Genomic DNA, 121896 nt, shown 5'->3' on the forward strand with positions numbered 1-121896 from the left:
ACCTAGAGTTGTAGTTAAATTGTTTCTATTTTTGTTACTCTGGGGAAAATACTGTTTAATTGTATCATATGTGATCATTAGCCTGCTGCTTCTTTTTTTAATGAACTGCTACTGCCACCTTGTGGCACTTACATTTCAATGCGACCGACTGCTACTTACATTGATTTGAAGAAATCCTAACACATGTATTTTTTCCCATCTGAGTTCAACAACATCCAACACTTTATATGCACTCAAAATGCATACGTTATCGGAGATATAATGTGATTGGGAATTAACGTTGTATTATTTTTAATCAGGCGGTCAATGCGGACACCCAAGCTGTCAAATTAGTCAGTGGTCCTACTGGTCCTTTTTGCTGGGAACTTGCGCCTGTGTGAGGTCATGTACCTTCTCTGATATAAGCCAAAATTGAAATATTATCTTTGTTAACACAGAAATATCAACCATTTCGGAGGTGATGATGGGCGGTAAATCGAGCACGATAGCCGCCGGTGTTTGCGGGGCTCTGTTCGTCGGCTACTGCATCTACTTCGACAGGAAAAGACGGAGTGACCCCAACTTCAAGAACAGGCTGCGAGAACGTGAGTGTTGTCTGCGTCCTGTACACCCAACTCAGGTCTATGTTTGGGAGACCTGAGGTGCAACAAAATGCCCGAGCCAGGCCGAACTCGTTTAACTATTCCCAATTAGCGAAGTATAGAAGCTTGAATGGTAACGTTAATGGTTTGTGCAATAGATCTGATTCATTCATTCATTGTCACCGCACTGCTAACCCCAAAAACCCTGCACTTAACTAGCCAGTGCTGACGTTAGCTCCTAGCAGAGGAACGCCCAACTCTGTTCTCTTAGAGGAGTTGTGCGTTTCTCAGATAACTAGCTCCTATATCATGTATTAATGTACTTCCTAATCACAAGCGTTCTGTTAGTTGAATTCAGACATGGAAAGCTGCACCTACCCTGATTCATTCATTGGTAGTGTTTTGAACTGTTATGTAACCTAAACCAACCATTCTAGGCTACTAGCCATATCAGACAGAGTTTGCCAAGCAGGATTAAAAGCAACCTGGATATCCCTAATGTTAATCTATCCAGGCCTACCGCTCATTTAAGGCCGTGGGTTGTTGGTATGAAGAAGCTGACAATGCGCCTTAAGTGCATTAGACTGCGAACTTTAATGATGAGACTGCATAACTCATAAGGGGGATCTAAAATAAATTAGTGGGAATGGCCACACCTCCACACACTACATCATGGCAGCTCTGCCTTGTCTTCTACCCAGAATCCCTTACTCCAATAGAGCTATGAATTAGAATACAAATATGGATGCATGTCACAAATCCTTTTGGTTGTCAGCTGGCCACAATGCTTTATACACCTGCTTTATTGCAATTGAATGAGCCATGTTCCTCTGTTAGCCTTTTTGTCATTCACCTTCCACTGTGGTAGTTCATCACCCTGTCAGGAAAAAAAACTAGGATTGTTAGGATAGTTGTCATTTGCTACTTAGCGGCTACACTTATTTCCTGATTCTGACCCGGGTAAACCACTTTATCAAGGGATATCAGAAGGGGTGGGGATTATTTTGGAGCTTTGTTCAAGACTGAAGCTGTACTTCAGGGTGTCAATTTAGGATGTTCATGTGACTTCCTTATTGTTCCTAATCATAGTCTTGCATTGTAGGATTGCTAAGATGTCTTAAATACAAACAGGAACAATCCCCAAAGCTATTTATATTAACAGTGATTGTGTTACCTCTGCCCCAGGGAGGAGAAATCAGGCGGCTGCAAAACAAGGGACAGGACTGTCGAAGGTGAGTAAAATCCCTTCAAGGTAATATTTAAATTCTTCCTCAATGAACACATGTCTAAAGAAGTAATGTCTAGTACACGTCAGATGATACCATGTGGGAAATATTCTCCAGTGAAATAAATAAGACGATCTTCACTGGCATGTATTGGGACACCGCAAGGTGATGGCTGGGTAGGACTGTTTTGAGACTGGAATTAGTGCATGGACGTAACCTTTTTGTCTGTACAGTGGTACCAAATTTTAGTCAACACAACTGTATAGCTCCCCAATAGAAACTGACCGACTTGACTACTCTTCCCTTAAGGCCCATATACTGGACTCGCACGAGAATGGCTTGTTCGCCACAAAACCATTGTTTTTCCAATGGAGGAAGTGCAAACCCAGCAAGAACTGCTGTGCGCTAAGAGTTCACTTAAATTGAACTCTAACCTTGCACCTGATGAAGTGGCACGCCTCTGTGGATTGCTCGACTCATTTGAATAGACCTTTTATTTCTCCTGGAGCATAGGCCACCGACAACAGATTTTCCACCAGTACATTACGTTTTAGTTATTCCTTGACCTATGGAAAGTAGTGTGTGTTGTGGGACTCTTGCAGCTCCCAGACCTGAAGGATGCAGAAGCGGTCCAGAAATTCTTTCTGGAGGAGATTCAGCTGGGAGAGGAGCTGTTGGCTCAGGGTAAACCAGTCTTACATTGACATCACTTGGTCTGTGTGTGTGATGCACTATTCCCCATATAGTGCACTGTTCTCCATGTGATGTACTACTCGTTTTGTCGATCTAAACCTCTCTGCACTTGGTGTTCCGGTATAGGTGACTACGAGAACGGCGTGGAGCATCTAACCAACGCCATCGCCGTGTGCGGCCAGCCCCAGCAGCTTCTCCAGGTGCTGCAGCAGACCCTCCCGCCACCTGTCTTCCAGATGCTACTCACCAAACTGCCCACCATCAGCCAGGTACAGTCCTTTTCTCCACTTCAAGGTCATTTAACAGACACTCCTACCCTGGGCTGTGTACAGTAAGTGCATACAATCAAGGAAGCTAATGTATTATGTATCTAATGATATTAGATATGTATAATATATAGTCAGAACTGCAAGCCTATTCAACATTGAGCTTATGTAACAACACTAACCATCAGCCAGGTACAATGCCTCTTATACGTTTCAGGATAGTTGCTGCACTATTAGCAGAAACATTGCCGCAATGTGTGTGCAACACAGTGCTCTGTCGTCTCCTACTGTTTGTGACAAACTAACTTTTTAATGCCTGCAGCTGCAACAGGTCCAATTCTATTCAGAGCAACTTGCAGTAAGTGTATTCAAGCAAGAAAGCGGAAACCAATTATGGCTGGCTGTTATGGTGTAAAAATCACATCTTTATTTTTAAACATGGGCGATTCCCAATATACCTAGATTTTATTTTTAAACGTTCTCTCATAAGCCTTGTAGCAGTTAAACGTCAACACACTGCATTTCAAACAATCAGGAATAATGAATTCAGGGCTTTTATAACTAGGCTAAATATAAGCCTTCCACAACCATAAGACTGACTAATTTAATTAAAATAGTTTTAACCTGCTTTAAAAAATAATTGATTTGGCTTTCAAGTCCATGAAAATGCCATTTGTTACAAATTTAACCAGAAACATGTACAATGACCAATTTCTTGTAGCAGGCATTATAGAAAATGTAACAGGTCTCATAAACAATTTCTCAAGCACAACAGCTAACGTTTTATATTTCAAGTGTAACCAACTTGGATCTATTCGCTTGCCAACAAGGTAGAACAGGTATGAACAGACCCTCCAAATCTGTCTCAAACTGTTTGAACAACACAGCCTGTCCACTTGATTTAGATATCGAAATCAAGAGGCCTACCTGGATAAACCGAATGAGAACGAGTTACCAATTCCTAATATAAATGCGTATTTTTATGCAACATTGCATAAGGCTGTGGCTAAAATGCTGCTAGCGGTGCCGCAATGCAGCGCCCGACAAACTGAGCATGACTTTTCCACAATCATGTTCATTGATACTCTCGTTTTAGTGGGGTCTGTTCTACATGTTGATAGTTGAGACATAAAAAGGGTATCATCAGAAAGGTTAAGTCCTCGTCTCTTACAGTAAAATAGTGTCTAAGCGTTTCGGTGTCCATGTGAACGATTTTATACGGTTTTTTTAACTGCTTGTTGTCAGAGGAAGTTATCGTTCGTTGTGAGTGGCGGGGGGAGGGGCTTGTTGTCTGTGTGCTAGTGGGAAGGTGCACAGTGCCTCCAAGTACAGTTCCAGCATTATTTTTTTACAAAGTTTGAGGTGAAAGCAGTATAGTTGTCTTTCTAACCTAATGAAAGGCACCCACCACACTGTTTAACCATCTTCAGTCCTACCATAGAGTAGGAGTACTGATTTTAGGATCCGTTTTTACCTTGAGTAAGAACATGGACAGAAGGGACCTGAGCCCGTATTCATATAGCACCTGAGTAGATGCTTTTTGAATACGGGGCCTGACCCTAGATCAGTACTCCTGAGACTGATTATTTTCCCATATCAACAATGCTTAAGAAATGTGTTCCATTTCCTCTTCATGTTTATGGATTTAGAATTTCCCTCTTTCCTGCAGCGTATTGTGAGCGCACAAGGTAGCTTGAATGAAGACGACTTAGAATGAGGATCGTCGATGGAAGTTTCCCCTCGGAACACTCTTCTTCTGGACCCTCATAACAGGAGTAGGGTGAAGTTGCCCCTAGATGCTGATCTTGGGTCAGTTATGTATTTTCCCCACTAATGGTTAAGCTTGGGGAGGGGAAGGTGATCGGTACTTAGGGGAAAGTTCATCCCGGAGCTCTTATAACCCCTTATCCTGACTTGTATAGAAAATTGGTAAAACTTTTTTTTTTTTTTACTCACTTGAAGGTATTCTTTTGCTTCTGTCCAAATGAAAAACATGAACCCGTCCAATTACCACACGTTGTGTGTTACTATTGGTCGCATCAGATTGCCATCTTTTGATTTGCAGCAATGGTAACCAATCAAATGCCTATTGGATTCATATGCAGTTAGTGTTTTGCTTCTTAGTTTGTCTCTGAAAGGTATAGCAAAACATTTCTCAGCATTTACAATACCATCCCTGCAACCACCCCCATGTTTACACAGCTCTGGGACCATATGTATTAAGCTTCTTGAATAGGTGTGCTGATCTAGGATCAGGTCCTCCCCCTTGCCCACGCAGTCTTGTTCATTGTGATCTGAAGGGAAACTGATCTTTAAAAATAATTCCTACTGAGGCTTGATACATATAGCCCCTGTACTAAAACCTCTTTCTACAAACTTCTTAGTCTTTCAATTTCCTTGTTCCTACATGTGATCTGTCTCAACGCTGTTGTATAAGTTATTGTTTTGTTTTCAGTCTGACATGGATACTTTAGTGATTGAATGTTCTGTTAGGTCATTAAGGTTGTTCCTCTTTGTAAGAAATCTAAATAAAAAGGTAAATGACAACACCTTTGCTTCTAAAATTTTATTTAGTCTTTATAATGTCTAGAATAGTTCATGAATGTTTAACCTTACCATTAGGTGGGATTGACATACATATTCGGTGGGACAGCCCCAACCTAAAAAACAACCATGTTAAAAACTGGAAATGTGGGAGGGCCTGGATGTTATGTCAGGAACGTTTTACAACCAATTTTCTGCTTTAACGATGCAGCACAGGGCACAGACCATCAAATGTGTACAACCTGATTCCTTTTCCTCGGTTTGAGTTTCTTCTTCAGTGCTTTCGCCTTTGCTTTTTTGCTGTTTGGGTCGGCCATCTCACCTTTGAAGGAAGAGGGGCCTGTGGTGGCTTTCTGTGCCTCGCCTGGACTTTTCTTGAATGGCTTCCCCATCGATTTCATTTGAGGCCCCTTCCCCTGCGGCCTCCCGGAAGATTTGTTTTGGGGAACGCCCTGGCCCGGTCTCCCCTTAAATCCTCCTTTGGTAGGCTCCTTCCCTGCACCCTTAGTTTCTCTTTCTTTCCCTCTAGGCCCTCTGTGCACCACTTTCTTCTTCTCTTTCTCCTTCTTCACTGACCTCTTCACCCGGACTGACCTCCCGAGGAGTTTGGAGCTGTCTAGTTTCAAGGCCAGCTGGACAGCATCGATGCTCTACAACAAAAACATTAGCCGTTAGAGATGATGCAGGGGTGTAGTTAGAAAAGAGGTTTCATAAGACAAATTAGTAGTAGTCTAAACCCAAACTGTGCATGCAAAGGATTGGCTGCAGTATGAGACTTGGCCAGCTCAGTAGTGAGAAGAAGCATCTTGAAATGCATACATAACATCTCCGAGCGGGTCTGGTGCATATGAAATGTTATATTTCCTCACCTGGAATAAGATGTAGCCGAAGCCCTTGCCCATTCCAGAGTTCTTGTCCCGCACCAACCGCACCCCCTCCACCTTGCCACACTCCTCAAAGTGCTGTCGCACTGGCAATTCGTTTATATCTGCAAGTTAATACCGTATGAAATATGAACCCAATAACCTGCATGTTATTGGTTTCCTTTTGACTGACAAGTTCACAGGAAAGTAAACCCTCTTACTCACCAAATGGTAGATTGCCAATGAATATTGACCTCTTGTGATCGTGCTGAAAGACGAAACAATTCTATTCAATAGATGTCGCAGCATCCTTGCTCAAACAAGTTTATACAAAATCAAAAGATTAAGCAAATGTATGACCTTAACTGTCAGCAAGTGCATTCAAGTATACCGGTCTTAACGCTTGGTGTGTTCTTTTTAAAATATTCAATGACATGGGACACACTTACCGATGAACTTTTGGAGACCCTGTCCACCCGGATGTGAAAGTTTTTCTCAATCTCCATGCCGTTCCTGCAACATTTAAAGACGACTATAATGAGGAACTTTGTTCTAGTATGCAGATTTTTTTTTTGACATCACGATTTCGCAGGTGCGCTCACATCTTTCAAATTTCTGCAGGGAAATGTAATAGAGCATCTGACGCAATTAAGCAAGACTTCAGCTCTGGGTTTACCAGATTATGATAACTTAAAACAGTCACGCTAAAATTAAAGTTGAATGCTTGTCAGGGACTACCTTTCCAATGCCTTCTCGGCTCCTTCCTCAGCTTCGAACACCACGTAGGCATTGATGCTCTGCTTCTTTGGGTGAACCTTACGTCTGGAAAGGGAAAGCAACAGCAAAAAGTACTCTAATACATGCGTCATGTTACCACGGATAAACTCCCATTCAATCAGTGTTAGCATTTCTCATGGTTAAAAATTCAGGGGAACTTACTGAATAGCTGCTACTTTGCGTGACATAGATGGATCCTCTCTTACCTGCAAGAAAAATGCCATGTTTTAGCTTCACCGATCAGGCTTGAGTCTTCAGAAAGCGTTGTATCATCTTTCATCCATTACTATGAAGCTTTCAGGAAGCTCAACCCTAGTGGAAATGAGCACTCATATTGTCTGATGGGTATTAGATTAATCTAATACAGCGAATGGAGTACTTACCACGGATCGAAATCGAATGCTTTCAATGGCTCCCTGATCCTTGAAGACAAGCTGTAGTGTCTGAAAAACCAAACAGAGAAACAACAAGGCATATTTGTATTTTCACATGAGACTTAAACCCAGGTCTGCTTTCGACATACCTAATCAATGAGATTATGGTCACTGTTTATAACGACTGGGGCTGCTGTTACCTTCTTTGTGCAGCTGGCAGGAAGGTTGCCGACAAACACTGTTCGTTTCTGCTTTACCCTCTCCGCCGCAATTTGGGCTCCAGTCCTCTGTTTTTTTGTCTGCCTTTCCTCCTCCTCTGTCGCACCCCCTTCTTCCATCTCAACAGCTTTCCTTTTTGTCTTCTTGGGCATCTTTGGGATCTGTTCATCTTCGTCAGCATTTTGTAACGCACTTTCTCTGAAAGCGAGAGAGCTTTAACTATCAATCTACATCTCGTGCATATTCTTTTGCATGTCATTTACTTTTTATCGCTCACCTGTTTTCTAGATTTAGGTCTGCAGCCGATTTGTCCTTTGCAGCTTTCTTCGTTGGTTTCTGGTTGTTCGGGACTTTTGTGACTGCGCCTTCCTTCACCTCCACGCTCCTCGGTTCAGGCTATGAAGGGAAGAAAAAGTTACATTATAATTTCACTCAGTTGGCAAACACAGAAGACTCTAGCAAGGGTACATGACTCAGGCCCTCAAGCTCTGTAGTCCTGTTGGTTTCCCAGATAATACCTCCCCATTACGTCCCTACTGGACACTGATCATCATTTTGAAACGGAAAGCGAAAGTGTGTGTTTCTTAGTGGACAGGTAGAAACGCTGTTTCACATTTATTTCAAAAACCTTTTCTCTACTGAACATGGCCTTGGTATCCTGGAAAACAAAAATTAGCTGGGCTGCAGCATTAAAAGACCTGAGCTGTGCATCCTTTCCTTGGGACTTATGGCCTTACCTTAGGAGCAGGAACAAAGAACAGTGTGTCAACTACTGGCGCAGCTTGGAACAAGGCAGATAAAGATCCCGAACTGGATGCAGACTCCTTTGGAAACAAGCTGCCTGATACTGATCCCACTACATAGTCCATGGACTGTTTGTCCACAGATGGCCCCTCACTAAGGAAAAACAAGTAACATTGTTAGACTCATGAGATACTGCAGCAGTTCACTACCCACAGTGCTGCATTAGGTAGCTAGATGTGCATGGATGCCAAGGTACGTGTAATATTTATTGCTACAAAAATACATCTTCATAAGCATTTCCTGAACATCCATAGAGGTAACACACAATCAAAAGGTAGGCTATCCAGTGCCATTGAGATACTAAAACAAATTGGTTGCTGACTAGAAGCAACTTATGGAAGAAAAATATAAAACGCAACATGAAACAATTTGAATGATTTTACTGAGTTACACTTCATATGATAGTCAATTGAAATAAATTAATTAGACCCTACTCTATGGATTTCATGACTGGGACTACAGATATGCATCTGTTGGTGACAGGTAGGGACGTAGATCAGAATACCAGTCAATATCTGGTGTGACCACCATTTACCTCATGCAACGTGACATCTCCTTTGCATAGAGTTGATCAGGCTGTTGAAAGTGGCCTGTGGAATGTTGTCCCACTCTTAAATGGCTGTGCGAAGTTGCTGAATATAGCGGGACCTGGAAACAAGCTGTCGTACACGTAGATCCAGAGCATCCCAAACATGCTCAACATGAACACCCTTCCCTGCCGAGGGGCATTATTCTTAGCAAACCACATGACCTTTGTTTTGGAGGTGTTCAGAACAAGGTTAAGGGCAGAGAAAGATTGTTGGACACTAAGAAGCTTTGTTGTAGAGCGTTTAACACAAAATCCGAGGAGGAGCTTCCTACTGCCTGAGCTATGTTGTTGATGTCAATTGAGAAAAGTGTGGGTCCTAGGATCGAGACTTGGGGTACACCCTTGGTAACAGGCAGGCAGTGGCTGAGACAACAGGTTCTGACTTTATACACTGCACTCTTTGAGAGAGGTAGTTAGCAAACCAGGCCAAACACCCCTCAAAGACACCAATACTCCTTAGCGGCCCACAAGAATGGACTACCAAATGGCCTTCCTATGACATTGGGTGCTGTAGGTGTCCTGGAGGGCAGGTAGTTTGCCCCTGGTGATGCGTTGGGCAGTTGCCGTACCAGGCGGTGAGCCCGACAGGATGCTTTCAATTAGGCGCCTGTAAAAGTTTGAGGGTTTTAGGGGCCAAGCCAAATCTCTTCAGCCTCCTGAGGTTGAAGAGTCGCTGTTGCACCACACTGTCTGTGTGGGTGGACCATTTCAGATCATCAGTGACGAGTACGCCGAGGGACATGAAGCTTTCCACCTTCTCCACTGCGGTCCCATCGATGTGGATAGGGGCGTGCTCCCTCTGCTGTTTCCTGAAGTCCACAATCAGCTCCTTTGTTTTGTTGACATTGAGTGAGAGGTTATTTTCCTGGCACCACTCTCCCAGGGCCCTCACTTCCTCCCTGTAGGCGGTCTCATCATTGTTAGTAATCAGGCCTACTGCTCTTGTGTTGTCTGCAAACTTGATGATTGAGTTGGAGGTGTGCGTGGCCATGCAGTCATGGGTGAACAGGGAGTACAGGAGGGGGCTGAGCACGCACCCTTGTTGGGCCCATGTGTTGAGGATCAGCCTTGCGAGGGTTAACACGCTTAAATGTCTTACTCATGTCGGGAGAGCCCGCACTCCTTCGTGCACAAATTTGTGCACAATATTTGAGAGAAATATGTTTGTGCATATGGACCATTTCTGGGATCATATTTCAGCTCATGAAACATGGGACCAACACATTACATGTTGCGATAAAATGTTAGTTTAGTGTAATACACAGTGTGAGTTTCCCCAACTACCTTGTATTTCCAACAATGTACAAATTTAACATAATTAGTATTAACGTTAGTTACATGCGGACACTCGTGGAATGGAGACTAACCTCGTTCCAGAAAGTTTATTTTTCATGGTCAGTTCTCGATGGCCGATCCCAGCTGGTTTGAATGATGAGACAATCTTATAAAAACGTGCTTTTTATCATGGAAATAATTAATCAAATAAGTTGAGGGGAAGTTATAATGAACACATCTCATTAGAACTATTTGTTGATTCCAAAAAGAACTGTAGCTATTTACTCACGCTTTACTCAACGAAGGCCTGTCCTTCACCTAATTATATCCTACCATGCACAACGCAATTGTAAATGGTTCCTAGCTGTATCATACGAGTGGGCTTTCATCCAGTGATCTAAATATAGATGCATTGATTGTTACCTGATTATAACGATGACAGCTATTTAAATAATGATACTAAAATAACGTTTATTGCCGATAACTTCATCATTAATAATCTATCAAACTTGTACAAAAAACGTGTGCATCATCATATTCAGTTACTTCCTGTCGGGATGTTGTGAGCTGTGATTATTTATGCTGCTGCGTAATATGACCAACACTCTCTGATAAAGGTAACTTTCAAACAAATATTTGGAAGTAACAGCATATTGATTCTGTGGATAAGTGGTACTCGTGTTTCTTTGGCAGTGAAGATATTTGTTGTAGCTAATCTAGCTAGCCAAGCAAATAAAGCTAAACAACATCACAGTTTCCTGGGAGTTGACATGACAGCAAGTATTTCAGCTAGCTACTATAACGGTATTACCTAACTCTTTCTTAAACAGCGCTGTCAAAGTACAGAAGGCTTTACCTGCTCATTCTTTTTCATTGTACATATATAGGTAGAATTATATCCAACGTTATAGATACAGTGAGTACAATGAGAGTCCCTGACCAGACACAACCCACCACCATGCACGAATGCCTTCCATCAGACGCAGTGGGCAAACGGGTGGCTTGTGACGGGGAGCGTGGCACGGTGCGGTTTGTTGGCACTGTACCACCAACTGCAGGTAAGCTAACTGGCTACAGACTGCTTGGGATATGGATATAATAGGCAAAGTAACATAAGCGTTATCCACAGTGGGTGTGGCAGCACTGTTTGAGAGAAATTCTCCATTATTCTTGGTCATGTACTATAACCAAGTACTTATTCAGTGCCTGTGCTTACCAATGCCTCTGTGCTTAGGGTTGTGGCTTGGTGTGGAGTGGGACAACCCTGATCGAGGCAAACACGATGGCAGCCATGAAGGTGTCCACTACTTCACTTGCAGGTAAAGTAAACCCTACCTAGTATCTCAATGATGGTAGCATGAAATTACACTGACCTGTTGAGATAGGTGTCATCCTAATCTCTGTTAACCCATAAGTCAAATATAGCGTAATTTGGTCAGCTGCGTGATTCATTTCTGTGTTCATACGTGTTAGAAATTGAGATTTCTGGCAAAAATGAAGTCTCCACCCTCAAAAAAAAGGAAACGGGAAACACAATTTTGGGGGGTTTGGAATGTGGCCATTATGTGTTTTGCTGCTCTCAAAGGTTCTCACCCCCTCCACCCCACCTAAGGCACCCGAAGGGAGGCTCTTTCGTCCGGCCCAAGAAGGCCAGCTTCGGGGTGGACTACCTGACGGCCATCAGGCGGCGTTACGAGATGGAGGTCCAGCAGGTCTTGGGAGAGGAGATCCAGATCTCCACGAGGACGGTGGAGATGGTGGGATTCGAGGCCATCACAGAGAAACAAAAGTAAGGGGACAACAAGGCTTTGGAGCCTGAGAGTGCATTTTAGTCCAGGACTAGGCTTAATCTGACTCCGGGAATCTGTCCCAAAGTGTGCTTATTTGTACGGTCAACTCTGTATGTACTGTTTGGAATATTGTTAAAGCATGCCACCTATACCAGAGGATGCCAGTATCAGGCCCCCCTCGCAAAATAGGTTTCTAACCTAAAGGGTATTCCCTGGTTAAATAAAGGCTCAATAAATATTAAGTAAAGAATGGTTACAAAACGTAGGCACTTGAGTTGGGACTGTTGAACTCCACCACACTCCAACAGAGTTTCACTTGTCTGATCTGCAGTCATCTGTACTTATTCAGTGAAATGCATTGTTGTCATCTGTGCTCCTCTGCAGGGTGGAAAACCTGACCGATGTTGCACTGAGGTTGTGCGAGGTTTCCAGCCCGGGCCCTCCAAATGAAATCCGAAACACCACTCCCCGTATCCTTTCATTTAGTAGCTTTTAATTAGCTAAATAAGTGCTCATGTCCAAAAAGTTACAACTGTCAATCATATGAAATTGTTCATGTTAATAATACTTGAGTGTGGGCCTCCCGGGTGGCGCAGTGGTCTAATGCACTGCATCGCAGTGCTAGCTGTGCCACCAGAGACTCTGGGTTCGAACCCAGGCTCTGTCGCTGCCGGCCGCAACCGGGAGGTCCATGGGGCGACACACAATTGGCCTAGCGTCGTCCGGGTTAGGGAGGGTTTGGCCGGCAGGGATATCCTTGTCTCATCGCGCACTAGCGACTTCTGTAGTGGGCCGTGCGCAGTGCACAATGACCAGCTCGCTAGGTGTACGGTGTTTCCTCCGACACATTGATGCGGCTGGCTTCCGGGTTTGGCTTGGTTGGGTTGGGTTGTGTTTCGGAGGACGCATGGCTCTTGACCTTCGCTTCTCCCGAGTCCGTACGGGAGTTGTAGTGATGAGACAAGACATTAACTACTAACAATTGGATACCACGAAATTGGGGAGAGAAAAGGGGGTAAAAATAATGTTTTTAAAAAATACAATTTTAAAAACAATAATACTTGAGTGCACTTCTCTGACCTGAACTTACTGTGATAAGTGTGATATGTAGCTACTTTACACCATGTTTGCGTCCCAAATGGCACCCCTTTTCCCGATATAGTGCACTACTTTTGACTAGGGTTCGGGTCAAAAGTAGTGCACTTTAGCGAATGTGTGTGTTATTTGGGTCGCAACCCCATTAGTAAATGTACGGTCCACCCACCCAATTGAATTAGCTTGGGGGAAGCGTTGATTGGACATTTAGCTGATGATGCGCTACTACTGCATCCTTAATGGTCCCTGTCAGACGTGCTGATGTTGGACCTGTGTGGGAACCTCCTGTGCTGCTGGGACGACGTGATGGCCGTCACGGAGCAGATGGAGGAACTCAAAGAGCTTCAGCTCAGGTAGATCACACTCAATAATGATGTGTGTGTTTTTGGCCTCACTTTTCTCAAACTCTGATCCCCTCACTGACTGTCTCTCTTGTCCTCTTTCCCCTCAGCCACAACAGACTGCGTGTGCCCTCCAACCCTACGGTGCGACCCCGGGCCTTCTCCTGCCTCAGGGTCCTCTCCCTCACCAACTGTGCCCTCACGTGGCCTCAGGTGACAGCCACCACCCTGTACCTTTCCCTTAGGCATTATGGGTCTCTTTCTCAATTCATCTTTCCTCAATTCCTCGCATCCTCTATACTTACATCCTTCTCATAACTCGTTGGAGAAGAAGGCTGGCGGGGAAGAACCTTGGATTTTATCCACCAATATGGTTGAGGAGGCGAAGAGATAGGATGTGAGGAATTGATGAAAGATTCATTCGGATCGATCCCATGTCAAGTAAATACAATATTGTAGGCTGATTTTATTTTTAAAGGTGTTTTTGTACCAGTTAATACAGTAATAGATCATTAAGTTGCAGCGCACAGTATGTTAATTAATGAGCTGGTGCAATCATGTGAAGGCCTAATGAAATGAGAAGTGATCGAAATGCTGAGTCTCTTTACATTTATCCATCTCCCTTTGGTGTTGGTCTGTTAGCTGCTTGAGTGCGCCCCCATGTGGCCACTGCTGGAAGAGCTCTACGCCTCTGAAAATGACATCACTGAACTACAGAAGTAAGGTTTTAGCCGTCCGTTTTGGGTCTCCGTTCTGATGTATTTTTATTTTTTTCTAAAGCAACACTTGTAACATTTGACTTGTATTTCCGCCTCTTTTGCACAGGCCTAACGATGTCTTACAGTCTTTGACAGTTTTGGATCTCTCAACAAACCCTTTGGTTGATGGAGCCGTACTGAGTATTGGCGAACTGCCTAGGTAAGAGCGGGCATAACGGTACCAACACAGACACTTCTCATAACTGTTCACTACACCGTATGACAAATGACATAGCCCTGTTGTTAACTTTACTTTACTTTCATGAGCATTAACAACAACAAAATGTATACTATTATCCTAATAAATGCTAATGTTTACAAACAAGGACATTTCAATGAATAAGCATTTGTATCATTTATAATAACTTATGTAGCATTTATAATGTAATTTGCCATAAAGTGTACTTTTACATCTGTGCTTTTCATGAATTTCAGACTGGAGAATCTAAATATGTCTAAGACTGGTTTGTCAACCTTGCGGTTTGATGACGCAATGCCTGGTAAAGTTTACGTCGGACATTGTTTGGGAAAAAAACGTGACCTTTTTTTTGACGTGTTTGTTATTAATGGAAGTCAAGTTGAATTAGCGTAGCAGTAGAGGTAGTTGAACAAGATCCCAGAAGATGCATGTGTATATGTGTTTCGATGACACATGCATTTGACAATGTGTAGAACTGTAAGGGCGAAAGATGGGCATTGAGTATACTGGTAAGACTCTGTAAATTATTATTTTATCACGTCTTCTGAAGGTTGCAAAACGGCTATGTTTCCTGCCCTGAAAAGTCTCGCAGTTAACAGCAACAACATTTCAGAGGTGAGCGTTGTCTAAGAAATATTTGATCGTAGTGAAATATATCCGGATATATAAATGATTAATTACTAAACAAATTTGATGAATGTCACTAGTCTGCAAAATGTTAATACTTGTTCTGTGAAGATGGATATGAATGTGAAATCCTTCTAACTCAACCCTTTATCTCCTCTCTTTCTCAACCCTACACGTACACTTGCTTGTGCTTACACACTGACATGGCAATACGTACAACAATTCTAAAAAATCGCACACACACACTCACCAACACACTCTTACAATCTCATTCACTCACTGACACATTCATTGACACACACAGTGGTCGGTAATAAACGAGCTAGAGAAGCTGCAGAGCCTGGTCCGGTTGTCGTGTCGGCAGAACCCCCTGCTGAGCCAGGAAAGGAACCCCGGCACGGCCATGCAGCTGCTTATTGCCAGGGTGGGCCGGCTGGAGGCCCTCAATAGGTGGACGGTGAGGCCCCGTCATCTGTTTTAACGCTACCGCCAAACCTGGGTGTGTTCATTAAGCTCCATTTTAATTTACCCGGTTCTGAACGACAGATCCAGCTTCTTACAGTTGATCCCCACATGCAATTTATACTGGTGCGATTATTGGTCAGCCACTGCGCACACATACCTAAAATAATCACAGTGATAGATTCAGCTCTATGCCTCCATCCCAAATGAATGGAAAAGATATGCACCGAAGAAAACCAGGAAATTAGTGCTTACTATATCTTCATTCGAGATTGAGGCATATAGTAGCTGGAGCTACACAACTTTTATCTAGACATTGTGAAATGTTCCTTTAAAGCTATATATGTTTCCTTCTCCCATCTCCCACTATGAATACATCAGTGTTTGCAGATGTTCTTGCTGAAATCCTCCATTCTCTTTCCTTGTTACCGTGGTTACCTGTAGGTCCTGCCTGAGGACAGGAGGGGGGCGGAGCTGGACTACTGCAAGATGTTTGGGCTAGAGTGGCTGGCATCCGGGGGACACCGAGACCCCCAGCAGAACCGCCCCAGTGCTGAATTCACCACACAGCACCCCCGCTATCAGAGTCTCATACAGAGTGAGTCAAGAGTGATACATTCCTCCCAAGGTTTCCCCGGCAACACCCTATTTCAGACTGAGAAGTGGTACAGCCCACCCTATATCTACTCGACTATAGGCATTTCTGAAGGAAAAAACATATGCCGTACTGCTAACCATATCCCGAGAAAGAAGTGATACAACGCAGCCCATGTCACTCTTACAAAGAGACAGTGGTGATCCTAATTCCCGCCCTATAGTCATTATAAGTTCAATGAATTGACAGAGAGGCTCGATTTTCTTTTGTTTTTCAGAATACGGAGCTCCAGAAGACAGCGAACTGAAGAAGCAGGAACCATTTGCACTGAAAAACCAGCTCTTAAGTGAGTCCTTCTCACTTCTCTTAAGTCTAATTGATACAGTACACAACGCAAGAACACAATTCGCTATGCAAAATGCCGATCCTGTGTAGATGCGTCAAGTTAGAAATTCCGTGGCTGCACACATTCGTGTAAAGCAGTGTTACTTAATCCTGGTCCTGGATTCTGGATTTTTGCCCTAGCACTACACACCGGATTCCACTAAGCAACTCATTATCAAACATTTAATAAGTGTAATCGGCTGTCTAGGGCAAAAACAAAAGTGTGGCCCCCAAGAGCAGGATTATGAAACAATTCTGGAATTAATTTGATTTTTTAAATTATTTGCTAATAAACTGTAATACTCTCATTCCCAGAACTGCATGTGCTGTGACCCAATAAACACATTTAAATATTTACTCAGGAGATGAGTCAGCGTATCTAAATTGCATTATGGTGGTTCAAACCCTGAATGCTGATTTGGCTGAAAGCCGTGGTACTGTATATCAGACCGTATACCACGGGTATGACAAAACATATATATTTTTTACTGCTCTAATTATGTTGGTAACCAGTTTATAATAGCAATAAGGCACCTCGGGGGTTTGTGATATATGGCCAATATACCACGACTAATGGCTGTGTCCAGGCCCTCCACGTTGCGTCGTGCGTAAGAACAGCCCTTAGCCGTGGTATATTGGCCATATACCACACCCCCTCGGGCCTTATTGCTTAATTAGTTCTTAAGAGTAATATAGCATTTCAAACCTCCCCCACCAGGCATAACATTTGTTTGTCCAGATGAGACGGACCGAAAATCTGTGGTGAAGAAACTCCCAGGTAAAGGCTCCCACCTGTCTTCATCAGCTAGTTAGATGGCATTTAATATTATTATTATCATGTTATGTTCAGTATCTAAGCTAATGAATTGAGATGTGCATGGATGTTAGTGGACTTTTCACATGTGCCAGACTCAGACTCACATATAGCCCCTGGTAAATGTCTGTTCCTCTTAATGTTTCTCCCTCAGTCATTTCTGACTGTGCTTTCCAATAACAATGCAAAATATGCAAGGAGGTCGGGACCCTGATTTGAAGTGACTGTAACCTATTGCATTTTAATAAAGATATTCAGGGGTCACTCCACTCTTTTGATGTGTTTTAGATTCCATGATCGTTCAGAAAGTGAAGGGCCTGCTCTACAGACTGCTAAAGATACCAGGTGCTGAGTTGAAACTCTCCTACACAAGCTCAAAGGTAAAGAGGTTTACTGACAACGGCAACTGCCCTATACTACCTCAAAGGTAAAGGGGTCTAAATAGACTAGGTGAAATGGTCTTACTCACCTAGACTAACCCACAGTTTAGTTTTATTTCTGTGTTGGTGTAACCATCCTCGCCACTCATAGGTGAATCTGTTTAATAGACCAATGGTACAGTCCCACTTTCTTAGCAGTGGAATGGGCTCCCTAAAACAACATTTGTCTTTCCTCAGATGGAGGGCAAAGAGATTGAGATCGACAACGACCTGAAACCGCTGCAGTTCTACTCCATCGAAGACGGAGACAAGGTCCTTGTCCGCTGGTTGTGATCCGCAAAGGTCCGGATTGGCTGCCTGATGACTCAAACTGAGTTCTTCCATGGCATAACGTTTGGCCGGAGCAAGGAGTTTGGGTAGCCAGGCAACCGAATTTGAAGTTTAAGCGATATTCCGAAATCCACGAGAAAAATGTACAGCACTAAACCTGGGACGAAAACACAGCGCAGCTCCTATTCAGCCTGAGGAGACCAATCGATGTAGGAGAAAGAAACACAGGGTCGTGTTCATTTGGCATGAAACGGAAGATAACTGTCCAAAACGGAGTGAAACAGGAAGGGAACATCTGAACTTGTCCAATAAGAGTTGTGCCCTTATGAACACAACCCAAGCGTGAACAATGTGTATTTATTAGGATCATATCAACAGCTTACATCATAAATAAAACAATTCATCATCCAATAAATAATACAAAAATTACTGTTATTACTTTCACTCAATGAGGCACCGGGCAAAAGAGAATTAGGAGACATTTAGGCCCTTGAATGGAGGATTTTACCATCCCTGAGCTATGGCAGCTTTCATAGCTTGGCCTTTAGTGAGTTAGCAGCAGTTAAGGTATTTTTTATTTAACCTTTATTTAACTAGGCAAGTCAGTTTTAAGAACAAATTCTTATTTACAATGCCGACCTACCAAAAGGCAAAAGGCTTCCTGCGGGGACGGGGGCCTGTGATTAAAAATACAAAATAAATCCAATATAAATATAGGACAAAACACACATCACAACAAGAGAGACAACATAGCACTACATAAAGAGAGACCTAAGACGACAACATACCAACGCAGCAACACATGACAACACAGCATGGTAGCAACACAACATGGTAGCAGCACAAAACATGGTAGAAACATTATTGGGCACAGACAACAGCACAAAGGGCAAGAAGGTAGAGACAGCAATACATCACGCAAAGCAGCCACAACTGTCAGTCAGAGTGTCCATGATTGAGTCTTTGAATGAAGAGATTGAGATGAAACTGTCCAGTATCATCAGGTGGTGTCAAATTAACCCAAAACTTTCCAGCATATATAGCTCTGAATATGTGGTAGATAGGCTGTTGGTCGACCAATACGTTTTGTTGTTGTAGCAAATAGATTTTTTTTCATGCCACATGAGACACCTGTATGATTCGCGCCTGTCTCAGTGGACTAATCCATTGAGGAGGCCACAGGGATGCCACGGCCCAAGAAGAAAGGGAGCGTGACTAAAATGCACAAGGCACATCCCTCTCTAGAATGCGCTCTCCAACCATTTTGTGCACATTCATTGTTTCATAACTTCATTGTGTTAATTGGTTGCCCTTTGATGTTAGTGCCTATCAATTCCCCATTACATGTCATCAGTAGTAGCCTACATTTACGGGTAATTCCCAATCTACAGTGTTTCTTTGGTTACGGTAATTTCCGCTAATGCATTCAATATTATTTTTTAGTCGTTTGCCGTTCTCTTTGTCGGAGTGGCTACTTTGTTTGCAGAGCTCACAACCTTTACTACACTTGTAAGAAACACGTTTTGGTTTATTTCATTCCGTTTATGAGTTTTGTCAATTTTATTGGTTGTCTTTTGTTTGGAGCGCTCCTGTCAATGTTGAGTAAAGATGCGCACCTGATTTACACATTTAGAAGTACACCCACTCTAAAATAAAAAGGTTCATGGAGACACCTTTATGAGTTCCTCAGATTGCCACACCGGTGGAACCACCAAAGGTACTTCCAGGAACCTTTCCCTGAGGAACCTTTTAAACAGGTTCCTCAAATAACCTTTTTAGGGTGTTAGAAGCTTTTTATGTCCCATGTATTCTATAATTAATAATAACAATACAAATGACATTGAGTGGGAAACTTGTAAGTCACAAATCACACATTGTATTGACTTTAAAAGTCACAGAAATCTCACTTGCAGACATCACAGGAATATCTGGTCTCCCCTATCTCGCTCTACAGCAAAAAGTTTGCTATTCATACAATATTTGTTGGTAATTTATCCCCTTATCAATTCCCAGAAGACATTTCTGAATGAACAGCATTGTGCTTTTCACTGATGCTGTTTTTTAAAGTAACTTTTAATACGGCTGGAAATTCTGGAAGTCTAAACACAGACGGCGAAACTCTGGTTGATTGATGTGTCCTGTTGCTGGCCAGTTGATATGTCACACTAAAGGCCAATTGGTGGCTCATTTTGCTGGACAGATGTTGGCTCATTTTGCTGGTCTGTTTTCTGCAGCTGTGAGCTAACAATAATAATATAAATGCTTTCACTTTTGTGCTCAAAAAGCAAAAAAAAAGAGCAGAGATTTGGAATAGGATCAGTGTGATAAAGTCAATGACGCAGATGACAGTCATAGATTGACTTCAAACTTTGATTATTGGAACGAGTTGCTCCACCATTCTTTGGTCCAATGACATCAATTTGGTGTTCTGGTCAGGGCATATCACAATAGGAAAAGCATATGAAAATGTGAAAACAAAAGTGTGTTGTGCTTAAGTGAATCAATACATTTGAACTAACTGCAATCTAGTGGCCGAGTTGAATGGATACTCTTCCCTCTGGGTCCCTGTATCCATCTAACCCATGGAAATCTATCTCCTCATCAGGCCTTGTAGCAATCCATTGTTGACTATGTTGAACCATGTATGCGTGGTGATGGCTGTTGAAACTGCCTGGTAGTAGTACTTTACCACACAAGCACCAAGGAAACTGTATATTCCACACACTTCCATGAACACAGGGATCTCATCTGAATGGACAGTGTTGATGACCAGATAGTCTTTTACATTGTATCGCACGTTGTTCACTGCAATGGACTTTGTCTTGGTGACACTTTTTTCTCTGATGGCTTCTCGGAATCTGGCACTTGATACTCCACGGTAGAGTTTAGAAGTGCATGCAGTGGGACATCTCTTGTGTCCGCACAGTGTGTTGTGGTGTTGCCAAGGCAGTTGTTGTTGGTTTGCTCCCAACATTGTCTGTGCTGATGTATTTTTGCAAGGGTCTTCTTCGTTCTATTTTGAAAGTTTCCCACAACTGCTGAGAGCCTGTTGAAATATCGGTGTTCCGCTTCAAATCGCATGGCGAACTGGTGGATCAAAGTTCCATAGGCAAGTAGCAGGCTAGGGTAGTGGACGAAGTAGTGCGTCTTCGAAACAAAGCACATTGAAATAGAAAGTTCAGATTCCTCCAATGATGAAAACTTCTGCATTGTGTGCAAGGAGCACTTTAACAATTCCAAGTCCAAGGAGGTCTGGGTGAATTGCTGGGAATGCAAATTATGGACCCACACGCCTGTACCCAGGACAACCATACCAGTGTCACAACTGTGACTCTGATTAAGTGAACATGTCCAACATTCAGTCACACACACACACACACACACACACACCACAAACGTTCAGGTGTTTAGTTTAGCCTCGTTGTTTGGTTGAGAAATACTATTTAGTGGAGAGTAAAATAAACATTTTATTAGTTATATTTATTATTATTTCTGCCCAACAAAATGTTAAATATGGCAATGTTACTCTCATGGTCTCAATAAAGGAGTTCAATAATTAGTTGCATGACATGAGTTATGCACTTTTTCATTCTGTTACAATTCACTGTTATAACTAACCCAGATCATGGGGTAAATCGTAACACTTCACTCCTTGTATTTAGGACAACACCATGATTTGCACTTTGATTTACATATACTGTATAATAAACCACACCAATTTGTAAAGGACAGATGCAGGTTGTTTGTATCACGTTTGGAATACACTACCATAAACGATCATTGAGAAACTGACCAAAAGGTGAAAAGTGTAACAACCATCCCGGTCTCCTCTATACCGTTCACAGGAAACTCACTCTACATTTTTTAGATGAAGTTCCGTGGGAAAAGGAATGGGGGCGGTGGAATCATTTTCTGTCCTTGGCAAAGGAACTCAAACGGTGTAATGATAATAATAATTAACAAAAATGTAGCTCTGAAAGTGCAAACAGTCAAATGATCCGCAGGGTTTGAGTATGAAAGTGGATGAAAAACAGATTTGGCTCATTAATCTATATGGTCCAAACTATATGGTCGAGGATAATCCACACTTGATCGAAAATATTTACACCAACCTATTGAACTTACATGCAACAAACGATCAAATCATTATGGTGGGAGACTATAACACAGTGTTATAAGTAACTCAATGGACCGCAAAGGAAATCACTCTACAAACTATCATCACCGTGCCCTTAAGGAAATTACAAATATTATGGACACATTAGAAATAGCGGATATTTGGATATTTAAAAAACCCTGACCTGGTGAGATATACATGGAGGAGACTTAATCAAGCTAGTCGTCTTGACTACTTTCTTGTTTCTTTCTCTCTTGCGTCAAAGGTAATATATATATATATATATATATATATATATATATATATATATATATATATATTGATAGGAGACCGAATGAGATTGGACCATCATCTAATTGGCCTTCACATAACTCTTAATGAATATTGGAAATGTAATCAAAGTCTACTGGGGGACAATTTGTTCATTTATAAAAAATGTCCAGTAGTCCAGAGTTGTGTACAGATCCTTGCAACATGGGGCCGTGCATTATCATGCTGAAACATGAGGTGATGGCAGAACATGAGGTGATAGCACGACAATGGGCCTCAGAATCTCGTCAAGATATCTCTGTGCATTCACATTGCCTTCGATATAATGCAATTGTGTTTGTCGTCCGTAGCTTATGCCTGCCCATACCATAACCTCACAACCACCATGGGGCACTCTGTTCACAATGTTGACATCAGCAAACCGCTTGCACACCCGACACCATGCATGCTGTCGGCCATCTGCCCGGTACAGTTGAAACCGGGATTCATCCGTGAAGAGCACACTTCTTCAGCGTGCCAGTGGCAATCTAAGGTGAGCATTTGCCCCCTGAAGAAATTATTATTATCATTATTATTATTATTATTATATGTATACAGTTGAAGTCGGAAGATTACATAAACTTAGGTTAGAGTAATTAAAACTTCTTTTCAACCACTCCACAAACTTCTTCTTAACAAACTATAGTTTTGGCAAGTCGGTTAGGACATCTACTTTGTGCATGACACAAGTTATTTTTCCAACAATTGTTTACAGACATATTATTTCACTTATAATTCACTGTATCACAATTCCAGTGGGTCAGAAATGTACATACACTAAGTTGACTCTGGTTTTAAACAACTTGGAAAATTCGTGGCTTTAGAAGCTTCTGATAGGCCAATTGACATAATTTGAGTCAATTGGAGGTGTACCTGTGGATGTATTTCAAGACCTACCTTCAAAGTCAATGCCTCTTTGTTTGACATTATGGGAAAATCAAAAGAAATCAGCTAAGACTTCAGAAAAAAATGTCATCCTTGGGAGCAATTTCCAAACGCCTGATGGTACTACGTTCATCTGTACAAACAATAGTACGCAAGTATAAACACCATGGGACCACGCAGCCATCATACTGTTCAGGAATGAGACATGTTCTGTCTCCTAGAGATGCGAAAAGTGCAAATCAATCCCAGAACAACACCAAAGACCTTGTGAAGTTGCTGGAGGAAAAAGGTACAAAAGTATCTATATCCACAGTAAAACGAGTCCTATATCGACATAATCTGAAAGGCCGCTCAACAAGGAAGAAGCCACTGCTACAAAACCGTAATAAAAAAGCCAGACTATGGTTTTCAACTGCACATGTGGACAAAGATCGTACTTTTAGGAGAAATGTCCTCTGGTCTGATGAAACAAAAATAGAACTGTTTGGCCATATAACCATCGTTATGTTTGGAGGAAAAAGGGGGAGGCTTACAAGCCGAAGAATACCATCCCAACCATGAAGCACAGGGGTGGCAGCATCATATTGTGAGGGTGCTTTGCTGCAGGAGGGACTGGTGCACTTCACAAAATAGACGGCATCATGAGACAGGAAAATTGTGGCTATATTGAAGCAACATCTCAAGACATCAGTCAGGAAGTCTTCCAAATGGACAATGACCCCAAGCATACTTCCAAAGTTGTGGCAAAATGGCTTAAGGACAACAAAGTCAAGGCATTAGAGTGACCATCACAATGCCCTGACCTCAATCCAATATTCAATTTGTGGACAGAACTGAAAAAGTGTGTGCGAGCAAGGAGGCCTACAAACCTGACTCAGTTACAGCAGCTCTGTCAGGAGGAATTGTCACGTTCTGACCATAGTTCTTTTGTGTTTTCCTTGTTTTAGTGTTGGTCAGGACGTGAGCTGGGTGGGCATTCTATATTGTGTGTCTGGTTTGTCTATTTCTATGTTTGGCCTGATATGGTTCTCAATCAGAGGCAGGTGTTAGTCATTGTCTCTGATTGGGAACCATATTTAGGTAGCCTGTTTTGTGTTGGGTTTTGTGGGTGGTTGTTTCCTGTGTCAGTGTTTGTGCCACACGGGACTGTTTTCCGGTTTTCACTTTGTTACTTTGGTTATGTGTTCATGTTCAGTTTTTCTCATTAAAAACCATGGACAATTACCGCGCTGCATTTTGGTCCTCCTCTCCTTCGACGGAAGAATCCCGTTACAGGAATGGGCCAAAATTCACCCAACTTATTGTGGGAAGCTTGTGGAAGGCTACCCAAAACCTTTGTCCCAAGTTAAACAATTTAAAGGCTATGCTACCAAATACTAATTGAGTGCATGTAAACATCTGACCCACTGGGAATGTGAAATAAATCATTAAATAAATAATTCTCTCTACTATTATTCTGACATTTCACATTCTTAAAATAAAGTGGTGATCCAAACTGACCTAAGACATGGAATTTTTACTAGGATTAAATGTCAGGCATTGTGAAATACTGAGTTAAAATGTATTTAGCTAAGGTGTATGTAAACTTCCGATTTGGCTAAGGTGTATGTAAACTGTATATATTTTTTACCCTCTTTTTCTCCACAATTTTGTGGTATCCAATTGGTAATTACAGTCTTGTCTCATCACTGCGACTCCCGTACGGACTCGGGAGAGGCGAAGGTCGAGAGCCATGCGTCCTGAAACACAACCTAAACAAGCCGCACTGCTTCTTGACACAATGCCCACTTAACCCGGAAGCCAGCCTCACCAATGTGTTGGAGGAAACACTGTACACCTGGCGACCATGTCAGTGTACACAGAGCCCAGCCCACCACAGGAATCGCTAGGGCGTGATGGGACAAGTACGTACCTCCCGGCCAAACCTTCCCCTAACCCAGACGACACTGGGATAAATGTGCACCATCCCATAGGTCTCCCGGTCGCGGCCGGCTGTGACAGAGTCTGGACTCAAACCAAGAATCTCTAGTGGCACAGCTAGCACTGCGATGCAGTGCCTTAGACCAATGCGTCACTCGGGAGGCTGCCCTGAAGTTAGTTACGGCACCAAACTGCAGTCAGGTCAAGACCCTGGTGAGGACGACGAGCACGCAGATGAGCTTCCCTGAGACGGTTTCTGACAGTTTGTGCAGAAATTCTTCAGTTGTGCAAACCCACAGTTTCATCTGCTGTACAGGTGGCTGGTCTTAGACAATCCCGCAGCTTATGGTAGAGAAATGAACATTCATTTCTCTGGCAAAAGCTCTGGTGGAGATTCCTGCAGTCAGCATGCCCAATTGCACCATCCAAATAAACTTGAGAAATCTGTGGCATTGTGATGTGACAAAACTGCACATTTTAGAGTGCCTTTATTGTCCCCAGCACAAGTTGCACCTGTGTAATGATCATGCTGTTTAATCAGCTTCTTGATATGCCACACCTGTCAGGTGGATATTCCATAATGATATTCAATAGGCTAGATCTGTTGGTACATTGAGAAATGATGATGTAGTTTACATTAGTATTGATTTCCGGCACCTAAAAAAATTGCACTACACCATGAATGGGAGGGGGATTGTTGTGGATGTGGGTCCCGCAAAATCATCCTGTTGTCCCGCATTTGAGTATTTTAAATATGGTCACTCAACTGCCATCAACCAATAATATTAGTATTTTCTGTGCAGAGCCATGTTGTATCTGGCACGTGTCATGTTCCACCTGAGAACAGGGATCAATCTCTGCTTCCAACCTTGTCACTGTTTCTCCCATTTGCCCTTCTCCCTGACTTTTCATTACTGTTTGAATAAAGTATCAAACCACCTAAAAAAAATATGTTTAAAAAAAAGATCAGCATACTTCAAATTTCATCCCCCAAAAACTCAAAGTAACAAAGTTGTAAAATGTGTTAATTTAATGTTCAAGTCATCCTGAATACACCTGACCTGTATTTTTTTATTTTATTGTCATAGGCCTAATACGCAGAATTACAGAAAATTTGCTTTAAAAACAGTAAAATGTTCCTGGGAGAGGACCCCCAGTCTAGGGGTTGTGCAAGGGGGCAATGAAATTCACATAGCAAATCTCACTCAAACTTTCTACATAAGTTGACAGCCCTGATTTTTGTAGCCTTGTGAAACCAGACTGACCGCTGCTCTCATGTTTTGTAACAGTTCATGTGAGATCAGGCTGGTTTAATGATGCGACCATTTTGCCGATGTTCATTGGCATTCACACAACTCTGTTAAAAATGTATATTGAAGAAACAAGTTAATTGGTTTGGTCCCCTGGTTAAACACTCCAAAATGTAAGCTTCTCCAACACTGTCCCTTCCTTCCTGGCAATACATCCCAATTCTGCTTAACCTGTTTACTGCAGACCTGTGTCAAATACGTATTTATTTTCTGTTGATTACGCAAGGTGTGTTTGATTTCGTTGACTCCAGTGTGCTGGGTAAGCAAAATTACCTAAACAAACACTGATGTTTGCAGAGAGATAAGAGCTGCTGGGAATTCTGGTTTAAATGATCGATCCGTATTTATAACATAACACACACACATGCTTACAAACCAGCTAAATCGCCAAACATTCACCAGGTATTGGTGGGTAGAAAGAACTCAATCTTCTGTTTGGTCTAAGTTGATCAAAGAGGTTATATTACAAACAGACATTTTGTAGCTATCAAAAACTTACAGTGCATTAGGAAAGTATTCAGAACCCTTCCCCGTTTCCACATTTTATTATGTTACAACCTTATTCTAAAATTGATTCGATTTTTTCCTCATCAATCTACACACAATATCTCATAATGACAAAGCAAATACAGGTTTTTAGAAACATTTGAAAATGTAATAAATATAAAAAACAGAACTACCTTATTTACATAAGTATTCAGACCCTTTGCTATGAGACTCGAAATTTAGCTGTTTACATTGATCATCCTTGAGATGTCTTTACAACTTGATAGGAGTCCACCTGTGGTCAATTCAATTGATTGGACAAGATTTGGAACGGCACACATACGTCTATATAAGGTTAAACAGTTGACAGTGCATGTCAGAGAAAAAAACAAAGCCCTGAGGTCGACGGATTTGTCCATAGAGCTCAGAGACAGGATTGTGTCAAAGCAAAGATCCGGGAAGGGTACCAAAACATTTCTGCAGCATTGAAGGTCCCCAAGAACACAGTGGAGCTGGCCTCCCAGCCAAACTGAACAATCGGGGAGAAGGGCCTTGGTCAGGGAGGTGACAAAGATCCCGATGGTCACTCTGACAGAGCTCCAGAGTTCCTCTGTGGAGATGGGAGAACCTTCCAGAAGGACAACCATCTCTGCAGCACTCCACCAATCAGGCCTTTATGGTACAGTGGCCAGGTGGAAGCCATTCCTCAGTAAAATGCACATGACAGCCCGCTTGGAGTTTTCCAAAAACACCTAAAGGACTCTCAGACCATGAGAAACAAGATTATCTGGTCTGATGAAACCAAGACTGAAATCTTTGGCCTGAATGCCAATTGTCACGTCTGGAGGTAATCTGGCACCATCCCTACAGTGAAGCATGGTGGTGGCAGCATCATGCTGTGGGGATGTTTTTCAATGGCAGGGACTGGGAGACTAGTCAGGATTGAGGGAAAGATGAACAGAGAAAAGTAGTGAGATCCTTGATGAAAACCTGCTCCAGAGCTCTCAGAAGCTCAGACTGGGGCAAAGGTTCACCTTCCAACAGGACAACAACCCTAAGCACACAGCCAAGACAACGCAGGAACGGCTTCGGGACAAGTCTCTGAATGTCCTTGAGTGGCCCAGCCAGAGCCCGGACTTGAACCCGATCGAACATCTCTGAAGAATGGGAGAAACTCCCCAAATACAGGTGTGCCAAGTTTGGAGCGTCATACCCAAGAAGCCTCAAGGCTGTAGTCGCTGCCAAAGATGCTTCAACAAAGTACTGAGTAAAGAGTCTCAATACTTCTGTAAATGTGATATTTGATTTTTGTTTTTGCAAAAAATTCTATAAACCTGTTTTTGTTTTGTCATTATGGGATATTGTGTGTAGATTGATGAGGGGAAATTTATTTAGAATAAGGCTGTAATGTAACATATACAAAAGTTTGTGGACACCCCTTGAAATGAGTGGATTCGGGCATTTCGCCACACCTATTTTTCTCAGGTGTATAAAATCAAGAACACAGCCATGCAATCTCCTTAGACAAACATTGGCAAGGGAATGGCCTTACTGAAGAGCTCAGTGACTTTCAACATGACACCGTCATAGAATGGCACCTTTCCAACAAGTCAATTCGTCAAATTTCTGCCCTGCTACAGCTGCCCCGGTCAACTGTAAGTGCTGTTATTGTGAAGTGGAAATGTCTAGGACAACAACGGCTCAGCCACAAAGTGGTAGGCCACACAAGCTCACAGAAAGGGACCGTCGAGTGCTGAAGTGCGCAGCAAGTACAAATAGGCTGTCCTTGGTTGCAACACTTACTAAGAGTTCAAACTGCCTCTTGAAGTAATGCCAGCACAATAACTGTTAGTTGGGAGCTTCATGAAATGGGTTTCCATGGCCAAGCAGCAGCAAGCAAGCCTATGATTACCATGCGCAATGCCAAAAACGTCAGCTGGAGAGGTGTAAAGCTCACTGCCACTGGACTCTGGAGCAGTGGAAACGCGTTCTCTGGGGTGATGAATCACGCTTCACCATCTGGCAGTCCGGCGAATGAATCTGGGTTTGGCAGATTCCAGGAAAACGCTACCTGCCCCAATGCCTAGTGCCAACTGTAAAGTTTGGTGGAGGAAGAATAATGGTCTGGGGCTGTTTTCATGGTTTGAGCTAGGCCCCTTAGTTGCATTGAAGGGAAATCTTAACGCTAAAGCATACAATGATGTTCTAGATGATTATGTGCTTCCAACACAGGAGTTTGGTGGTGCCTTAATTGGGGGAACGGGCTTGTGGTAATGACTGGAGTGCAATAGGTGGAATGGTATGAAATACATCAAACACATAGTTTCCATGTGTTTAATGCCATTCCATTTGTGCTGTTCAATATATTAATATATTATTAATATATTCAACATGACAATTCCCCGTGCACAAAGTAAGGTCCATACAAACATGGTTTGTCGAGATCGGTAAGGAAGAACTTTACTGGCCTGCACAGAGCCCTGTCCTCAACCTCATCGAACACCCTTGGAATGAATTGGAACACGGACTGCGAGATTTTGGAATGGAATGTTCGATGAGCAGGTGTCCACATACTTGGTATATACCATGTAGTGTACATTTAAAGATGATCCCTGGGCTTTGATGGACAGCAAAGGGCTTGCAGAGGAAAGGCCACGATCTCACAGTCAATCTCCAGCTACCATACACAAAGACATACAGCATCTTTGTTTAAATTTGACCATCCTAAGGAGTGTCTTGTTTGCCACAGATGGCATATGAATATAAAGGGATGTTGGGATTACTGCAGTTTCCCAGAAAAATGCATGAGTCACCCCAACATGAGAGCTCATTCTTTGCATGCTAGTTCAGTTCAGGTATCACATGTGGTGGCCAGCCATTGGTGGTAGCAAAATACAGTTGAGTCAAAGTTTACATTAGAGGTCAACCTATTAATCGGAATGGCATATTAATTAGGGCCGATTTCAAGCTTTCATAACAATCTGAAATCGGTATTTTTGGGCGACGATTTCCGATTATAAAAATAAAAAAACTTTTATTTAACTAGGCAAGTCAGTTAAGAACACATTCTTATTTTCAATGACTGCCTAGGAACTGTGGGTTAACTGCCTTGTTCAGGGGCAGAACGACAGATTTTCACCTTGTCAACTCAGGGGATTCAATCTTGCAACCGCACAGTTAACTAGTCCAACGCTCTAACCATTGCACTCCACGAGTAGCCTGCCTGTTACGCAAATGCAGTAGAAGCCAAGGTAAATTGCTAGCTAGCATTAAACTTATCTTTAAAAAAACAAGCAATCATAATCACTAGTTATAACTACTGATCCAGTTTAGCAGGCAATATTAACCAGGTGAAATTGTGTCATTTCTCTTGCGTTCATTGCACGCAGAGTCAGGGCATATGCAACAGTTTGGGATGCCTGGCTCATTGTGAACTAATTTGCCAGAATTTTACGTAATTTCGACAAACTTTGAAGGTTGTGCAATGTAACAAGAATATTTAGACTTATTTAGGGATGCCACCCGTTAGATAAAATACCGAACGGTTCCGTATTTCACTGAAATAATAAACGTTTTGTTTTCGAAATGATAGTTTCCGGATTCGACCATATTAATGACCAAAGGCTCGTATTTCTGTGTGTTATTATGTTATAATTAAATCTGATTTGGTAGTGAAGTCTGACTGAGCAGCAGCAGGCCCGTAATCATGCATTCAAACAGCACTTTTGTGCGTTTTGCCAGCAGCTCTTCCCAAGCACAGCGCTATTTATGCCTTGAAGCCTATCAGCCTAATGGCTAGTGAACCAATGTGAAATGGCTAGCTAGTTAGCTGGGTGTGCACTAATACTCTTGTTTCAAACGTCACTCACTCGTCACTCGAGTGGGGGGCCTATACTGTTACACTGGCAATACTATAGTGCCTATAAGAACATCCAATAGTCAAAGTTATATGAAATACAAATGGTATAGAGAGAAATAGTCCTATAAATACTATATTAACTACAACCTAAAACTTCTTACCTTGGAATATTGAAAATTTAAAAAAAAATCCCTGTTTTAGGTCAGTTAGGATCACCACTTTATTTTAAGAATGTGAAATGTCAGAATAATAGTAGAGATAATGATTTATTTCAGCTTTAATTTCTTTCATCACATTCCCAGTGGGTCAGAAGTTTGCATGCACTCAATTAGTATTTGGTAGCATTGCCTTTAAATTGTATAACTTGGGTCAAAGGTTTTGGGTAGCCTTCCACAAGCTTCCCACAATAAGTTGGGTGAATTTTGGCCCATTCCTCCTGACAGAGCTGCTGTAACTGAGTCAGGTTACTAGGCCTCCTTCCACGCACACACTTTTTCAGTTTTGCCCACAAACGTTCTATAGGATTGAGGTCAGGGATTTGTGATGACCATTCCAATACCTTGACTTTGTTGTCCTTAAGCCATTTTGCCACAACTTTGGAAGTATGCTTGGGGTCATTGTCCATTTGGAAGACCCATTTGCGACCAAGCTTTAACTACCTGACTGATGTCTTGAGATTTTGCTTCAAAATATCCAAAATGTTCCTCCCTCATGATGCCATCTATTTTGTGAAGTGCACTAGTCCCTCCTGCAGCAAAGCAACCCCACAACATGATGCTGCCACCCCCGTGCTTCACGGTTGGGATGGAGTTCTTCGGCTTGCACGCCTTCCCCTTTTTCCTCCAAACGGTCATTATGGCCAAACAGTTCTATTTTTCTTTCATCAGACAAGAGGACATTTCTCCAAAAAGTGCAATCTTTGTCCCCATTTGCAGTTGCAAACCGTAGTCTGGCTTTTTTATGGCGGTTTTGGAGCAGTGGCTTATGTGTATAGGACTCATTTTACTGTGGATATAGATACTTTTGTACCTGTTTCCTCCAGCATCTTCACAAGGTCCTTTGCTGTTGTTCTGGGATTGATTTGCACTTTTCGCACCAAAATACACTCGTTCATCTCTAGGAGACAGAACACGTCTCCTTACTGAGTGGTATGACGGCTGCGTGGTCCCATGGTGTTTATACTTGCGTACTATTGTTTGTACAGATGAACATGGTACCTTCCGGGATTTGGAAATTGCTCCCAAGGAAGAACCAGACTTGTTGAGGTCTACAATTTTGTTTCTGAGGTTTTGGCTGATTTCTTTTGATTTTCCCATGAAGGTCAAGCAAAGAGACACTGAGTCTGAAGGTAGGCCTTGAAACATATCCACAGGTACACTTCCAATTGACTGAAATCATGTCAATTAGACTATCAGAAGCTTCTAAAGCCATGACATAATTTTCTGGAATTTTCCAAGCTGTTTAAGGCACAGTCAACTTAGTGTAAGTAAACTTCTGACCCACTGGAATTGTGATACATTGAATTATAAGTGAAATAATCTGTCTGTCAACAATTGTTGGAAAAATTACTTGTGTCATGCACAAAGTAGATATCCTACCCGACTTGCCAAAACTATAGTTTGTTAATAAGAAATTTGTGGAGTGGTTGAAAATGAGTTTTAATGACTCCAACCTAAGTGGATGTAAACCTTTGACTTCAACTGTACCTTGGCCATATGACTTGAATACAGAGGCTCTCTGGATGTTTACTTTTTGCCAAAATCAAGAATAAGAATAAGAAACCGTTAGTTTTATTAGTACATTGTAATTCAAACATTATATTAATGATGATAGGTTAAAACTTCTTGGCGCACCGATCCCTCTAGCGGGATCATTTTCATCAACATCCGGTGAATTGCAGAGCGCCAAATTAAATGACTAAAAATATTTAATTTTCATGAAATCACAAGTGCAATATACCAAAACACAGTTTAGCTTGTTGTTAATCCACCTGGTGTGTCAGATTTCAAAAGGGTTTTACGGTGAAAGCAAACCATGCGATTATGTGAGGACAGCTCTCAGCAGACAAAACAATACAAACAGCTAGCAGCAAAGTAGATTGGTCACGAAAATCAGAAAAGCTATCAAATTAATCGCTTACCTTTGATGATCTTCACATGTTTGCACTCACGAGACTCCCAGTTACACAATAAATGTTTGTTTTGTTCGATAAAGATTATTTTTATATCCAAAAACCTCCATTTGGTTGGCGCGTTTTGTTCAGTAATCCACAGGCTCGTGCAGGTCACGACGGGCAGACAAAAATTCCAAATAGTATCCGTAAAGTTCGTAGAAACATGTCAAATGTTTTTTATAATCAATCCTCAGGTTGTTTTTACAATAAATAATCGATAATATTTCAACCGGACGGTAGCCTTTTCAAAAGGAGAGAGAGAGCACTAAAGGCGCTCCAGGCGCTCGCGCATGCACAAATCTGGGGACACCTAGCTATCCACTGACGCTATGTGATCATTCTCGCTCATTTTTCAGAATAAAAGCCTGAAACTATGTCTAAAGACTGTTCACACCATGTGGAAGCTATAGGGAAAGGAATCTGGTTGATATCCCTTTAAATGGAGGATAGGCTTGCAATGGAACAGAGAGGTTTCAGAAAAACAGCATTTTCTGGTTGGATTTTCCTCAGGTTTTGTTCTGCAATATCGGTTCTATTATACTCACAGACAATATTTTGACATTTTTGGAAACTTTAGAGTGTTTTCTATCCGAATCTGCCAATTATATGCATATTCTAGCTTCTGGGCCTGTGAAATAGGCAGTTTACTTTGGGCACGTTTTTCATCCATCCTCACCCTGTCACCGTTCAAATAGGTTTGGCCCTAACCAATTGGGGCATTACTACACTTAGCAATCTGTATTATTCTCACTGTTAGGTTTTGAGCTGTCTACATAATTCTGCCTACATAATGCCAGAGAGTAAGCACTTATAGACCACACGCACTGACAGAGTACAATGTTATAGAGGGCCAGATTAGGGTCAGCACACAAGTCATTGCAGAGGACAGTACATCAGCACAATTTACTCTGTCTGATGGGAGACTATAGAGAGGACAAATTGTGTAACACGGAACCCAAACCGGCTGCGCGCGTGCGCCATCGTGCGCTGTTGTGCATAAATTTATGTTTTCCCCCTACACAAGGCGATCACGACACGCAGGTTAAAATATCAAAACAAACTCTGAACCAGTGACAATAATTTGGGGACAGGTCGAAAAGCATTAAACATGTATGGCAATTTAGCTAGTTAGCTTGCACTTGCTAGCTAATTTGTCCTATTTAGCTAGCTTGCTGTTGCTAGCAAATAAAAAAGAGTAGAGGGCATGAGAAGACCTCACCAACCATTTCCCACACCCTTTCATTTCTTATCTGTCTGTATCCACATGATGTGGCTAGTGTGTGTTGTGGGAGGAGACAAATAATATGACAAGGCATAAGAGGAGAACAAACGATAGGCAGAAAGAGAGACTGACTTAGACCTCACTAGCCACCCTTTTCCTAAGCTTTCCATTTCCCTAGTTTCAAAATTACATGTATGGTGTGTCTTAGAAGTTGGGTCTACTAACAGTGATGTTCAGATGCACCAGTTAACCCTGCTGTGGAAAACAATTTTATGCTGTGCAACGAACAGGTAGATACCACCCAACATGCCAAAATCAATTCTCATTGGAGCACTGCTGTTAACACTGTGTGGTGAAATTATTGTAATCAAATGGAGAGACTTTTAGATTTCTTCAAAACAGTCTAACTGTATTATTTAATTACTACAGTAATGGAGCTGGTCGGTAATCACCTCAGGAGGGGATCACTGAGAACTCAACGAGTGGATTTGAGCCACAGCATTTTATAGCAAAGTCCATCCTCCTGGATGTTCATGACAAACAACAGTTGCATGGAATGGGTCACAAGGTTAAGATTTGTATGAAAGATACTCATAATTCACAGCAGACAGTATCTCATTGTGTAGAGACCAGGGTCTGGCCATGGAGTCATCTCTCCCTGGTACCTTATAGAACAGAAACATTAACTCATGCTCTGGAATGCGGTATCACCCAAAGACATTATAAATCTTCTAGAGGCCCATCCTCAGTAGAACACTCACAGATGAGCATTCTAACACCCCCTTATTCTGTTGCATAAAACAACCATTTGATGCAATAACAGCATTATAACATAATCTTGTAATTTCCACCATAAACCCCCTTTTTGAGAATTCTCTCAATTTAAAAGAAAGTTACAAGATTTAAGAACATTAACTCACATGTAGAAAATGCATGCATTCTTCATAAAACAAGAAGCATAAAAGCAATAACTCATTGCATGTTTTCCTGCATGTGACCGGCTGCTATAGCACATGGCTCAGCCTCCTCTCAAAAAACTTAGCACTGTCTCCCATTTCAACATGCAACACATATTCTAAGCATTCTAGCAATTTCTCTGGGGAGGTCATGATTCCCAAAGACATCGTAAATCCTCTAGAGGCCCATCCTCAGTAGAACACACACAGATGAGCATTCTAACACCCCCTTATTCTGTTGCATAAAACAACCATTTGAATCAATAACAGCATTATAACATAATCTTGTAATTTCCACCATAACTGTCTGAAGGAGCACCTGGAGACCATGAGCTCCCTCAACACCATAATATTATAACATAGACAGATGACTGATTATATTACTGTATAGACTACTAATACTGAGTGCATACATATAGCACTGTAAGTAGGGGTTATCATGATGGCATGTTCTTTCCAAGCAAACCAAGGAGCAAAGTTCAAAGCCAAGCCAACTGTATTTTATTTTATTTTAATTGTCATAGGCCTAATACGCAGAATTACAGGAAATTTGCTTTAAAAACACTAAAATGTTCCTGGGAGAAGACCCCCAGTCCCCCCGTCTAGGGGTTGTGCATGAAATTCACATAGCAAATCTCACTCAAGCTTTCTACATAAGTTGGCAGCCCTGATTTTTGTAGCCTTGTGAAACCAGACTGACCGCTGCTCTCATGTTTTGTAACAGTTCATGTGAGATCAGGCTGGTTTAATGATGCAACCATTTTGCCGATGTTTATTGGCATTCACACAACTCTGTTAAAAATGTATATTGAGGGGATCACGTGACCCTTGAACGAGATGGCCGCATGAACTAAGAGCTCCGCACAAGTAGTTTCCAATTCCTAATCTTACCTCCACTCCAAGTTCAAACTCATTTAGCTTTAGTAAGAAAAAGTCATGGCGGCTACAAAAGGCGACACTACAGGTGCATTTTTACCCGGACTCGAGTATTAGCGACGGAAAAAGCCTCCAAGAAGAAGCTAACTTCAGAAAAAACTAGCGCCATTAGCCAGGAGCAAGAGAACCCGCTCCCCCCCGAGGCACAACGAATGCCAACCTCGCACTCTGTTGAAGACATCCTTTCTGAGTTGAGATCCCAATGTACAGAACTAAACACTAAATTAGATGCCATTAACTCTCAGCTCCGTGCGATAGGGGGCAAGGTGACAATCCTGGAAAATGCTTTGCCTGACATCAACAACAAGATAACCATAAACGCGGGGCGCATGGACGAGGCAGAGGGGCGAATCCTATCCATGGAAAACCTATTGACAGATGCCATGGAAACAATAGCATATGCTAAAAAGAAAATTGAGCATCTGGAAGAGAAAACAGAGGACCTGGAAAACAGGGGGCGAAGGAATAATTGTGTTCTATTCAATCTGGGCGAAAAAGAAGAGGGAAACATGCCACTGATCCGCTACCTGCAAGACAAACTTCCCGAGTGGCTCCACATGTCCACCGACAGGCCCATAGAACTCGAGAGAGCTCACCGAGCACTGAGGCCCCCACCAGCAGCCAGACAACCACCGCGCCCAATCACCATACGTTTCCTGAGATTCACCGACAAGGAACGAGTCCTACAGGCGGCGAAAAACAACACCATCACAGTGGGAAACGCCAAACTCGCTTTACACCAGGACCTGTCAGCTGGAATACGCCGAAAGCGCTGAGAATTTGACGAAGTGAAGAAATACTCCATTGACCGAGGCATCTTCAGGGGATTCAAACACCCAAACGAGCTCAGGATTCTTCACCAAGGAGCCTTGCGACACTTCAAAACTCCCGAAGAGGCAAAACGTTTTTTGAAAGACAATCCTGGCCAATGAGAAACAGACCAATGACTAAATGCGATTAATGCCATTACTAAAGGAGGTAAGACGACATATAGCCGATATCCAGAGACCCACTCCCTAAATGTCATTATAGCCGTCCAATTTATATTTATTTTCCTTTAACTGAGAGGGATGGGCTGTATAGCCTAACCTAGGCCTACTAATGTTTCAGCCTACTTTTATTTCCCTGTTTTTTGTTGCTATTATTACTTGGGGTTCCCTATGTCCCTTGGGGGAGGTATATGTAGACTGGGCTATTGATTTTATTTTTCTCCACTCTTTTACTGTGGTCTGGACGAGGGCAACTGTGTCATTTACTCAATGCGGGGTGGAGAGGATGAGGCATTTCTTTGGTGGGGAGAGGGAGATGCTGTGCGTTGCTAACTGTTCATGGTTTTTGTTTTATTCGGAACACAGAATTGAGACTGAGCGGGGGGTAATAGATCCAACGGGATGTGTCGAGTTGTTTGGGAACTCGGCTGGGGTGTTCAGAGATGATTATTTTATGTACACCATTTATTTTCCTTTTATGTGAACGCAGCTGTAATTACTATCCACTTTTACCCAGAGATGACTTGCACTAAAGTTCGATTACTGCTCGATGACGATGACTAGTACCTTAAATCTATTGACATGGAACTGCCATGGTCTAGGGCATGCAATAAAACGAAAAAAGATACTATGTGCTCTAAAAAAGGAAAAAGCAGACATTGCGCTATTACAAGAGACACACCTCTGTGATGCTGAAGATGCCAAACTGCAGAGCTTGGGTGGGACAGGTGTATTTCTCATCTTTCAAATCAAACAGTAGAGGCACAGCCATACTTATCCATAAAAATGTTCCATTCATAATTGACAAAAACATGTCTGATCCGGAGGGGAGATTTATTTTGATAACTGGGTCACTATTTGGTCAACCAATTACTATATTAAACATATACGCCCCTAACACAGATACTCCTGCCTTCATGTCAAAAATTATAACCCTGTTCAATGAGCATTGTGTCTCCTTTGGCGTGGTGGCCGGAGATTTTAATTGTACCCTTAACCCAACCCTAGACAAATTATCTCAAGTCCCCACCACAAATCCTAGATCTGCAAAGATGTTGAACTCTCTTACTAAAGAGATGGGACTGATAGATATCTGGAGAGAGACTAATAGCTCATCTATGGACTATACATACTACTCTAATGTCCATAACACCTACTCCCGTATAGATTACATTTTTATCCCAAAGAGTTTCATAAATTCAGCCACTTGTACAATCGGACCCATAGCACTTTCAGATCACGCCTTTGTCCACCTCCGCTTTGACCTCTGCAAAAACATCCCGAGGTCAAAGAGCTGGAAATTCAACACCTCTATGCTATCAAATGACGTGTTCCGTACATTGGTAACTACATGGATAGACAACTACACACAAGACAATAAAGATTCTCCTGTTTCTCCGGCCACAATGTGGGACGCTGCTAAAGCCACACTAAGACGTCATCTAATTGCATATGCTTCCTCTAAGAAAAAAGCAATGGAAGCACACAGGCTAGATCTTGAGAGGGAGCTGGAATGCTGTGAAAAAATACATAAACAATCCCTAGACAGCACCTCCTGGAGTCATCTTAAAGCAGCCAAAGCCAAACTGAATTTGGACTACACTCGGGAGATAAAAAAAAAGTTTTCTTTACTAAACAGAAATACCATGAGTATAGCAATAGGCCCAGTAGATTGCTTGCTTACCAATTAAAAAAGGAGCAGTCAGAGCGTACAATCATGGCTATCCGAACAGCAGAGGACGAGGTCACATATGACCCAAAAAAGATCAATTTAACTTTTCATGATTTTTACTGCAAACTATATACCTCTGAGAGAAAACACACGGAGGCAGAACTCCACTCTTTCCTAGAGGGAATCTCGCTACCTAAACTATCAGCGACCAAGAAGATCTCAACTCCCCCTTCACTCCTGAGGAGGTCCTGGAGGCAATTACCTCCATGCCACCTAATAAGTCCCCAGGCCCAGATGGATTCCCCAGAGAGTTCTACAAAGCTTTTTGGCCCCAGCTCAGCCCTATCTCATGCCAATGCTGGAGGATTTTTGCAAAAATGGGGTTCTCCCAGACTCAATGCACACAGCTCGCATTACAGTGTTGCTAAAAAAGGACAAGGACCCCCTATCCTGCTTGTCCTTCCGGCCCATAAGCTTGTTGGATTTCGACTATAAAATAATTACCAAATTGCTCGCCAAAAGACTAAACACTCTTCTTCCCAAAATAATAAAAGCGGACCAAACTGGATTTATTAGAGACAGATACTCTTCTGATAACATTCGCCGTCTTTTTGATATTATTGATCAAGTAAACGCACAGAAGACCCCTGTCCTGCTGGCTTCACTGGATGCTGAGAAGGCGTTTCACAGGATGGAGTGGAGCTTTCTGTTTTCAGTCTTAGAAAAGTTCAATATGGGCCCAAATTTTATTAAATGTATCAAATCACTATACTCTCATCCAAATGCCATGGTGACTTCTAATGGACTGAACTCTGACAGATTCCCTCTGGAACGGGGCACAAGACAAGGGTGCTCGCTGTCCCCGCTGCTCTACTTGTTGGGGGCGGAGCCTCTGGCAGAGCTGATAAGGAGCAATCCAAGTATTATGGGTGTTTCTGCAGGCCGCCTGCAGCACAAGATTTCGCTTTACGCTGATGATGTCTTGCTCTACATATCCAACCCTGAGAAATCCATCCCTCCCATTTTAGACACAATTGCTCAGTATGGCAAGTTTTCAGGTTATAAGATTAATTTTAACAAATCCACTGTCTGCCCTCTCAATATTACACTCACCAGCTCTATGAAGACACTTTGTCCTTTCCAATGGAAAACACAGGGGTTTCAATACCTCGGGATCTTCATAACACCAGATCTGAATAGCCTTTTTAAGGAAAATTATCTTCCACTTCTGGATCGAATCAAGAACGATCTCCAAACCTGGATCTCCCTCCTAATTAGCTTAGTAGGAAGAATTAATGTAATCCGTATGAACGTCCTCCCTAGACTGAACTACTTATTTCAGATGCTCCCATGCTATCTCCCAATTTCCTTCTTCAAAACAACTAACCAAAGCATCACCAAATTTATATGGGGCAATAAAAAACCTAGGATCAAGTTTTCCACTCTATCGAAACCTGAATCTAAGGGTGGTCTTGCCCTTCCCTCCCTTCAATTGTACTACTGGTCTGCCCAAATCCGCAACATGCTAACATGGATCACAAACAGACAAGAGTCAACGTGGATTCAGATAGAAGCCCAATCCTGTGGTTCATTGCCCTTAAGCTCAATTATATTCATTAATAACTTTAGTGAAGTGGGCAACATAGCCAAAACCTTTGTGATTTACAGCACCCTACTAGCGTGGAGGGACTGTAAGAAATACCTGGGCATTTCCTCCCAAATATGTTCTCACTCGCCTATAGTAGGCAACCCAGACTTGCCAAAAGCCCTGAGGGATGCCAACTTTAATCTTTGGCATACTCTAGGAATCAGGACCTTTTCAGACCTATTTCATCAGAAAACCACTACACTGAAATCCTTTCAAGAGCTCTGCAGTGAATTCGATGTGCCAAGATCCCATTTTTTAAACATATCTTCAAATTAGACATGTAATTTCCTCATTTACCTCCAAGAGGAGGTTTAGAACTCAGTTGAATGAAGTTGAAACCCTTCTTGTTACAGCACAATCCATTAAAGGCAAAATATCTTACATCTATAGACTCCTTTCTGAGAAAGGAAACTCCTCCTTTACTCCTTTGAAAATAATCTGGGAAAAGGACCTTGGTCTGACTATCAGTGATGAGTTATGGGCGGAGGTTTGCGACAGGGTATACTGCTCCTCTACCAGTGTAAAAATGAAAGAATCTAATTACAAATTTTTGTACAAATTTTATTATAGTCCTTTGAGACTCCATAGAATGAAAACAGATATGTCTCCTAACTGTAAAATATGTACCTCTGAAAGTGGAACCTATATGCATCTATTTTGGAGCTGTAGAGAGATTGCCAGATTCTGGCAATCTGTACATACTGCTGCACAGAAAATACTAGAGGTACAGTTTGATATGACCCCGTGTATCTATCTTCTTAATGCCCAGCAGGACTTTGTTCTTGATCCTGAGAGAGAAAATTTGCTTATGACTATTACATACTTTGCTAAGAAATGTATTCTTCTATTGTGGTCCTCTAATACCCCTCCTACATTTAAAATGTGGATTGACCAGATTGTTGACTTTCTTCCTCTTGAAAAGCTCACTTATGACCTCCACAAGAGACAGCCCAAGTTTGATAGACTCTGGTCTCCACTATTCAACTATATTTCAAACTGGACAGAGTGAACGGGGTGACTAGGGAAATGCGCAGATACATGTTGTGTAAGGTACTATAAAACCTAAAAATGAATTATTGGCCCGTCGTCTCAGCGAATGCTTGAAATAGCTGATAAGAACCTTGATAGTGCTGCTGCAAGTGTTATGTTTTTTTGTGTGTTTTAATTTTAATTTAGTTTTTGAGTATGTGTGTGTATGTGTGTGTGTGTGTGTGTGTGTGTGTGTGTGTGTGTGTGTGTGTGTGTGTGTGTGTGTGTGTGTGTGTGTGTGTGTGTGTGTGTGTGTGTGTGTGTGTGTGTGTGTGTGTGTGTGTGTGTGTGTGTGTATATATGTGTGTATGTATCTACGTATGTATGTATGTATGTATGTACGTACGTACGTATGTATGTATGTATGTATGTATGTATGTATGTATGTATGTATATATATATGCACCAAGGAAAATAAATAGATTAAGAAAAATAAATGTTTTTATTATCATTCATTTTAATTGTATTTTTTTTTTTTCAAATGTATTATTATTATTTTTTATTTTTTTATTTTTTTTAAGCCTGTCACATCTGTGAATGTGGAATGTGTTTTGTTGGTTGATTGAAAAACAAGAAAACTTAATAAAACTTTAAATTGAAAAAAAAAAATTATATTGAAGAAACAAGTTAATTGGTTTGGTCCCCTGGTTAAACACTCCAAAATTTAAGCTTCTCCAACATTGTCCCTTCCTTCCTGGCAATACATCCCAATTCTGCTTAACCTGTTTACTGCAGACCTGTGTCAAATGCGTATTTATTTTCTGTTGATTACGCAAGGTGTGTTTGATTTCGTTGACTCCAGTGTGCTGGGTAAGCAAAATTACCTAAACAAACTGATGTTTGCAGAGAGATAAGAGCTGCTGGGAATTCTGGTTTAAATGATCGATCCGTATTTATAACATAACACACACACATGCTTACAAACCAGCTAAATCGCCAAACATTCACCAGGTATTGGTGGGTAGAAAGGACTCAATCTTCGGTTTGGTCTAAGTTGATCTAAGAGGTTATATTACAAACAGACATTTTGTAGCTATCAAAAACGCACAGTGCATTAGGAAAGTATTCAGAACCCTTCCCCGTTTCCACATTTTATTATGTTACAACCTTATTCTAAAATTGATTCGATTTTTTCCTCATCAATCTACCCACAATACTTCATAATGACAAGGCAAATACAGGTTTTTAGAAACATTTGAAAATGTAATAAATATAAAAAACAGAACTACCTTATTTACATAAGTATTCAGACCCTTTGCTATGAGACTCGAAATTTAGCTCAGGTGCATCCTGTTTACATTGATCATCCTTGAGATGTCTTTACAACTTGATAGGAGTCCACCTGTGGTCAATTCAATTGATTGGACAAGATTTGGAACGGCACACATACGTCTATATAAGGTTAAACAGTTGACAGTGCATGTCAGAGAAAAAACAAAGCCCTGATGTCGACGGATTTGTCCGTAGAGCTCAGAGACAGGATTGTGTCAAGGCAAAGATCCAGGGAAGGGTACCAAAACATTTCTGCAGCATTGAAGGTCCCCAAGAACACAGTGGAGCTGGCCGCCCATCCAAACTGAACAATCGGGGGAGAAGAGCCTTGGTCAGGGAGGTGACAAAGAACCCGATGGTCACTCTGACAGAGCTCCAGAGTTCCTCTGTGGAGATGGGAGAACCTTCCAGAAGGACAACCATCTCTGCAGCACTCTACCAATCAGGCCTTTATGGTACAGTGGCCAGGCGGAAGCCATTCCTCAGTAAAATGCACATGACAGCCCGCTTGGAGTTTTCCAAAAAACACCTAAAGGACTCTCAGACCATGAGAAACAAGATTATCTGGTCTGATGAAACCAAGACTGAAATCTTTGGCCTGAATGCCAATTGTCACGTCTGGAGGTAATCTGGCACCATCCCTACAGTGAAGCATGGTGGTGGCAGCATCATGCTGTGGGGATGTTTTTCAATGGCAGGGACTGGGAGACTAGTCAGGATTGAGGGAAAGATGAACAGAGAAAAGTAGCGAGATATCTTTGATGAAAACCTGCTCCAGAGCTCTCAGAAGCTCAGACTGGGGCAAAGGTTCACCTTCCAACAGGACAACAACCCTAAGCACACAGCCAAGACAACGCAGGAACGGCTTCGGGACAAGTCTCTGAATGTCCTTGAGTGGCCCAGCCAGAGCCCGGACTTGAACCCGATCGAACATCTCTGAAGAATGGGAGAAACTCCCCAAATACAGGTGTGCCAAGTTTGGAGCGTCATACCCAAGAAGCCTCAAGGCTGTAGTCGCTGCCAAAGATGCTTCAACAAAGTACTGAGTAAAGAGTCTCAATACTTCTGTAAATGTGATATTTGATTTTTGTTTTTGCAAAAAATTCTATAAACCTGTTTTTGTTTTGTCATTATGGGATATTGTGTGTAGATTGATGAGGGGAAATTTACTTTAGAATAAGGCTGTAATGTAACATATACAAAAGTTTGTGGACACCCCTTGAAATGAGTGGATTCGGGCATTTCGCCACACCTATTTTTCTCAGGTGTATAAAATCAAGAACACAGCCATGCAATCTCCTTAGACAAACATTGGCAAGGGAATGGCCTTACTGAAGAGCTCAGTGACTTTCAACATGACACTGTCATAGAATGGCACCTTTCCAACAAGTCAATTCGTCAAATTTCTGCCCTGCTACAGCTGCCCCGGTCAACTGTAAGTGCTGTTATTGTGAAGTGGAAATGTCTAGGACAACAACGGCTCAGCCACAAAGTGGTAGGCCACACAAGCTCACAGAAAGGGACCGTCGAGTGCTGAAGTGCGCAGCAAGTACAAATTGGCTGTCCTTGGTTGCAACACTTACTAAGAGTTCAAACTGCCTCTTGAAGTAATGCCAGCACAATAACTGTTAGTCGGGAGCTTCATGAAATGGGTTTCCATGGCCAAGCAGCAGCAAACAAGCCTATGATTACCATGCGCAATGCCAAAAACGTCAGCTGGAGAGGTGTAAAGCTCACTGCCACTGGACTCTGGAGCAGTGGAAACGCGTTCTCTGGGGTGATGAATCACGCTTCACCATCTGGCAGTCCGGCGAATGAATCTGGGTTTGGCAGATTCCAGGAAAACGCTACCTGCCCCAATGCCTAGTGCCAACTGTAAAGTTTGGCGGAGGAAGAATAATGATCTGGGGCTGTTTTCATGGTTTGAGCTAGGCCCCTTAGTTGCAGTGAAGGGAAATCTTAACGCTAAAGCATACAATGATGTTCTAGATGATTCTGTGCTTCCAACACAGGAGTTTGGTGGCGCCTTAATTGGGGGAACGGGCTTGTGGTAATGACTGGAGCGCAATAGGTGGAATGGTATGAAATACATCAAACACATAGTTTCCATGTGTTTAATGCCATTCCATTTGTGCTGTTCAATATATTATTATGTGCCGTTCTCCACTCAGCAGCCTCCTGTGGCTTCCAACTTTGTGGCAACAGTTTGGTCAAGGCCCTTTCCTGTTTCAACATGACAATTCCCCCGTGCACAAAGCAAGGTCCATACAAACATGGATTGTCGAGATCGGTAAGGAAGAACTTTACTGGCCTGCACAGAGCCCTGTCCTCAACCTCATCGAACACCCTTGGAACGAATTGGAACACGGACTGCGAGATTTTGGAATGGAATGTTCGATGAGCAGGTGTCCACATACTTGGTATATACCATGTAGTGTACATTTAAAGATGATCCCTGGGCTTTGATGGACAGTAAAGGGCTTGCAGAGGAGGTGTGGTTGGTCAAGCATGGTGCACAAAGGCCACGATCTCACAGTCAATCTCCAGCCATCATAGACAAAGACATACAGCATCTTTGTTTAAATTTGACCATCCTAAGGAGTGTCTTGTTTGCCATAGATGGCATATGAATATAAAGGGATGTTGGGATTACTGCAGTTTCCCAGAAAAATGCATGAGTCACCCCAACATGAAAGCTCATTCTTTGCATGCTAGTTCAGTTCAGTTATCACATGTGGTGGCCAGCCATTGGTGGTAGCAAAATACAGTCGAAGTCAAAAGTTTACATTAGAGGTCAACCTATTAATCGGAATGGCAGATTAATTAGGGACGATTTCAAGCTTTCATAACGATCTGAAATCGGTATTTTTGGGCGACGATTTCCGATGATTTTAACTAGGCAAGTCACTTAAGAACACATTCTTATTTTCAATGACTGCCTAGGAACTGTGGGTTAACTGCCTTGTTCAGGGGCAGAACGACAGATTTTCACCTTGTCAACTCAGGGGATTCAATCTTGCAACCGCACAGTTAACTAGTCCAACGCTCTAACCATTGCACTCCACGAGTAGGCTGCCTGTTACACGAATGCAGTATAAGCCAAGGTAAATTGCTAGCTAGCATTAAACTTATCTTTAAAAAAACAAGCAATCATAATCACTAGTTATAACTACTGATCCAGTTTAGCAGGCAATATTAACCAGGTGAAATTGTGTCATTTCTCTTGCGTTCATTGCACGCAGAGTCAGGGTATATGCAACAGTTTGGGCTGCCTGGCTCATTGTGAACTAATTTGCCAGAATTTTACGTAATTTCGACAAACATTGAAGGATGTGCAATGTAACAAGAATATTTAGACTTTAGGGCTGCCACCCGTTAGATAAAATACCGAACGGTTCTGTATTTCACTGAAATAATAAACTTTTTGTTTTCGAAATGATAGTTTCCGGATTCGACCATATTAATGACCAAAGGCTCGTATTTCTGTGTGTTATTATGTTATAATTAAATCTGATTTGGTAGAGCAGTCTGACTGAGCAGCAGCAGGCCCGTAATCATGCATTCAAACAGCACTTTTGTGCGTTTTGCCAGCAGCTCTTCCCAAGCACAGCGCTATTTATGCCTTCAAGCCTATCAGCCTAATGGCTAGTGAACCAATGTGAAATGGCTAGCTAGTTAGCTGGGTGTGCACTAATACTGTTGTTTCAAACGTCACTCACTCGTCACTCGAGTGGGGGGACCTATACTGTTACACTGGCAATACTATAGTGCCTATAAGAACATCCAATAGTCAAAGTTATATGAAATACAAATGGTATAGAGAGAAATAGTCCTATAAATACTATATTAACTACAACCTAAAACTTCTTACCTTGGAATATTGAAAATTTAAAAAAAATCCCTGTTTTAGGTCAGTTAGGATCACCACTTTATTTTAAGAATGTGAAATGTCAGAATAATAGTAGAGATAATGATTTATTTCAGCTTTTATTTCTTTCATCACATTCCCAGTGGGTCAGAAGTTTGCATGCACTCAATTAGTATTTGGTAGCATTGCCTTTAAATTGTATAACTTGGGTCAAAGGTTTTGGGTAGCCTTCCACAAGCTTCCCACAATAAGTTGGGTGAATTTTGGCCCATTCCTCCTGACAGAGCTGCTGTAACTGAGTCAGGTTACTAGGCCTCCTTCCACGCACACACTTTTTCAGTTTTGCCCACAAACGTTCTATAGGATTGAGGTCAGGGATTTGTGATGACCATTCCAATACCTTGACTTTGTTGTCCTTAAGCCATTTTGCCACAACTTTGGAAGTATGCATTGTCCATTTGGAAGACCCATTTGCGACCAAGCTTTAACTACCTGACTGATGTCTTGAGATTTTGCTTCAAAATATCCAAAATGTTCCTCCCTCATGATGCCATCTATTTTGTGAAGTGCACTAGTCCCTCCTGCAGCAAAGCAACCCCACAACATGATGCTGCCACCCCCGTGCTTCACGGTTGGGATGGAGTTCTTCGGCTTGCACGCCTTCCCCTTTTTCCTCCAAACGGTCATTATGGCCAAACAGTTCTATTTTTCTTTCATCAGACAAGAGGACATTTCTCCAAAAAGTGCAATCTTTGTCCCCATTTGCAGTTGCAAACCGTAGTCTGGCTTTTTTATGGCGGTTTTGGAGCAGTGGCTTATGTGTATAGGACTCATTTTACTGTGGATATAGATACTTTTGTACCTGTTTCCTCCAGCATCTTCACAAGGTCCTTTGCTGTTGTTCTGGGATTGATTTGCACTTACATTTGTGGTCCCATGGTGTTTATACTTGCGTACTATTGTTTGTACAGGTGAACATGGTACCTTCCGGGATTTGGAAATTGCTCCCAAGGAAGAACCAGACGTGTTGAGGTCTACAATTTTGTTTCTGAGGTTTTGGCTGATTTCTTTTGATTTTCCCATGAAGGTCAAGCAAAGAGGCACTGAGTCTGAAGGTAGGCCTTGAAACATATCCACAGGTACACTTCCAATTGACTGAAATGATGTCAATTAGACTATCAGAAGCTTCTAAAGCCATGACATAATTTTCTGGAATTTTCCAAGCTGCTTAAGGCACAGTCAACTTAGTGTAAGTAAACTCCTGACCCACTGGAATTGTGATACATTGAATTATAAGTGAAATAATCTGTCTGTCAACAATTGTTGTAAAAATTACTTGTGTCATGCACAAAGTAGATATCCTATCCGACTTGCCAAAACTATAGTTTGTTAATAAGAAATTTGTGGAGTGGTTGAAAACGAGTTTTAATGACTCCAACCTAAGTGGATGTAAACCTTTGACTTCAACTGTACCTTGGCCATATGACTTGAATACAGAGGCTCTCTGGATGTTTACTTTTTGCCAAAATCAAGAATAAGAATAAGAAACCATTAGTTTTATTAGTACATTGTAATTCAAATATTATATTAATGATGATAGGTTAAAACTTCTTGGCGCACCGATCCCTCTAGCGGGATCATTTTCATCAACATCCGGTGAATTGCAGAGCGCCAAATTAAATGACTAAAAATATTTAATTTTCATGAAATCACAAGTGCAATATACCAAAACACAGCTTAGCTTGTTGTTAATCCACCTGGTGTGTCAGATTTCAAAAGGGTTTTACGGTGAAAGCAAACCATGCGATTATGAGGACAGCTCTCAGCAGACAAAACAATACAAACAGCTAGCAGCAAAGTAGATTGGTCACGAAAGTCAGAAAATCTATCAAATTAATCGCTTACCTTTGATGATCTTCACATGTTTGCACTCACGAGACTCCCAGTTACACAATAAATGTTTGTTTTGTTCGATAAAGATTATTTTTATATCCAAAAACCTCCATTTGGTTGGCGCGTTTTGTTCAGTAATCCACAGGCTCGTGCAGGTCACGACGGGCAGACAAAAATTCCAAATAGTATCCGTAAAGTTCGCAGAAACATGTCAAATGTTTTTTATAATCAATCCTCAGGTTGTTTTTACAATAAATAATCGATAATATTTCAACCGGACGGTAGCCTTTTCAAAAGGAGAGAGAGAGAGCACTAAAGGCGCTCCAGGCGCTCGCGCATGCACAACTCTGGGGACACCTAGCTATCCACTGACGCTATGTGATCATTCTCGCTCATTTTTCAGAATAAAAGCCTGAAACTATGTCTAAAGACTGTTCACACCATGTGGAAGCTATAGGGAAAGGAATCTGGTTGATATCCATTTAAATGGAGGATAGGCTTGCAATGGAACAGAGAGGTTTCAGAAAAACAGCATTTTCTGGTTGGATTTTCCTCAGGTTTTGTTCTGCAATATCGGTTCTATTATACTCACAGACAATATTTTGACATTTTTGGAAACTTTAGAGTGTTTTCTATCCGAATCTGCCAATTATATGCATATTCTAGCTTCTGGGCCTGTGAAATAGGCAGTTTACTTTGGGCACGTTTTTCATCCATCCTCACCCTGTCACCGTTCAAATAGGTTTGGCCCTAACCAATTGGGGCATTACTACACTTAGCAATCTGTATTATTCTCACTGTTAGGTTTTGAGCTGTCTACATAATTCTGCCTACATAATGCCAGAGAGTAAGCACTTATAGACCACACGCACTGACAGAGTACAATGTTATAGAGGGACAGATTAGGGTCAGCACACAAGTCATTGCAGAGGACAGTACATCAGCACAATTTACTCTGTCTGATGGGAGACTATAGAGAGGACAAATTGTGTAACACGGAACCCAAACCGGCTGCGCGCGTATCTGTCTGTATCCACATGATGTGGCTAGTGTGTGTTGTGGGAGGAGACAATAGGAGACAAATAATATGACAAGGCATAAGAGGAGAACAAACGATAGGCAGAAAGAGAGACTGACTTAGACCTCACTAGCCACCCTTTTCCTAAGCTTTCCATTTCCCTAGTTTCAAAATTACATGTATGCTGTGTCTTAGAAGTTGGGTCTACTAACAGTGATGTTCAGATGCACCAGTTAACCCTGCTGTGGAAAACAATTTTATACTGTGCAACGAACAGGTAGATACCACCCAACATGCCAAAATCAATTCTCATTGGAGCACTGCTGTTAACACTGTGTGGTGAAATTATTGTAATCAAATGGAGAGACTTTTAGATTTCTTCAAAACAGTCTAACTGTATTATTTAATTACTGCAGTAATGGAGCTGGTCGGTAATCACCTCAGGAGGGGATCACTGAGAACTCAACGAGTGGATTTGAGCTACAGTTCATGACAAACAACAGATGCATGGAATGGGTCACAAGGTTAAGATTTGTATGAAAGATACTCATAATTCACAGCAGACAGTATCTCATTGTGTAGAGACCAGGGTCTGGCCATGGAGTCATCTCTCCCTGGTACCTTATAGAACAGAAACATTAACTCATGCTCTAGAATGCGGTATCACCCAAAGACATTGTAAATCTTCTAGAGGCCCATCCTCAGTAGAACACACAGATGAGCATTCTAACACCCCCTTATTCTGTTGCATAAAACAACCATTTGATGCAATAACAGCATTATAACATAATCTTGTAATTTCCACCATAAACCCCCTTTTTGAGAATTCTCTCAATTTAAAAGAAAGTTACAAGATTTAAGAACATTAACTCACATGTAGAAAATGCATGCATTCTTCATAAAACAAGAAGCATAAAAGCAATAACTCATTGCATGGGTTCCTGCATGTGACCGGCTGCTATAGCACATGGCTCAGCCTCCTCCCAAAAAACTTAGCACTGTCTCCCATTTCAACATCCAACACATATTCTAAGCATTCTAGCAATTTCTCTGGGGAGGTCATGATTCCCAAAGACATCGTAAATCCTCTAGAGGCCCATCCTCAGTAGAACACACACAGATGAGCATTCTAACAACCCCTTATTCTGTTGCATAAAACAACCATTTGAATCAATAACAGCATTATAACATAATCTTGTAATTTCCACCATAACGGCCTGAAGGAGCACCTGGAGACCATGAGCTCCCTCAACACCACAATATTATAACACAGACAGATGACTGATTATATTACTGTATAGACTACTAATACTGAGCGCATACATATAGCACTGTAAGTAGGGGTTATCATGATGGCATGTTCTTTCAAAGCAAACCAAGGAGCAAAGTTCAAAGCCAAGCCAACCCATTTAGCAGTTCATTATGCGTTGCTTTGTAAACGTCTAATGACTTCATGTTAATTAATACGAGTATTGACGTCTGATCATTTAAATAATGATTGAGACTATTTGCTGGTTAGGCAATATAACCTAAAACAAACATAATAGCTGAAGTGAGTACTATTGTGGAAAACAAATGTAACCCTCTGGTTACACTTCAAGAGAACCCAAATGAGGGGAAATAACAAAGCAAGCATACACTCTGAAACTTTTTTTTGTTCCAACAATCACCAAGTTCTCTTTTCTAAGAGAACTTGTTGTCTTGTTGTTGTCTTACCACAGGCACATTTGACCTGAAAACAGGTTATAATTAGGTTATAGTTTATTTTTCGAGGCTAAAACTTTTGATTTGAGATTTTTAGAATCAACGTTAAGGAACATTTGCTGGATGAATAGAAATGAGCTGGACATGGGTTCTGGGTAATCCAGATGTAGAGCATAAACCAGGCCAAAAAGAGCGAGAAAAGCATCTGGCCATGATTGGAAGCTGTGCATCACCACTCTATCTTTGAGGATGATGGAGACATGGTGTGGCTGAAGGGAGACTGCATCTTCATCATCAGAGATGATAGCAAGTTTGCAGACTGGACCAATGAGGACACCATAATTTCTTGACTCACGTTCCTACAATATGACAACCGGAAGAATGTGAAATACAGATCAACCAATGTGGAAGATGTGTTGTGATTTCTGGGCACGGCAAGTCAATATTAAAAGGAGCAGTCTTAAACGCTGTAATAATCCTGTAAGAATGAACCAACCTTGCATATTTTGAACACCTCTGGGTCGCTTTCACAAAGTAGTGCTGGGAAACAATGAAGGGAGCAGTTCACCAGACATTCACATCCCTTGATTGTTAAAAGGACACAGACAGAACATTCATAAATCAACTTGCAGAGGACAAATGGGAAAAGTATATAGGCACTGTGATTTTAAACCAACATGGCTATCAATTGGCTCAATCCCTAATCGAAACACAACACCCCTTTTACTACCATTTCACCCCAAACCAATTGTATGTACTGTACACTACAGGTGGGGTTTGGAAAATGGTCAAAAGCGTAATAAAATAATAAATACGGGGAGTGCCCGCACAGACCAATGAAATGGACCAAATATGTCAATTAGAATGTAACAAACCATTTCATCATACGTCTTCAGAAAGCCAAAGACCAAAGCTCCCCATCTGTCCCTGCACCTCCCAGGATAAAGTCAGCAAGCGTTTGGTGTGATGGTCTAGTGCAGCAAAGAACGATCGCTGCAGGTTCTGATTAGTTATGGGATGAAACTTTGCACATATCTGTAGATTTTTATTTATTTTTAAAGACACAAGATTTCTGTACCTAATGTGATTATACATTACCAGGATCTTACTGAATGACAATAACTCAATACCAAAGCAATACCTGTGACTCTAGAAATAGTGCCGGCCATCTATTCTCCACTGTCTGTATTTCAGGACTGCTGTTCAGAATCTCCTGTCTTCTCAGGGCAAATGCCTTTCCCATACAGCGATTGATTACAGCAAAGTCTTTGTGTGTCTTCTTCATCTCAAGAGCAACATCAATCCTTAGTTTTTCCAGATCTGCTTCAACTTTTGATTGAGGGAACTGTGAGAGGTTGACTGGGCCACAGTAAACAGTGCGTTTTAGTGGTGGTTCTGGATCTTTCCTTTTTATGGCACTTTTTTTCTCCAACCTAGGACTCCTTTCTCTGCTGTGATGACCCTCCCACTCTGTCTGCCGAATTCTTTCTCTTTGTTCTTGTTTTCCTTAATAGGATGTCGGTGTGCGGAGCCGAGAGGGCTGTCAGCGAAATGGGACACACCTGGGTTTGGGTGTGTCCCAGGATAAATGCACCTCTTCCCCATTCATTGAGGAGACTCTCTCCATGTAGCCACTGATCGATCTTGGTTGTGGCATTTTTGTTTGTTTGCGTTGGCACCTATCAACCCCCCTCATTGTCACATTTATGCACGCAACCACTCACTTACACTACGGACAACACACACCATTGTTAATTGTCTTTAGTTTACTTTAGTTAAAATATATTTTGTTATTCCTTATCTCCATGTTGTTTCCCTTTTTGTTACGAACTTTGAGCCGGTTCGTGACAAGTGGCGGTTCATCGGGGATCTTGAAGGTATTGTGTTTGGGAGAAAACGTGGAGTTAAACTCTGTAGGTGCTTTGTTTGCATTTTCTGTTACAGCTTGTTTGAGTTGTAATGTTTGGTGCCCAGTATTGGTTACCTTTGATCTATAGCCTTTTTCCCCTGTTAGGCTTAGCGACGTGTTTCATTTTTGGTTGGGCATGGTTATTTTGTTTATTTTTGTGTGGTGTCTGGGCTGAGCTGTGGTCTCGGGGGCACATCTGTGGCTTGGGGGAATCTGCCAGCATGCTGGGTGGTTTATTTCCTTGCCAGCGGGCTACAGTGCGCCCACTGCAAATCTGCACAAAGACTAGTTACTGTAGGTTTTGGGGAAGCTCCATATATCTCATCTCTCTTCTGTGGTGCCCAGTGTGATTGTCACTCTTGTGGTCCGGTCTGGTGTGTTCAGTAGAGGGGAAGAGCGAGATTTTTTGTTGTTGTATTTACCTCTGACTATGGCGTCTAATGTAGATGAGTTCATTGGCTTTCCATTAGAGGAACTTTTAGAATTATGTACTAAAGAGCAGCTGTTGAAGATTGCTGAACACTACAAGGTTTGAATTATTTTTGAACAGCAGAAAGAACTGCTTCTGTTACAGCTAGAGCATAATCGTGAGAAACTGGAGCATGACGGTGTAAAATATGAAAAGGAATTGTAATTTAAACAGGATTTGTAGCGTGCTAAAATCAAAGCTGCAACAAGAGCGGCTGGAGCTGGTTAGGGAAGGAAAGCTCTCAGGGGAGAGTTTGCCCTGGGAAGGTGACCCAGATTTACCTAGGGGTCGTTCCTCTTTTGGTCGTGCACCTAAATTTGTTGCCTAAATTTAATGAGATGGACCCTGAGACATTCTTTCGTTGGCCTGATTCTGATCGCACTTTAATGTTGCAGCGTGTGTTGACTGGTAAAGCACAGGAAGCATATTCAGCTCTTAGTGTAGCTGACAGTGTCAGTTATGATAAGTTTAAAATGGCTGTGTTACAGATTTATGAATTGGTCCTTGAACCGTATTGCCAATGATTTAGAACTTTAAAAAAGAATAATAAACAGACTCATGTTTGCGTGAGATATCTTCACAGTTTAATCGCTGGTGTTCCGCCTCTGCAGTTGTGAATTTCCAAGGGCTGTGTGATCTGATTATGCTAGAGCAATTTAAGGACACAATCCCTGATCATATAGCCACGTACATTAACGAACGAAAATTAAAGACTGTCGCTGAAGTTGCGGTTTTGGCAGACGAGTATGTTTTGACTCAAAAGTGTCTTTGCAGAGCCCCATTTTCGGAGTGAGTGGGGGCGTTCGGAGAGATTTGGGCCTCGCTCACCGAGATACTTTGGTTCACGGGCAGAGTTTTATTCAACTAGGGTTGAGCCTGACTCCCGTGGTAAAGCTGACTTTGGTCAAGAGTGTCACTACTGTCAAGGTTCGGGTCATTGGAAAAACGAATGTCCGGTTCTCAGGGCTAGGGGTAAATTCAGTATGTGCGCTTATGTTAAATCCAAGCCTACGGCGTTATTTGCACCTGTTCCACATCAGTTCACTCCTGACACATTGTCTCATGTCCAGGGGCATGTGAAAGTCCATATTGACCCAGACTATTTACCTTTCATTACAGAGGGTTTTGTGTCTGTTAGGAAGTAAGGACCTATTGCCAGTGAAGATCCTGAGACACAGATGCCTCTCAATCGTTTGTGTTGGAGTCTGTGTTACCTTTCTATGCTGAGACTGATTCGGGGAATAGTGTTCTAATGAGGGGAATAGGTTTGAACACTGTCAGTTCCATTGCATAAACTGATGTTGGATTGTAGACTGGTGAAAGGTGAGGTTTTTGTGGGGGTGCGTCCTTTGTTGCCTATTGAGGGTATCAATGTTATCCTTGGAAATAACTTGGCTGGTGAGCATGTATGGCCTGTCATGTTTCCATCTCTAGTGGTTTCCGCTAAGCCGTCATTTGTAGGGATTCCTGAGAGTGTGCAGAGTTTCCCGGAGGTGTTCTCTGCGTGTGCAGTGACACGTTCTATGTGCAGTGACGCGTTCTATAAAGCCGTGGCGACCTGGTCACTGCGCTAATGAGAATGACACAAAGAAATCTGTCACTACTTTCCTTGTTATCCTGTTATCTGTACCCCGCTCCAATCTAATCAAGGCGCAACGGGCTGACCCCACATTAGAGTTGCGTGACCAAATTGTGCCTGTGGAAGATGTCGCCCATGCCTATTTTCTCCAAGATGATGTCCTGAGGAGAAATTGGGTGTCTCATGGTAGTTGTTTTCTGGGGGAGGCGTTTAGTCAGGTTGTTGTAAGTTAAGTTTTGTGAGTTGGTGTTGACAACTTCCCACAATGACGTTGCTGGACATATGGGTGTGAGGAAAACCTACAATCGCATATTAAGGCATTTCTTTTGGCCTAGGTTAAAGAGGGATGTTTCTGAGTTCATCAAAACTTGTCAAACCTGTCAATTAACTGGTAAACCTAATCAAGCTATTAAGCCGGTACCACTGTTTCCTATTCCTGTACTCAGCCAACCTTTTGAGTATCTGATTATTGACTGTTGGTCCTCTGCCTCGTTCTAAAAAGGGTAGTAGTTACCTGTTCACTGTGTCAGATCACTTTCCTGCTGCCTATCCTCTCCGGTTTATCACGACTAAGTCTGTGCTAAAAGATTTGACTCAGTTTCTCTCACTGCTTGGAATCCCTAAGGTCATTCAGAGTGATCAAGGTTCTAATTTCACCTCTAATCTCTTTGGTCAGGACTCCAACAGCTCCATATTAAACACAATTTGTCTAGTGCCTATCACGCGCAAAGTCAAGGAGCGCTGGAACGTTTCCATCAAAAACTTAGGTCTTTGTTGAGAGCTTATTGTACTGAGATGAATAAGGATTGGGAGGAGGGATTGCCTTGTTTACCGTTAGCCGCAAGGGAGGTTTCACAGGAGAGCACGGGTTTCAGTCCAAATTACCTTGTGTTTGGACATAGGGTGCGTGGACTTCTATCTGTTCTCCAGGATGACTGGAAGTCTCCCGAGCCACCTCAGTCCCTGTTATCTTATATGTGTGATTTCCGGTGACGCCCATACGCCGCTGGTGAAATGGCTAAAGAGAAGCTATCAATCTTCACAGGAGAGGATGAAGGGCATATTTGATTGGCTATTTGATTGGCTAGGTTATTGCTTTGCTGCCAATTGTTGGTTCTCCTTTTCAAGCCAAGTTTCAAGGTCCATAAACGGTTGTGCGCTAGTGCACTGAGCAAAACTATTAGGTTGCCACTCCAGGACGGAGAAAAGCAGACCAACTGTGCCATGTAAATTTGTTAAAACCCTATTATGCACGTTCCTCTGAGGCTAAACAATGGAAGTCTACAGAGGACGTTAAACCTGTTATTTTGGACGATACCGTTATTTCCCTGGGTTCTTGTCGGGCTAGGTCTGTGCATGAGGAGGAAGATGTTCCTGGTCCCAGCGATTACATACTGCAGGGTAGATCGAAAAATTCAGAGAAACTGGATATTTTAGACAACCTTCTCGGTCATCTACCTGTTGATGGGCGGAAAGAGATGGTTGGTCTGATTCAAAGATTTCCAGGTTTGTTTTCTGATACACCTACATGTGCAAACTTAATAAAACACAACATTGACTTTGGAGATGCTGACCCCATTCGTCATCGGTTCTATAGAGTTTCTTCAGAGAAACTGCGTTGTCTGGATGCAGGGTCAGGTGAGGAGAGTGAGATTGCAGAGCCTTTCTCCAGTTGGGCTTCTCCCTGTATCTTGGTCAGTAAACCGGATGGGACAAACAGATATTGTACGGACTACCGTAAGGTAGTGTCACTAAGCCAGATTAATTTCCTCTTCCTCGGATGGAGGCTTGCGTTGATCAAGTCGGAGCATCTAAGTTTGAGCAAATTTGACCTGTTAATTAAAGGGCTATTGGCAGGTGCCTCTGACAAGTAGGGCATGTGAAATCTCTGCCTTTATTACACCCTCTGATCTGTATTCGTATTTGGTTATGAGTTTCGGCCTGCGGAATGCACCTGCCACTTTTCAGCTACTTATGAACAGGGTTTTCTCCGGTCGGGCCAGGTGCGCTGTTTATCTGGACGATGTAGTGATATATGCAGATACTTGGGAGGAACATCTGTCCCGTATTCAAGCCTTGTTCGACCGCCTAGCTGCGGGTCGCCTCACGATCAATCTGGCTGAATGTGATAAATGTGTCCCAGGATAAATGTGTCCCAGGATAAATGCACCTCTTCCCCATTCATTGAGGAGACTCTCTCCATGCATTCACTGATAGATTTAGATTTCTGGTTGTGGCATTTTTGTTTGTTTGCGTTGGCACCTTTCAACACCCCTCATTATCACATTTATGCACGCAACCACTCACTTACACTACTGATTTACTGACTACACACACCATTGTTAATTGCCCTAGACAGTCGACCATTGGGGTCGGGGCTAATTGGGGAGACCACCGCTCCACTGGGCATGGTGACGCGGGAGGATCACAAGGAGAAAATCAGTTTTTTCCTGATTGATTCTCCTGATTCTCCTGCGTTTCCCGTGGTGTTGACTCAATTACTACCCCATCGACGGGGGATTGTGCAATAAATCTCCTGGTAGAAGCAGCACTTCCCAGGATTCACGTGTATTCCCTGTCACAAGAGGAGATGGTGGCTATGGCAAGATATGTCTCCGAATCCCTGGAGCAGGGGTACATTCGACCCTCCACTTCACCTGCCTCCTCAAGTTTCTTTTTTGTGAAGAAGAAGGATGGAGGTCTGCGCCCGTGTATTGACTATCGAGGCATCAACCAGATCACGGTAAGGTACAGTTACCCCCCACCTCTCATAGCCAGTGCAATTGAGTCGATACACGGGGCGTGCTTCTTCACAAAATTGGATCTCAGGAGCGCTTACAACCTGGTGCATATCCGGGAGGGGGACGAGTGGAAGACGGCATTTAGTATCACCTCATGGCACTATGTGTACCTCGTCATGCCGTACTGGTTGATGAATGTGCCATCAATCTTCCAGGCCTTTGTAGACGAGATTTTCAGGGACCTGCACGACGACATTCTGATATACTCCGCTACACGTGCCGAGCATGTGTCCCTGGTGCGCAGGGTGCTTGGTCGACTATTGGAGCATGACCTGTACTTCAAGGCTGAGAAATGCCTGTTTTTCCAACAGTCTGTCTCCTTCCTAGGGTATCGCATTTCCACTTCAGGGGTGGAGATGGAGAGTGCCTGTATTACAGCCATGCGTAATTGGCCGACTCCCACCACGGTAAAGGAAGTGAAGCGGTTTCTAGGGTTTGCCAACTACTACCGGAGGTTTATCCGGGGCTTTGGTCAGGTAGCGGCTCCCTCACTGCTGAAGGGGGGAACGGTGTGTTTGCAGTGGTCCACTGAGGCGGACAGGGCTTTTGGTCAGCTGAGGGCTCTGTTTACCTCGGCTCCCATGCTGGCTCATCCGGATCCCTCTTTGGCATTCATAGTGGAGGTGGACACGTCCGAAGCTGGGATAGGAGCGGTGCTCTCTCAGCGCTCGGGTACGCCACCAAAGCTCCGCACCTGTGCCTTCTTTTCGAAGAAGCTCAGCCCGGCGGAGCGAAACTATGACGTTGTGGACCGGAAGTTGTTGGCTGTCGTCAAGGCTTTGAAGACGTGGAGACATTGGCTTGAGGGGGCTAAACACCCCCTTTTCTCATCTGGACTGACCACCGCAATCTGGAATACATCCGGGCAGCGAGGAGACTGAATCCTCGCCAGGCAAGGTGGGCCATGTTTTTTTACCCGTTTTGTTTTCACCCTATCCTACAAACCAGGTTCCCAGAATGCGAAGGCAGAAGCACTGTCCCACTCCCATACTCCCGGCCTCTTGCCTGGTGGCACCGGTAGTGTGGGAGCTGGACGCGGACATTGAGCGGGCGTTACATACAGAGCCCACTCCCCTCCAATGTCCAGCTGGCGTCTGTACGTTCCGTCTGCTGTCCATGACTGTTTGATCTATTGGACCCATACGTCACCCTCCTCTGGTCATCCGGGCATCGGTCGGACAGCGTGCTGTCTTTGTGGGAAGTACTGGTGGTCCACTTTAGCTAAGGACGTGAGGGTTTATGTCTCCTCCTGCTTGGTGAGTGCCCAGTGCAAGGCCCCTAGGCACTTGCCCAGAGGGAAGTTACAACCCTTATCCGTTCCACAATGGCCGTGGTTGCACCTGTCGGTGGATTTCCTAACGGATCTTCCTCCATCACAGGGTAACACCATGATCCAGGTCGTTGTGGATCGGTTTTCTAAGTCCTGTCGTCTCCTCCCTTTGCCTGGTCTCCCTACGGCCCTACAGACTGCGGAGGCCCTGTTTACACACTTCTTCCGGCACTATAGGTTGCCTGAGGACATAGTATCTGATCGAGGTCCCCAGTTCACGTCAAGGGTCTGGAGGGCGTTCAAGGAACGTCTAGGGGTCTCGGGCAGCCTTACCTCGGGTTTTCACCCCAAGAGTAACGGGCAGGTGGCGAGAGTGAACCAGGATTAGGGCAGGTTTCTGCGGTCCTATTGCCAGGACCGGCCGGGGGAGTGGGAGGCATTTGTACCCTGGGCAGAGATGGCCCAGAACTCGCTCCGCCACTCCTCCACTAACCTCTTCCCCTTCCAGTGCGTACTGGAGTACCAGCCAGTTCTGGCGCCTTGGCATCAGAGCCAGATCGAGGCTCCTGCAGTGGATGACTGGTTGAGGTTCACTGAGGAGACATGGGACGCCGCTCATGTGCACCTTCAGCGACCCGTGAGGCGCCAAAAAACCTGCGCAGATCGCCACCTCAGTGAGGCCCCGATGTTCGCACCAGGGGACCGGGTCTGGCTCTCGACCCGAAACCTGCCCCTCCTCCTGCCCTGCCGGAAGCTGGGCCCACGGTTCGTGGGGCCATTCAAAGTCCTGAGGAGACTGAACGACGTATGTTACAGGTTACAGCTTCCCCCCGATCCCCCCGGTTACAGCTTCCCCCCGAAACATCCCCACTGTCTTCATCAGAATCTAGAGTCTGTGATGCAGGCTGGTGTCTCCTCGTTTTCTGACTTTTGTCCACTTTGGTCATTTCTGGTTGTGTCTCATAAGGTAAGTGGTCACAGGACATGAGCAGATTTCTGTGCAGGACCCTGGAGCGTCCCCTACCCTTTTCTGGTCTCAATTCATAAATCGGCAGGTCTGAACCCATTTGTCTCACCACTGTGTGAATTGTATCTTCCCAATAGTTACGGAGTTTTCCTGGTCCTCCTCTTGGTGTCAGGTTTTTAATCAGAACTCGCTCACCAGGCTGTAGCACTGAACTCCTAACTTTAGTGTCATAGTACTTCTTACTTCTTTCAGCGGCTTTCTGAGCATTTTCATTTGCAATGGCGTATGCTTCTTCCATCCCTCGTTTCCAGTTCTCCACGTATTCTCGCTGGTTACTGGAACCTGCCTCTGTGCACAATCCAAAGAGCATATCAACTGGAAGCCTGGGTGATCTCCCAAACAGAAGATAAAATGGTGAATAGCCAGTCACTTCGCAACGGGTGCAGTTATAGGCATAAACCAGTTTGTTCAGAGACTCCTTCCAATTTGACTTTTGTGTCTCAGTTAGTGTCTTTAACATTTGCAACAATGTTCTGTTGCAAATGTTGCAATTCTTCAGCCATTCCTGGACCTGTGACCAAAAACGAGCTACATATGAACAATACCAAAGTAAATGATCTAATGACTCTGCCTCCTCACAGCAGAATCTGCAGAGCTGGGAATATTGTATCCCCCATATATATAACATTACATTAGTTGCAATAATTTTGCATAGCAATTTAAATTGAAAAATTCGAAGTTTTGCATTCGGCGTTGTTTTGCGTATCAATTCATAAACCATGTGCCATGGAATGGGTACATCGACAATCTCTTCCCAACTATTTTGCAATTTATATGGCAGAGGTGTCAGTTTTTTGGTCCTTAAATGAAATTGGTATATGTTTTTATTAATCACACTTTTCTTTAACCATTTACGTTCTTTAATACAGGGCCGACATACAAGTTCCTTACTTTTTTCCCCTTCTACTTGCCTCTTCCATTTTTGTGGTAATGCTGCAATTAACTGGTTGTAATTTTGGGTAGAGCAGACATTTCCATATGTCTGTGTTAGCTGCATGTGGGACATAACTCCACCAGTCCTATTTATGATATTATTTACAAAAATTATACATTTTTTAAACATTTCTTCGAAAAATACTGTTTTTTTTTATCAATAAGTATTTTTAAATTTAACCACAATATTTGTTGTATTATTTGTTCTGTCTTTTCAGGTGGATTAAACTGAAATTGCAACCAACTTTCTAAGGCTTGTTTTAAAAAATAAAGATATATTGGAGATTATTTCCTTTTCAAACAATTGAAAGTGGGCTGTTGTAATCTGAATAAAGGGTTAAGCCCTTATTGAACATAGGATGAGACATTCGTACCAATTTACTAGAGAACCAGTTTGGATTTAAGTATAACTTTTTTTATGACTGATGCCTTTAGTGAGTAGTCTAATGCTTTAATATTTAATAATAATAATAATAATTTCTGCCCTCCGAATTCGTATTCGTTATATAAATAGGCCCTTTTAATTTTATCTGGCTTGCCGTTCCAAATAAAATTGAATATTTTATGTTCATATAATTTAAAAAGCCGGTCACTTGGTGTAGGCAAAACCATAAGCAAATAGCTAAACTGTAATATGACTAAAGAGTTAATCAGGGTGATTTTTCCACAAATAGACAGGTATTTTCCTTTCCATGGTAGCAAGATCTTATCTATTTTTGCTAACTTTCTATTAAAATTTATTGGAGTGAGAATTTCTTCCTTTTCTTCCTTTTGGGATTTGTATACCGAGTATGTCCACTTCTCCATCAGACCATTTTATTGGTAAACTACATGGTAATGTCAATTTGCATTTTTTAGTGATCCAATACATAATATAGTACACTTATCATAATTTAGTTTTAATCCAGAGAGAATAGCAAAAGTATCTAGATCCTCTATGAGGCTGTGGAGAGATTCTAATTGTAATTTTAAAAGAAAACATGAATCATCAGCGTACATTGACACCTTAGTTTTTAAGCCACGGATTTCTAATCCCTTAATGTTATTGGTTGATATAATCTTAACAGCTAACATTTCGATGGCAACAAATAGATATGCCGATAGATTGTATTGGGTAGGGTTATCTGAAAAAGATTGGGGGCACATGCCCATTACATAACAAACACTGTTTGCAGAGAGAGAGAAAAACTGCCAGGAAATGTCGTTGAAGTTATCAATCAGTAACCCACACACACATCAGCTAAATCATAAAAAATGTACCAGTTATTGGCGGGCAAGAATAATGGCTCAAACATATATTTGGTCAAAGTTAAGTAGAAACAGAAATGTTGCATCTATCAGAAACCTACTTAGCATATTGTTTTTCATTAGAGTCTCTCAGTTGAACTCCTTCACACATTCATTTAATTTATCTAGCCACAGGTTTCCCAAGTTCTCGTTTTTTTAAGATACCCACATGCCATCTTAAGCACTGACATGCATAGGTATAGACTTAACAGCAATAAATATAGAATTCCACACAGTTAAGAGGAGTCTCATTAATTAGGTGGCAGAAGTAGGATTTAAGGGGAGTCTTGTATCTCGCTGTCCTGGGAATTCCCAATTCTGCTAAGAACAAATAGAGGGAGGGAGGGTGAGCGTGTTGTCTGGCACCCGTCCCAATGTGGAGGGTCAAGAACAGTTACGGTCAGGAAAATGCAACGATAAAAGCTTGAGCCTGGGTGAAGCAATTTAATTTGGATTTGAATCAGACTCACAATGAAGCGGGTCGAACTGGTGTTGCTGGTTGCTGTGGCTCTGTCTCTCCCTATGCTCTCCAATGGTGAAGTGCTGTGAGTACATCATAAATAAGATAGTTTAACATGGTACAACATTTGGTCCCACAATTGTAAAGGCAATACATCAGCCATCATTCCAAGAATTGTCATGGTAAACGTATCATAGAAACATTGATAAGTAGTACTTCTAAAAATGGTAGTAGTAATAGCTAGGTTTCCATCCAATTGGCGACATTGCGGATTTGTTGCGGATAAAATTGACTAGTTGTGGATAAATATCTGCGTGTAATGACGTAGTGCATTACAATTACGATAATAATAACAGCAATAATGACGTAGTGCATTAAATACAGAGGTTCAATGTGTTTCTATCGCATTTTCAATTTGCGTTAAATAGCAAATGTCCCTACCCTGGTCTTGGCAAATGCGCTCTAGCCAACCGCTCGCAGATACAGTGCGGGTAGGCTAGTCTAGTTGATGAGATTATTATGGATAAGAGCGAGAGAGAATATTTGTATTTGTCAAACGGCAGTCAAGCATCGATCATCATATCACCAGAATAAGACCCTCAATATTTATTGGAAAGAAGCATCAAGATCACTGTGCACTTTTAACCACCCTGTGAAGTTTATCATATCTTCATAATTTAATCTGTAGCCTAATAAACCGAATGGTTTACCAGATCGTAGTGGGAGGACCACACACCATATCACCGCGTGACTCACAAATGTAGCTCGATATGATGGTTATTATATCAATATTTGTGCATAAAGGACTTTCCACAGCAAATAATTTTACAGACACAAAAAGATGACATGTCAAACAAACAAATTATCTGTCTGCATTTATAAAATTGTACCGAAATGTATAGTTTCCATCACAACTGTCGTGATTTTTTTTTTTTTAGACGATGATTTTTACACTGTGGATGATACGTGGCTAGCGCCATACAATTTATTGTTTATCATTTGTAATCTGTGGTTTGGTTCTCTTTAAACAACCTCAACAAACATCAGCTTACTTTAGCCACCGTCTCGACCTCTGCTGTCTCCACCTCTGAATGCTCGGCTATGAAAAGCCAACTGACATTTAGAATACTAGGGGGTAACTAGCCCCTCCTAAGAACAATGTCTAATTGTTGACAACAAAAAAGCTACCTTTGGAAAAAAATTGGCCACAAGTAACTAATACATGGGCAATAACCCACGAAATACACAAGTGCCTAAATATGGTTCCCAATCAGAGATAACGATAAACGGGGCGGCAGGGTAGCCTAGTGGTTAGAGCGTTGGACTAGTAACCAAAAGGTTGCAAGTTCGAATCCCCGAGCCTCTAATTGAGAACTAATCTAGGCAACCATAGACATAACACCTAGTTAACACCCATAGACATACAAAACCCCTAGACAGGTCCAAAAACACTTACATCACCCATGTCACACCCTGACCTAACCAAAATAATAAAGAGAACAAAGGTCAGGGCGCACACCTAAGCCTATTTTATTTATTTATTTCACCTTTATTTGACCAGGTAGGCGTTGAGAACAAGTCCTCATTTGCAACTGCGACCTGGCCAAGATAAAGCGTAGCAATTCGACACATACAGCACAGAGTTACACATGGAATAAACAAAACATACAGTCAATAATACAGTAGAACAAAATAAAACAAAAAGTCTATATACAGTGAGTGCAAATGAGGTAAGTTAAGGAAATAAATAGGCCATTGTGGCGAAGTAATTACAATATAGATAAGCATGCTCCGTTCAAAAAATGCAGAACTAAGAACAGATACAGTCCTTGGTTCACCCCAGACCTGACTGCCCTCGACCAGCACAAAAACATCCTGTGGCGGACTGCAATAGCATCGAATAGTCCCCGGGATATGCAACTGTTCAGGGAAGTCCGGAACCAATACACGCAGTCAGTCAGGAAAGCTAAGGCCAGCTTCTTCAGGCAGAAGTTTGCATCCTGTAGCTCCAACTCCAAAAAGTTCTGGGACACTGTGAAGTCCATGGAGAACAAGAGCACCTCCTCCCAGCTGCCCACTGCACTGAGGCTAGGTAACACGGTCACCACCGATAAATCCATGATTATCGAAAACTTCAATAAGCATTTCTCAACGGCTGGCCATGCCTTCCGCCTGGCTACTCCAACCTCGGCCAACAGCTCTGCCCCCGGCAGCTCCTCGCCCAAGCCTCTCCAGGTTCTCCTTTACCCAAATCCAGATAGCAGATGTTCTGAAAGAGCTGCAAAACCTGGACCCGTACAAATCAGCTGGGCTTGACAATCTGGACCCCCTATTTCTGAAACTTTCCGCCACCATTGTCGCAACTCCTATTACCAGCCTGTTCAACCTCTCTTTCATATCGTCTGAGATCCCCAAGGATTGGAAAGCTGCCGCAGTCATCCCCCTCTTCAAAGGGGGAGACACCCTGGACCCAAACTGTTACAGACCTATATCCATCCTGCCCTGCCTATCTAAGGTCTTCGAAAGCCAAGTCAACAAACAGGTCACTGACCATCTCGAATCCCACCGTACCTTCTCCGCTGTGCAATCTGGTTTCCGAGCCGGTCACGGGTGCACCTCAGCAACACTCAAGGTACTAAACGATATCATAACCGCCATCGATAAAAGACAGTACTGTGCAGCCGTCTTCATTGACCTTGCCAAGGCTTTCGACTCTGTCAATCACCATATTCTTATCGGCAGATTCAGTAGCCTCGGTTTTTCGGATGACTGCCTTGCCTGGTTCACCAATTACTTTGCAGACAGAGTTCAGTGTGTCAAATCGGAGGGCATGCTGTCCGGTCCTCTGGCAGTCTCTATGGGGGTGCCACAGGGTTCAATTCTCGGGCCGACTCTTTTCTCTGTATATATCAATGACGTTGCTCTTGCTGCGGGCGATTCCCTGATCCACCTCTACGCAGACGACACCATTCTATATACTTTCGGCCCGTCATTGGACACTGTGCTATCTAACCTCCAAACAAGCTTCAATGCCATACAACACTCCTTCCGTGGCCTCCAACTGCTCTTAAACGCTAGTAAAACCAAATGCATGCTTTTCAACCGATCGCTGCCTGCACCCGCATGCCCGACTAGCATCACCACCCTGGATGGTTCCGACCTTGAATATGTGGACATCTATAAGTACCTAGGTGTCTGGCTAGACTGCAAACTCTCCTTCCAGACTCATATCAAACATCTCCAATCGAAAATCAAATCAAGAGTCGGCTTTCTATTCCGCAACAAAGCCTCCTTCACTCACGCCGCCAAGCTTACCCTAGTAAAACTGACTATCCTTCCGATCCTCGACTTCGGCGATGTCATCTACAAAATGGCTTCCAACACTCTACTCAGCAAACTGGATGCAGTCTATCACAGTGCCATCCGTTTTGTCACTAAAGCACCTTATACCACCCACCACTGCGACCTGTATGCTCTGGTCGGCTGGCCCTCGTTACATATTCGTCGCCAGACCCACTGGCTCCAGGTCATCTACAAGTCCATGCTAGGTAAAGCTCCGCCTTATCTCAGTTCACTGGTCACGATGGCAACACCCACCCGTAGCACGCGCTCCAGCAGGTGTATCTCACTGATCATCCCTAAAGCCAACACCTCATTTGGCCGCCTTTCGTTCCAGTACTCTGCTGCCTGTGACTGGAACGAATTGCAAAAATCGCTGAAGTTGGAGACTTTTATCTCCCTCACCAACTTCAAACATCAGCTATCTGAGCAGCTAACCGATCGCTGCTGCTGTACATAGTCTATTGGTAAATAGCCCACCCATTTTCACCTACCTCATCCCCATACTGTTTTTATTTATTTACTTGCTCTTTTTCACACCAATATCTCTACCTGTACATGACCATCTGATCATTTATCATTCCAGTGTTAATCTGCAAAATTGTAATTATTCGCCTACCTCCTCATGCCTTTTGCACACATTGTATATAGACTCCCCCCTTTGTTTTCTACTGTGTTATTGACTTGTTAATTGTTTATTCCATGTGTAACTCTGTGTTGTCTGCTCACACTGCTATGCTTTATCTTGGCCAGGTCGCAGTTGCAAATGAGAACTTGTTCTCAACTGGCCTACCTGGTTAAATAAAGGTGAAATAAAAAAAATAAAAAAAATAGCAATTAAACACTGGATTGGTAGATCAGCAGAAGATGAATGTGCAGGTAGAGATAATGGGGTGCAAAGGAGCAAAATAAATAAATAAATACCAGTATGTGGATGAGGTAGGTAGATAGATGGGCTGTTTACAGATAGACTAAGTACAGGTGCAGTGATCTGTAAACTGGGTTTGGTGGCGAGTATGAAGCGAGGGCCAACCAACGAGAGCGTACAGGTCGCAATGGTGGGTAGTGTTTGGTGACAAAACGGATGGCACTGTGATAGACTGCATCTAGTTTGTTGAGTAGAGTGTTGGAGGCTATTTTATAGATGACATCACCGAAGTCGAGGATCGGTAGGATGGTCAGTTTTACGAGGGCATGTTTGGCAGCATGAGTGAAGGATGCTTTGTTGCGATATAGGAAGCCAATTCTAGATTTAATTTTGGATTGGAGATGCTTAATGTAAGTCTGGAAGAAGAGTTTACAGTCTAACCAGACACCTAGGTATTTGTAGTTGTCCACGTATTCTAAGTCAGAGCCGTCCAGAGTAGTGATGCTGGACGGGCGAGCAGGTGCGGGCAGCGATCGATTGAAAAGCATGCATTTAGTTTTACTTGTGTTTAAGAGCAGTTGGAGGCCACGGAAGGAGAGTTGTATAGCATTGAAGCTCGTCTGGAGGTTAGTTAACACAGTGTCCAAGGAGGGGCCAGAAGTATACAGAATGGTGTCGTCTGCGTAGAGGTGGATCAGAGAATCACCAGCAGCAAGAGCAACATCATAGATGTATACAGAAAAGAGAGTCGGCCCGAGAATTGAACCCTGTGGCACACCCATAGAGACTGTCAGAGGTCCAGACAACAGCCCCTCCGATTTGACACACTATCAGAGAAGTAGTTGGTAAACCAGGCGAGGCAATCATTTGAGAAACCAAGGCTGTCGAGTCTGCCAATAAGAATGTTGTGATTGACAGAGTCGAAAGCCTTGGCCAGGTCGATGAATATGGCTGCACAGTAATGTCTCTTATCGATGGCGGTTATGATGTCGTTTAGAACCTTGAGCGTGGCTGAGGTGCACCCATGACCAGCTCTGAAACCAGATTGCATAGCGGAGAAGGTATGGTGGGATTCGAAATGGTCAGTAATCTGTTTGTTAACTTGACTTTCGAAGACCTTAGAAAGACAGGATAGGATAGATATAGGTCTGTAGCAGTTTGGGTCTAGAGTGTCACCCCCTTTGAAGAGGACGATGACCGCGGCAGCTCTGTCTCTCCCTATGCAACAATTTCGGCAGATAATTTTAGAAAGAGAGGGTCCAGATTGTCTAGCCCGACTGATTTGTAGGGGTCAAGATTTTGCAGCTCTTTCAGAACATCGGCTATCTGGATTTGGGTAAAGGATAAATGGTGGGGGCTTTGGCGGGTTGCTGTGGAGGGTGCTGGGCAGTTGACCGGGGTAGGGGCAGCCAAGTGGAAAGCATGGCCAGCCGTAGAGAAATGCTTATTGAAATTCTCAATTATAGTGGATTTATCGGTGGTGACAATGTTTCCTAGCCTCAGAGCAGTGGGCAGCTGGGAGGAGGTGCTCTTATTCTCCATGGACTTTACAGTGTCCCAGAACTTTTTTGAGTTAGTACTACAGGATGCAAATTTCTGTTTGAAAAAGCTTGCCTTAGCTTTTCCAACTGCCTGTGTATATTTGTTCCTAACTTCCCTGAAAAGTTGTGTATCACGGGGGCTATTCGATGCTAATGCAGAACGCCACAGGATGTTTTTGTGCTAGTCAAGGGCAGACAGGTCTGGCGTGAACCAAGGACTATATCTATTCCTAGTTCAATTTTTTTTGAGAGGGGCATGCTTTAAAGAATAGCCAGGCATCATCTACTGACGGGATGAGGTCAATGTCATTCCAGGATACCCCGGCCAGGTCAATTAGAAAGGCCTGCTCGCAGAAGTGTTTCAGGGAGCATTCGACAGTGATGAGGGGTGGTCGTTTGGTCGCAGACCCATTACAGATGCAGGCAATGAGGCAGTGATCGCTGAAATCTTGATTGAAAACAGCAGAGGTGTATTTGGAGGGCGAATTAGTTAGGATGACATCTATGAGAGGGTCTGGGTGGGCATAACTCTGAGGTGGCAGTTCTGGCTCGGGAAGTGGACCCCGCTCCACTTCTGACTCGTCACACTTACTTAATGTCTCTGGAGCGGGAACCCTCACCGCCGACCCTGGACTAGAGGACGCCACTGGACTGATGGACGAGTCTGGAGTGAGTGGCGGATCCGGACCGGAGGGAGACTCTGGCGGATCCGGACTGGAGGGAGACTCTGGCGGATTCGGACTGGAGGGAGACTGGCGGATCCGGACTGGAGAGAGACTCTGGCGGATCCGGACTGGAGGGAGACTCTGGTGGATCCGGACTGCGACCCGTCGTGGTAGGTTCCGGACTGCGACCCATCGTGGTAGGTTCCGGACTGCGACCCGTCGTAGGGGGTTCCGGTCTGCGACCCGTCGTAGGGGGTTCCGGTCTGCGGCCCGTCGCCGGACGCTCTGGACTGGGTGCTGTCGCCGGACGCTCTGGACTGGGTACTGTCGCCGGACGCTCTGGACTGGGTACTGTCGCCGGACGCTCTGGACTGCCGAGGCGCACTATGGGCCTGGTGCATGGTGCCCGCACTGGTGGTACCAGGCTGGGGACACGCACCTCAGGGCGAGTGCGAGGAGCAGGGAGTACTGGACCCTGGAGACGCACTGGAGGCCTGGTGTGTGGTACCGGCATTGGTGGTACCGGGCTGAGGACACGCACCTCGGGGCGAGTGCGGGGAGGGGGAACAGGGCATACAGGGCTCTGGAGACGCACAGGAAGCCTGGTGCGTGGTGTTGGCACTGGTGTTACTGGGCTGGGGACAAGCACCTCAGGGCGAGTGCGTGGAGCAGGCACAGGACATACTGGGCTGTGGAGGCGCACTGGAGGTCTGGAGTGTAGAGCTGACACAACCCGTCCTGGCTGGATGGTTATACTTGCCCTGCAAATGCAGGGCACTGGCACAGGACGCACAGAGCTGTGCAGACTCACAGTACGCAGAGCCGGCGCAGGATATCCTGGTCCATGGAGGTATACTGGAGACCAGGAGCGCTGAGCCGGCACCCTCCTTCCTGGCTGGATGCCCATTCTAGAAATGCGCACTGGAGACACACGGTGCCTGACCAGTAACACGCTCCCCACGGTAAGCACGAGGAGTTGGCTCAGGGTCTCCTACATGACTCAACCAATCTCCTCGTGTGCCCCCCCAAAAAAAATGAATGGGGCTTTCGGGCTTCCGTGCTAGTCGTGTCTTCATATATCGTCGCCGTTCCTCCTGTGCTCTCTCCACCTGCTTCCATGGCAGGGTCTTGTCCCCTGCCATTACCTCCTCCCAGGTCCAGGATGTCCTCCACTCCTCTTTCCCCCAAGTCCACGATGTCCACTCCTCTTTTTCACGCTGCTTGGTCCTTATATGGTGGGTTATTCTGTCATGTTCGATGTATGGAGGAGACCAAGGCGCAGAGTAAGATGAATACATACTTCTTTAATGAAGACAAAGAATCACTAAACAAACTTACAAAACAATAAACCGAACGTGACGCTATATAATACACTGCTCAAAAAATAAAGGGAACACTAAAATAACACATCCTAGATCTGAATGAATGAAATATTCTTATTAAATACTTTTTTTCTTTACATAGTTGAATGTGCTGACAACAAAATCACACAAAAATGATCAATGGAAATCAAATTTATCAACACATGGAGGTCTGGATTTGGAGTCACACTCAAAATTAAAGTGGAAAACCACACTACAGGCTGATCCAACTTTGATGTAATGTCCTTAAAACAAGTCAAAATGAGGCTCAGTAGTGTGTGTGACCTCCACGTGCCTGTATGACCTCCCTACAACGCCTGGGCATGCTCCTGATGAGGTGGCAGATGGTCTCCTGAGGGATCTCCTCCCAGACCTGGACTAAAGCATCCGCCAACTCCTGGACAGTCTGTGGTGCAACGTGACGTTGGTGGATGGAGCGAGACATAATGTCCCAGATGTGCTCAATTGGATTCAGGTCTGGGGAACAGGCGGGCCAGTCCATAGCATCAATGCCTTCCTCTTGCAGGAACTGCTGACACACTCAAGCCACATGAGGTCTAGCATTGTCTTGCATTAGGAGGCACCCAGGGCCAACCGCACCAGCATATGGTCTCTCAAGGGGTCTGAGGATCTCATCTCGGTACCTAATGGCAGTCAGGCTACCTCTGGCGAGCACATGGAGGGCTGTGCGGCCCCCCAAAGAAATGCCACCCCACACCATGACTGACCCACCGCCAAACCGGTCATGCTGGAGGATGTTGCAGGCAGCAGAACGTTCTCCACGGCGTCTCCAGACTCTGTCACGTCTGTCACACATGCTTTCATCTGTGAAGAGCACAGGTCCCCAGTGGCGAATTTGCCAATCTTGGTGTTCTCTGGCAAATGCCAAACGTCCTGCACGGTGTTGGGCTGTAAGCACAACCCCCACCTGTGGATGTCGGGCCCTCATACCACCCTCATGGAGTCTGTTTCTGACCGTTTGAGCAGACACATGCACATTTGTGGCCTGCTGGAGGTCATTTTGCAGGGCTCTGGCAGTGTTCCTCCTGCTCCTCCTTGCACAAAGGCGGAGGTAGCGGTCCTGCTGCTGGGTTGTTGCCCTCCTACGGCCTCCTCCACGTCTCCTGATGTACTGGCCTGTCTCCTGGTAGTGCCTCCATGCTCTGGACACTACGCTGAAAGACACAGCAAACCTTCTTGCCACAGCTAGCATTGATGTGCCATCCTGGATGAGCTGCACTACCTGAGCCACTTGTGTGGGCTGTAGACTCCATCTCATGCTACCACTAGAGTGAAAGCACCGCCAGCATTCAAAAGTGACCAAAACATCAGCCAGGAAGCATTGGAACTGAGAAGTGGTCACCCCCCTGCAGAACCACTCCTTTATTGGGGGTGTCTTGCTAATTGCCTATAATTTCCACCTGTTGTCTATTCCTTTTGCACAACAGCATGTGAAATTGATTGTCAATCAGTGTTGCTTCTTAAGTGGACAGTTTGATTTCACAGAAGTGTGATTGACTTGGAATACATTGTGTTGTTTAAGTGTTCCCTTTATTTTTTTGAGCAGTGTATAAGTGCAGACACAAGCAACTAATACATAGACAATAACACACAAAATACCCAAGGAATATGGCTGCCTAAATATGGTTCCCAATCAGAGACAACGATAAACATCTGCCTATAATTGAGAACCAATCTAGGCAACCATAGACATACATAACACCTAGATTAGTTAACACCCATAGACATACAAAACCCCTAGACAGGTCCAAAAACACATACATCACCCATGTCACACCCTGACCTAACCAAAATAATAAAGAAAACAAAGATACTAAGGTCAGGGCGTGACAATTATGTACAATTGCACAGAATATTATTTGAATAATGCAAGATTTTAAATCCCAGCAGTCAATAAAATTACATTTAGGAGCAAAAGGTTTTCAATAGTTGTTTTTATTTTTTTATTTTTTAAATATTGGAATAGGAATATAACTAATAACATTAAATAACATTGGAATATAACATTTAATAACAATAACTTAACTAATTAACAAATCCATTCAGTGTAAAATAGATATCTTATGCTCTGTTATTGCACAATTCTAATTTGTACATAAACCTACTAGAACCTTGTTCAGGGGTAATACATTTCTAACACACAATGATGGTCTCTGCAGTTTACAGCATTTTGCTATACTTTATGAATGGCGTGAGAAATGGGAACTAAAAAAGGATTATTATGCAGCTCCAAACACAGCATGTTTCTGCAGACAGATGCCCAATAAACACATATGTAGACAGATGCAAGTACACACACACTGATCAGATGTCAGTCATTCCATAACAAAAAGGTGTAGGCCGGGATTGAGTGCACTAGACAGTCAATAATATGCCTTTTAAAGGCATTTTCCCCAACATTCACTGAGATCACATTCATGGTAAATGCTGCTCATGTCAGCTCAACTGTAAATGACCTTTAAAGTCTGTTATTGTGTGCTGTGCTATGATGTGCCTTGAATTAAATCCCGGCCTTAGTCAAGTACAAATCAATCTTCCACCCTCCATATTTTATATCTTCCTTTCTCCTCTCTTAACCACTGCAGGTATGTCATGTCTGCTCCCAACCCTCTACGGGTGGGAAGCATGGAGAGGGTCTTTGTTGAAGCTCAAGATTACTCAGGGGCTGATTTCAATGTCAAAATCACGGTGAAGAACTTCCCTGCAAAAGATAAACAGCTCCCATCTACAAGTGTGTCCCTGAATTTAGTTAACAAATACCAGGCACTTATTGACGTTAACGTAAGTCTTTATATATGTTTCCTTACAGAAATGACATGTACAGTGGCTTCAGAAAGTATTCACACCCCTTGCCCTTTTCCACATTTTGTTGTGCTACAGAGTGAATTAAAATTGATAATATTTTGATTTTTGTCACTGGCCTACACACAATACCCCATAATGTTAAAGTGTATTTTTTATTTTTTATGTGACAAATTCAAAACTGAAAAGCTGAAATGTCCTGAGTCAATAAGTATTCAATTCCTTTGTTATGGCAAGCCTATATAAGTTCAGGAGTAAACATGCTTAACTACTCACATAATTCATTGTATGCACTCACTCAAACACAGATTCAACCACAAAGACCAATGAGGTTTTCCAATGCCTCGAAAAGAAGCAGACATTGAATGTCCCTTTGAGCATGGTGAAGTTACTACTTACACTTTGGATGGTCTATCAATACACCCAGTCACTAAAAAGATACAGGCGTCCTTCGTAACATAGTTGCCGAAGAGGAAGGAAACCGCTCAGTGATTTCACCAGGAGGCCAATGGTGACTTTAAAAATGAGTTTAATGGCTGTGATAGGAGAAAACAACATTGTAGTTCATCCACAATACTAACCTAATTGACAGAGTGAAAGAAGAAAGCCTGGACAAAATAAAAAATATTCCAAAACATGCATCTTGTTTTCAACAAGGCACTAAAGTAAAACTGCAAAGAAATGTGGCATAGCAATCAAATCAAATGTAATTGTATTGGTCACATACACATATTTAGCAGATGTTATTGCAGGCGTAGTGAAATGCTTGTGTTTATAGCTCCAACAGTGCAGTAATATAAAAAAATAACAACAATACACACCATGCACACAAATCTAAAAGTAAAATAATGGAATAAAGAAATATAGATATTAGGATGTGCAATGTCGGAGGGGCATGGACTAAACTACAGTAGAATAGAATACAGTTTATACATATGAGATGAGTAAAGCAAAAATATGTAAATATTATTAAAGTGACTAGTGTTCCATTATTGAAGTGGCCAGTGATTTCAAGTCTATGTATATAGGGCAGCAGCCTCTAAGGTGTCCTGAATACAAAGTGTTGTGTTTGGTGCAAATCCAATACAACACATTACCGAGTACCACTCCATATTTTCAATTATAGTGGTGACTGCATCATGTTATGGGTATGCTTGTAATCATTAAGGACTGGGGAGTTTTTCAGGATAAAAAAATGTATGGAATGGAGCTAAGCACAGGCAAAATCCTAGAGGAAAACATGGTTCAGCCTGCTTTCCACCAGACACTGGGAGACAAATTCACCTTTCAGCAGGAAAATAACCTGAAGCACAAGGCCAAATATACACTGGAGTTGAGTACAGTACCAGGAAGACAGTGAATGTTCCTGAGTGGCCGTTACAGTTTTGACTTAAATCTACTTGAAAATACTTGTCTAGCAATGATCAACAACCAATTTGACAGAGCTTGAAGAATTTAGAAAATTATAATGGGCAAATGTCGCACAATCCAGGTGTGGAAAGCTCTTAGAGACTTACCCAGAAAGACTTACAGCTGTAATCGTTGCCAAATGTGCTTCTGAAAAGTATTGACTCAAGATTGTGAATACTTGTGTAAATGAGATGTTTCTGCATTTAATTTTCAATACATTTGCAAAAATGTCTAAAAACATTTTTTCAATTTGTCATAATGGGGTACTGTGTGTAGATGGGGTGATGTTTTTTTTTGTTAACTTTTTTTTTCTCAAACTTGTCAGATCTTGGAGGGACCTGGCTTCTTTGATGAGGACTACACAGTGAACCAGTATGTGTACCTGCAAGCTGAGTTCCCAGGCCACCTTCTTGAAAAAGTAGTCCTGGTCTCCTTTCAAACCGGCTACATATTTGTACAAACGGACAAAACCATTTACACGCCAGAAAGTAAAGGTATGGCTGAGCCCACTGACCCAAAGCCTTCGAATTAGCATTGCTCAGCAATCACCTCTACTCAGGGGCAGACTGGAACCAGAAATCGACCCTATTATTTCCAACGAACCGGACCATTTTTTAAACTTGAGGCCACCACCATGTTTTTTTCTTGGAGCCCCAAATATTAGCCAGATAAAAAAAAACTAGTTAGACAGGCCCACTGGGCTAAAAATGGACCGGCCCATCTGTCATTTGCCTGAAATGCCAGACGGCCAGTCTACCCCTGTGATTCAGTTTGATTAATTTGGGGTCAGGTCGAAAGTCACATGAAACATTAATGGACATTTATCTTCTTTAAAAAAAATTTTTAACCTTTATTTAACCAACCAGGTAGGCTAGTTGAGAACAAGTTCTCATTTGCAACTGCGATCTGGCCAAGATAAAGCAAAGCAGTTCGACACATACAACAACAGAGTTACACATGGAATAAACAAACATACAATCAATAATACAGTAGAAAAATCTATATACAGCATGTGCAAATGAGGTATCTAGCTAGCTGGGAGATGAACATTGGGGTGATTGTGACCCAGAGTCAAAATCGTGTTGCTCTAATTTATCCACAGATAAAAGGGTGTTACACTATATAAACCTAACATCTTAAACTGCATTCTTAGTGTATTACAGAGTCTTTGCCTTAAACTCCGGTCTCGAGGCTGTATCAGATATCATCAATGTGGAAATTATGGTAAGTTGTCCTCATAAAAAAATGAAACTGCATTGAGAATGCTTCCTTAGTCATGGTTGATGCATATGGCCAGATGACAAAATAGGTATTTTCTGGCATTACTAATGGCATTACTAATGTTCCATGTATTCTTTCACATATCATGTACAGTTAAAGTCGGAAGTTTACATACACCTTAGCCAAATACATTTAAACTCAGTTTTAAAAAATCCCTGTTTTAGGTCAGTTAGGATCACCACTTTATTTTAAGAATGTGAAATGTCCAAATAATAGTAGAGAGAATGAATCATTTCAGCTTTTATTTCTTTCATCACATTCCCAGTGGGTCAGAAGTTTATGTACACTCAATTAGTATTTGGTAGCATTGCCTTTAAATTGTTTAACTTGGGTCAAAGGTTTTGGGTAGCCTTCCACAATAAGTTGGGTGAATTTTGGCCCATTCCTCCTGACAGAGCTGGTGTAACTGAGTCAGGTTTATTGGCCTCCTTGCTCACACACGCTTTTTCAGTTCTGCCAACAAATTATCTATAGGATTGAAGTCAGGGCTTTGTGATGGCCACTCCAATACCTTGACTTTGTTGTCCTTAAGCCATTTTGCCACAACTTTGGAAGTATGCTTGGGGTCATTGTCCATTTGGAAGACCCATTTGCCACCAAGCTTTAACTTTCTGACTGAAGTCTTAAGACGTTGCTTCAATATGGGGAGGCAGCGTAGCCTAGTGGTTAGAGCGTTGGACTAGTAACCGAAAGGTTGCAATATCGAATCCCTGAGCTGACAAGGAACATAAATCTGTCGTTCTGCACCTGAACAAGGCAGTTAACCCACTATTCCTTGGCCGTCATTAAGAATTTGTTCTTAACTGACTTGCCTAGTAAAATAAATAAAAAATATGTCCACATAATTTTCCTACCTCTATTTTGTGACATTTTTTATTTTTTATATTTATATTTTACCTTTACTTAACTAGGCAAGTCAGTTAAGAACAAATTCTTATTTTCAATGATGGCCTAGGAACAGTGGGTTAACTGCATTGTTCAAGGGCAGAACGACAGATATTTACCATGTCTGCTCGGGGATTCAATCTTGCAACCTTTCGGTTACTAGTACAACACTCTAACCACTAGGCTAACCACTCTAACCACTAAGTGCACCGGTCTCTCCTGCAGCAAAGCACCCCGACTACATGATGCTGCCACCCCCGTGCTTCACGGTTGGGATGGTATTCTTCGATTTGCAAGCCTCCTCCTTTTTCATCCAAACATAACGATGATCATTATGGCCAAACAGTTCTATTTTTGTTTCATCAGACCAGAGGACATTTCTCCGAAAAGTATGATCTTTGTCCCCATGTGCAGTTGCAAACCGTAGTCTGGCTTTTTTATGGTGGTTTTGGAGCAGTGGCTTCTTCCTTGCTGAGCGGCCTTTCAGGTTAAGTCGATATAGGACTCATTTTACTGTGGATATAACAAAGCAACGTCTGTACCTGTTTCCTCCAGCAGCTTCACAAGGTCCTTTGCTGTTGTTCTGGGAATGATTTGCACTTTTTGCGATAAAGTACGTTCATCTCTCTGTGACAAAACATGTCTTTTTTTCTGAGCGGTATGACGGCTGCATGGTCCTAAGGTGTTTATACTTGCGTACTATTGTTTGAACGTGGTACCTTCAGACATTTGGAAATTGCTCCCAAGGATGAACCAGACTTATAGAGGTCTACAATTTCTTTCTGAGGTCTTGGCTGATTTCTTTTGATTTTCTCATGATGTCAAGCAAAGAGGCACTGAGTTTGAAGGCAGGCCTTGAAATACATCCACAGGTACACCTCCAATTGACTCAAATTATGTCTACTTGCCTATCAGAAGCTTCTAAAGACATTACATAATTTTCTGGAATTTTCCAAGCTGTTTAAAGGTACAGTCAACTTAGTGTATGTAAACTTCTGACCCACTGGAATTGTGATACATTGAATTATAAGTTAAATTATCTGTAGTCTGTAAACATAGTCTGTAAAAACTACTTGAGTCATGCACAAAGTAGATGTCCTATCCGACTTGCCAAACCTATAGTTTGTTAACAAGAAATTTGTAGAGTGGTTGAAAAACGAGTTTTAATTACTCCAACCTTAGTGTATGTAAACTTCTGACTGTATATTGTTTACTTATAGAATCCTGATGGAATCACCTTAAAGCAGGACAATTACAAACCACAGAATGGAATAATATCTGGACACTTCCCTATCCCAGAGATCACCAGGTTTGTTTTTGTTATTCAATCATCCTAACACACTTATCAGGAAAACTTTTGCCTGTGAACTCTTCTGCTCTCATTCTCTCTTAATATAGAAATGGAAACTGGAAAGTGGTGTCCAACTTCAAGAATAACCCACATAAGAACTTCACTGCAGATTTTGAGGTGAAAGAATATGGTAAGAAGGGTTTTCATTTGGGTAGCCGTTTATTAAAGGACAATTCCGCCACTTTCAACCTCATATTCATTATCTCCGGAACCATACTGTACCAGTCTACATATGTGAAAATGGCACATTTCTATAATCTGTGGTTAACAAAACAAGATGTTTTAATCTCTAATGATACCATTATGTAGAACATTTTAGTTTCTATATTTTTTTCAATAAAATCTAGAAATGTACCATTTTCAGTTTAAAAAAAAAGTGGTGGTGGAATTGTGTGGACAAGTGGCTTTTATACAGGTAACAAGTTGAAACAGGTGCAGTTAATACAGGTAATGAGTGGAGAACAGGAGGGCTTCTTAAAGAAAACCTAACAGGTCTGTTGAGAGCCGGAATTCTTACTAGTTGGTAGGTGATCAAATACCTATGTCATGCAATAAAATGCAAATTAATCACTTAAAAATTATACAATGTGATTTTCTGGATTTTTGTTTTAGATTCCGTCTCACAAAGTTGAAGTGTACCTATGATAAAAATTACAGACCTCTACATGCTTTGTAAGTAGGAAAACCTGCAAAAACGGCTGTGTATCAAGTACTTGTTCTCCCCACTGTACCTGCTGGAGCGCGTGCTAAGGGTGGGTGTTGTTATTGTGACCAGTGAGCTTAGATAAGGTGGAGCTTTACCAGCAAAGACTTATAGATGACCTGGAGCCAGTAGGTCTGGTGGCGAATATGTAGCGAGGGCCACCCGACGAGAGCATACAGGTCACAGTGGTGGGTGGTATATGGGGCTTTGGTGACAAAACAGATGGCACTGTGATAGACTGCATCCAGTTTGCTGATTAGAGTGTTGGAGGCTATTCTTTAAAAGACATCGCCGAAGTTGAGGATCGGTAGGATAGTCCGTTTTAAGAGGGTATGTTTGGCAGCATGAGTGAAGGAGGCATTTTTGCGAAATAGGAAGCAGATTCTAGATTTCATTTTGGATTGGAGATACTTAATGTGAGTCTGGAAGGAGAGTTTACAGTCTAGCCAGACACCTAGGTATTGTAGTTGGCCACATATTCTAAGCCAGAACCGTCCAGAGTAGTGATGCTAGTCGGGCGGGCAGGTGCGGGCAGCGATCGGTTGAAAAGCATGCATTTAGTTTTACTAGCATTTAAGAGCAGTTGGAGGCCACGGAAGTGGAGTGTTGTATGGCATTGAAGCTCGTTTGGAGGTTTGTTATTAACACAGTGTCCAAAGAAGGGCTAGATGTATACAGAATGGTGTCGTCTGCGTAGAGGTGGATCAAGGAATCACCTGCAGCAACAGCGACGTCGTTGATTTATAGAGAGAAAAGATTCGGCCCGAGAATTGAACCCTGTGGTTTAGTCGCTAATCTATGGATTTCACATGACTGGGAATGCAGATATGAATCTGTTGGTCACAGATACCTTAAAAAAGGTAGTGGTGTGGATTAGAAAATCGGTCAGTGTCTGGTGTGACCAACATTTGCCTCATGCAAATAGAGTTGATCAGGCTGTTGATTGTGACCTGTGGATTGTTGTCCCACTCCTCTTCAATGGCTATGCGAAGTACCTGGATATTGGCGGGAACTAGAACACGATGTCATACACGTCGATCCAAAGCATTCCAAACGTGCTCAATGGGTGACATGTCTGGGGAGTATGCAGGCCATGGAAGAACTGGCACATTTTCATCTTCCAGGAATTGTGTAAAGACACTTGTGACATGGGGCCGTGCATTATCATGCTGAAACATGAACTGATGGCGGCGGATGAATGGCACAACAATGGGCCCCAGGATCTCATCACGGTATCTCTGTGCGTTTAAATTGCCATCGCTAAGATGCAATTGCGTTCGTTGTCCATAGCTTATGTCTGCCCATACCATAACCCCACCGCCAACATGGGGCACTTTGTTCACAACGTTGACATCAGCATTCCGCTCGCCCACGTGACGCCATACACACTGTCTGCCATCTACCCAGTACAGTTGAATCGAGCATCTGCCCACTGAAGTCGGTTATGACGCCGAACTGCAATCAGGTTAGTACCCTGGTGAGGATTAGAACGCAGATGATTTTCCCTGAGACGGTTTCTGACAGTTTGTGCAGAAATTCTTCAGCAAACCCCCAGTTTCATCTCTCATTCTTACAGTGCAATGCTCCCTCAAAACTTGAGACATCTGTGACATCTGTGCACATTTTAGAGTTACCTTTTATTGTCCCCAATACAAGCTTCTTGATGTGCCACACCTGTCAGTTGGATGCATTATCTTGGCAAAGGAGAAAAATACTCACTAACAGGGATGTAAACACATTTTTGCACCAAATTTTTGAGAGAAGTCCCCTTTGTGTGTTTACAAAATGTTGAGGATCTTTTAGTTCAGCTCATGAAACATGAGACCAACACTTTACATGTTGCATTTATATTTTTGTTTACTATATGAATTCTTCCTATCTAGTTCTACCCAGCTTTGAAGTCATATTGACAGTGAGCAAGTCCTTCTTCTACGTTGATGATGATGAACTATCGATCAACATTGATGCCAGGTTGGAGCTATTGTAGAATGTCAAAATATATCTATTGTTGTTATTTCCATGGTAACTAGTAACTAGAATTTCTACTTAACATATCATCTAACTTACCCCCCCCCCCTTAATTCTCTGTGGTGGTATTTCTGTATGGTTTGGGTGTGAAGGTACCTGTTTGGGGAGCCTGTGACAGGATTTGGTTTTGTGGTGTTCGGGGTGATCCAAGAAGATGGCAGGACGAGTTTTCCCAGCTCTCTCCAGAGAGTGGAGGTTTGTGCATGTAATATGGGAGGGAGTTTATTTGGATAATTCGGTACACATACAGGTATTCACAAACATTCACCATTGATGAGCTCTGTAGCGATAATATCACAAGAAGTCTGACAGACAGACATCGTTTCTTTGTTTCTTACGAATGCAGCTTATTAAAGGAGTGGGCAACGCGGTTCTGAAGATACAGCACATTAAAGAAACGTTTCCAGACATCAATAACCTTTTGCAGAAATCCCTCTACATATCAGTCAATGTGTTAACAGACACAGGTAAGTAGAGTGTGTGTGGTACGTGCATACTTTTGCATCTCATGAAGTGTGTGTTTGTGTTCAATCTCAAAACAGGGAAGGTGTTGGTTTTATCCCTCAGGGAGTGAGATGGTGAAAGCAGAGAAAAAGGGAATCTTCATAGTCAAGTCACCGTATAGCATTCACTTCAAGAAGACCCCACTGTACTTCAAACCAGGAATGCCTTATGACATCTCGGTACATTTAAGAGCATTCAATCACTGTGTTCTACATTAACTCAATTACTATGCTATTCCAAAGTGTTGCCTAGTTATTTTAACCATGGAAACCTACCAAGTAACTGTGGTCAAAGGGGTAGGATGGTATATTGGGCTTGCACTGTCTTTCCCACCTATTGGTCTAATTGTACCACTTTCAATTTGTACCATTAGGTGTATGTGACCAATCCAGATGATTCTCCAGCCAACGATATTGATGTGGAGGCTTTACACAAACACCAACAAGTGCAGGGGAAGACACATGAAAATGGTATTGCCAAAATGACAATTAACACGGATGTGGGCACTGCTGAGCTGCCTATCACGGCAAGTTCAAAACCCAAACTTGTTTTTTAATTGTGTCAAGAACAGTGTTGACACCTTGTAGTCATTCATTTTGTTGCTCTATTTCAACACAGGTGAAGACCAATGTCAATGGACTTGGAGATGACAGGCAGGGCACACAGATGATGACTGCCAAGCCCTATAAATCAAAAGACAACTCACAGAACTACATTCACATAAACATCCATTCTGCAGAAGTCAAAATCGGAGAGCGACTCAAAGTAGACCTAAGCCTCGGCAGCAGTCCTGCGGCCCAGCATGACAAACATGAGATAACCTATCTGGTGTGTACCAGTCAACTTTAATCACTTAGACTTGTGCATTTGACCAAGCTGTGGTGCTATGGTTGGCAACATTACAGGGTAAAAATGCTGCATGGTGTGTATCGTGTGGTATGTAAAAAAACAAAAAGAAGATATATACACTACCGTTCAAATGTTTGGGGTCACTTAGAAATGTCCTTGTTTTTGAAAGAAAAGCACATTTTTTGTCCATTAAAATAACATCAAATTGATCAGAAATACAGTGTAGACATTGTTAATGTTTTTAAACCTACTTTATTTTTATTAGTTGATGGAAATGCCTGATTGTTAATGGAATATCTACATAGGCATACAGTGGCCCATCATCAGCAACCATCACTCCTGTCTTCCATTGGCACATTGTGTTAACTAATCCAAGATAATAATTTCAAAAGGCCAATTGATCATTAGAAAACCCTTTTGCAATTATGTTATCACAGCTGAAAACTGTTGTTCTGATTAAAGAAGCAATATAACTGGCCTTCAGACTAGTTGAGCATCTGGAGCATCAGCATTTGTGGGTTTGATTACAGGCTCAAACTGGCCAGAAACAAAGATCTTTCTTCTGAAACTCATCAGTCTATTCTTGTTCTGAGAAATGAAGGCTATTCCATGCGAGAAATTGCCAAGAAACTGAAGACCTTCACAGAACAGCGCAAACTGGCTCTAACCAGAATAGAAAGAGGAGTGGGAGGCCCCGGTGCACAACTGAGCAAGAGGACAAGCACATTAGAGTGTCTCGTCCTCAACTGGCAGCTTCAATAAATACTATCCGCAAAACACCAGTCTCAACGTCAACAGTGAAGAGGCGACTCCGGGATGCTGGCCTTCTAGGCAGAGTTCCTCTATCCAGTGTCTGTGTTATTTTGCCCATCTTAATCTTTTATTTTTATTGGCCAAGAAGGCCAGCACCCTGGAGTTGCCTCTTCATTGTTGATGTTGAGACTGGTGTTTTGCGGGTACTATTTATTGAAGCTGCTAGTTGAGGACGAGACACTCTAATGTGCTTGTCCTCTTGCTCAGTTGTGCACCAAGGCCTCCCACTCTGTTCCTTACTTAAACCCGGGAACTCTCTGACTCCACCCATCACGGGCTGGCACTCTTTTCCAGTTAATGCCAGTTTGTCCCCCCCTTAGAGATGAATACTGACAAGTCTCTGTGTTCACAGATCTTGAGCAAAGGACAGCTCATTTTCTCCCAAAGGTTAGAGTGGAGTAAGGGACAAGGACTGGTGACACATTCTCTGACGGTGAACAAGGATATGATCCCCTCCTTCCGGATTGTGGCATATTACCACGTGGGCCAGAAAGAGGTTGTGTCTGACTCTGTGTGGGTCGACGTCAAGGATACATGCATGGGATCGGTAAGAATGTTGCCTCACAGTACAGAACCCATCGTCTAGTGGTTACACTCGGCTCTAGTCACATCTACCACTCTCCACCGGAGATCACGGTTCAATCCCTGTGTCCAACCTTTCTACTGTTATACACATTTGCCCATCTCCCCCTCTTAAAACGGTTGCCTTGCTGTGTTAGTATTTCTATGTGAGGTATTGCATTCAAGACTTCTCAAACATTACCTCCGTCTGTATCCCACAGCTAAAAGTGGAAACTGTCAGTCCCAGGACTAGTTATGCACCTGGGGCGGAAGTCACCCTGTCTGTCATTGGTGATTCAGAGGCCAGGGTGGGACTTGTGGCTGTGGATAATGGGGTCTACGTCTTGAATGACAAAAACCGACTTACTCAGACGAAGGTGAAGAACTGCAGACTGAACATACCCCATTTCTGATACCTAATTAATAAGACTCTGAGTCTTCTCATCTAAATAGTCTATAATTGTTTATTTATTGATGTTAGTCCATACCTACAGTGGGGTCCAGAAATGATTGACATGCTTGAAAAAGATGCACAATAATGACTGTATAAAAGAAATACTGAGTGATATTGCATGTCCCCAAAAAAGTGGGAAATTATATTATTTTATACTAATACAATTGCTCAGAGAAAGCGGTTTTGTTTAACAACTAATAAAAATAAAGTAGGGTTAAAAAATATTGACAGCCCTAAAGATTCTTATGAATAAAGTAGTCAAAAGTTGAGTATTTGGTCCCATATTCCTAGCACGCAATGACTACATAAAGCTTGTGACTCTACACACTTGTTGGATGCATTTGTGTTTCAGATTATTTTGTGCCCAATAGAAATGAATGGTAAATAGTGTATTTTGTCCTTTTAGAATAAAATATGTTTTTAAACACTTCTACATTAATGTGGATGCCACCATGATAACAGACAGTCCTGAATGAATCGTGAATAATGATGATGAGAGGGTCCAAGATGACACCCCCCAAGACATGCTCACCTCCCCTATTATTGGAACTGCAAATGCAAGCTTGATGTAGTCATTGTGTACTAGCAATATGCGACCAAATGCAAAAAATGTTGACAACTTTATTTATAAGACTCTTTAGGGGTGTCTGTAATTTTGACACCTACCCATTTTTAGAATAAATAAATTACTTGTTAAACAATATCTCTTTCTCAGAGAAATGTATTAGCATAAAATAATATCATTTCCCAATTTTGGAGCGTACAATAGATGAGTTATTATTTTATACAGTCATTGTTGCTAATCTTTATCAATGGTGTCAAAAGTTTCAGACCCCACGGAATGTGATTTCATGTCGGTATAAAAAAAGTGACGTGTTTTTAAAAAAAAGCAATGTGGGTACAGTGCATTCGGAAGATATTCAGACCCCTTGACTTTTTCCACATTTTGCTACGTTACAGCCTTATTCTAAAATGGATTAAATTGTTTTTCCCCCTCCTCAATCTACACACAATACCCCACAATGACAAAGCAAAAACACATTTTTTGAATTTTTTGGCATATTTATATATAAAAAAATAAAATATCACATGTAAATAAGTATTCAGACCCTTTACTCAGTGCTTTGTTGAAGCACCTTTGGCAGCGATTACAGGCTTGAGTCTTGATGGGTATGGCACTATAAGCTTGGCACACCTGTATTTGGGGAGTTTCTCCCATTCTCCTCTGCAGATCCTTTCAAGCTCTGTAAGGTTGGATAGGGAGAGTCGCTGCACAGCTATCTTCAGGTCTCTCCAGAGATTTTAGATCGGGTTCAAGTCCGGGCTCTGGCTGGGCCGCTCAAGGACATTCAGAGACTTGTCCTGAAGCCACTACTGCGTTGTCTTGGCTGTGTGCTTAGGGTCGTTGTCCTGTTGGAAGGTGAACCTTCACCCCAGTCTGAGGTCCTGAGCGCACTGGAGCAGGTTTTCATCAAGGGTCTCTTTGTAGTTTGCTCCGTTAATCTTTCCCTTGATCCTGACTAGTCTCCCAGTCCCTGCCGCTGACAAACATCCACACAGCATGATGCTGCCACCACCATGCTTCACCGTAGGGATGGTGCCAGCTTTCCTCCAGATGTGATGCTTGGCATTCAGGTCAAAGGGTTCAATCTTGGTTTAATCAGACCAGAGACTCTTGTTTCTCATGGTATGAGAGTCTTTTAGGTGACGGGCTGTCATGTGCCTTTTACTGAGGAGTGGCTTCCGTCTGTCTACTCTACCATAAAGGTCTGCTTGGTGGAGTGCTGCAGAGATGGTTGTCCTTCTGGAAGGTTCTCTCATCTCCACAGAGAAATTCTGGAGCTCTGTAAATGACCATTGCGTTCTTGGTCTTCTCCCAGACCAAGGCCCTTCTCCCCCAATTGCTCAGTTAGGCTGGGCGGCCAGCTCCATGATGGTGTTTCTAAACTTCTTCCATTTAAGAATGATGGAAGCCACTGTGTTCTTGGGGACCTTCAATGATGCAGACATTTTTTGGTACCCTTCCCCAGATCTGTGGCTCAACACAATCCTGTCTCGAAGCTCTACGGACAATTCCTTCGAACTCACGGCTTGGTATTTGCTCTGACATGCACTGTCAACTATGGAATATTATGTAGACAGTTGTGTCCCTTTCCAAATCATGTTCAACATCTCAACATCTCATGTTCTCAACATCTCAAGAATGAGCAATGGAAACAGGATGCACCTCAATTTCGAGTCTCATAGCAAAGGGTCTGAATAGTTACAGAAGTTTACATACACTTAGGTTGGAGTCATTGAAACTCGTTTTTCAACCACTCCACAAATTTCTTGTTAACAAACTATAGTTTTGGCAAGTCGGTTAGGACATCTACTTTGTGCATGACACAAGTAATTTTTCCAATAATGGTTTACAGACAGATTATTTCACTTATAATTCAATGTATCACATTTCCAATGGGTCAGAAGTTTACATACACTAAGTTGACTGTGCCTTTAAACAGCTTGGAAATTTCCGGAAAATTATGTCATGGCTTTAGAAGCTTCTGATAGGCTAATTGACATAATTGTAGTCAATTGGAGGTGTACCTGTGGATGTATTTCAAGGCCTGACTTCAAACTCAGTGCCTCTTTGCTTGACATCATGGAAAAATCAAAAGAAATCAGTCAAGACCTCAGAAAAAAATTGTAGACCTCCACAAGTCTGGTTCATCCTTGGGAGCAATTTCCAAATGCCTGCAGGTACCACGTTCATTTGTAAAACAATAGTACGCAAGTATAAACACCGTGGGACCACGCAGCCCTCAGACCGCTCAGGAAGGAGACGTGTTCTGTCTCCTAGAGAAGAACGTACTTTGGTGAGAAAAGTTCAAATCAATCCAAGAACAACAGCAAAGGACCGTGTGAAGATGCTGGAGGAAACAGGTACAAAAGTATCTATATCCACAGTAAAACGAGTCCTATATCGACTTAACCTGAAAGAACGCTCAGCAAGGAAGAAGCCACTGCTCGAAAACTGCCATAAAAAAGCCAGACTACGGTTTGCAACTGCACATGGGGACAAAGATTGTACTCTTTGGAGAAATTACCTCTGGTCTGATGAAACAAAAATAGAACTGTTTGGCCATAATGACCATCGTTATGTTTGGAGGAAAAAGGGTGAGGCAAGCCGAAGAACACCATCCCAACGGTGAAGCACGGAGATGGCAGCATCATGTTGTGGGGGTACTTTGCTGCAGGAGGGACTGGTGCACTTCACAAAATGGATGGCATCACGAGGGAGGAAAATTGTGGCTATATTGAAGCAACAACTCAAGACATCAGTCAGGAAGTTAAAGCTTGGTCGCAAATGGGTCTTCCAAATGGACAATGACCCCAAGCATACTTCCAAAGTTGTGGCAAAATGTCTTAAGGACAACAAAGTCAAGGTATTGGAGTGGCCATCACAAAGCCCTGACCTCAATCCCATGGACATTTGTGGGCAGAACTGAAAAAGTGTGTGTGAGCAAGGAGGCCTACAAACCTGACTCAGTTACACCAGCTCTGTCAGGAGGGATGGGCCAAAATTCCCCCAACTTATTGTGGGAAGCTTGTGGAAGGCTAACCAGAACATTTGACCCAAGATAAACAATTTAAAGGCAATACCAAATACTAATTGAGAGTACGTTAACTTCTGACTCACTGGGAATGTGATGAAAGAAATAAAAGCTGAAATAAATGAATCACTCTACTATTATTCTGACATTTCACATTCTTAAAATAAAGTGGTGATCCTAACTGACCTAAAACAGAGAATTTTTACTAGGATTAAATGTCAAGAATTGTGAAAAACTGAGTTGAAATGTATTTGGCTAAGGTGTATGTAAACTTCCGACTACAACTGTATGTAAATAAGTTATTTTATTTTTATACATTCGCAAAAAAAAGAAAAATCACTTTTCCATCATGTTGTGAGTAGATTGATGAGGATTTTAAAAAATGATCCTATTTAGGATTAAAACGTAAGAAAATGTAACGTAATAAATTGTGGGAAAAGGAAATGGGCCAGAATACTTTCCGAATGCACTGTATTTAACAAAATTCTGCTCAAATGAATTTACGAGGGAATTCAACTAGGAGAATCTTCAAATAAAAACATATTGCTAAATGGGTTTTTGATAGATGCAACATTTCCGTTTGTTCTATGTCCTCTTTGACTGAAATAATTTGGCCCAAACAGAAGATTGCACCCTACTTGCCCACCAACACTTGGGAATGTATTCGGATTTAGGTGATTTGTGTGTATGTGTGTTTTGGTTTTACTATCCTTGTGCTGACCAGAAGCAGACCAGAAGTCCTCACAAGGATAGTAAAATAGGAATGTTTGGACAAGTGTGTACATTTCGCCGGTCGCCACAAGGAAAATGGCTATTTTAGGCTTGGGGGTTAGGGTTAGAATTAGGGTTAGAGGTTTAGGTTTAGGGTTAAGTGCACGGTTGGGTTCGGGAAAATAGGATTATGAAATCAAATCAATTGTTTTGTCCCCACAAGAATAGGTAAATGTGTGTGTGTGTGTGTGTGTGTGTGTGTGTGTGTGTGTGTGTGTGTGTGTGTGTGTGTGTGTGTGTGTGTGTGTGTGTGTGTGTGTGTGTGTGTGTGTGTGTACATGGCATTGGTATGTGCATGAATCCATCCTTAGATCTGGGACATAATAGAGAAACATGACACAGGCTGCACTGCAGGGAGTGGAAAGGACAGCATGGGGGTTTTCTACGATGCTGGGCTGGTGTTTGCATCCAACGGTGCAGGGCACACCCCTGAGAGGACAGGTATGTGAAACCCAACTATAAGGCCTCTATATAAAAGCTGAAATACACATTCAGGCCTGCCTAGTCTTGCGTGGCCAGCCTTCCAACTTCCTATCTTGGTCGGTCACTTGACTATTGGAAGTCAGGCGAACTTCACAGTTGGATTTTTAGTTTGAATGGGAACGGTCTGAGTCAATTGCATTCAGCACTCGGATTTGATTGCCTTAGTAGAGGGATTTTTCCTTTTTTTTTGTTTTGTCTGTGTCTCTGTTTTTGTATCTTATGCACGTTAGCTTGCTGCAAGTCAGAGGTATTTTTTTAAACTCAATGTCTCTTTGGAACTGCACCCATTCAAAATACTTTATTGGTTTGATAGAGGCAATGTGTCACTACCCACTGGGCACAAACTGGTTGAATCAACATTGTTTCAACATCATTTGTCAACATATTGTGACATTGAATCTATGTGGGAAATAAATTGGATTTGAAAAAAGTCAAACTTTTGGAAAAAGGGAAGGGAAGGGAACTGTTGTTTTGAGGGTGAAATTTCAACCACAGGATTATGTCATCATGGTAACCCAATTGCATCACAGACAAACCTTTGTACCTTTAAAACAATGTCAGATCTTCAACGTTATATCCAGTATCAGAAAAAAACTATAGGCTGGGCAGGACCTCCAACTGGAGACTTGATCTATCAACAGCTGCCTTTTGGTCTCCCATCTAGGCTTTTAACCAAACACTGCTTAGCTAGAAAAATCTCCACTTAAAACTAAATAGATTCACTGTTGCTATTGATATCAGGTATGAAGGTAAGACCCAGATGCAGACCACGTCAAATAAACAATAGTTTAATATTCCAACAGGGGCAGGCAATAGACAGGTCAAGGCAGGCAGGGGTTAGTCAACCAGAGGTGGGGCAAATGTACTGGGCGGCAGGCAGGCTCTGGGTAAGGCAGAGGTCGGCAATCCAGAGGGGGGCAAATGTATAGGTTGGTAGGTAGGCTCAGGGTCAGTCAGAGTGGTCAGGGCTCAGAGTCAGGACAGGCAAGGGTCAAACCTAGGAGTGTGAGAAAAGCGAGACTGGAAAAAGCAGGAGCTGAGACACAAAACGCTGGTTGAATTGAACAAACAAGACGAACTGGCAACAGACAAACAGAGAACACAGGTATAAATACACCGGGGATATTGGGGAAGATGAGCGACACCTGGAGGGGGATGGAGACAATAAACCTCCTAGTCAACCAGGCACTGGAATACCCTGCCCTGAGGTCAAACCTTCAGGAGATGCCTCACCATGTAAGCCGGTTGGCCATCGATAAGACTGGGCCTGGAAATGGGAGACAAAGGGCTGTGAGACATGGGTTTGTCTCTGGACACGTGAAAGGTGGAATGTATATATGAAGGTTACGGGGCAACAGAAGATGAACAGCAGAGGGGCTAATGAGCTCTCTTCCAAGGACGATGACAGCAGCGGAAAAACATCTGGGCAGAAGGTGTGCCGACCTCATCTTCCTGCTCAGGGAAGAGCAGGGGCTGATACCGCAGGGAACAATAAAACTGTGATAGGGTGTTGCGGGCGTATTCCACCCACACCAGCTGCTGGCTCCAGGTGGTGAGGTTGGCAGAGACCAGGCAGCGCAGGGTGGTCTCGAGGTCCTGGTTGGCTCGCTCCGACTGGCTGTTCGACTGGGGATGGAAGCCGGAGGACAGGCAGGCCAATGACCCAATGAGGGTGCAGAATGATTTCAAACTAATCTACTTTGTGAAGTGCACCAGTTCCTCCTGCAGCAAAGCAACCCCACAACACAATGCTGCCACCCCCGTGTTTCACGGTTGGGATGGTGTTCTTCAAACAGATCTATTTCTGTTTCATCAGACCAGAGGACATTTCTACAAAAAGTATGATATTTGTCCCCATGTGCATTTGCAAACCGTAGTCTGGCATTTTTATGGCGGTTTTGGAGCAGTGGCTTCTTCCTTTGGCTGATTTCTTTTGATTTTCCCATTTCCCAAGCAAAGAGGCACTGAGTTTGAAGGTAGGCCTTGAAAGACATCCACAGGTACACTTCCAATTGACTCAAATGATGTCAATTAGCCTATTAGAAGCTTCTAAAGCCATGACATCATTTTCTGGAATTTTCCAATCTGTTTGAAGGCACAGTCAACTTAGTGTATGTAAACTTCCGACCCACTGGAATTGTGATACAGTGAATTATAAGTGAAATAATCTGTCTGTAAACAATTGTTGAAAATGTACTTGTGTCATGCACAAAGTAGATATCCTAACTGACCTGCCAAAACTATAGTTTGTTAACAAGAAATTTGTGGAGTGGTTGTAAAACTAGTTTTAAGTGTATGTAAACTTCTGACTTCAACTGTATATACTGTCCCACATTTGACAGTGCACGTCAGAGCAAAAACCAAGCCATGAGATCGAAGGAGCTCTGAGACAGGGTTGTGTCGAGGCACAGATCTGGGGAAGGGTGCCAAAACATTTCTGCAGCTTGAAAGTACCCAAGAATAAAGTGGCCTCCATCGTCCTTGGAAGAAGTTTGGAACCGCAAAGACTCTTCCTAAAGCTGGTCAGGGAGGTGACCAAGAACCCTATGACAGAGCTCTAGAGTTCCTCTGTGGAGATGGGAGAAACTTCCAGAAGGACAACCATCTCTGCTGCACTCCACCAATCAGGCCTTTATGGTTGAGTGGCCAGACAGAAGCCACTCCTCAGTAAAGGGCACTTGACAGCTTGCTTGGAGTTTGCTAAAAGGCACCTAAAGGACTCTCAGACTATGAGAAACAAGATTCTCTGGTCTGATGAAACCAAGATTGAACTCTTTGGCCTGAATTCCAAGCGTCACGTCGGGAGGATACCTGGCACTACGGAGAAGCATGGTGGTGGCAGCATCATGCTGTGGGGATGTTTTTCAGCAGGAGGGGCTCGGAGGCTAGTCAGGCTCAAGAGAAAGATTAACTGAGTAAAGTACAGAGAGATCCTTGATTAAAACCTGCTCCAGGGTGCCCAGGACCTCAGACTGGGGTGAAGATTCACCTTCCAACAGGACAACGACCCTAAGTTGACATCCAAGACAACACAGGAGTGGCTTCGGGAAAAGTCTTTGAATGTCCTTGAGTGGCCCAGCCAGAGCCCTGACTTGAACCGGATCGAACATCTCTGGAAAGACCTGAAAATAGCTGTGCATCGATGTTCCCCATCCAACCTGACGGAGCTTGGGAGGATCTGTAGAGAAGAATGAGAGAACCTCTCCAAATACACATATAGGTGTATAGGTCGGCACGTAGCCTAGTGTTTAGAGCGTTGGGCCAGCAACCGAAAGGTTGCTAGATTGAATCCCGAGCTAACAAGGTAAAAATTGGTCGTTCTGCCCCTGAACAAGGCAGTTAGCCCACTGTTCCTAGGACATTGTAAATAATAATTTGTTCTTAACTGACTTTCCTAGTTAAATAAAGGTTAAATAGGTCTTTGGAGCTCTTCACATTGCTGTAATAATCTGCGAAGAATCTCAAATGGCCTTAATCACTTGGACCATGTACTTTTAATGTAATCTCAACTGCAATACAGGTGATTTGGTTCTGCTATTAGATGAAGCACAGTGATGACGCATTAATCCTTTGTATAAATAAACAAAATATATGACATTGTATTCCCATTTGAACTTTGCTATGCATGTAAATGGTTGAAAGCGTAGTGATAGACATTTGGGTGACAACTAAACCAAAACTCTGACGTTGTTTTTCCATTGGAATTTGGTTATGCTTTTAGATGGTTGAAAGCATAGTGATAACACATTAGAAATTCAGTAACTGCCGGGTGTTTTTTGAGTGGGTGAATATAGGTTCTAATTTCATTGATCAATGCTAGCAATTTACTTCGAACTGCACAGAGACATAAAAATGGTATCCTTGAGTTAATCTGAAAATGGACAATCTTGCAATCTCTTTAATAACCTGATCTGAATGTGTGCAAAATATGTGTTGGCTGAAAATTGGATGTTGTGTGTCTCTCAAAACCATTGGCAGTCAGCTTACTTCTACTTCTGACCTCATAAGGGTTGATACCTCGGTTGGCCACGCAGAGTTATCATTTCTAGACACTTTGTAAAAGTCTTACAACGTAGCAAAAAGATGCCAATGACTACTAAGCGTTTGTTTTCGGACACACAGAACACCTGCTCACTCATTCGTACATTGATATATCACACTCTTTCTCTTCATTGTGGCCTCCTTTCACTCTTTCTCTTCATGTTTTTGTTTAGCCTGGCTTTGTTTTGACTACTGTTTTTTTTCTTCATTTCTACAATTGTTAAGTGACTTTGGTTATTTGCAAAGCGCTATATAATCCCAAGTATTATTATTATTGTTATTATTACTTAATTTATTATAATAATACTTAAGTTGTAAAATACACAATTGGCAATATCACATTTTAGCCAGTTTTAGCCAGATATCAGCTGGTGTATCATATTTTACTTCACCATAGTATCTTCATTCTCACTGTGGAATTTGGTTGTAGGCCTAAAACATTTGTCCTTAATATTGCCTTGTCAAGTATCCCAGGCAGGTTTTGTGCATTGAAATCCATCTTCTTCTTTGTGTGCTTTAGTCTCCAGCTGCCCTGTCAACTCAAGGAGACGACGAGCAGTGACTATATATGATGTCGTAACCACACTGGGTAGGACAGGAGTTTCTCTTCTTGTGATGCCTGATCTTAAAACTGGATGTTTTTGTTTTAACCATGTACATATATATATGTATTTATTTATTAGTAGAACTTAGTACTTCTTTCTTACCAAACAGACATCTGTTGCAAGGATGTCAAATAGTGTTTTATTGTTTATGTTTTCAACCTCTGGGAATGAGAACCAATTACGAAATGGGAAGACTGCTGTCCACATTGGCCACTAAACAAACTTCAAATGATGTTCAGTTTTTTTTCTTTCATTGAATTATATTCCTTTAACATTCCTTTAACTCTCAGCACTGGGTTTCCCTAAAGGTTTTGCAGATCACTCTGCGATAATGCAGAATCTCACTGATAATGCACTTCTCTGTCCTAGCGAGCCAGTACACAGGCCTGGAGAGACAATGCTGCATGGACGGTATGAGGAAGAACATTCTAGATTACACATGCGAGCGGCGTGCCCAATACATCAGTGATGGAACAGACTGTGTGGAAGCCTTCCTGAAATGTTGTGGAGAAATGGCCACCAAACGTGAAGAGGCCAAGACTGACCAGCTCATATTAGCCCGCAGTAAGTGAAACAACTGTAGTGGACTGGAATGGTCAATTCTAAAATTGCACACCATGTAAATCCAGTGTGATGGGAAAAAACCAGAGTGTGAATGTATAAAATATTCTGGTATTCCCTTGTGTGTGAAAGGGAAAGACATTAACAGTGATGGGAACTGTCTGACTTTCTGTCACTCTTGGTAAGGTGAAGAAGAGGATGAAGATTTCGAAAGTTTTAACGACATCATTTCCCGTTCCTTCTTCCCTGAGAGTTGGCTGTGGAATGAGGAGAGTCTGCCGCGGTGCCCTGACAATAAGCAGTGGTAAGAGCCCTATTTATTGAGATCCTTCAATGCACTACAGTAAAATGCCTTCTAATCCATATTCCTTTTCCCATGTAATGAAAATCCTACATATTTTCTTTCTCTTTTTTACCATTTTAGTCCTGTGCATAACATAAAAATGACCTTACCGGGTTCCATCACCAGCTGGCAGATCACTGCCATTGGCCTGTCCAAAACACATGGTACTCTCACTTATTTTTGCTCATCTTTCTATATTGGTGGCTACTCTTTCTACATCTTCCATCTTATGGCAACTCTCTTGCTCAATAGGAATCTGTGTGTCTGAACCCCTCAAAGTAATTGTTTGGAAGAACTTCTTCCTTGATCTGAAGCTGCCCTACTCTGCCGTACGCAATGAGCAGCTGGAAATCAAAGCCATTCTTCACAACTACATGGAGGAATCTATAACCGTAAGCTTATTGTAATTTAAAGGCAGGCACGCAACCGTGTTGAGTTGAACCTGCAGATGCAGGTAGTATACAGAGTAAACTGGTAGATTGCCCAAATATTTCATTCTAAAATCAGTATGACCTCTTCTGTGCCTTATTATAATTATTATAATTTATTATTATACCATTCAGTGTGGTATTTATCTGATTAGATGCACGGCGATGTGACTACCCCTCTCCACCTTAATGGCAGGTCCGTGTAGAACTGAAGGAGACATCAGACGTGTGCAGCTCTGCCAGCAAGAAGGGGAGGTACATTGTTACTGTTATGGTGGACCCCAAGTCAACACGAAGTGTCCCCTTTGTCATCATCCCCATGAAGCTGGGCCTCCACACCATCGAGGTGAAGGCCTCCGTCCGAGATTGGGGTGGTCGCGACGGTGTTAAGAAGGAACTACGTGTGGTGGTAAGGCAAACCATGGCTTCTTAACAGATGTAACTACCCTGAGGATGATATGTAATTTATATATGGACATGTGTTGATCAGTGTGAATCTGATTCATTGAGTCTGAAATCCCAGTCCTCGAAAAATGAGGGCATCCACCTTACAATTATGCTAAGAGGTCAAACCTGGAAAGGAGCAGAAGGCGCTCAAACAAATTCAGATGAGGTGCCGCATAAAAAAAGAAACGGTCCAATTGTAACCAATAAGGGAGGGTTCTTTGGGCCAACATAGGGAAGGGGCCCTTGCCCTTCACAGAAACATCCTGTCGTCAATGTAGCCATTTCCAAATGTCTAAGTTATTGAAACAAGGTTTTGACTTCTCATTTAGAATGTGACCTTTCCCAACCTATCCCGAGGTGCAGTTTGGCTTTATTTGGTGCCACCCGTGTAACCAACTACAATATAAGAAGAACACTAAATAATTAGTGTTGCTAGAAAAAAGGAAGTTCACTTGTCACTGAAATCACTTGTCTTTATGATAAGATGGCAGAGTAGAAAGCTCCCAGTATCTGACACAAGGGGTCTGCCTGTCCAGGCCCTTGTGGATCTTTAGTTACTTGTAGAAAAGGGGGATGTTGGACGTACAGGAATGCTCTCTCATCAGTGATTTACTGCTTCCACCAATGTCTCCTTTACCCCTTTTTCGTGATATCCAATTGGTAGTTACGATCTTGTCTCATCTCTGAAACTCCCCTGAGCTGGGGAGAGGCGAAGGTCGAGTCATGCATCCTCCGAAACGTGAACCACCAAGCCGTGCTGCTTCTTAACACACTGCTCACTTAACCCGGAAGCCAGCTGCACCATTCAACTCATAATTGAGGTCAGCTTGCAGGCGCCTGACCTGCCACAAGGAGATGCTTGACTGCGATGAGCCAAGGAAAGCCCTCCGGCCAAACCCTCCCCTAACCTGGACGGCACTGGGCCAATTGTGTGCTGCCTTATGGAGTTCCCAGCTGGCTGTAACACAGCCTGGGATCAAACACAGACTGTAGACGCTCCTCGGCACTGCGCTGCAGTGGCTTTGACCGCTCCGCCACTCGAGAGGCACACTGATGTCTCCTTGTTCAGTTTGTTGCAGGTTGGGGTTGGGTCGGAGGACAATGGCCTGTATAAATTGAAGTCTGACAATTGTCTTTTGTATTCAACAATATAATTGCCAGTAACCATAATCACTGTCGCCCGCAGTGGTCCACTTGATGAAAATATTGAGTGTAGAATCTGCCTGTAGTTTGTTCAAGGACAGATTTTTGTTTTTTGTTTTGTTTATTCTGCTCCCACCAGACTTTACCTCGTCTTCCACAAGGTATTCATGGGTTTGAATTGAATCTCTTCAAGACAGGTGGAGTGGGTATCACTTGTGGGGGGAAAAAAACACAATCTGGTAGTGCTGAACATTTTCTGGTCAATAGAAATGTTAAAGTCAATAATAGGTGTTTTGGAACAAAATATGAATCTTGATTAAGAAGATTTCAGCTGGTGTGAGGTGCTTTTGGAAGAGGTTGACTTTTGGCTCGTCTGGTACTGTACTGTTGCCTCAAAACCTGTTAGCAAATACAGTGAGCTCTCCTTTAAAAATACACCTAATGGGACTTCTTGTACTAAGATCCGATGGTCCATGAGACCATTGTCCTCATTTTTGATACGAAAGTAATGTGGCAGTTCTTGAACTTTGTGGCGGATGTTGAATCTTGAATCTTTGGTAACTGGAAAGCCCAGCTATTTTACTGTGATTCCAGATCATTCCCATAAGAAGTAGGCCTATTTGCTGTTAAAGTAAATACTTTATCGCCCCTATTTCGAAAACCGAGGCCACCAGGTGAATTGTTGTAATTCAAGCAAAAAACATATATGCTGAGTTGATTAATAAGTAAATGTGCAAATTAACATGTTTTCATTCTAACAATGACAGCCCGAAGGGGTGCAAACATGGCTTCAAGTGAAGGAAGTGGAACTGGATCCCACCAAACACGGTGAGTGTATGGTAGCATATACAGATGTAGATAATCTATAGTTCCAGTGACAGTATTACCATTCGATGCACTGATGAGTATCATGATGGTTGATAATATACATTTTCCTCTCTTAATTAATATGCAAGTCAAATTGTATGGCTCTACCTGTAGGTGAGATTGAATGGAAAAACTCGTAACAACTGTTTACATTATTTGCTCTCTCTCTGTCTCTGTCTTTCTCCGGTTAAAAGGGGGGACGGATACTGTGCGTGTTAGGAGTGGTGCACTGGCTAACCAGGTTCCAAATACACCTGCCAGAACACACATAAGTGTGACAGGTGAGACGGAATGATCTGACACACATGGACCATTTAGAAATGTACTACGAATACGTGTTAACAACATTAGTTGAATAAGCTAGTTGCCCTAGGCTCACTAACGTCGTATTGGTTCACAAAGCTAGAGGACCACTGAGTAGCAAGTCTATTAGACCCATGGTATTCTTTATAGGTTAAGTTAAAAAAAGGTTAAAAATAAATAAATAAAAAGAAACTGTCTTTGTCATGTTGTCACTGACCATTGACTAAGTCATATTCCAGTTATTGTTATGTTTAATTGTGTGCATTTATAATGTTTTAACGTCTGCATTTATATATGTTTTACTATCTGCATCTTTTCAGGTGAGCAGTTGGCCAGAACGATAGAGGCAGCCATCAGTGGTTCACCCCTGGGCGACCTCCTTAGACAACCAGGTGGCTGTGGGGAGCAGAACATGATAGGCATGACTTTACCTCTCATCGCCACACATTACCTGGACACGACCAAACAGTGGGATAAGGTGGGATTAGAACGCAGAAATCAAGCAGTCAACTACATTCAAAGAGGTGAGAAAGTTATGAATTCCACATTTAAGTTTTGCATTTACAGTTGCACACCTCCCAGAGAGGATGGCATTGATTGGAAGTAAACACATTCTAGTTATGCTATAGGCCTAATGTTACAGTGCAGTTTTAACAATTAATGTTTTTGTTTCTCACATTTGATTTGGTTAACAACCACACAAAAAGCAATAGTTCGATTTTTTGACATTTTTCTTTTTCTGCTTGAACAGATCAGGCGTGGGTTTCCTAGCCTTTGTAGCGAATTTGGTATTTTATCTTTCGACAATCAGTGATGTAGGGGTAAATTAACATAGGTGGGTAAATGCTGATCGTCGTTCGGGATGAGTAACGCTCCCTATATTTTCAAAATAAGTGTGTTTACTTCCACTACACAACTATTGACAACCCAGACTGAACGCTACTCGTACAAAAGAAAATAGCTTCATTTGTTGACATTTGTTTGTAAAACGCACAGAAGCATAAACATAGATTTTTATCATTGTTACTCTCTCGCTGCTTTGTGACTGAGTTGTGGAGTGAAATAACATAACATGTTAGCTACAAAGGCTTTGGGAAACTCACCACACTACCTGTGGTGTTATCAGTACAAGTTATTTCTTATCAGCACAAAACCAATCAGCTTTGATTGTCTTCATGGTTCATGGTTTTCTTTTGTTATTATCAAGGTTATGAGCAAGAACTGGCCTACCGGAAAAAAGATGGATCATATGCTGCCTTTGATGATGAGCCTAGTGGTACCTGGTGAGCTACACCTTCACCCACTTCCTCTCAATACCAGGGACACAACTTTAGTTGTACAACATATAGGCCTAGGTCTACTGTATGTTAAAGCAACAATCTGTGATTGGTGCGTCCATTTTTTTAACTAAACGAATGACATTGCCATTGATTCTTCAAGAATTTAACAGCTGTTTTACCCCATTAGAAACCAAAATATAAGCAAATTTTTACTAAAATGTTTGTAAAAATGTTTACAGTTTTTGATCTCATGAATGGTCGGTCCTTGCATCCACTGTATGTAAACCCATTTGGGTCTTTGCGTGTCAAAAAGATGCACGTCAAATAACAAATAATTTGCTTCTTTAACTGAATAGTACAGTACCCCCCTGAATTATTGGCACCCTACGTAAATATGAACAAAAAAGGATGTGAAAAAATGTCATGTTTGTTCATCAGATTGATTTTATACTCTAAATATCATGTCTATAACCTCGAATTTTTAAACCTCTAAAATTGTTCAAAGGAAAAAAAATGTCATCAAGAAATTAATTATTTTATTCAAAAACATGCGTGTCACCATTATTGGCAGCCCTAGAAATTCTTATGAACATGAAGTTAGTCTGAGTCTTTGGGAACTCCTAAAACTTCTCTGGGATATGTGGGACGCTCGCCAACAGCCAGTGAAATTGCCGGGCGCCAAATTAAAAACAAAATAAATCCCATAATTAAAATTCCTCAAACATACATGTATCTTATACCGTTTTAAAGGTAATCTTGTTGTTAACTTTTCATGGCTGCAGGGGCAGTATTGAGTAGCTTGGATGAAAAGGTGCCCATTGTAAACGGCCAGCTCCTCAGTCTCAGTTGCTAATATATGCATATGATTATTAGTATTGGATAGAAAACACTCTGAAGTTTCTAAAACTGTTTGAATTATGTCTGTGATTATAACAGAACTCATATTGTAGGCAAAAACCTGAGAAATTCCACTTCCTGTTTGTATTTTTTCTGGGGGTGGCAAATTTTCAACCAAGCTCTCATTGAAATTACAGCAAGATATGGATGAGTTTCAACTTCCTACGCCTTCCACTAGATGTCAACAGTCAATAGAACTTTGTCTGATGACTCTAATGTGAAGGGGGGTCGAATGAGACAGGAAATAGTCACCACTGCCACGAGTTGACCATGCATTCACTATGCGCGTTCACAGGGGAAGCACCTGCGTTCCACCGGTCATCTGAAGTCATTCTAATTCTCCGGTTGGAATGTTATTCAAGATATATGTAAACAACATTCTAAAGATTGATTCAGTAAATTGTTTGACATGTTTCTACTGACTGTTACGGAACTTTTGGACATTTCGTCACATTATAGTGGACGCGCTTTGTGACTTTGGAATTGTTTACCAAACGCGCTAACCAAAGTAGCTAATTGGACATAAATAACAGACATTTTCGAACAAATCAAGCATTTATTGTGGACCTGGGATTCCTAGGACTGCATTCTGATGAAGTTCATCAAAGGTAAGGAAACATTTATCATGTATTTCTGGTTTCTGTTGACTCCAACATGGCGGCTAATTTGGCTACTGTTCTGAGCTCCGTCTTAGATTATTGCATGGGTTGCTTTTTCCATAAACTTTTTTTGAAATCTGACACAGTGGTTGCATTAAGGAGAGGTATATCTATAATTCCATGTGTATAACTTGTATCATCATCTACATTTATGATGAGTATTTCTGTTGAAACGATGTGGCTATGCAAAATCACTTGATGTTTTTGGAACTAGTGAATCTAATACGCCAACGTAAACTCAGATTTGTTGATATAAATATTAACTTTATCAAACAAAACATGCATGTATTGTGTAACATGAAGTCCTATGAGTGTCATCTGATGAAGATAATTCAAGGTTAGTGATTAATTTTATCTCTATTTCTGCTTTTTGTGAATGCTATATTTCGCTGGAAAATGGCTGTGCTTATTGTGGTTTGGTGGAGACCTAACATAATCATTTGTAGTGCTTTTGCTGAACAGCATATTTGAAATCAGACACTGGTGGGAGTAACAACAAGATTAACTTTAAAATGATATCAGACACATGTATGTTTTAGGAATTGTAATTGTGAGATTTCTGTGGTTTGAACTTGGCGCCCTCTATTTTCACTGGTAGTTGTCATATCGATCCCGTTAGCGGGATTGCAGCCATAACAAGTTAATCCCACCACAGTGTCCGATTTCAAATAGGCTTTACAGCGAAAGCACCACAAACGATTATGTTAGGTCACCACCAAGCCACAGAAAAATACAGCCATTTTTACAGCCAAAGAGAGGAGTCACAAAAAACACAAATAGAGATAAAATTAATCACTAACCTTTGATGATCTTCATCAGATGACACTCATAGGACTTCATGTTACACAATACATGTATGTTTTGTTTGATAAAGTTCATATTTATATCAAAAAATCTGATTCTACATTGACGCGTTACATTCACTAGTTCCAAAAACATCAACATCAATTCATCAGAAATACTCATCATAAATGTAGATGCAAATACAAGTTATACACATAGATTTATAGATATACCTTTCCTTAATGCAACCGCTGTGTCAGATTTCAAAAAAACGTTATGGAAAAAGCAAACCATGCAATAATCTGAGACGGCGCTCAGAAAATAAATAAAATTATCCGCAATGTTGGAGTCAACAGAAACCAGAAATAACATTATGAATATTCCATTACCTTTGATGATCTTCATCAGAATGCACTCCCAGGAATCCTAGTTCCACAATAAATGCTTGATTTGTTCGATAATGTCCATTATTTATTTCCAAGTAGCTACTTTTGTTAGGGCTTAGGTATACAAATCCAAACGCTCATGCAGGTCCAGCATAACTTCAGACAAAAACTTCAAAAAGTTATATTACAGGTCTTAGAAACATGTCAAACTAAGTATAGAAACAAGGATGTTAGATACATAGATACTGGAGGCTGAGACAGGGGGAGTTGTGGACAGGGCCAACCAGGCAGGATATAACCCCACCCACTTTTCCAAAGCACAGCCCCCACACCACTAGAGGGATATCAACAGACCACCAACTTACAACCCTGAGACAAGGCTGAGTATACAGTAGCCCATGAAGATCTCCTCCACCGCACAAGCCCAAGGGGGTGTAAAACCAGAAAGGAAGATCACGTCAGTGACTCAACTCCTTCCAAGGGACGGCATGGAAGAGCACTAGTAAGCCAGTGACTCAGCCCCTGTAATAGGGTCAGAGGCAGAGAATCCGAGTGGATAGAGGGGAGCCGGCCAAGCAGAGAAAGCAAGGGTGGTTCGTCACTCCAGTGCCTTGCTGTTCACCTTCACACCCCTGGGCCAGACTACATTCAGTCATAAGACCTACTGAAATGATGAGTCTTCAGTAAAGACTTAAAAGTTGAGACGAAGTCTGCGTCTCTCACATGGATAGGCAGAACATTCCGTAAAAATGGAGCTCTATAGGAGAAAGCCCTGCCTCCAACTGTTTTCTTAGAAATTCTAGAGACGATAAGGAGGCCTGCGTCTTGTGACCATAGCGTACATGTAGGTATGTACGGCAGGACCAAATCGGAAAGATAGGTAGTAGCAAGTGGCGCAGCGGTCTAAGGCACTGCATCTCAGTGCAAGAGGCGTCACTACAGTCCCTGGTTTGATTCCAGGCTGTATCACATCCGGCAGTGATCGGCAGTCCCATAGGGCGGCGCACAATTGGTCCAGTGTCGTCCGGGTGTGGTCGGGGTAGGCCGTCATTGTAAATAAGAATCCATGTAATGCTTTGAAGGTCAGCAGATAAACATTGACCTCACTGACTATAGATGTTTCAACTTTCAGTTTTTATTCATTTGTAAAAAATATTTAAAAAAATAAAAAAGTAAAACATAATTTCACTTTTACATTATGGGGTATTGTGTGTAGACAAGTGACCCCCCCCATGGGAAAAGTCAAGGGGTGTGAATACTTTCTGAAGGCACTGTACAAGATGACATTTCATTCATGGCAGGGTAAATTATACCTAACTGTACCTACATCTCATCCTTCCATCTAGGTTGACAGCTTATGTTGCTAAGGTATTTGCCATGGCAAACCCTTTAATCGTTATTTCGGAAGATGTCCTGTGCAGTGCAGTCAAGTGGCTTGTCATGAAAAGACAGCGACCCAATGGCATTTTCGAGGAAACTGGCAAACTCCTACATCCCACCATGATGGTACTGTTTGTGTTGCTGGCAGAAATTTGATTAAATACATTTATTAAACTATTTCATATTTCATTTATTTAATTGTATTAATCATATTATTTTGCAAAACTGATTTCTCTAAGACTAATACATCGCACTCCTACCCGTGACAATATTTTCATTACCATTGCCTTACAGGAATGATCTCTTATGTTCAGAGTATCCATGTAAATGTAACAAGAATTATAAAAGAAATACTGAACAAAATAAACACAAATGCAAGAATTTAAAAGATTTGACTGAGTTAGGTTTCATATAAGGAATCAGTCAATTGAAATAAATAAATCAGGCCCTAATCTATGGATTTGACATGACTAGGAATGCAGATATGCGTCTGCATCTGGTCACAGATACCTTAAAATAAAAGTTAAGGGTGTGGATCAGAAAACCAGTCAGTATCTGGTGTGACCACTCTTTTCCTCACCGTGACATCTCCTTCACATAGAGTTGATCAGGCTGTTGATTGTGGCCTGTGGAATATTGTCCCACTCCTCATCCATGGCTGTGTGAAGTTGCTGGATATTGGCGGGAACTGGAACACGCTGCCATACACGTAGACCCAGAGCATCACAAACATGCTCAATGAGTGACATTTCTGGGATACAGGCCATGGAAGAACTGGGACATTTTCAGCTTTCAGGAGTTGTGTACAGAATCTTGCACCATGGGGCCGTGCTTTATCATGCTGAAACATAAGGTGATGGCGGCGGATGAAGGGCATGACAATGGGCCTCAGGATTTCATCACGGTATCTCTGTGCATTTAAATTTCCATTGATAAAATGCAATTGTGTTCGTTGTCCATAGCTTATGCCTGCCCGTACCATAACCACCATGGGGCACTCTGTTCACAATGTTGACATCAGCAAACCGCTCGCCCATATGACGCAATATACGTGGTCTGCGGTTGTGAGGCCTGTTGGATGTGCTGATAAATTCTCTAAAGCAAAGTTGGAGGCAGCTTATGGTAGAGAAATTAACATTCAATTCTCCGATGGACATTCCTGCAGTCAGCATGCCAATTGCATGCTCACTCAAAAAAAGATCTGTGGCATTGTGTTGTGTGACAAAACTGAACATTTTAGTGGCCTTATATTGTCCCCATCACAAGGTGCACCTGTGTAAGGATCATGCTGTTTAATCAGCTTCTTGATATGCCACGCCTGTCAGGTGGATTATCTTGGCGAAGGAGAAATGCTCACTAACAAGAATGTAAAATTTGCGCACAAAATTTGAGAAAAATAAGCTTTTTGTGTGTATGCAACATTTCAGGGATCTTTTATTTCAGCTCATGAAACATGGGACCAACACTTTACATGTTGCCTTTATATTTTTGTTCAGTGTATTTCTAAGTTGCATCTTGAGTTTTTGAGTCTGTAAAATATTGAGAACATAAATATTAAACAAAAAACCCAGATACCAACGTAGATATGGTTATTTCTGTCTGTGCCAATCTACAGGGAGATGTACTGGGGAAAGACGTGGATGACACCTTGACAGCATTTGTGCTCATAACCATGCAGGAAGCACACACAATTTGCATAAAGAACGATGGTATCAGGGTAAGTGGAATTTACACATTCTCATGTCCTCCTATTACTTCTCTCATACCCATGTTTTCTATGGCCATGCATATTCAAATAACAAAGGCATTGAGTAGTTTTTGAATGCCTTTTAGGATACTTAAAGAAGTTAGCAATTGCCTCTCTTCCTCTCCCTCCAGAACCTGCCAGAGAGCATTGAAAAGGCTAAGCAATACCTAGAATTTCGGAATCAACACCTGACCAACCCTTATTCAGTGGCTATGACCTCATACGCCCTGGCTAACGAGGGCAAGCTCAACCTGTCTATCCTATTCAAACACTCATCTACAGGTGACAGTATAAATCCTCCTTTATAGTAGGAAATATTGAGTAATTGAACCCTATGGACAGTATTATGTAGCCTAACCCATTTTTTACTTTTATAGCCCGATACTCTCTGCATCAAAAAGCTACATTTTGCCAGTGCAGCAGATGTTTTTGTACAGTTTGGTTTTTGTTAATAATAAATCATGTTTGTGTTTCCCCCACAGACCGGACCCACTGGCCTGTTTCAGAGAACCACCTTCTCACTCTGGAGGCCACAGCTTACGCCCTCTTGGCCCTGGTGAAGGCCGGTGCCTTCGAGGAAGCTGGTCCCATCGTTAGGTGGCTCAAAAGCCAGGGTTTTCAAAGAGGAGGTGACTCATCCACTCAGGTACAGCCAGACCCATGTAACACGTGACATCAAGCATCCAACAAGGGCAAACAGGCTGGTTAACCTTGGCTATGACGGGCTAATGTCCATACATCGTTTGAAACAGGCTGCTTCGGGGTCATGCAACATTATAATTCAATATAAGGAAATATGCCTTGTGGGGATGCATCATGTTATAGAAATCTGCATTTAGGATACAACAAACAACACTCAAGAGCCACATACAGTGAGGTCTAAAATGATGGACACCTTTGGTAAAGCTGAGCAATAATGACTGTAAAATAAATAATTAAAATACTGAGTAATATTGTATTTTCAAAATGTTTTGGAAATTACGTTATTTTATACTAATACAATTGCTCAGAGAAAGAGATTTTGTTTAAGTATACATTTTTTTCTCAAAAAGGTAAGGGTCCAAACGGGAGGTTAGCATGTCTTGAGGGTATGATCTTCGACCCTTTGTAACTTTCTCACTCATCGTCATTCATGATTCATCCAGGATTATCCGTAATCACGGTAGCATCCCCATTAATGTAGAAGTGTTTAGAAACATATTCTATTATTATTTACAATAAAAGTGACTCCAAAATAACACAATACAATTTACCATTCATTTCAATTAGGCACAAAAGAATCTGAAACACAACCAAAACTAACTGAACATGGTTCCAACAAGGTTGTAGTGTACTAGGAATATGGGACCAAATACTAAACTTTATTTATATGAATCTTTAGGGGTGTCAATAATTTTGACCCCTACCTTTTCAGAAAATAAAGTACTATTTGTAAAAATATATATCTTTCTCTGAGCAATTCTATTAGACTCCACGAAAAATATAAATGTAACATGCAACAATTTAAATGATTTTACTGAGTTACAGTTCACATAAGGAAATCAGTCAATTGAAATAAATTCATTTAGGCCTTTTAATCTATCGATTTTACATGACTGGGATTTTTTTGCAGGATACAATATAGCTCATTATTTGAATTATTTATTTTATACATCATTATTGCTAGTCTTTATCAAGGGTGTCATTAATTCCGGACCCAACTGTATACAGGCTTGGTACACATTCAACCCCCTCCTTCTGTTTCTTCCAAAACAGTCCACTATCATGGTGTTCCAGGCTGTGGCAGAGTACATGGCGAAAGCAGGAAAAGTAAAAGACATTGATCTGAATGTGGACATTGATATCTCAGGGAGAACTGAAGTCGTCAAGTGGTCATTTAGCAAGAGTACCGCCTTACTCACACGCACCGACAAGGTAAGGACGTATGCACACATAAGTCTCTTTGTAACACGTGAGAAGTGCAAACCTGTTGTCCATGAGCCTAGAACACAGTCGAGACAAACTTTTGAGTCACTCGAATCACATTTCTCAGTCAGAATGTTGTGGTGTGAACATGGTTCCCTGAGGAAAGGAACAAGGCAACCTGCATAACAGAGGGGGGAAGGAGAAATGTATGTTAGAGAAAGTGAATTAAGAGAATAGTTGATATTAGTGAGAGACGGAGGAAGTCTATTTTGTCTGTTAGGCAGGTCTTAAATGAACGTTTGTATTCTGTATAGGTCCAGCTGCATGATAACTTCACAGTAACTGCCAAAGGAACTGGTCTTGGGGAATTATTGGTAAGAAGGAAGGGGGGGTTCAATTGCACTGGATTTAAATTAGCCTAATTAGTGTGTGAAGACATTTGATTGATAACATAAAGATAAAATTAGTACCCGGGGATAACCAAGTAACACCAACCCTCTCCTTGCCTATCCATGTCAAGGTTACAACCATATACTATGCCACGCCCATAGAGAAGAACCAAGACTGCAAAAACTTTGTGCTTGATGTGGAACTAATAAAGCAGGCTAAAGGTAGGCTACTTGTCGTGGCTATTGTATTTTAACTTGTTCCCACTCAACAGTGATAACTGACGTTTTGTTTGTTTTGTTTTATTCATTGAAATGTGGAAAAGAGCTACTAGAGCTACTAGTTTGGTGGTTGTTGATATCTGCATGACTGAAGTGGACCCACTGTGTACAATGATGTCGTATTGCTAAATCTACTTTCAAAATGACATTTCTTGTCTTTAAAGTTGCACTCAACGGAGCCCAAGAGACATATATGCTCCACATTGATGTGTTGTAAGTAAAAGAAAAACCTGATTACTCGGGCAATACTATAATCACCATCATACTTTGTCTTAGGCCAATATTATTGTTAGATTGTATTCTTATCCAGTAAGAAAAGGAAACACAGTACATGCAAAAATGAAATCAGATAAAATCAAGTCTTTCTTAAGGACACTCCTGTTCTCTCCCAAGGTTTAAATCTGACAGAAATGCCACCATGACCATTTTAGACATCAGCTTGCTGACTGGCTTTGTAGTTGACGTTGAGGATCTGAAACAGGTGAGTTAACAAATGTTGATGTAGCAGATGGCTTATGGTGCATCGCTACTGCCTTTCTGAGACCTAGAAGTACTGTTGCCCAGGCATGGATCCAGAAAACAGTCAGGTACTGGGTCATTAGTATCGACTGTGCTTCTTGCAGATAGATTCGACTCCAGGTATTCTGGATTCATTGGATGTCAGAGAGGGATCACAGTGCTCCTTTTGGCTGGACAATTTCTGTTTCACATACATAGGAAAACAGCTTGCAGATATGCCATCTTAATTTGATCACTCCATTGTTGCAGAGAAATGCAAATTGTACTGTTTTTGAGGTTTAAAAAGGCTTCTAAAGTTTCCACATGTCAGACTTGATTTGCCCCAAAGAAAAATGTATCAAACCCCACAAATGTTCAGTAGTTATAATCCACATGATAATTCAAATTTCTTGTTGCTGCAGTACTATCTTCCTGCTGTGAGAAACATGGATAGCAGATCTGATAGCAGATCTTTATGTACTCTTATCCTTAATAGTCTTTCATTGGCCTAATTGTGATATTTCCCTGTAAAATTAATTAGGTCTATACTTGCAAACATTTTTTTTAAAGTTTTAGTTTAAAATTAAGCATCAGCCAATTAAATTGTTAATTCTTAGGGATAGCCCCCTTTTTTTCAATTTTTGCCTAAAATGACATCCACAAATCTAACTGCCTGTAGCTCAGGCCATGAAGCAAGGATATGCATATTCCTCATACCATTTGAAAGGAAACACTGAAGTTTGTGGAACTGTGAATTGAATGTAGGAGAAAATAACACAATAGATCTGTTAGAAGAAAATACAAAGAAAAAAAACAACCGTTTTTTGTGGGGGTTTTTTCTACCACCATCTTTGAAATGCAACAGAGGTCCCAAATCTAGACATCACTCCGGTTGTAATTCTGATGGTGTCCACAAGAGGGCAGCAGTGTATGTGCAAAGTTTCAGACTGATACTTGAAGTATGAGCAAGCTACATGACAATTAGTGTGAAGTCACCCAGGTACATTTGGGCAAATCGTGAAGGACACATTTACATTTTTCTGCAAGAATATTGTCAAATCTGTATACTTGGACTTTGATTTAGCTTTTCCAGTATTAGTAGCCATATTGTAAGTTCAACATTTGCAAAACACCCAGTTTTCATAACTTCATATCTCTCCATATTCTTGCAATTTTTGTCCAAAAGGAAAAGGTTTGCTGTCGCACAAGGTTAGCAGCAAAATTGTGCAACAGATACGGGGGTTCCCAGCTCATTGGCTATCTAGATAGCTTTGCTTGACCCCGATTGGTGCTTTTGACAAAGTTACAGTCAATCAAGTGAAGACCGCCCATGTCATCGGCACGCCATGAAGGTGTCGCTCTCTGACCAAATTTGGTGTCCTAGAGGATATACTACACTCCTAATGATATAATGAAGTCTGGTTACGTTCTAGGATCTCTAAGGAATAAATATGAATGTAATTTGACTGGCTGAAAAAAACGTTTAGGGTTAGATTTTCACAGATTCCTTTCTTTGCAAATCGAATGAGTGGAAATACAAAATCGATTGTGCATGCTATATGGACCTTTTTAGGATGTGAAAAAAGCTTTTATCTGACGAAACTTCATGTTATCTCTGGGGACCCTTATGATGATAAATCAGAGCAAGATTTCAGAATGTAAGTAGACATTTCACCGTCAGAGGTGATTTTATCAAACCTGTCGTGGTGAAAAAAGTGTTTGTTGTTTTGAGCTCTCCTCAAACAATAGCATGGCATTTTTTTCGCAGTAATAGCTACTGTAAATTGGACAGTGCAGTTATATTAACAAGAATTTAAGCTTTCAGTCGATATAAGACTGAATATGTTCCGATATTAGTTGTTTCTCTAAAATCTGAGATCATGACACACGGCGCTACATGATTTACAATTGTCCCGTTGATGGAACGCCTATCCCTAATTAACGTAGTTGCACTTGATCAAAGGCTACATTTAAGCTGTTTCCATTACATAACCTGGCAAATTTAGCCCTATGCTATCCTCACTATGTGAACATGATTATATCCGGTTAAAATTCCATATTAGGCCATTCAAATTGGCGATGTAGTTGGACGTGATAGAACACTTTTCCTTAACAGCAGTCAAACGGCAAAATCTAATCAGTTACTAAAACGAGCACCAACTTTTTGGACGATTAGCTCACCTGGTGAGGTTAGCATAGGGCTAACGTATACCAGGTTATCTGATGGGACCAGCTACAATGTAGCGTTCTATCATGTGACACTAAGTCAACAATTTTAATTGGCTGGTGCTTAAACTTAACCTTGAATTGAAACTTTTCTGAATGTTCTCAAGTATGGTCCTACATATTTCCATTTCACACAATATAAACATGTAGCTAGCTATACATACAGATGAGAGGAGGCTGGTGGGAGGAGCCATACTAGGATGGGTTCATTGTAATGGCTGGAATGGAGTCAATGGAACGGAGTCAAACACATCAAACATATGGAAACCACATGTTTGTCTCCGTTCCAATATTCCATTCCAGCCATTACAATGAACCCGTCCTCCTATAGCTCCTCCCACCAGCCTCCTCTGATACAGATAGAACCAACTGAGTGTGGCAGAATATGGACAAAATGCATACAACTGTTAAACATTACATTCAGTGTCACCAGATTATGTAAACCATTAAATTGTGTCTATACTCTTCTGCAACCATACTGTCTGCACTAAAGTCCCTTTTTAGCAGTTAAGTACCTTACTCTTTTAGTTTTCCATTAAAATAGGCAAAAATAAGAAAAAAGTGTAGTGTAAAAAAGTGCTTAGCAACAACAAAAAATTCCAGATAAATAATTTTGCTAGGACTGTCTGAGAGTGGTCTGAGTGAGGGTCCGAATAGAAGGGATATGTATCCTGAAAACTAGCTGTTATTGTTGGCTGAGAGGTCTTGCAAAACCTGATTACAAGGTCCTGTTTCAACCAGCAACAATCATGAATAACACAGATCAATTTATTTCACACGTTTACAATGTTAGTTTCATCAGCTGTTACGCAATAGAATACAAAAACACAGGCAAAAAAAGAATTGTGACTGCACTGGGCCTCACACGTGATTACACCTTTGGCGGAATTGATACTGAGGATATTATAAACATGTTATTTTTATATACATAATTTTACATACCTGTAGTAGTCAATAACTGGACACAAAAGTTACTGTGTTCGCAGTTCTGGTGTATTCTTTATTCTGAAGAATCTCAGACAGAACTTCTTCCATCACTACTACCGCCACAGAGTAACAGTGTCATCTATTGGATTGATAGTAGAACTACAGATACAGCTTGTAGGAGACAAATGCACATTAATTAGACAGCTTAACTTTTGGTTTAAAAAATATCAAAAGAATCTCTTTTTCTAGTGTCTAATTTTTCAACCCATTACAACTGCTTAAATGCCGCTCTGATGTAGTTATGGCAATACTCTTAAACCTTCCGGCTGCATGAACACACAGCATTGCCTAAGTACACAGTTTTTCTTCATTTTGCGATTTTTGTTTTGTGGATAATACCATAAACATTAATGGTTCAAAGTTCACTCTTGTGTTTCTGCTTGCAGTTGTCAACCGGGACGGAAAGGTACATTCAGAGGTTTGAAATGGACAAAAAGTTGTCTGAGAGGGGCTCCCTCATCATCTATCTTGGCCAGGTATCTGTTTGTGACATGCCACGCTGGTATTGAAATGGCTTTCTTCTTCTCAGTGACATGTATACAATGGCGAAACTTAATTGTATTATTCAATGTTCACTATGTCTCCGGTATCCTTTAAGGTTTCTAATAAACTAGCAGACAAGGTGGCGTTCAGAATACACAAGGTACAAGATGTAGGTCTGCTTCAACCCGTTGGGGTCACCGTTTATGAATACTATGCTCAAGGTATGCATTATTTTTTAGAGGGGATATGAACCAGACCTGGTTTAAATATAATTCACATTTCTTTAAAATACTTAACATGTGCTTGATTCAGCTTGTCTGGTGGAATGGAACAAATGGAATAGTCCCAAAAGTATAAACCCTGCCCATTTGGCATTCCAGGCAGGCTCAATCAAACACTCAAAGTATTTGAAAGAAAACATATACTATTAGAACCCAGGTCTGATGTAAGCACAGACACTCACATGTGCCTCATAGACTACAATGCATTCACTAGAAATGCCAACGCACGGACGGAAATTGTCTTGAATGGGGACTTTTGTCATTTTAGAGAACCGCTGTGTGAAGTTCTACCACCCAAATAAGAAGGACGGAACCCTGAACAGGCTTTGTCAGGAAGATGTGTGCCGTTGTGCTGAAGGTACCATGCCTCGGTGGCCAAATAGCTGCCAAAAAGTAGTTGCAGTTATAGGATCAGCTTACCCTACTCTGATTATTTTACCATCATCCATTCAATGTTGAGGAAAATCCAAAATATCATGTTCCATTTTCACATGGAATGATCATTTTGCCTGTACAATAATATGTTAATGTAGCCTGGGTAACAGTCTGTTTCTGCCATCATTCCACTCCAAGGAGTGGAATGTTTGCACAAAACAGGTTCTGAATTTCAGCTTAATGTTAATATACTGAATGCCAAAGTAATACTGTCCTCACTATATAGATTGGCTGGTTACTTTGACATGTTCATTCTCACACATTACCTTTCTTTCATAGAGAGCTGTAGCTTCCAGAAGAAACATGGAGACATGAGTAAAGTGAAATTGTTGGACAAAGCCTGCGAAGCTGGAATGGATTATGGTAAGTCTCTAGTCTTTTGAGACAGACAATTGTGTTCAATAGTATGGCACAATGATGCAAAGTGCTTTGCAATGGAATATTTGTATTTTCTCCCTACTGGACACAATTGTCTAATTAAAGTGAAAAAATTATAAACTCAGCAAAAAAAGAAACGGCCCTTTTTCAGGACCCTGTTTTTCAAAGATAATTCGTAAAAATCAAAATAACTTCACAGATCTTCATTGTAAAGGGTTTAAACACTGTTTCTCATGCTTGTTCAATGGACCATAAACAATTAATGAACATGCACTTTTGGAACAGTCATTAAGACACTAACAGCTTACAGATGGTAGGCAATTAAGGTCACAGTTACGAAAACGTACGACACTAAAGAGGCCTTTCTACTGACTCTGAAAAACACCAAAAGAAAGATGCCCAGGGTCTCTGCTCATCTGTGTGAACGTGCCTTAGGCATGCTTACAAGGAGGCATGAGGACTGCAGATGTGGCCAGGGCAATAAATTGCAATGTCTGTACTGTGAGACGCCTAAGACAGTGCTACAGGGAGACAGGTCGGACAGCTGATCGTCCTCGCAGTGGCAGACCACATGTAGCAACACCTGCACAGGACCGGTACATCCGAACATCACACCCGCAGGACAAGTACAGGATGGCGACAACAACTGCCCAAGTTACACCAGGAATGCACAATCCCTCCATCAGTGCTCAGACTGTCCACAATAGGCAGATAGAGGCTGGGCTGAGGGCTTGTAGGCCTGTTGTAAGGCAGACATCACTGGCAACAACTTCACCTATGGGCACAAATCCATCGTCGCTGGACCAGTCAGGACTGGCAAAAAGTGCTCTTCACTGATGGGTCGTGGTTTTGTCTCACCACTGGTGATGGTCGGATTTGCGTTTATCGAGGTGGAGGGTCCATCATGGTCTGGGGTGGTGTGTCACAGCATCATCGGACTGAGCTTGTTGTCATTGCAGGCATTCTCAACGCTGTGCGTTACAGGGAAGACATCCTCCTCCCTCATGTGGTACCCTTCCTGCAGGCTCATCCTGACATGACCCTCCAGCATGACAATGCCACCAGCCATCCTACTCGTTCTGTGCATGATTTCCTGCAAGATAGGAATGTCAGTGTTCTGCCATGGCCAGCGAAGAGCCAGGCTCTCAATCCCATTGAGCACGTCTGGGACCTGTTGGATTAGAGGGTGAGGGCTAGGGCCATTCCCCCCAGAAATGTCCAGCAACTTGCAGGTGCCTTGGTGGAAGAGTAGGGTAACATCTCACAGCAAGAACTGGCAAATCTGGTGCAGTCCATGAGGAGGAGATGCACTGCAGTACTTAATGCAACTGGTGGCCCACCAGATACTGACTGTTACTTTTGATTTTGACCCCCTCCCCCCTTTGTTCAGGGACACATTATTCTATTTCTGTTAGTCACATGTCTCTGGAACTTGTTCAGTTTATTCTCAGTTGTTGAATCTTGTTATGTTCATAAAAATATTTACACATGTTAAGTTTGCTGAAAAGAAACGCAGTTGACAGTGAGGACGTTTCTTTTTTTTTCTGAGTTTATGTTTACTTATTCATATGACTGTCTTTTTTCACAGTTTTCAAAGCCTCCTTGGTTAACGCAACACTGGAGTCCTACACCGATACATACCTAATGGAAATAAAAATGATTATCAAAGAAGGTAGGATAAGTCCTTAATGTTTAGTCTGGAGTTTCCAAACGATAATCATTCACTGCTGGATTATTTTGAGGATGACTATGTGTATCAACAGTGACAGTTGATATTTTGTTAACATTTTCAAATGCTCCTCTCACTTTAACACAAATGTGTCATTCCACGAATAGAGTGCCTATTGGGTAGTGTAATTCGTCCAAAATATATATTTAGAATTTTTCACCTAAATTTTCACATTCTGTTCAACTTCATAAAAAACGTGTTTCCCCATCTTAAGAGGTTTAATTAAGAGGAATTAATATAAAAGTGACAGGGTTGATCGTAACAGTGTTGACAATTTCATCTTGAATCAACCATAACTTCCCTTCTGACAGGGGAAATGGAAGCTTGTAGTGTGTAACAGGGAGGGGCAATTGAATGCAAGCTTGTTAAAATATTTCTAGCCTACCTATCGATTGGTAACAGGGTTGACTTATGTTCAATGTGCTCAGTTTTCCACCATTAAACACCAGAAAATGGAAAATGCTTTTACACTTTGATTTGACTATTAAATGTTCAATATTTAATTGGAAAAAATCTTAATTTTACCAGATTAAAACGAGACTTCAGGTTGACCTTAAAACTGAGGGACATATGTTAATGAATCCCTAATCACATGAAATAAGTAAACATCTTCAGAAATGACTTTACCAAAGCAACAAAGTAAATAGGGCTTCACAATGATGGTGAAAACTTGTGAAAATCTTGGGGTTATGTGGGATTACATTTTCCCAGAAGTTGACATGAAAGTTGCCAAAAATGGGGATTTTCAGAGAAAACAAATCCCTTACTTGAATAAAAACACACTCCTATTGGAATTATTACCATGGTTTAGTTAAAGCATAGATATTTGTGATCCAAATGGTAAATCAAGTGTTATCAACATTTACACACAATGTCTGAAGTACATAAATGGCAATGTATTCATGGAGTGACCCAAATATTCCCTAGAAACACAATATGGGTTTTACACACAAATGCAAAATGTTTTTGTTTTGTAAGCCGCTCTTTTTCAGAAAGTTTAAAACCAAGTTCTTTAGAAATGAGATCAACGTTAATGTTCAATTTCTCTTTAGGCACTGACCTTCTGTTGGACGGGGAAAAGCGCTTGTTCCTGGCCCACCCCTCCTGTAGAAAGGCACTGGATCTGGAAGAAGGCCAGAGCTACCTGCTCATGGGAGACAGTGCAGCTCTTATCCAGAATGGTGACAGGTAAGAAATGTCTCATCATTTCATTACGCTAGTTTCAAAAGAGTTTTGAAGAGAAATCTTGCCTACGACTCATATTTTTGCAAAGAGCAACTTTCATGATTTATTTTTTATTTTTACGAAAACCAGATGTTTTAGGCTCAGTTATAGTGAAACACGTCTATTCTGGTCTTCATTTGGACTGTTCGTTGCGAAAGTGATATATTTAGGTATTTTAGTAGTAAATCTAGCTCTTTTCGCCCCTAGCAGTACCATTGGAATCGTAATGTAAAGTGACTCCACGCCATCAAGGGAGGGGTTCCGTATGAAATACCCTCCCTTCTAGATGTGCTGGGTGGTACCATCTCAAGGGAGGGGTTCCGTATGAAATACCCTCCCTTCTAGATGTGCTGGGTGGTACCATCTCAAGGGAGGGGTTCCGTATGAAATACCCTCCCTTCTAGATGTGCTGGGTGGTACCATCTCAAGGGAGGGGTTCCGTATGAAATACCCTCCCTTCTAGATGTGCTGGGTGGTACCATCTCAAGGAGGGGTTCCATATGAAATACCCTTCCTTCTAGATGTGCTGGGTGGCACCATCTCAAGGGAGGGGTTCCGTATGAAATACCCTCCCTTCTAGATGTGCTGGGTGGTACCATCTCAAGGGAGGGGTTCCGTATGAAATACCCTCCCTTCTAGATGTGCTGGGTGGTACCATCTCAAGGGAGGGGTTCCGTATGAAATACCCTTCCTTCTAGATGTGCTGGGTGGTACCATCTCAAGGGAGGGGTTCCATATGAAATACCCTTCCTTCTAGATGTGCTGGGTGGCACCATCTCAAAGGAGGGGTTCCGTATGAAATACCCTTCCTTCTAGATGTGCTGGGTGGTACCACCTCAAGTCTTTCTATAAAAGCAGGTGAAAGCCTGCCTTATTTGGTAATGGTCTTGGTAATTGGAGTGGGCCAATATATTTTGCCCGATTCATCCTTGACTAGACTACTGAAGTTACACAAAATTCAAAAGGCAGTAAGGCACATTTCCCAATTTGAACAACAATTCAAAGTTTTTGCTTACCGTTTCATACACATCTATGTATGTTACAAAAAAAACATGTAAGCTATGAGGATTATACATTTATATTTGTAGCTACATCCTAAGAAGAAATAGATGCCAATGGTGGTCATGTCAACTTGTATTTTTTCCCCAACCAATGACAGATTGGTGGTGCAGTCTGCTAAAACAGTTGGCTCATACTGTAGTTGAATGGTTGTGAGCTCTAATCAATATGTATAACTTTTTTAATTTAACCTTTTATTTAACTAGGCAAGTCAGTTATGAACAGTGGGTTAACTGCCTTGTTCAGGGGCAGAACGACAGATTTTTACCTTGTCAGCTTGGAGATTTGATCTAGCAACCTTTCAGGTATTGGCCCTAATGCTCTAACTCTGCCACCCTGGCAGGTAGCCTATAAGAGGGGCACACTGTATTGAAGCCACCGCGCAGCCATCTTGGTACTACTCCTCATTTGTTAAAAAAATTTTTTAGGAAGCTATAGAAATACATTTATTACTGTCTACATTCCTTTTTGACACATGTACAGTATTATATTACAGACACCTTAATGCATACTTATAAATGATATTATGTGAGCTAAACTTAAAAATGAAAAAAAAAAATCCTTCAAGTATTTTTTGGAGTACTATTGTTACAACAAAAATACTTAAATACATGTAATTTTGTCCTTGAAACATTTAATTGAAATACTATAGAATTCCATTCATTCCTATGGTGGACTGCTCCTACTTGGGAGTGCCAATATGGCCGACCGGTGGCTTCAAAGCCTCTCAATGGCCAATACATAGCATCAGAAATCCAGGGTTTATATACGTTATTGGTTCTAATTCCACATAAGGCAGATATCCATATACAGCTCTGGAAAAAAATAAAAGAGACCACTGTAAAGGATCAGTTTCTCTGGTTTTACTATTTATAGGTATGTGTTTGGGTAAAATGAACATTTTAGTTTTATTCTATAAACTACTGACATTTCTCTCCACCAGTCTTTCACATTGATGATGGGTGAATTTATGCCACTCCTGGCACAAAAATTCAAGCAGCTTGGCTTTGTTTGATGGTTGTGACCATCCATCTTCCTCTTGATCACAATCCAGAGGTTTTCAATGGGGTTCAGGTCATGAGATTGGGTTGGCCATGACAGAGTCTTGATCTGGTGGTCCTCCATCCACACTTTGATTGACCTGGCTGTGTGGTACAGAGCATTGTCCTGCTGGAAAAACCAATCCTCAGAGTTGGGGAACATTGTCAGAGCAGAAGGAAGCAAGTTTTCTACCAGGACAACCTTGTACGTGGCTTAATTCAACCTTGTACGTGGCTTGATTCACTGAGACGAGTGCCTTCGACTGCTACGTCACTCAGCAGCCCCCACACCGCGCTGTTCACCTGGAATGCTTTTCCAACAGTCTTGAAGGAGTTCCCACATATGCTGAGCACTTGTTGGCTGCTTTTCCTTCGCTCTGCGGTTGAAGTCGGGGGAATGTGGAGGCCAGGTCATCCGATGCAGAAATCCATCAATCCCCTTCTTGGTAAAATAGCCCTTACACAGCCTGAATGTGTGTTGGGTCATTGTCCTGTTGAAAAACAAATGATAGTCCCACTAAGCCCAAACCAGATGGGATGGCGTATCGCAGCAGAATGCTGTGGTGGCCATGGTGACAGTGTCACCAGCAAAGCACTCCCACACCATCTTCACGCAGTCATCAGATATCTATTTTTAGCATATTGCCTTACCTTTTCTCATTGCTGTTCAAAATAGAAAGAAAACATATAGGTTTTCATAACACTTCCTCCTCCATCCTTTACGGTAGGAAATACACATGCGGAGATCATCCGTTCACCCACTCCGCGTCTCACAGACATGAAGTTGGAACCAAAAATCTCAAACTTGGACTCCAGACCACAGGATACATTTCCACCAGTCTAATGTCCATTGCTTGTGTTTCTTGAACCAAGCAAGTCTCTTCTTCTTATTGGTGTCCTTTAGTAGTGGTTTCTTTGCAGCAATTCGACCATGAAGGCCTGATTCACACAATCTCGTCTAAACAGTTGATGTTGAGATATGTCTGTTTTATTTGGGCTGCAATTTCTGAGGCTGGTAAGTCTAATGAACGTATCCTCTGCAGCAGAGGTAACTCTGTGTCTTCCATTGCTGTGGCGGTCCTCATGAGAGCCAGTTTCATCATAGTACTTGATAGGTTTTGGGACAGCACTTGAAGAAACTTTAAAAGTTCTTGAAATGTTCAGGGTTGGCTGACCTTCATGTCTTAAAGTAATGATGGACTGTCATTTCTCTTTGCTTATTTGAGCTGTTCTTGCCATAAAATGGACTTGGTCTTTTACCAAATAGGGCTACCTTCTGTATACCCCCCTACCTTGTCACAAAACAACTGACTGGCTTAAGAAGGAAAGAAATTCCATAAATTTACTTTTAAGAAGACACACCTGTTAATTGAAATGCATTCCAGGTGACTACCTCATGAAGCTGGTTGAGAGAATAACAAGAGTGTGCAAAGCTATCGTTAAGCCAAAGGGTGGCTACAAGGAAGAATCTCAAATAAACAAATCCAAATATATTTTATAACATTTTTTGGTTACTACATGATTCCATATGTGTTATTTCATAGTTGATGTCTGCACTATTATTCTACAATGTAGAAAAATAGTAAAAAAGTATGTATTTACAATATTCATCCTGTGCCCACACACTTCTAATTATGAAAATATACCTGTGAGAGGGGTCGTAGTAGTTGAAGGTTTTTATAAAGAGCCACTGTGTAAATACTGCAATGCGGGATTGAATTGAACCCCTAGTCTTCATTTTCAAGGTGATAATTGCACTTTTCTTCCCAACATAATCCCGCAATAAATGTGAGTCCACATTTCACTGTGAGCTAACTGTTCAGAGCTGTATTTGCTTGTGATGCACATCATTTTATTATCAGTGTGCCACACTGGTAAGTGTGAGCAATTCCCCCCATCCACAACTTCTCATTTGAATGCATTCTTTTAAGGGGTTGGGCAAGCCTGAAATTGAGCTTGAAAGTTACACCCTGATGTTAAATCTGACTTCGGAATCAGATTCCTGATTAACCCTTCAAGTGTAGATCAGATGAAACAAACAATGGCATGCAGCATCCACTTTCAAGGAGTAGTTCAGTATTTTACTACTTGCTGTTAGATGGTTCTTCACCCGTAAAGCAGTCTATGGGCCAGGAAAAACTGTAATCCATGGTTCTGTTTTCGTTAAACAGCCATTACTAACTTCAACTAACTTTAGCCACCGCTAGCTAACAATCAATGGAAGTGATATGGGGGATGTGAGCATGTTATTTTTTGAATGACCAAATCACCTTTAAGTAACATCAAGCCGAATATGGAGTTGATTTTAACTTATTTCAGGTGATTTGGAGAAACAAAAAATGTTTACATGCTCTCATCAATTTCAATGATTTTTTTATGCGAGCAGTGGCTAAAGTTTGTAGTGGCTGTTTAAAGAAAACTGAACCATGGATTCGTTTCTCCTGACCCATAGACTACTTTCATCTAACATCAAGTTGTCAAAGCTATAAATTAGCTATTTCATTAACTGTAACTACATTTCTGTCACGCTACTAGACCGCAAAACCCTGCTAAGAGCTATGTCTTTGTGTCTAGATTCGAGTACGTATTGGGTGAGCGGACATGGATCGAATCCTGGCCCACAAGTGATGAGTGCAATATCCAGGGTCCGACCAGGGAAAGATGTTTGGAAATCAATGACTTTGTTCACGTAATGGAAAACGAAGGATGTGTAAACTAGAGTGAACATGTGTTATTCTGTTTTCATTGTCACAGTTACATTTTTTCCTTGCAAAAGAATGTCTGCTCCAACTGTAGCCTAAATTAGCGCTGTACTTGTCAATTAAAATGCTTTGTTTGTTGTGCTGGAAGATAATTGCAAAGAAAAAAAAACATGAATAAAGATGTTATTCCAATTTTCTGGTTTGACACCAGTCTCAGTCAGGGGGTTAAACCAGGGTCATCCATGTCCCATGCAGTCCTGTGTGGCTCAGTAGGTAAAGCAATTGACTTACACCGTCTGGGCATACCCATATGAAAATGTATGCATGTACCAGTTAAGAGTAAAGACATATATCCATGAAGGTAAATCTACAAAGAAATTATGGCCTGGCTGGTTGGTGTTGTAATGCAATGCAGTTCTTTTTCAAACCAACTTTTAAATAGATCCAAAAAACAAACTCTACCAGTAGGTGGCCCACTTCATGAAATCACTTGTTCTAACGAGTCTGCACACATTTGAATGGTGTCTCTGAACTGCTCAGTGGATGTTTACATGCTGACCAGACCGGACGTTGATTTTGTTCACCCACACCAGAAGCAATCAGAACACGCAGGTTGAAATATCAAAACAAACTCTGAACCGATTATATTACTTTGGGGACAGGTTGAAAAGCATCAATCGTTTATGGCAATTTAGCTAGCTATTTTGTCCTGGGATATAAACATTGGGTTGTTATTTTACCTGAAATGCACAAGGTCCTCTACTCCGACAATTAATCCACAGATAAAAGGGTAAACTGAATTCCTTTCTCGTCATCTCTCCTCCTTCCTCAGGCTTCTTTTTCACTTCTTTGGACATTATATGGCGGTTGGCAACCAACTTTACAGTGTATTACTACAACAATTGGAGTGTGGACGTCAGTTCATCTTTCAATCACCCACGTATATGCTGCTAAACACCAATGAGATGGCACATGGGTATATGCTCTTAAAAACCAATGAGATGGGAGAGGCCAGAAGAGACTAAAAGAAACTATTTCTAAAAGAAACTATTTTTATTTTAGCATCTGGCAACGCAGACGCTCGCATGGAGTTGGAGCAATGATTGAATAAATTTATTTTACAAAACTCACTCACGTG

General features: G+C 42.0%; 4 protein-coding genes across 7 annotated transcripts; 3 read left to right on the top strand and 1 right to left on the bottom strand.

Annotated features, from left to right (window-relative positions):
• Positions 1-335: 335 nt before the first annotated feature.
• Positions 336-5315, top strand: tomm20b (translocase of outer mitochondrial membrane 20b). The gene is made up of 5 exons (XM_024442936.2): positions 336-584; positions 1767-1813; positions 2410-2491; positions 2627-2769; positions 4436-5315. Exons 1-5 carry the CDS (start codon positions 461-463, stop codon positions 4481-4483), a joined length of 444 nt encoding a protein of 147 aa, XP_024298704.1. The 5' UTR covers positions 336-460; the 3' UTR covers positions 4484-5315.
• A 2-nt stretch (positions 5316-5317) lies between these two features.
• rbm34 (RNA binding motif protein 34) lies at positions 5318-10551 on the bottom strand. Of its 2 annotated transcripts, XM_024442922.2 has the most exons (12): positions 10501-10551; positions 10304-10355; positions 8281-8440; positions 7821-7939; positions 7525-7741; positions 7334-7393; positions 7113-7156; positions 6912-6995; positions 6623-6686; positions 6399-6441; positions 6180-6298; positions 5318-5960 (listed from the first exon to the last, which is right to left on the bottom strand). In XM_024442922.2, the coding sequence occupies exons 2-12, from the start codon at positions 10327-10329 to the stop codon at positions 5538-5540; spliced, it is 1359 nt and encodes a 452-aa protein (XP_024298690.1). In that variant the 5' UTR covers positions 10330-10355; positions 10501-10551; the 3' UTR covers positions 5318-5537. The 2 variants fall into 2 exon arrangements, with proteins under 2 accessions (XP_024298690.1, XP_042157956.1); XM_042302022.1 differs by having other exon boundaries at positions 10304-10542.
• A 174-nt stretch (positions 10552-10725) lies between these two features.
• tbce (tubulin folding cofactor E) lies at positions 10726-18415 on the top strand. 3 transcript variants are annotated; one of them, XM_024442903.2, is made up of 17 exons: positions 10726-10828; positions 11099-11269; positions 11446-11530; positions 11824-12000; positions 12386-12471; positions 13350-13449; positions 13548-13650; positions 14080-14156; positions 14263-14355; positions 14631-14695; positions 14945-15009; positions 15326-15478; positions 15928-16081; positions 16356-16424; positions 17181-17240; positions 17565-17656; positions 17894-18415. In XM_024442903.2, exons 2-17 carry the CDS (start codon positions 11137-11139, stop codon positions 17987-17989), a joined length of 1608 nt encoding a protein of 535 aa, XP_024298671.1. In that variant the 5' UTR covers positions 10726-10828; positions 11099-11136; the 3' UTR covers positions 17990-18415. The 3 variants fall into 3 exon arrangements, with proteins under 3 accessions (XP_024298671.1, XP_024298663.1, XP_024298678.1); XM_024442895.1 differs by having other exon boundaries at positions 10732-10828; positions 11088-11269; XM_024442910.2 differs by having other exon boundaries at positions 10757-10828; positions 11093-11269.
• A 44522-nt stretch (positions 18416-62937) lies between these two features.
• Positions 62938-120950, top strand: LOC112265517 (complement C3-like). The gene is given in 43 exon segments (XM_042302024.1): positions 62938-63072; positions 73368-73563; positions 75320-75488; positions 76148-76218; positions 78381-78469; positions 78559-78641; positions 81098-81185; positions 81335-81437; positions 81589-81709; positions 81810-81925; positions 82120-82272; positions 82365-82574; positions 83761-83955; positions 84191-84346; positions 89102-89231; positions 93835-93903; positions 94289-94483; positions 94667-94784; positions 94905-94987; positions 95076-95215; positions 95448-95660; positions 97609-97669; positions 97903-97989; positions 98332-98447; positions 98449-98476; positions 98479-98535; positions 99219-99294; positions 103363-103522; positions 105012-105113; positions 105275-105425; positions 105626-105789; positions 106899-107057; positions 107363-107422; positions 107569-107659; positions 107881-107929; positions 108110-108197; positions 111814-111903; positions 112026-112131; positions 112460-112549; positions 112906-112989; positions 114593-114676; positions 115786-115921; positions 120631-120950. Coding segments are annotated over 43 exon segments (4956 nt in total). The 5' UTR covers positions 62938-62998; the 3' UTR covers positions 120776-120950.
• The last annotated feature ends 946 nt before the right edge of the window (positions 120951-121896 follow it).

The sequence above is a fragment of the Oncorhynchus tshawytscha genome, linkage group LG02 (assembly GCF_018296145.1).
Source record: "Oncorhynchus tshawytscha isolate Ot180627B linkage group LG02, Otsh_v2.0, whole genome shotgun sequence".
Taxonomy (NCBI): domain Eukaryota; kingdom Metazoa; phylum Chordata; class Actinopteri; order Salmoniformes; family Salmonidae; genus Oncorhynchus; species Oncorhynchus tshawytscha.

Bases quoted from the DNA above. Each gene is read 5' to 3' on its own strand.
- rbm34 (XM_024442922.2), bottom strand. From the start codon at position 10,329: ATGAAAAATAAACTTTCTGGAACGAG. The intron at 8,441-10,303 runs GTTAGTCTCCAT...GTTTTTCCTTAG, and splicing joins AATAAACTTTCTGGAACGAG to TGAGGGGCCATCTGTGGACA. The intron at 7,742-7,820 runs GTGAGCGATAAA...TCTCGCTTTCAG, and splicing joins GACCTAAATCTAGAAAACAG to AGAAAGTGCGTTACAAAATG.
- tomm20b (XM_024442936.2), top strand. From the start codon at position 461: ATGATGGGCGGTAAATCGAGCACGATAGCCGCCGGTGTTTGCGGGGCT. The intron at 2,492-2,626 runs GTAAACCAGTCT...GTTCCGGTATAG, and splicing joins AGAGGAGCTGTTGGCTCAGG to GTGACTACGAGAACGGCGTG. The intron at 2,770-4,435 runs GTACAGTCCTTT...TCTTTCCTGCAG, and splicing joins AACTGCCCACCATCAGCCAG to CGTATTGTGAGCGCACAAGG.
- tbce (XM_024442903.2), top strand. From the start codon at position 11,137: ATGAGAGTCCCTGACCAGACACAACCCACCACCATGCACGAATGCCTT. The intron at 14,356-14,630 runs GTAAGAGCGGGC...CATGAATTTCAG, and splicing joins AGTATTGGCGAACTGCCTAG to ACTGGAGAATCTAAATATGT. The intron at 15,010-15,325 runs GTGAGCGTTGTC...TGACACACACAG, and splicing joins ACAGCAACAACATTTCAGAG to TGGTCGGTAATAAACGAGCT.